General features: G+C 44.8%; 2 protein-coding genes across 3 annotated transcripts in view; one reads left to right on the top strand and one right to left on the bottom strand.

The window, feature by feature from the left end:
- Positions 1-17,354, bottom strand: part of MCTP2 (multiple C2 and transmembrane domain containing 2) — a 160,599-nt gene extending 143,245 nt beyond the window's left edge. The window contains exon 1 of one of the 2 annotated variants that reach the window (XM_087704361.1): positions 17,244-17,354. The gene's annotated coding sequence lies outside the window, so the exon portion shown is untranslated. Of the gene's footprint in view, positions 1-13,809; positions 13,911-17,243 lie in introns of those variants that run through there. The other variant, XM_087704362.1, reaches the window with a different exon arrangement.
- A 47,270-nt stretch (positions 17,355-64,624) lies between these two features.
- Positions 64,625-141,646, top strand: IGDCC4 (immunoglobulin superfamily DCC subclass member 4). The gene is made up of 21 exons (XM_087704360.1): positions 64,625-64,784; positions 94,764-94,887; positions 95,826-96,076; positions 98,249-98,390; positions 99,164-99,297; positions 110,777-110,920; positions 113,775-113,930; positions 114,969-115,379; positions 119,574-119,738; positions 120,858-120,995; positions 121,754-121,924; positions 123,718-123,951; positions 128,701-128,808; positions 130,293-130,476; positions 131,068-131,195; positions 133,014-133,184; positions 133,970-134,107; positions 134,644-134,740; positions 135,773-136,010; positions 138,765-138,926; positions 140,476-141,646. Exons 1-21 carry the CDS (start codon positions 64,733-64,735, stop codon positions 141,007-141,009), a joined length of 3,882 nt encoding a protein of 1,293 aa, XP_087560486.1. The 5' UTR covers positions 64,625-64,732; the 3' UTR covers positions 141,010-141,646.
- The last annotated feature ends 2,533 nt before the right edge of the window (positions 141,647-144,179 follow it).

Genomic DNA, 144,179 nt, shown 5'->3' with positions numbered 1-144,179 from the left:
GCTCCCACAACTTCTGAAGGCAACTCCTGTTCTATTGGTTGATTGCTCTCACTGTCAGAAAATTTCTTATTTCTAGGTTGAATCTCTCCTTGTTCAGTTTCCATCCATTATTCCTTGTCTGGCCTCCAAGTGTCTTGGAAAATAGCTTGACCCTCTCCTCTCTGTGGCAGCCCCTCAAATATTAGAAGACTGCTATCATGTCTCCCCTGGTCCTTTTCTTCACTAGACTAGACATACCCAGTTCCTGCAACCGTTCTTCGCATGTTTTAGTCTCCAATGCCCTAATCATCTTGATTGCTGTTCTCTGCACTTTTTCTAGAGTCTCAGCATCTTTTTTATAGTGTGATGACCAAAACTGGACACATTTATTCTAATATTCACCAAAAGAGCATTTTCCATCCCACTGCAGGAGAGAGAGGGTGGTTTAAACCATTGCATTAAACCATGGTTGGGTTCATAAAACCCCACTTACAGACTTGGGCAATAAAAAGTGACCTCTTCTCTTGATTGTGCTAATCTACGACTTTGTCCTGGTTTTCCAAATTCTATTGCATTTGCAAATACAAAGGCTTCACTTAGAGCTTACCAACCATTAAGAGCTGGATTCTGAGAAAACATTAATCTCAAACCATTTTTTTTTTTAAAAAAACACACATTATGGCTCAAAGAAATGTGTGAGAACCCAGCCCAGGTTTTGCATAACAAAGTTAGTTAGAAGAAGCTTTAAGGAGACTCCTCTGTGTCAACTCCCATAATGCACAAGGTCAAACATGTTTTCCTCTTCCAGTGTAAATAATCCTACTCTGCAAGAGCAGACAATGTTAGCCAATATTTGTGAATCAGAAACTTGTCTGCAAGCAGCCTTGCCTGATCCGGGTTGCAATTAATGTGCCTTGAACAACAAATGATTTTCACGACAGTTGAGCGTATTATGGAACTAGATGGAATTGTTTATAATTTGAACTGCCCATAACTGAAAATAATTACATAACAACATACAATTGAAGGAAGAAACTGTGCCTTACAGCATTTGAAAATTTCCTTTTCTCCCTCTGTGAGATTTCTATCTCGTCTTATGAAGGAATTGGGTAGTAGTAACCTGTAGTAACAGGTGATACGACAGCATTCTTCCAATATCTCAGGGGCTGCCACAAAAAAGAGGAGGTCAACCTATTCTCCAAAGCACCAGAAAGCAGAACGAGAAGCGATTGGTAGAAACTAATCAGTGAGAGACCTTTGGCCATCTAATGAGGAGGAAGAATTTCCTTGTCTGGCCTTCGGGTACTTTGGAGAAGAGCTGGACCCCCTCCTCTCTGTGGCAGCCAATTGAAAGAGGCCATGCCTGTTTGATGCCAGAATCCAAATTAAAGCTCCCCCAAAAGTGGGGATTTAACTCCTCTCAAAATACAGAAGACCCCAATTCATTAAGAAATAGGCTCCAATGGGAGACAGCTGTGATCAAAGAGGCTTTTCCTAACATTCAGTCAAAATCTGCATTTGGGCAATTTCAGATTATTATTAGATCTGGCACGCCTCATCTTCTCTTCTGTGGAATCTTTTTAGTTTCCTTTCTCAAAGCTAAGCATTTCTATTTCCTCCGGTCTCTGTATATTTTCCAATAGTTGTTTCACTGTGGTCTAAGGGATAACAGAATAATATAATAACAGACTTGGGAAACACGTTGGAGGTCTTCTAGTCCAACCCCCACCCTACCCCGCTCAAGCAGGAGACCCTATACCAGGGCTCCCCAACCTTTTGGATCTCAGGGACCAGTAAATTCATTATTTTAAACCCCGCAGACCACTAATATGATCTGCCTAATGACTAGGTGGGTGGGCGTGGCTAGGTGGGCATGTGACTTGGTGGGCATGGCCATCTTGATGTCACTCACGTCGAGTGGCGCCTTGCCGGCCTCTACTTGCCCCTCCCCTCCTAGCCAGTTGTTGGAGCTAAGCAGCCACCACGAGAAAGAGTTGGCAAAATAGCTGGCTCAGTTCAAAGTGGATCTGACCAAGAAGGAGGCTCAGCAGAAGTATCTCACTGAGGACTACGAGCATAGGCTGTCTAAGCAGAGGGAAGACCTCTGTGATGCATTCACACAATTTCACAGTAAACATGAGATAAATCATAAAACAAATTTCAGGAATATTCCTTTATCCCCTTGTTTTGTAAATCTATGCATACTACAAATTATATGATTGTTTGAAGACAAATGCATCAGTACCACCAGGCTCTAACTGGGAGGAGGAAGGGCAAACAGTAAAAATGAAAGTGAAACCTTCTAAGCAGCTTATAAATATAATATTAAAGAGCACCTGTCATTTCAGTTCCATCATGCCAGGGCCTGTTAGCAGGCATCCACTCACCTGCTGCCCGCCATGTCCCTTACCAAGTTGTGTCACTGCTGCACTACCAGCTGTCCCATGTGCAAATGAATGGGACTATCTGTAAAGTCAACAGGTCAGAGGAGGAGCCTCTGCAGGACAGAGATTGTTAGGAATATAATCTAACGGTTGAGTTGGCAATATACAAATCATGTAACAATGTTGTACCTGTTTCTTTAAATCATACTGTAAAATGTGATTAGTTGCTGTTTTCCTCAATTGGCCATAAGAGGGAGCCAGAAGGACTGTTAGCTCTCTGTTTGTTAGATGCTGGGCTGATCTGATCTGAGTGTTTTGGAAGCTGGCTGTTAGAAAGTGCTGTGAGCTATTGTAAATTTTGCAACTGTTAGCAAACTTTGAGTACTGAACTGATTATATGATACTGGACTATGTTATTTGGATTATCCCTTAACTGAAAGATGTTGATGACTGACTGTCTTATCCGTGTATGACTTGGACTGTTTGATGGACTCTGATACCTCTATTTCCACGAAAGTAAAAGCCTATTTAAACTGCAGTGTCTCTGTATGCTGGTTTGTGTGTTCTCCAACACAACTCTCACAACGCTTCGCTGAACGCACTCGCTCTCCCAATGGGGAGCTTACCTCACAGTGATGACAGTTGCTCTTTAAAAAATATGATTTAAATCAAGTTGATTTAAATGAAGCCTTTTTTACTAGTGATTTAAATTGACTTGATTTAAATCAAATCCACCCTGAGATTTGTGGACATCAACTCCCAGAATTCCCCAGCCAGCCATTCTGAGAATGGACAGCCACAAGTTTTTAACTTTGCTAAGGCTGGACACCTCTGGTCCAGCGATTCAGATCTATGAAGATCGGTCCACATTAGAAAGTGTCCTTACATACTGCATGCTGGTCTAACACCTGCGGAGAGAAAGGCACTACCGAGAGTGATCAATTCAACACAAGAAACCATTGGCTGTCCTCTGACACCACTGGATGAAATCACCAGGTCTCACTGCTTTAGCAGAGTAAGGAAGATACTCAAGATGATTCACATCCTGGTCGGTGTCTCTTTTCACTTTTACCATTGGGCAGAAGACATCAAAGTATAGCCAGCCGGACAAATAGGTTTAAAAACAGCTTCTACCCATGGACTGTCAAGACTCCTAAACACAATCACAATCACTCCACGTACATATGGAAACGTGTGACTATTTTTTCTCTTTCCCCAATTACTTGTATAAGGATTATTTTCTATACTATTCATGTTGTCTTGTATTTTCTATTATGGATTGCACTGGCTAAACAAATTTTGTTATATACATGATGTACAATGACAATAAAGGCTATTATTATTATGTACTTTATTCACTAAACATGAAACTCAGCCAACTGAACATACAAAAATGCATCACAAATACCATTGACTGGTGTTAATGGTTGCTACGAGTTGCTGCCAGAGTCCTAGGTATCAACCAAGTACCTGCATCAATTTCTTGATGTATTTTATAAAATACCGAGTGCCCCGATGACAATGGTTGTTGTTGTTGTTGTTGTTGTTGTTGTTGTTGTTGTTGCTGTTCTTCTTCTTCTTCTTCTTCTTCTTCTTCTTCTTCTTCTTCTTCTTCATCATCATCATCATCATCATCATCATCATCATCATCATCATCAGTTAATCTTTGGTGCGATTCACAGCCTTTGGGGCTGATTGGTAGCTCAACAGCTCGAGTTAGGACCTAGGAACTGTTAAGGTAACGTCGGAAGATATAAGCTGTTCTGAGTAGGGTGGTTTTTTGTACAATCAGAATGTTCAAATCTGATAAATTTAGAATTTCCAAATAGATTCAAGATTCAAGATTTAATGAATTTGTATGCCGCCCAATCCCGAAGGACTCCGGGCGGCTTACATAAAAACAGTTTTAAAAATACTACAAGAATTTAAAATACAAAGACAAAGCAAGTTAAAAGGACACAACATGCACTCAATCTTAGTGGGGCTGGAACTCAATCAAGGGTCAACAGCCCCAGGCCTGCCGGAATAGCCAGGTCTTAGTAGACTTTTGGAAGGCCGAGAGAGTGGGGAGGGTCCGGATCTCTGGGGATAGATTGTTCCATAGGGCTGGGGCAGCTACAGAGAAGGCCCTCCCCCAAGGAGCTGCCAAAAGACATTGTCTAGTCGACGGCACCCGGAGAAGGCCCATCCTGTGAGATCTTATCGGATGCTGGGAGATATGTGGCAGCAAGGTAATGCTTTGGGTATTGCTCCAAGGGCTCCAATTACAATTGGGACAATACACGATTTCTTTTTCCACAATCACTCAACTTCAATTTGCAAGTCCCTGTACTTTGTGATTTTTGCTTGCTGCTTATCTTCAATTCACGCATCACCAAGTATTGCAATGTCAATGACCAAACTTTTTTCTTTTTTCTTTTCAACTATTGTTACATCAGATAATAGTAATAATAATAATAATAATAATAATAATAATAATAATAATAATAATAATAATGCCTGAAAAAGTCACCGAAAATCAGATGGTCAAGATCTTGTGGGATTTCCGTATACAAACCGATAAAATACTGGCGCATAATACACCAGACATCACACTGGTTGAGAAAAATAAGGTCACAATCATAGACATCGCAATACCAGGTGATAGCAGGGTTGCCGAGAAGGAACATGAAAAAATCGCAAGATACCAGGACTTAAAAATCGAAATTCAACGACTATGGCACAAACCAGCAGTGATAATTCCAGTGGTAATTGGCACACTGGGTGCTATTCCAAAAGCACTGGAATTACATTTAAAACAGTTAAAAATTGACAAAATCACCATCAGTCAAATGCAAAAGGCCGCACTGCTTGGATCTGCACGCATATTACGAAAATACGTTACGACGTCCTAGGCCCCTGGGTGGGGCCCGACTAGTAACCAATGCCAAATCCGGCGAAACAACTGGCCGCTGTGATACAATTGTATAATAATAATAATAATAATTCAAACTGGTAGGAACATAAGCCTGAAAAAGTCACCGAAAATCAGATGGTCAAGATCTTGTGGGATTTTTGCATACAAACGGACAAAATACTGGCACATAATACACCAGACATCACACTGGTTGAGAAAAACAAGGTTACAATCATAGACATTGTAATACCAGATGATAGCAGGGTCGTCGAGAAGGAACATGAAGAAATCGCAAAATACCAGGACTTAAAAATCGAAATTCAACGATTATGGCACAAACCAGCAGTGGTAATTCCAGTGGTAATCGGCACACTGGGTGCTATTCCAAAAGCACTGGAATTACATTTAAAACTTAAAAATTGACAAAATCACCATCAGTCAAATGCAAAAAGCTGCACTGCTTGTATCCACATGGATATTACGAAAATACATTACGACATCCTAGGCCCCTGGGTGGGGCCCGACTAGTAATCAATGCGAAATCCGGTGAAACAACTGGCCGCTGTGATACAATTCTGTTGTTGTGATAATAATAATAATATACTTTATTCATTAAACATGAAACTCAGCTAACTGAACATTCAAAAATGCATTACAAATACCATTAACTGGTGCTAATGGTTGATACGGTTTGCTGCCAGCGTCCTAGGTATCAACCAAGTACCTTCTTAAAATATAAGATGTTCCGAGTAGCGCAGTTTTTTGCATTTCTGCTGGTGTTATTGCAGGAAGCTGCAATTTGTTAATGTAAAATTCTTGGACATGGTGCCAAATGCCCCGATGACAATGGGTATCCCTGTTACGTGCTTCATCCATAGCCGTGCAGTTTTGATGGCCAGGTCGCGATATTTCATGATTTTTTCTAGTTCTTTTTCTTCGACTCTGGCATCTCCTGGTACCGCAATGTCAAGAAATTGCATGTTTCAGTTTTCGACAACTGTGATATCTGGCGGGTTGTGCTCCAAATGACAATCCATCTGTATTCAAAAGTCCCACAACATCTTCACCTGCTCATTTTCACAGATTGATATAACAAGCCCAATGATGTTTAGCTGAACTTCAAATTTCAGACGTTCTACAGCAACGCAACTCTTCTCCCCCAGGGTGCAGGGACAATAATGCAGTGGTTTTTTTTTTCCCTTGGCAGTTTTAAAGCATGTCACCTGGGGAATTCTGGGAGTTGAAGTTCACACATCTTAAAAGTTGCCAAGGTTGAGAAACACCAGCCCAGGAGATAAGAATGGCGTAACCTTCCACCACAGCCGGTTCTCGAGAAAACTAATTTCCTTACAAAACACTTCATCACTTGATAATAAACACTTATTACCCAACAGGCTGATCTGAAGGAAGTTCACTTCTCCTAAGCAAACAGTGTCAGTACAGTATCCAATCAACCAAAGACACTAAAAAGGTGGGTAGAGGAGGAAGAGGGGACAAAAAAGATGTCTGCCCAAGTTAGAAACTCCTGACAAATTCAGATGCAGCTTGTCTTTGCACCTCTGCATTATCTACAAGGGTGAAAATTGCCACGCCTGCACTTGCAGCCTGGATTTAATCTTAACCATGATGAAATCTCTTAACCATGGTTGATTAATTTGAAATTCAATTCATCATGCAAACCCAGGAAAGATGAATGGTCTTCGTGCAGAGAAGAGCAACAAAGATGATTAGGGGACTGGAGGCTAAAACATATGAGGTACAGTTGCAGGTACATCTAGTTCAGGGGTCAGCAACCTGTGGCTCTGGGGCTGCATGTAGTTCTTTCATCCCTCTGCTGCAGCTCCCTGTCACCAGTCAGCACCACAATTGATAGGGCTTTTGGCTAGGACAGGTAGAGGAAAAAGGATGCCACGCTAGGAAAAAAACTCTATGGTGGGGGAACCGGACTTCCGGTCAGCTCCAGAATTGAATGGGCGGGGGGGGGGGGTGTCTTCCGGCTAGGACCTTTCTGGCTCTTTGTGTGTTTAAGGTTGCCGATCCCTGATCTAGTCTAATGAAAGGAAGGACTAGGGGAGACATGATAGCAGTCTTCCAATATCTCAGGGTTGCCACAAAGAAGAGGGAGTCCAGCTATTCTCCAAAGCACCTGAGGGCAGGACAGAGGTGGGTTCCTACCAGTTCGCACCTATTCGGTAGAACCGGTTCGTCAAATCTACCGAACTGGTTAGAAGAGGTTCCACCAGTGGACCCGGAAAGCAGGCCACACCAACAGAAGAGGTTCCAAACTTTTTTGAAACCCACCACTGGGGCAGGACAAGAAGCAATGGGTGAAACTAATCAAGGAGAGAAGCAAGCTGGAATTAAGGAGGAATTTCCCGACAGTGAGAACAATCAACCAGTGGAATTGCTTGCTGAAGAATGGAAGATGCTTCTCGGTTGAAAAGCAAAACATCTTCAAGGAGAAACAAAGTCCAGTTGCCTTTTGAAAAAGCACCTTTGGGGACTTGCTTTCAGAAGTGGTGGATACTCCATTACCGGAGATTTTCAAGAAGAGACTGAAAAGCCACTTGTCCAGAATGTTATAGAGCCGTGATGGAGAACCCATGGAACGCGTGCTACAGGTGGTACACAGAGCCCTCTCTGCAGGCACATGAGCCGTCGCCCCAGCTCAGCTCCATCGCACATGCACCTCCCACTTTTACTCCCAGAAGGTTACAGGGGTGGGGGTGGGGTCATGCATGGGGGTTGGGGAGCACCAGGGAGAGGGCAGGGAGGGTGTTGTGCGCACATTGCATTATACGGGTGGGCATAGACTTGTGTTGTTGTTGCGTGCTTTTGGCCCGTGACAATTAAAAAGTTAGCCATCACTGGTACAGAGAGTCTCCTGCTTGAGATTGGACAAGGAGATCTCCAAGGTCTCTTCCAACTCTGTTATTCTGTTAACATCAAGGGCCCTACCCTTCAACAGCTATATTCCCTTCTATCGCTACCAGAAAAGATGTCAGTTCAGTAGCCAGGTGAAGCCCATGGTATCATCCAGGTAATACAAACTCTGGCATGGCACAGCGTCAAGAATTCCTTGGTGGTTTCAGGGCCACCCTGTTTCTCAAGAAATGTTTTTATTGCACTAGCAGTATTATATTATACGCACAAGCCCTAGCTCGGTTTGGGAGAGGCATCAGCATTCCAAAGCTGAAGGATCAACAGGAGCAGACAGAAGTACATCAGGTATGGCACTTCATTGGGCAAAGGCCTAATCTCACAAAGAACTGTGAGGGTTGATGCCAAGCTGTCTGTGGTCACCAGGAACAATAGGGTGGCATTGTTCAAATTCCTGACCCTCCCACCCCACCCCCGGACATTTCAACCCAGCCTCAAATCTTCTCTTTTTTTAAAAAAAAGACCCTTTTTCAGCATTTATTCTTCCAAAAATATTGAACTCTGACTCATAAAGGTAAAGGTTCCCTTCACACATATGTGCTAGTCATTCCTGACTCTAGGGGGTGGTGCTCATCTCCATTTCAAAGCCAAAGAACCAGCGCTGTCCGAAGACGTCTCCGTGGTCATGTGGCCGGCATGACTAAACAGCAAAGGTGCACGGAACGCTGTTACCTTCCCACCAAAGGTGGTCCCTATTTTTCTACTTGCATTTTTACATGCTTTTGAACTGCTAGGTTGGCAGAAGCTGGGACAAGTAACGGGAGATCACTCCGTCATGCGGCGCTAGGGATTTGAACCGCCGAACTGCCAACCTCTGATCGACAAACCCAGCGTCTTAGTCACTGAGCCCCCTCATCCCTCCTCTGACTCATAGTACCTTCTAAATTTGCAACAGCTTCTCTTATGGCATTGTTTTCCGGAAATGGACAACTTGTCCCATGATGCCCACCAGCCCAGTCCTTGGGTATGATGGCCTGTGGGGGAGAACATGTAATCCCTCTGGGAATTGCAGGGCTCTGAAAACATTCTAGATATTCAGAAAGGGTTTCAACCCACAAGAAAGTTGTGTTCTCTTTCTTCTATCCCTCCACTCCTCCCTTCGGTGTATTTCTACTATCTATTAATATATTCAGCTTGTCCTATTTTTACAGTGAAATTAAAGAGCAATAGTATACAAGTGCAGTCGCGTTACTTTAAAATCTAACACATACTATATATCCCCCCTCCCCCTTAGAAGAAAGAGGGGTAGAGAGGGTGGGAGAGAGGATGGGAGGGAGGGTGAGAAGGAAGGGAGGGAGTGTACTGGGAGAGAGGAGTGGTAGAGAGGGAGGGGAAGTAGAGTAGAGGGGAATGTTGGAGGGAAGATGGAAAGTTGGAGGGGGGCGAAAGAAAGGGTGTATGGAGGGTCGAAGAGGTACAGTGGGTTTCTATTTTGGGGGGTATTGTTGACAAGAGGAATGGCTGTGTTTATTGTTTAATGTTATATGGCCCCGGTTATGCACAGTATATATGTGACTGTACGAAATGAAAATGGAAAATAAAAACACATTTACATTTAAGAAAGCTGATACGAGAGAAAGAAATAATAATTTAAAAAAAAAGAAAGTTGCGTTCTCTTTGGGGAGGTGTCGTTATCTGCATTCTTGATCTTCCTGCTTTGACCATCTTGCTTACAGCTAAATGTTTATTAGAATGATTAATATAATCATCACACTGCCAACAAGAGTTTGCCGCGTTAAAACACCAACTTCCAAAGGGCAACGTTTAGCTGTGAGTGCTGGACCATCAGAAAGGCTGGATGAAGAAAAATGGGCTCCTTTGAAGCGTAGTGCTGGAGAAAATTGTTAAAAATGCCTTGGATCCCTAAGAAATCTCCAGCAGTAAATGAAATAAATCCATACTGCTGCTGAAAGCACTGATAACTGAGCTGAAGCTTAAATATTCTGGACAAATGATGTGAAGGAAAGGAAATCCTGAAGCAGGAAAAAATCAAAGGCAGTCAAAGGTCAGACCAGCAGAAGACTAGATAGCGATAGCAATAGCACTTACACTTATATATCGCTTTACAGGACTTCAGGGCCTTCTCTAAGCGGTTTACAGAGTCAGTGTATTGCCCCCAACAATCTGGGTCCTCATTTTAACCACCTTGGCAGGACAGAAAACTGAATCAACCTTGAGTCTGGTGAGATTCGAACTGGCTAATTGCAGGCAGCTGGCAGGCAGCAGAAGTAGCCTGCAGTACTGCACTCTAACCACTGCACCACCAGGGATCATGGCTTGATACCATTACTGATGACACAAGCAGGAGCTTCAAAGGACTCAGAGAAGAAATTCCTAGGAGACAATCTTGACAAAACAGATGGAAACTAATCAAGGAGAAAAGCAACCTAGAACTAAGGAGAAATTTCCTAACGATGAGAGCAATTAACCAATGGAATAACTTGCCTTCCGAGGTTTGCGTTACACCAAACGTGTAAGTAAAAAGGGAGTAGGGACATACAAGTTACACCTACAGCAGAAGAAGCTTGCCTTTGAAATGGAAAAGTCAGTTCACCGCTTATCCTACTGGCTTACAGAGTTGCAACTGGTATGCAAGTTTTGTTCAAATGGGAATAATCTGGGGTAGGACGCAAAACTAGTTGACAAGTTAGTTAGGTAGATGGCAAGTTTGGTAGTTGGTTGACAAGTTAGCTGGTTTTATTTAATTAATTTTAGATTCAATTTGGATGTAACTCCAGTTCTGGGCAATTTGCAAATTATGTAAGATAAAAGGCCATTCAAACCCAAACAAAGTGAAATCTGAGTTGAATATACAAAGAGAAGGCAAAAAATAACAAACACACCCAAGCCCCAAGACTCGGGAGAACAGCCTGATCTTTAAGACTTTTTTAAAAGGTGGGGATCTCCCTCCCTAACCACCCCCCCAATAGAGAACATCTTAGGGACTGGAGGATAAAACATACAAAGGACAGTTGCAGAAATTGGGTATATCTAGTTATGTCTAATGTCATGAGAAAACAGGCTTCCAATACTTGAGGGGCTGCCACAAGGAATGTAACAGAATAACACAGTTGGAGGGCACCTTGTAGGTCATCTAGTCCAACCAAGCAGGAGACCCTACCCCATTCCTGACATATGGCAATCCAGTCTCTTCTTGAAAGCTTCCAATGATGAAGCTCCTACAACTTTGAAAGGCAACTTCTGTTCCATCAGTTGATTGTTCTCACTGTCAGAAAATTTCTCCTTATTTCTAGGTTGAATCTCTCCTTGGTCAGTTTCCATCCATTATTCCTTGTTCTGGCCTTCAGGTGCTTTGGAAAATGGCTTGACCTCCTCCTCTTTGTGGCAGCCCCTCAAATATTGGAAGACTGCTCTCATGTCTCCCCTGATCCTTCTCTTAGCTAGACTAGCCATGCCGAGTTCCTGCAACCGTTGATCGTATGTTTTAGCCTCCAGTCCCCTCATCATCCTGGTTGCTCTTCTCTGCACTTTTTCTAGAGTCTCAAAGTCTTCATCATCAAGTTGACCCCCCCTTCTCTGTGGCACCCCCTCAGATATTGGAAGACTGCTCTCATGTCTCCCCTGATCCTTCTCTTCACTAGACTAATCATGCCCAATTCCTGCAACCATTCATTGTATGTTTTAGCCTCCAGTCCACTAATCATCATCACGAATATCTAATAGTCATCAGGAAGAGTGGGGTTCAATCTTTCTCCAAAGCACCTGAAGGCAGAAGAAGCCGCAATGGATGGAAACTAATCACGGAGAGAACTAACTAAGGAATAAAAAGAGATTTCCTGACAGTGAGCAATTAACCAGTGGATCAGCTTGTCTCTAGATGCTAGGATTACATCATCACTGGAGATTTTTAAGAATAGAAAACTATTTGTCTGGAATGGTATAATGTTTCCTTCCTGAGCAAGGAGTTGGACTAGAAGACCTCCAGGGTTCCTTCCAACTCTATTAGTTGATTATTTGGAAAGGTCCTGACCACAATTAGAACACGTAACATACAGATAATGCTCAGGTCAATTTCTACCAAAGGAATACATGTTTCATTGTCATCTGTGGCCTCAGGCCTGAACAGGATTTATCAATGCAATATAACTGTAACAATGCGGTCGAACGCGTCCCTTTCCTCCTTCAGCCTCGAGACCTTTTCAGTTATCACCAATTACAAAAACAAACCACACTTTTCGTTCCCATTGGCATACGAGGCAGTCCATGACACACCGTACTGCCAATTGCCACAAGTTAGAGCCTCTTATGCAAGCATCAAAATAGCAACCGCAAGGGTTGGGGGGGGCTTGCCAAATTTTAACCAATCCCTGTTGGGCTTTTTTTTTCCTACGGGATTGGGCGGCATATAAATGTTATTAAACTCGAAACTCGAACTCTTTTTTTTTTGCAATAATTTCTTATGAGAAAGAGAGAAGTTTTGGGTTAGTGCAGGTTCAATTCCTGAAAATCATACAATTTGTTTTATTCCTTCTGGCCTTTTTTAATCTCCACTACTGCAGCCTGCAAAGTAACATACAAATTGTCTGTGTGTGGTGTGGTATGTGTGTGTGTCTCCCCCTCTCTCCCCCTCCCTCTCCCTCCCCCCCCCCTCTCTCTCTCTCTCTCTCTCTCACACACACACACACACACACACCTGAACTGGAGCTTCCAAAGCCACAAATTAGCTGAGGCTTTTCTCCAAAGGTGCATCATAAATCCATCAGTCAGATGTTCGGGTGGGGGAACCTGGATGGCTGCAGGACAGGACAGGTCAATCCGACATGCTGCTGTTGGATGCAGTGACCTTAGCAGGGAAGGCACTGATTAAACCATCCCCAGGTAGTCCTCGACTTACAACAATTCATTTAATGACCATTCAAAGTTACAACAGCAGTGAAAAAAGTGACTTATGGTCGTTTTTCATGCTTCCGACCATTGTAGCATCCCCAAATCAAAATTTCAGATGCTTGGCGATTGGATCATAGTTATGACCCTTGCAGGATCCCAGAGTTACGTGATTCCCCTTTTGCGACCTCCCGACAAGCGAAGTCCATGGGAAAGCCCAGATTCACTTCACAACCTTGTTAGTAACTTAACCACTGCAGTGATTCACCTAACAATGGTGGCAAGAAAATGGGGCAAAAGTCATTTAACTGTCTCACTTAGCAACAGAAGCATTGGGCCTTCAATTGTGGTCATAAGTTGAGGACTACCTGAGCAGGGAAAGGTTAAAGCTTGGGAACCACCCACCCCATCAAACCAGGGTTCGAATTACAGGGGAAAAGTCTGAAATTCTCTAATTCTCAGCCTGTTTGGAAACGCAAACATCCGTGTAAAATCCGGACCTACTGTTAGTGAATGTGTCCAACTGGACAGCAACGCCTAGCCAACTTTGCAAAACGTAAGATTGACAAACTAAGCAGGATCACGACTGCTTAGGGCTTGGAAGGGAGGCCACTAGGAAAGTCCAGAGTGGGCTACACTGAGAAGTGAAGACGCCAGAAGATGACTGAACCCAGCTGAACGCTCCTGCAAAATGGAATTCCATGGATGAGTGTATGAAGCTGCCAGGAGCCATAACGCCAGTCAAGGAGAGATTTTTAACCTTACCTTGCGAGGTCTCCCTAAGATCGCCTCCCTCTTCTGCAAACTCAGGCCACCTGTACCCCGCTCCCTCTCCACACTCCAACCCACCTCAGTTCCAACTGCCAACTGCCAAGAAAAGCCTGGCAAAGCCTTTTTGTACTTTCGAGCCACAGAGGTTGGACTGGTTTGGCAGAAATCCGTAAGCACAATGAAAGCAACGAAGGCTCTTTGGCCAGAGTTGGACAAATAAAGAGAGCGCCTTCCAAGGGTTGGAGCTAACCAGGGTGTCAGTCAATGCCTGCCCCCCTGCTCCAAAGCCGACCCAAGAGCCAAGGTGGCGCAGTGGTTAAATGCAGCACTGCAGGCTACTGCTAGATCAGCAGGTCAGCGGTTCAAATCTCACCGGCTCAGGGTTGACTCAGCCTTCCATCCTTCCGAGGTGGGTAAAATGAGGACCCAGATTGTTGGGGGCAATATGCTGACTCTCTGTAAACCGCTTAGAGAGGCCTGAAAGGCCTATGAAGCGGTATATAAGTCTACTGCTATTGACCCCCAAGCGGGAGGGCAGAGCATTTTTTTAGAAACCTGCTCAGACCCACAGAATTGAGTGGGATCTTCCTTCCCCTGATATGCAAAATTTTCAGTTCATCCACCGGATGAATTGAGGGGGGGGGGGGACACAGATCAGAAGTGAAACTTAACTGGCAGCTGGAAGCTTAGAGCCCCTCATCCTGTCCTGGCTGGGGATGGAGTCCAACATGTCTTAAGGAGCACCTGATTGGGAAAGGCTAGATGACCTCGTGGGTTGAGTTTCCTTCCCATGAGTTTTTGGGGTTGTCCTTTTGGGGAGGGGGAGGCATCCTTTAGGGCAGTGGTAGTCAACCTGGTCCTTACCGCTCACTAGCGGGCGTTCCAGCTTTCATGGTGGGCGGTAGGGGTTAGCTGTAACTCTGCTTTATAAATTATATAAAGTAAAGTTACTTCCCTACTTTATAAATCACCATTACTGTGGAACTGGTGGGCGGTTAGAAAATTTTAATACTACCAGAAATACAAAAGTGGGTGGTAGGTATAAAAAGGTTGACCCTGCTTTAGGGTCTTGCTTTGAGGTTCAACCTCTGCAGCGCGACCACCAGATCAAGCCCAGCTTCCTCAAAAAGGAGAATAAGGGGCTTCTCAGCTCCCCCAACCCACATAATTCCTGAAAGTGGGACCTTGAACACACACCTCTTCCTTTTCCCACCAGGCTTTGCCAAACCCTGCATCAATTAACCAGTGGAACAGCTTGCCACTAGAAGTTGTGGATGCTCCAACACTGTATGTTTTTTTTAAGAAGAGATTGGACTGCCATTTGTCAGAAATGATGTGTAGGGTCTCCTGCTTGGGAAGGGGGGTTCGACTAGATGCCTCCAAGGTCCCTTCCAATTCTGTTAATCTGTTAAATGTTTCTCCCCCACCCTATAACCCGTTTCTCCTATCCACGACCTGGCTTGGCAGCAGACACCCTTCTGAATGGTCAACTAGGAGCCTCCAAGAGAGCAAAAGTCCCCTTCCCTTTAGCCAAACTCATCCATGAGATGAAAGTAGAGGGTCGCAAATCGGGTGTGTAACTCAGCTCAGGTTAGAAAGGGGTGGTGGGAACCCAGCCAGAGGGTCTCCCGGGCTCTGGCTTCTCGGGACCAGGTGTGGATGTCCGCTCCTCTCTTTGCCCATTTCCCAAGCCGTCCCTGAAGTCTTGCCCCCTCCTCCTTTCCCCATCCTAGGGGAATGCATCTCCAGCCTTACCTGCCGGAGCCAAACATCACATGGCTACAATGGGTCATGAGAACCCAGCCAGAGGGTCTTCGGGGCAGAGAGGGCTTCTCGGGGCCAGTCTAGATGCCCCCTCCACTCTTTGCCCACCTAAAGTCTTACCCCTCCTTCCTTCCATCCTTTCCTCCCCCCCATCCCATGCCCCACATACGCATCTCCAACCTCATCTGCTGGAGCTCAGCTGGCTACCACGGGTGGTGGGAACCCACCAGAGACTCTTCTGGGCAAAGGTCTATAGATGCCCTCCCAAGAGGTCCCTAAAAGCCTCAACCCCTCCTCCGTACTGCCTCATCCCCAGCCTCCTGGCTGGGCTCCAGCAGGTAAGGATGGAGTCCCGTGTAGGGGGGCCTTGGATGGGGAAGGGAGGAGGGGGTTAGGCTTTAGGGATCCCATGGGAGGGGGGCAAAGGGGGCTTCTCGGAGCTGGGGCCATATGCCCTCGCCCACATTTGCCCCCTACCGAGGGATCCCTAAAGCCTAACCCCCTCCTCCCTTCCCCATCCAAAGCCCCCTACATGCGTCTCCATCCTTACCTGACGGAGCCCAGCCACAATAGTCAGCTGGATCCATGGGAAGCCACAAGAGAGATTTCTGGGCAAATGGGGCTTCTTGGAGCCAGGTCCATATGACCTCGCCCCATTTGCCCCCTCCCGAGGGATGCGTGGGAAGCCACCAGAGACTCTACAGGGCAAAGGAGGCCTAGATGCCCTCTTACCCTCTTTGCCCACCTAAAGTCTTCCCCCACCTTTCCTCTATCCCAAGACCCCCACTCACATCTCCAGCCCCACCTGCCAGAGCCCAGCTCCTGGCTATCCACCAGAGACTCTTCCAGGCAAAAGAGGCTTTTCCAAATGCCCTCAGCTCCATTTTCCCCCCTCCCTAGGGGTCCCTAAAACCTAAGCCTTCTCCCTCCCCCATCCCAGGCCCCCAAACACATGTCTCCATTCTCACCTGCCACAGAACCCAGCCACTGGCTACAATGGGTCCTGGGAATCCACCAGACTCTTCAGGGCAAAGGGGCTTCTCGGGCCAGGTCTAGATGCCCTCTTCCCTTTTTGCCCACCTGAAGTCTCCCCCCCCCCCTTCCCTCTATCCCATGACCCCCACTCGCGTCTCGAGCCTCAACAGCTGCAAGCGACAGCTGGCTACAAGAGACTCTTCCAGGCAAAGGGGGTTTCTCGGAGCTGGGTCCATATGCCTTCGCCCCCATTTTCCCCCTCCTGGGGGATCCCTAAAGCCTAACCCCTTCTCCCTTCCCCATCCAAAGCCCATCTACACGTGTCTCCAGCCTCACCTGCCGGAACCCAGCCACTGGCTGCAACGGGTTGTGGGAATCTACCACAGACTCTTCCAGGCAAAGGGGGCTTCTCGGAACCAGGTCTGCATGCCCTCTCCCCTTTTTCCCCACCTCTTACCCCTCCTTCCCCTTATCCCAGGTCTCCCACTCAAGTCTCCAGCCTCACCAGCCGGAGCCCAGCCACTGGCTACCTACCACGGGTCGTGGGAACCCACCCGAGACTTTTCCGGGATTCTCGGAGCCGGGTCTATATACGCCCTGCCAAGGGGGTCTCTAAAAGCCTCTCCCCCTCCTCCTCCCTTCCCCATCTCAGCCCCCTCCCCAACCCCCACGCGCGTCTCCAGCCTTACCTGCACACGAGCGAGCTTCGCCCCCGCGCTGCTCTTCTCCTCCTCCTCCTTCTCCTCAAGCGCCGTTTCCTCCCTTCTCGCCACTTCTTCCCCACCGCCTCCGGCGGGGCGGGGCGGTCACGAATGGGGAGGAGCCGAAGCCGCCTCGGGGACGCCCGCCGAGCCGCGGGAGGATTTCCCACGCCTCACGCTCGCGGCTGCAGCCCACGGTTCCCGCCGGCCGGAGAAGCCCCGCCCCCTTGGGCGAGGCCCCGCCCCTTGAAGAATTGATGGGCGGCGTCCCACCTCAACCCCCTCACCAATCTGAGCAAAGGGGGGGGGGCTATGTTCGCCTTGGACTGAGTCTGTCAAAAGAACCCCGGGGTGGTTTTTTTGTGGCACAACAGCCTTGCAGGGTCGTCCAATGCTTTTTCTATCCACTCTGGCCATCTCTGGAAGGGTCTGGGACGGTGGGAATTGCTTCACAAGAGCCCTAAGAAGTGGGGCAGATAAGGTAAGGCTCACACACACACAGACCCAAGTTCTCATTGTTATGCACCGGGTTCAGTTGGGGGTGAGGGGGTGGGGAGTGAAATTGAGATGTAGCAAAAGGAGATGGATGCTGTGTGAAGTCCCCCTCAACTCAAGGCACCTACAGGTAGTCCTCAGCATACGACCACAATGTTAAGTGAGAAATTCCCCTAGGACACTTCAAAAAGTAGCTGGCAACAGAGAAAGAATAATAATAAGAAGAAGAAGAAAATAATAATAAGAAAATAATAATAATAAATAACAATAAATAACAATAAATAATGATGATGATGATGATAATAATAATAATAATAATAATAATAATAATAATAATAATAATAATAACAACAATAAGTTTACATCCACGTGGTGATACTGATAGACTATATCTGCCCCGAAAATCAGGTGGCAGAGGATTATTACAAGTGAAGCAAACAGTTGAAGAAGAAAAACATGCACTGGCTGATTATTTAAAAGAAAGTCAAGAACATCTATTAATCGAAGTAAAGAACAAAAATCTACTGAAGGCCCAACAGACAAAACAAGAATACAGAAAAGATGCGATAAAATCAAGAATGGAAAGTTGGCAGAACAAAGCACTGCATGGCCAATTTCTGGAAAAAATAAAAGATAAAGTGGACAGTGAACAAACTTTGTTATGGTTAAAAACAGGTACATTAAAGAAAGAAACAGAGTCACTAATCCTGGCTGCACAAGAACAAGCTATCCGCACAAATGCCATTAAGGCCAAAATCGAAAAATTCTCTGACGATGCCAAATGCAGACTTTGCAAAGAAGCTGATGAAACTGTTGATCACATACTCAGCTGCTGTAAAAAAATTGTGCAGACTGATTATAAATTGCGGCACAATTCAGTAGCACAAATGATCCATTGGAATTTGTGCAAAAATTATAATATTAAAACAGCAACAAACTGGTGGGAACATCAGCCTGAAAAAGTCACCGAAAATCAGATGGTCAAGATCTTGTGGGATTTCCGTATACAAACCGACAAAATACTGGCACATAATACACCAGACATCACACTGGTTGAGAAAAATAAGGTCACAATCATAGACATCGCAATACCAGGTGATAGCAGGGTCGCCAAGAAGGAACATGAAAAAATCGCAAAATACCAGGACTTAAAAATCGAAATTCAACGACTATGGCACAAACCAGCAGTGATAATTCCAGTGGTAATTGGCACACTGGGTGCTATACCAAAAGCACTGGAATTACATTTAAAACAGTTAAAAATTGACAAAATCACCATCAGTCAAATGCAAAAAGCCGCACTGCTTGGATCTGCACGCATATTATGAAAATACGTTACAACGTCCTAGGCCCCTGGGTGGGGCCCGACTAGTAACCAATGCCAAATCCGGCAAAACAACTGGCCGCTGTGATACAATTGTATAATAATAATAATTATTATTCCATGCAGTTTGGCATGGAAAAATGCGCCACTGTATCCATAAAAAGGGGCAAAATCACTGCATGTGAGGGAATTGAAATGCCCAATGGCCAACTAATTAAATGCAACGAAAATGAAGCCTACAAATACTTAGGCATTCTGCAGTTGGATAACATCAAGCATGGAGAAGTAAAAACTATTATCAGGCGAGAGTACACCAACAGTTAGGAAAATTTTGAAATCTAAATTGAATGGTGGAAATACAATCAAGGCCATAAATACCTGGGCAATACCAGTTATAAGATACACAGCTGGTATAGTTAACTGGACACAAGCTGATTTGGACCTTTTGGACCGAAAAACCAGGAAACTAATGACAATGCACTACAGTTTACATCCATGTGGTGATACTGATAGACTATATCTGCCCCGAAAATCAGGTGGCAGAGGATTATTACAAGTGAAGCAAACAGTTGAAGAAGAAAAACATGCACTGGCTGGTTATTTAAAAGAAAGTCAAGAACATCTATTAATCGAAGTAAAGAACAAAAAACTTCTGAAGGCCTAAGAGACGAAACAGGAATACAGAAAAGATGTGATAAAATCAAGAATGGAGAGTTGGCAGAACAAAGCACTTCATGGCCAATTTCTGGAAAAAATAAGAGATAAAGTGGACAGTGAACAAACTTGGTTATGGTTAACAACAGGTACATTAAAGAAAGAAACAGAGTCACTAATCCTGGCTGCGCAAGAACAAGCTATCTGCACAAATGCCATTAAGGCCAAAATCGAAAAATCCTCTGACAATGCCAAACGCAGACTTTGCAAAGAAGTTGATGAAACTGTTGATCACATACCCAGATGCTGTAAAAAAATCGCGCAGACTGATTATAAATTGCGGCACAGTTCAGTAGCACAAATGATCCACTGGAATTTGTGCAAAAAATTATAATATTAAAACAACAACAAACTGGTGGGAACATCAGCCTGAAAAAGTCACCGAAAATCAGATGGTCAAGATCTTGTGGGATTTCCGTATACAAACGGACAAAATACTGGTGCATAATACACCAGACATCACACTGGTTGAGAAAAATAAGGTCACAATCATAGACATCGCAATACCAGGTGATAGCAGGGTCGCCGAGAAGGAACATGAAAAAATCGCAAAATACCAGGACTTAAAAATCGAAATTCAACGACTATGGCACAAACCAGCAGTGGTAATTCCAGTGGTAATTGGCACACTGGGTGCTATTCCAAAAGCACTGGAATTACATTTAAAACAGTTAAAAATTGACAAAATCACCATCAGTCAAATGCAAAAAGCCGCACTGCTTGGATCTGCACGCATATTACGAAAATACGTTACGACGTTCTAGGCCCCTGGGTGGGGCCCGACTAGTAACCAATGCCAAATCCGGCGAAACAACTGGCCGCTGTGATACAATTCTGTTGTTGCGAATAATAATAATAATAAGCTAATTGCAAGATAATTCAGAATAAAATATTCCAGATAGTTTTTGCTTTTTAATTCATATTAGTTCCTGAAATTAATATACATGTGTGTCTGTGCATACATATAGATATATACATATATACATCAGGGGTGGGCTGGGCTCCTACCCCCGTTGGTGCTGGTTCGCTTCACGTATGCTTTGCTACTCATATATATGAGTATTCCTTGATTTACGACACAATGGAGCTCAAAATTATTATTGCTAAGTGAGAAATTTGTTAAGTGACCTTTGCCCCATTTTACGACCTTTCTTGCCACAGTTTTTAAGTGAATCCCTGAAGTTGTTAACATAATTGACACGGTTGTTAAGTGAAGCTGGCTTCCTCATTGTCTTTGCTTGTCAGAAGGTCGTAAAAGTGGAAAATGTGACCCCGGGACACTGCAACCGTCATAAATGTGAGTCAGATCCAAATGTAAATCACTTCACCATGCACATAAGTGTGAGAAATTGGGCATAAGTCACTGTTTTCAGTGCCACTGTAACTTTGGACAGTCACTAAATGAACTGTTGTAAGTTGAGGACTACCTGTATTAAAATCATCCTGGGAAAGTTCCTTTAATTCAGATTCCATACCTGGTCTCCATGCAGCTTATATACCAACAATAATTGGTAGTCCTTGACTTACGACCACAACTGAACCCAACTTTTCTATTGCTAAGTGAGACAACTGTTAAGTGAGTTTTGCTCCATTTTACAACCATTTCTTGCCATGATTGTTAAGGGAATCCCTGCAGTTGTTAGGTAACACGGTTGTTAAGTGAATTTGCTTGTCAGAAGGTGCAAAACATGACTCATATTGCAACCATCATAAATAGGAGTCAGTCACCAAGCATCCAGATTTTGATCTGTGGCCATAGGGGTGCTAAAACGGTCATAAGTGTGAATAAGGGTCACAAGTCACTTTTTTTTCAGTGCTGGTGTAATTTTGGTCACTAAATTGAACTTTTGTAAGTGGAAGACAAACTGTATGCTTCTAAAAACTGCAAAGAAATCCCTGTTTGCCGGAAAATAATAATAATTTGAGAATTGTTGGACTTTCTTCCCTATGGCTGGAATTGTAAATTGTATTTCATTGAGCAGGGTAGAATGTTTTCTTTCAACTCAGCTGCAATAAACAAACTTTCTCTGTAATAAACAAACTTTCTCTTTCAGCTGCAGGTTATCACCAAGGTTCTCCTTCCTTCCTTCCCACCCATCTTCCTTCCTTTGCTTGTTTTCTCTGATATTCCTTAGCCAAATAATCTCCGTGCGAATGCAAACATCCCATAAAGTTGACCCTAAACCGGTTTGGTCAGGAACATCTGTCTGTCAATGGATCTCAGTTTTTACAGGGCATAAAAAATCATTACCAGTAATTATCCCCATTCTGACGGAAAACGCTCTTTGACGTTGTTCATGCTCTGCTAAACAACGAATTCCCACAACAGTGTCTTTGGCCCCTAGGATTTCAAACCACGTAGTATGGCTGTATTATTATTATTGTCCTTCTCATCTTTTTTATTACCTGTTCCTTTACCGTTAAAAGTGATTGTAACTGTGTTATTTGCATCTTAGCATTTATGTGGATTGCTTTTATTTAGTATCCTATGACTATCACTGAGTGTTGGATCTTATGATTTATGATGATTGCATTTTATGATTGTGATCGTGATTTATCATTTGTTGTTTGTATGAACACAGAGAGTATATGCACAAGAGACAATTCCTTGTCTGTCCAATCACACTTCTCTTCTGTGTTCTATTCTATATTCTGTTCTGTTCTGTTCTATTCGTATATTCTGTCCTATTCTTTTCCATTCCATTCTTATTCTATTCCTTTCCTTTCCATCCCATTCCATCCCAATACTATTCCTATTCTAATTCCTATTCCATTCCATTCCAATTCTTATTCCAATTCCAATTCTATTCCATTCTATTCTATTCTATTCTATTCTATTCTATTCTATTCTGGAATCTAATGTTATTTATGGAATGAGCTAGGAACTATAACCCCAGTTGCAACTGTTAATCAACAGATTAAATAAAACGAATACATACACATTCTTAATCCTGGGGATTAGCTCTGCTGAATTTAGCAAGCAGCTTAATTGATCCTGGTAACATAGGGATAAGATTCTTAATTTACGGAGCAGTCAGGAGCAAGCCAGTCTTATAGACTGGACCTGTTTCCCGAAATAGACTGGCCTGTTCAGTGTTGTGACAAAAGAACACAAAGGCATCTCACAGCCAAAATTTGCAAACTGCCCTAAAATTAGGTACAGCGGTGGAGGTGGGCATCTAAGGGGGATCAAAACTGGTGATCTGTTGGAGTTTCTGTCTGTAATTAAAGGGGAAAAGGGTGTCTCTGAAGCCAACATTTCTTAAAGATGTCATTCCTTTATCATCTTCTTCTATATATATAAAAATGGCTGTGTGTCTCTGTGTGTGTGTGTTTTCCAGCATAACACACTGGAACGCCTCGAGCAATTTCAACCAAATTTGGTACACAGATGACTTACTCTCTGGAAACAAATACTGTGGGGGTAAGACACCCCTAACCCCCCTCGGTGGCACTTGTGAAGATAAAAGAAAATGAACATGCCATTTTCTCACGTGCCCAGGGAAGGGGGGAATCCTGTGAAATTCATGAAGACAGGGCAGAAGGTTACAAGGAGTCCTTGACTTATGACAGTTGATTTAGTCACCATTCAAAGTTATGACGGCACTGAAAATGTGACTGATGACCGTTTTTCACAGTTACGGCCTTTCCAGCATCCGCATGGTCACCTGATCCAAATTTAGAGCTTGGCAACTGGCTCATACTTATGACGGTTGCAATGTCCCAGGGACACATGATCTCCTTTCGCGACCTTCTCACAAGCCAAGTCAATGGGGGAAGCCAGATTCGCTTAACAACTGTGCTACTAACTTAAAACCTGCAGCGATTCACTTACCAACTGTGGAAGAAAGTTCGTAAAATGAAGCAAAACTCACTTAACTGTCTCGCTTAGCAGCCAACATTTTGGGCTGAATTGTGGTCGTAAGTCCAGGGCTTCATCGGTAAGTTTTGCTGATCACAGGGAGTAACAAAAAAGCAATAGGGAGATTGCCTTACTCTCAGGTGTTGGCTCGGAGTAGCCAGGACAGACTCTTTTCAAGCATATCTTAATCATCACCACCAGAATTAGGAACTTGCTTTTTTTTAAATGAATAAAAAAAACAAAAACAGGAGCAAGCCATTGCAATCTGAAAGGGAGAAATATCTGACCTCTGCGTTTAACAAAACCCTTTGATTGTTGCTTTATTTCCTGTGTTTGCATAAAGTCACACCGTGCTCGCAGGCCTGAGCCTCTATATCCTGGGTTCAGGTTTTCCTGAACGCTTGCCAACCTAATCTTTCCTTGCCCAGGCCAAGCTTGTTCTTGTTAAACTTGTGTTACTGCCAGCGAAAATTACTCACACGCCATTAACTCCCAAAGCAATACCATCGGCAAAAGGTTTTTCAGTTTTGTGGCATCTACAGTTCCTGACAGTGCAAGGTGTGTGTGTGTGTTTGTGTTGTGTATGTGTGTGTGTGTGTGTGCACGCTGCTCAGTCCATTCGCCCACCACCACCAAAAAAGAAAAAAAAAGCCGTTCTTTGTGTCCACAAAGATATAGAACAAACCACGGGACCCAAATGTGAGAATCAATTCTGCAGCGGCTGAAAGAGAGCCAGGATCAAATATGCTTCTTGAGGTTTTTCCTGTTATAAAGGATGTTTGCCAAAGGCAGAATGAACAGAATAAACAAAGATAACTGGGACATAGAAGCATGTAAAATACACTACTGGACAATCCCTTGTCTGAAAGGGTGGAAAGCAGTGATGGGGAAACTTTTGGGCCCAAACCAGAATATGCGTGCATGTGTGCGCGCCGGAAACCCGAACACCAGTTGGACAGTGTGTATAAGCCTGGTTTGGGGGCATTTTTCGGGCTATTTTCAGGCTCATTTTGGGGGCATTTTCAGGCTGTTTTCCAGACTGTTTTCAGGGTGTTTTTTGGGGAGGTCTTTTTCGGGCCATTTCAGGTCTGAGAACAGCCCTAAAACAGCCTGTTTTTTAAACCAGAAGAGCAGCTGGCAATAGCATGCGTGCCATCGGTTCACCCTCATGGGTATAGAGACTCCTGCTTGATCAGGGGGTTGGACTAGAACAGTGTTTCTCAACCTTGGCAACTTGAAGATGTCTGGACTTCAAGTCCCAGAATTCCCCAGCCAGCATTCGCTGGCTGGGGAATTCTGGGACTTGAAGTCCAGACATCTTCAAGTTGCCAAGGTTGAGAAACACTGGACTAGAAGACCTCCAAGGTGCCTTCCAGCTCTATTCTCAAATAGAGCAGCGTTACAGGTAATCCTCGATTTACCACCACAGTTGAGGCCAAAAAATTATTTTGCTAAGTGAGACAATTGTTCCGTGAGCTTTGCCCCATTTTATGACTTTTCTTGCTACCGTTGTTAAGTGAATTACCACAGTTGTTAAGTGACCTGTGCTGCAATCCAAACCTGATCACCGTTGCTTTGACAAGCATTGGGTGGTTGAGATGGACTTTATTGTCATGAACTTTACAGAAAAGTGAGCACAAACCAAGTGAATTCCTGAACACATATCCTTCTTCTTGTGCCAGAGGTGGGTTCCTACCAGTTTGCACCTATTCGGTAGAACCGGTTCCTCAAATCTACCGAACCGGTTAGAAGAGGTTCCACCAGTGGACCCAGAAAGCAGGCCACACCTACAGAAGAGGTTCCCCAAAAATTTTGAAACCCACCACTGGCAAGGATCTTGTAACTTGACAGCTTTAAGACTTGCATGCTTCAATGCCAGAGTTTCTGAATAGCTACTTGGACCGACCTAAGTACTAATTCATAATTTCATATCTGGTCGGCAAGCCACTCCCATTTGGTCACATGGGTGGCAAGCCACTCCCACAAAGGAGGCCACACCCACAGAGTAGGTTCCAACAATTTTTGAAACCCACCACTGTCTTGTGCCCTATCCATCATTGGTCCAGAATGCAGCCGCGCGAGCGATTGTGGGTGCACCTCGCTTCACCCACGTAACACCTATCCTCCGCGAGCTGCGCTGGCTACCTGTCGATCTCCGGATACGCTTCAAGGTGCTACTTGCCACCTATAAAGCCCTTCATGGTAGTGGATCTGGGTACTTGAGAGACCGCCTACTGCCGATCATCTCCACACGACCCATTAGATCTCATCGTTTAGGCCTCCTCCGAGTTCCATCCGCTGGCCAATGCCGACTGGCCACCACGCGGAGGAGAGCCTTCTCGGTGGTAGCCCCGACCCAATGGAACGATCTCCCCGTGGAGCTTCATACCCTCACCACCCTCCAGATCTTCCGCACAGCCCTTAGAATCTGGCTATCCCGTCAGGCCTGGGGCTAAAGATTGTAACCCGCCCGAATGGTATGAATGTTGCGTTTTAATCATGTACTGTCTTATATGTAAAAGTCTGTTTTCCCCCCCTTCCTTTGGATTGTGAGCCGCCCTGAGTCCCCCCAGGGAAAAGGGTGGCATACAAATAAACAATCTAAATCTAAATCATGTTGGCGATCCTATTTTTATCAACAGCCCAGTTTTGTCCAAACCAGACCCTTAGATTTTGAAGCCATGATGTTGTTTTTCTCCCTGCATCTAGTTTTGCCTTCAATCTTTCCCTGGAGGATTAACTGAAGTATGGCGTATTTTTCCAGGTATCGCATCACATGTCCAAAACATGAACATATATAAAACAATAAAAGTATGTGAGGGGTGGGGAGGATTCCTATAGCGCTAGTCCTTGGTTTACAACAATTCATTTAGTGACCGTTCGAAGCCATTTTAACGTCCCCATGATCTGGTGATCAAAATCCAGACGCTTGGCAACTGACTCACATTTAATGACGGTCATAGCGTCCCGGGGTCACTCGATCCCCTATTGTGACCTTCCGACAAGCAGAGTCAAAGAGGAAGCCACTTCACAACTGTGTTACTACTCCCTTAACAGCTGCAATGATCCACTTAACCACGGCGGCAAGAAAAGTCGCCAAACGGGGTAAAACCTACTCAACCAAGAGAGGTGAAGAAGCTTCATTGGAGGAGAAGCGAAACGTTTTCCAAAGAAAGACAAGGAAATCCAGTTGCCTCTTGAAAAAAATAAAACCAGCTGACTAGGTGGCTAAGACACTGAGCTTGTCGATCAGTAAGGTCAGCAGTTTGAATCCCCAGTACAGGTCTCCTATGTGAGCAGGAGGTTGGACTAGATAATCTCCAAGGTCCCTTCCAACTCTGTTACTGCTTCACTGAGCAACATAGCAATAGCAATAGCAGTTAGACTTATATACCGCTTCATAGGGCTTTCAGCCCTCTCTAAGCGGTTTACAGAGTCGGCATTTTGCCCCCAACAATCTGGGTCCTCATTTTACCCACCTCGGAAGGATGGAAGGCTGAGTCAACCCTGAGCCGGTGAGATTTGAACCGCCGAGCTGCAGAACTAGCAGTCAGCTGAAGTAGCTGCAGTTCTGCACCCTAACCACTGTGCCACCTCGGCGTTGGGCTCCCTTGTACTCGTACCTTGAGGACTACCCTGTACAACAAGGGTCGTTCTGAATCCACCAGGGGAAAATAAGTTATCTGTTCTTTTTACGGCTCAGATTTTTTTTTCTCTCCGCTGAATCAAAGCTTTCAAATATCATCCTCTTTCTACCCTTTTTAGCCTCCAGTCTGTTGCTGGATCCCAGCCAGGTTGCATAACACATTTTACGGGAAGCAATTATTTTGGCCACGCTGGAAATGAACAGAAGAAGGAAAGAAAGCACGCAGACTCATCCGACACAGGTTTCCTGCAGGAGGCAAAAAATCAGAAGAATGTTCTTTCCTAAGAGGTAAATCTACTATTGTGGTAAAACAGCGATAAATTATTCTCCCCCTCACATTGTGGAATTTCCAATGAAGCAAAGATTGCTTTCCCCAATCCCCCAAAAAGCATGTGTTATAAATTTAATTTGATCCCATGATGCAAAGTTATGGAATGTATTTTACCATGACTTAGATTTGTTGAATTAATAGTTTGTTTCATGTTTTAAGGAACGTTTCGGGAAACAAGCAAATAAGAGACACTTTCTCGTCTTCCATTAAAGTGTACATGATTTAGCCAGGGGTAATTCCCTTATAAATAAAGGTAGACTTCCACTTATGACCACAATCCACACCCCCACACCCCCAATTTCCATTGTTAAGTGAGACATTCCTGTTTTTCTCAATCAAATTTTTATTTTTTTATATTCTTTGTACATATCACTGTGTGGTGTGGCATCTGGATATCATACATTTCAGTAGACATAAACATAATCTTATTCCTCCTGAGTGAGACATTTCCTAAGTGGGTTTCACCCTGTTTTACGACCTTTCCTGCACCGGTTGTTAAGGGAATCACGGCAGTTAGTAGCTGTTGTGGCTCGTCAGATTCGGACAATGAGGAGGTTGGGGAGGAGCATGGGCCAGTCCTGGAGTCTGGGGAAGGCTCTGATGAGGGCTCTGTGTTGGAGGCAGAGAGGGGGGCAGGGCCATCTGACAGTTACCAGCTGCCTCCAGACATCAGTGAGGCAGAAGAACAGCTGAGATGTTCCCAGTGTGTGCATGCGCAGAGTTGCCAGACGAAAGGAACAGCTAAGGAACAGAGGTCGACTTGGGAGTAAGGCCACAGGTGGACGATGAATGGCCCCTCCCAGAGGAAATAAAAGAGGAGTAAAAGGGGAGTGGAGTTGGCAGGAGACAATTAGTTTGCTTAATTGGTTCATGACTCTCCGAGACTCCTTGCCAAGTTTTTCAGATATCGTCCTGGCAGCTCTCCAAGCCAGAGAAGGTCTGTGACTGTAAATCCTCCCTTGAAAGACTTTGCCAGATGTGAATGAGCAGAATTCACAGTCAATTAATAAAAGGGTTTTTTTGCCAGGACAAGGAGTTTGCTTCATGGTCTTAGGAAACCTCGGTCGGAAGAGTAGCACAGTTGTTAAGTGAATCTGGCTTCCCCCATTGACTTTGCTTGTCAAACGGTCGCAAAAAGAGATTGCGTGACTCAGACTGCAACCATCATAACTGTGAACCAGTTTGCCAAGCTCTAAATTCAGATCACATGACCATGGTGATGTTGGAAAGGTCATAACTGTGAAATGGTCATGAGTCACATTTTTCAAGGTTGTCGTAAGTTTGAACGATGACTAAGCAAACTGTTGTAAGTTGAGGATTACCTGTACCAATAAAGGAGACTACAGGTAGACCTCGACTTACAACCACAATTGGACCCAAAATTTCAGTTGCTAAGTGAGGCATTTTTAAAGTGCGTTTTGCCACATTTTACAACCTTTCTTTCATAGTTAGTAAGTGCATCAATGTTGTTGTTAGGTTAGTCCTTGACCTATGGCCACAATTGAACCCCAAATTTCTGTTGCTAAGTGAGGCATTGTTTAAGAGAATTTTGCCCCCTTGTGGAGTACTGTGAAGCTGCTACTATGGCAACCCCACTGCATTGTACAGTAGAAGCCATTTGAAGGCACAACAGGCTGTATCTTAACAGAACACACACCCCGAGGAGTGTTAGGGGTGTCTAAGAGTAAGAGAGTAAGTCATCTGTGTACCAAGTTTGGTTGAAATTGCTTGAGGCATCCAGAGATATGCTGGAACATACAATGTATGTATGTATGTATGTATGTATGTATGTATGTATGTATGTATGTATGTATGTAGAAGAGGATAAAGAAATGAAGTCTTTATGAAATGTCGGCTTCAGGGACACATTGTTCCTCTTTAATTACAGACAGAAAGTCCAACCAGATCGAGAAAGGACACAGTTTTGATCCCCCTTAGATGCCTACCTCCACCGTTGTACCTAATTTTAGGGCAGTTTGCAAAATTTGGCTGTGAGATGCCTTTGTGTTCATTTGTCACAACACTGAACAGGTGAGTCTATTTTGGGGAACAGGTCCCGTCTATAACTCTGTGTAATTCTGAACCATTATTAAATGAACTGTTGAAAGGCAGGGACTACCTATATTGAGGGGGTTTTGAAAAAAAATCTCAGATTAAAAGAATGTGGATGTACAGGTTAAAGGAACACCCTTTTCAGTTGGAGAGGAAATGGTTTATTGCAGCAATGATGTAAGTACCCACAGTTAAATTATAACAGGCCAATAAAATGTGTAAAAGAGATATTGCTAAATGCGCATAAAATGTAGTAAAACACTTTATTGTGCTTGGTTGATGAGGGTTCCTAGTGGAAATTCTGAGAGTTCGGGACCCTGAATAATATCAATATGATTTTGATTCTGAAGAACTGAAGAAGCTTCTTGGGTGAGAAGCAAAACGTCTTCAAGGAAAAATAAAGAAGTCCCCGTTGCCTCTTGAAAAAGCACTTTTGGGACAACCATGATCTGGATGACTAAGGATCTTCACAGACATTTACCTTCTAGCATCATTACAGAGAAATTTTATCCTTCAGAAATGGTTGGAGAACTTCAACTTTCACTAGTGATATTCAGGTCCCTCTTCCACCCAAGTTATAAATTTGGTGGAAAATCACAAAAGTCCAGGAGCACTCCCAATTCTACTTTCAATATTTCTACTGTAGCAAGAAGGGTAGATTTTCCGTTAGGGGGGAGAAGACCTCCAGTCTTCCTGTTGTGTCAACCCACCCTCCCAGCAGAGCTGGCAGCAGAGTCGGACAATAAGGAGGTTGGGGAGGAACCTGGGCCAGTCCTGGAGGGTGGGGAAGGCTCTGATGAGGGCTCTGTATCGGAGGCAGAGATAGAGCCAGGGCCGTATGCCAGTTATCAGCTACCTTCAGAGTCAGACATCAATGAGGCAGACGAACAGCTGGAGCCTGTTCCCAGTGTCTGCATGCGCAGAGTTGCCAGACAAAGGGAACAGCTAAGGAACAAGGGTCGACTTGGGAGTAGGGCCACAAGTGGATGATGAATGGCTCCTCCTATAGGGAATAAAAGAGGAGCAAAAGGGGAGTGGAGTTTGCAGGAGACAATTAGTTCTCTTCATTGGTTCGTGACTCTCCGAGATTCCTTGCCAAGTTCTGCAGATATTGGCCTGTCAGCTCTCCAAGCCAAATCAGGTCTGAGACTGTAAATCTTCCCTTGAAAGACTTTGCTGGATGTGAATGAGCAGAATTCACTATAAATTCATAAAAGGGTTTTTTGCTGGGCCAAGGAGTTTGCTTCATGCTCTTGGGAAGTCTAGCTCAAAACACTTTCCTTGACTGACAACTTGCTTATGCGTAATCTACTGTAGCCTCCATTTTGAGAGATGCCTCAAGTTGTACCCTATCAATTATAGTGTCTAAAGTGGAGGTCAGCCTTGAGGAATGGCTGAAGAGATTGCGCAAAACTGGATGGAGGTCAGCCTTGAACTGATACAACAATCAACCTCACTGCCTGATCCCAATCCTTTCATCCAAGGGATTTATGAAGAATCAAAGTAGAATTGCAAAACAGGCTTCTCTTCCTTCATGAGAGAAGGCGGGGGAGAAATGGGGGGCAGGGAATGTCCCAGGCCTTCAACAGTACAAGTTGAGTCATAATGAATCAAGAAAAAACAGAATAACAGAGTTGGAAGGGACCTTGGAGGTCTTCTAGCCCAACCCCCTGCCTAGGCAGGCAACCCTACACCACTTCAGACAAATGGTTATCCAACATCTTCTTAAAAACCTCCGTTGTAGGAGCCTTCACAACTTCTGGAGGCAAGTTGTTCCACACATTAATTGTTCTCACTGTCAGGAAATTTCTTCTTAATTCTAAGTTGCTTCTCTCCTTGATTAGTTTCCACCCATTGCTTTTTCTCCTGCCTTCAGGTGCTTTGGGGAATAGCTTGACTCCCTCTTCTTTGTGGCAGCCCCTGAGATATGGGAACACTGCTATCATGTCTCTCCTAGTCCTTCTCTTCACTAGTCTAGCCATACCCAGTTCTGCAACTGTTCTTTATATGTTTTAGCTTTCAGTTTCTTAATCATCTTTGTTGCTCTTCTCTGCACTCTTCCCAGAGTCTCCATATCTTTTTTACATCGTGGTGACCAAAACTGGGTGCAGATTCATTTGATCTTGATTCACTCCCTCAATTATCCAGGATCCCCCAAGTCCATAAAGAATAAGACTGGAATAGAATGGATGAGCTGGAAGGGACCTTGGAGGTCTTCTAGTCCAGCCCCCTGCTCAAGCAGGAGAACCTATACCATTTCAGGTAAGTGACTTTCTAGACTTTTCTTAAAAACATCCAGTGATGGAGCACCCATGATTTCTGGAGGCAACCTCTCCCACTGATTAATTGTCCTCACTGTTGGGAAGTTTCTCCTTAATTCCAGGTTGCTTCTCTCCTTGATTAGTTTCCATCCATTGTTGCTTGCCCTTCCCTCCAGTGCTTTGGAGAACAAGTTGCCCCCCCCTCTTCTTTGTGGTAGCCCTTCAAATGCTGAAACACTGCTATCATGTCACCCCCTAATTCTTCTTTTCTTTAGTGTAGCCAATCCCAAATCCTGCAACTGTTCTTCATATGTTTTAGTCTCCAGGACTTCGATCATCTTAGTCTCTCATCTCTAAACTTTTTCCAAAGTCTCAACGTCTTTTTATAGTGTGGTGACCAGAATTGGTTGCTGTATTCCAGGTGTGGCCTTACTAGGGTTTTATAAAGCAACACTAATACTTCACGTGAGCCAAAGAAAATGGTTTTCCAAAAGACAAGTAGAGAAAGGATGTAGATCACGAGTTTTGAATTTCTTACTTTCAGAGATGACTTCAAGAAGAGAGTCCAAGAAACCAACCCCAAGTTGCTAGCTAAGGTGAGATTTTAGTTGCATGTGGTTGTCATCCTGACTTTTTGACCTTTCCTTCAGGACATTCTTATTTTACAACATTCTGTTGGGCTGAAAGAAAAGGAGACCAAGGGGTGCTTCACAGAGTTGGAAGGGACCTTATAGGTCATCTAGTCCAACCCCACACTCCATCAGGAGACCCTACACCATTTCTGACATATGGCAGTCCAGTCTCTTCTTGAAAGCTTCTAGGGATGGAGCTCCCACAACTTTTAAAGGCAACTTCTGTTCCATGGGCTGATTGTTCTAACTGTCAGAAAATTCCTCCTTATTTCCAGGTTGAATCTCTCCTTGTTTCGTTTCCATCCATTGCTCCTAGTCTGGCCTTTGGAAAATAGCTTGACTCCCTCCTCTCTATGGCAGCCCCTCAAATATTGGAACACTGCTGTCATATCTCCCCTTGTCCTTAGAATGAAATGAAGTCTGCCCTGCTAAATTTCAGATGGACTAATGCAGAAGCTGAAGGCAAGTCACAGTCTTTTCTGGGAATTATTCAGAAATGAAATTGTTTCTATTTGGGGACCCGAGAGAACAAATTTCTTTAAACAACCAGATGGTTGCCTTTAATTTTGGGGGAAAATTAGAAAAAGGACATTTGGGGGGATTTCTGTGCCTGGGCCTCTTTCATATTGTCTTGGAACAAATGAAATATATTTATTGCATCTTCTTAAATAGTCATGTGAGAGTTACTGGCCAAATGCATTTTGCTTATATTTAGTTATATGATCAGCATCAACTCTGCATTTACACAACAGCCTTAATTGGGTTATCCATTTGCCTCCTTTTGGGGAGGGTTTTTTTGCACACAATGTGTGGTGCCACAATCAACAACAACCTCAAGTAAAATAATAATAATCAGTCTGAGCGTATTGCACATAGATTTCACCTGTCTTGATTAGCCCAGCTCTGCAAACAAATCCACGCCATAATCAAATAATCTTTGGCAAAACTCATCTAGAACACTTCCCAAGCCCAACCCTTTGCTTAGCAGAGTTCGAAAACATGAGAAAAAAATTGAGAAAGCTATTTCCTGTGAAAGGAACAAGAGTTCCCAGGAATAATGACCAAACAAAGTTCTTCTCTCCATCAGTATAGAAGGAGAGGGACAAAAGGATAGTTTATTTAGAGCAAAGAGGAGCCCATCAAAGAGAGCATGACAGAGAGACCCATCTGGAGCAGGGAATATCCTACTTAGAGTGAAGCCTGGCCCATCCAGAGTAAGGTATCAAAGGGGCAGGAAAATAAGATCTCATGTTCCCCGGATCATCCTTGGAGAAAGAAACAGTAGAAGAGCTTCAGTAGGGTTCCAGGAACCTGGTGGCATTGAAAACATGTCGTCTCCTCCTCCTCCTCCTCCTCCTCCACCACCACCACCACCATCACCACCACCACCACCTCTTCTTCTTCCTCTTCCTCCTCTTCCTCCTCCTCCTCCTCCTCCTCTTCCTCCTCCTCCCCTCCTCCTCCTCCTTCCATATCCATCATCGGACATTGGTGCTCCTATTTTTATCAACATCCGCACAAAAAAGTGCTGCTGAGTTTTGTCCAAACCAGTCCCTTAGATTTTGAAGCCATGACGTTCTTCTTCTGCCTGGACCTCGTTGGCCTTCAATCTTCCCCTGGAGGATTAAGTGAAGGATGCCATATTTTTCCGGGTGTCGCATCAGATGTCCGAAATATTCTACCTTTTGCTTTTACAAAGAACAACTTTGCATCAAAGCTGCAGTTGCAAAAGACCAAGGACAAATTAAACCAACTCAGCAGAAGGTCTACGGAGATTCTCAATCCTCCGTGTCACGGTTGTTCCAAAGGTGTTTTTTTCAAAAGGCAACCGGACTTCGTTTTTTTTCCCTTGAAAACATTTCGCTTCTCATCCAAGAAGGTTCTTCAGTTCTGATGGAAGTCCTGACTTCAGTTCTTCTGTCAGAACTGAAGAAGCTTCTTGAATGAGAAGAGAAACTTTTTTTTTAAAGGCCAGTTGTCCTTTGGGACAACACAACGGTGGCTCCTATGTAGGATAAGGTTTCCTTGCCAATATGCCTCTACTTCTCTGCCATCTGCTCATTCCAGGGGTGTGTGAAACACACGCAGAGTTTCATTTCTCCTGTCACAGCTGTCATTTTCATGTTCTGACCACATCCTGCAGACACCCACAACTCTTCCCCAAAGTAAATAGCAGCTTTCAGAAGTGAAAGAGCAGTTATCACCTGATACCGGTCCCTGTGATTTACCATAATTGTACAAGCGAACTTCACCAATGATCTTCGGCTTTCCTTATGTCAAAATGAGACTTTTATGACCTCAGCAATATTAAATTTAATAAGACAGGAGCATCCTGCCTGAAAGCAAAAATTTTAATACCGTGTGGGACTCTATTCTCGGTAAACAATTGTGCATTGCCGGCTTTGACCTCCAGTGGATTTTTAAGATAATCCTCGGAGCTAAAGACAAAAGATGGAGTTGAATTGAGGACAAGGTCTAGGACAGCTTTCCTTTTTGCTTTCCTTGTTCCATTCCCTGTTTTGTTCTTGATGCTCTCTGAACTTGGTTGTTTTCTTGTAGGCATTTCATTACCAAACTCGGTAACATCATCAGTGCTCTGCAGATACTAGCACTGATCATGTTACTTAGGTGGATAATGAAATATCTGCAAGAAAACAACTATATTCCTCCTCCTCTCTGCACATCCCACTAATGATGTTACCTAGTTGGGCAATGAAATGGTGGACCTCCCTGAAGATACTTACCACATGGTTCTGAAATTCCAAGAGCTGGGATGGGGGGAACCAGAGCCATATGACCCACATTTAATCAGTGGAACAATCAATCAGTGGAACAGCTTGCCTCCGGAAGTTGTGAATGCTCCAACACTGGAAGTTTTTAAGTAGATGTTGTATAACCATTTGGCCATTGAATTTCTCCTTGGTCAGTTTCCATCCATTATTCCTTGTCTGGCCTTCAGGTGCTTGAGAAAATAGCTTGCCCCCCTCCTCTCTGTAGCAGCCCCTCAAATATTGGAAGACTGCTATCCTGTCTCCCCTGGTCCTTCTCTTCACTAGACTGCCCAGTTCCTGCAACCGTTCTTCATATGTTTTAGCCTCCAGTCCCCTAATCATCCTGCTTTCTCTTCTCTGCACTTTTTCTAGAGTCTCAAGATCTTTTTTATAGTGTGGTGACCAAAACTGGATGCAGTACTCTAGGTGTGGTTTTACTCTTTACTTTATAGAGTGGTATTAGTACCTCACTTGATCTTGCTTGTATACCTCTGTTAATGCAACTTAGCATTGTGTTGGCTTTTTTGGCTGCTACCACACCCTGTTGTCTCATATTTTGCTGGTTGTCCACTAACTCCAAGATCCCACTCACAGTCACTGCTATTAAGCCTGGTTTCACTTAGTCTATATGTGGTACTTTTGCTTTTTCTTACCTAAGTGTAGGACTTTACTCTTCTCTACATTGAATTTCATTTTGTTAGATAGGGCCCAGTCTTCTTGATCTGGATTCTGTGTATCCCATCCCTGCAGAGATACCTCGTGTGAGGGAACACAAACCTACAAACTCTAAACTTAATCCACCCCCTCCCCCGCCTTCTAATCAGGATCTTATACGTTTTCACAAGCACTGTCCACATCTCACCACAAGAGGGCAACATTGCTTCACAAATAAATCGGGTTTACTTTGCAAGTAAAATACTTCTCCCTGGTAAGCACAGTTGAGACTGACAGAGGAAGGAAAATGACCCTTAAGGTGCTTGAAGAATTTCTTCTGCTTCCTGTTGTTGAAAGAAATGTCCTTCTGGGTTCAGCTCCAAGTGGGGAAGACACTGGAGACATGGAGGCTGCTTGGAAAGATGGTTTATTGTTGGACAGGGCCACATGGCTTGAGCCCTGAACAGAAAAGGTGATCACATGCTTCAATGTAGGTGGAGAAGAAGAGAAGGCCTGAGGAAGGAGCTTGCTAGGCTTTTTATACCCTGTTTAGTCCCACCTCTCTGTTTCCTGTTCCTGTGTAAGAAATGTATTCTGACTGGTTGTCAGACTCCCATGGTGCCATGCAGGGGGCTACTCTCTAGGCTGTGATGAGTTCTCAGATGCCTTGTGGTCAGTTGAGTATATTATCATGCCTTTCTGTAGCTGCTGGTGAAGTCTTTATTATGTAAAGTGGGCTAGCCTGGCCATCTCAATGGCCCATTGACAAAGTGGGGGGTGGGCAGGAAGCTACAGGCAACCATTCTGTCTTTTAAAACATGCTTCTTTTCACATCCAGAGAAACATTCTGCCTTTTCAATATTTCCTAGGATCTTTCATTTTTTTCTGGGAGAGGGCTGGATGATAACTTCCCACATTGTCTTATTTTAATTATTTGTATCTCAAAAAAGAAAGGCATGGAATTACCAAAGGCTGCGGTAGAACACAAACCCCTCCGTACTTCTAACATGGAACATAAATGTATAGAAAAAGTACTTGAATCGACCACATGGGATGCATTTTCAGGACAGCATTAGGAAAATGGGTTGCCATTGTCTGACTTCAGGATGTTTTTCTGATTTTCTAATCAAGCCAACAGCTTGTATCCTGTCGCTCCCATCCAGTTATCAACTAGATCTGACCTTGCTTAGCTCTTCAAGAGCAGCCAAGGTCAGCGAGATACTGCCAAGTTTTGTAGATATGTCACATTTCCTTAAGCCCCTGGTGATTTCATGAAGATACCCACGTAGATTTCTGGCTGGTTATGTAGAAATAATTCTTCCAGAATAGTTTCCTGATTCCTGGCAATTTCTTAAGAACTGCCCTCCCCAACCAAGAGTTAGCCATTCTCCATCCTGCTTAGCTTCCAAGATCAGCTGCAAGCCAGAATATCAGAGTTGGAAGGGACCTTAGAGGTCTTCTAGTCCAACCCCCTGCTTAGGCAGGAAATCCTAACCACTTCAGACAAATAGTTGTTCAATCTCTTCTTTAAAACTTCCAGTATTTGAGCCTTCACAACTTCTGGAGGCAAGTTGTCCCATGGATTAATTGTTCTCCCTGTCAGGAAATTTCTCCTTAGTCCTAAATTGCTTCTCTCCTTGATTAGTTTCCACCCATTGCTTCCTGTTCTGCCCTCAGGCGCTTTGACTCCCTCTTCTTTGTGGCAGCCCTGGGATATCGGAATATTGTTATCATGTCTCCCCTAGTCCTTCTTTTCATTAAACTAGACACATCCAGTTCCTGCAACTGTTCTTTATATGTGATATGCTATCACCTCTTTAAAGTTAAAACCAGTGTTTTCTGACCATGGCAACTCTGAGATCTGTGGATCCTTTTTAAAAAATTAAACTGCAAAAGAATATAAACTTCTTCAGTCAGAGCCAAAGAAGCTTCTTGGAGGAGAAGCAGATCGTCTTCCTTGAGTAAAAATATAAGTCAAGTTGCCTTTCGAAAAAGCACCTTTGAGAAAATCTGAAGCAATGTTGGTGGGATTCAAATTTTTTTTACTACCGGTTCTATGGGCATGGCTTGGTAGGCGCAGTGTGGCTTGGTGGGTGTGGCAGGGGAAGGATACTGCAAAATCCCCATTCCCACCCAATCAGCTGGGACTTGGGAGGCAGAGAATAGATTGGGTGGGGCCAGTCAGAGGTGGTATTTACCGGTTCTCCAAACTACTCAAAATTTCTGTTACCGATTCTCCAGAACTGATCCGAACCTACTGAATAACACCTCTAATGTTGATGCACAGGGAGTTGAAGTCTGCCCATCTTCAAAGTTCAGTTCCCTCATCGAGTCATCAGGGGGCAGTGTTTCCTATAGATTCTATTATGTGGTCCTATTCCCTCTCCCCCCTCCCCCAGCAATACTGTTAGGCCTCAATTTACAACATAAATTACATAGATTAACAGAGTTGGAAGGGACCTTGTAGGTCATCTAGTCCAACCCCCTGCCCAAGCAGGAGACCCTACAAACCAGCCCATTGTTACCCAACCGTGGGTGGAAAACTAATCAAGGAGAAAAGCAACTTAGAACTAAGGAGAAATTTCCTGACCGTGAGAACAAATACTCAGTGAAAAAGCTTGCTTCCTGAAGTTGTGGATGTCCCATCACTGAGAGTTTTCAAGAAGAGATTAGACAGCCATTTTTCCAAAATAATAAAAGGTCTCCTGCATGAGCATGGGATTGGACTAGAAGATCTCCAAGGTCCCTTCAAATTTCATTATTCTATGTTCTATGAATCTGGCAAATCTAGACAGCATCCTAAAAAGCAGAGACATCACCCTGCCAATAAAAGTGTGTATAGTCAAGGCTACGGTTTTCCCAGTTGCAATGGATGGCTGTGAAAGTTGGACCATAAGGAAGGCTGAGCACCAAAGAATGGAGGCCTTTGAACTCTGGTGCTGGAGAAGACTCCTGCGAGTCCCTTGGACTGCAAGGCGATCAAACTGGTCAGTCCTAGAGGAGATCAACCCTGACTGCTCTTTAGAAGGCCAGATCCTGAAGTGACACTCAAAATACTTTGGCCACCTAATGAGAAGGAAGGACTCACTGGAGAAGAGCCCAATGCTGGGAAAGATGGAGGGCAAAAGAAGAAGGGGATGACAGAGAATGAGGTTTTAGTTAGTTTTAGTTTAGTTTTAATTTATTTATATGCCGCCCTTTTCCCTGAAGGGACTCAGGGCGGCTCACAACTCAAGGGAGGGGAAATACAAACAAATAACAAAAAAACATAAAACCATACACAGTTAAAAGCACAACAGTCACACCATTCGAGTGGGGCAACGAGTCTTTAGCCCCAGGCCTGTCGGAACAGCCAGGTCTTAAGGGCTATGCGGAAGGCCTGGAGGGTGGAGAGGGTACGAATCTCCACGGGGAGCTCATTCCAGAGGGTCGGAGCAGCCACAGAGAAGGCTCTCCTCCGGGTAGTCGCCAGTCGACACTGGCCGGCTGATGGAATTCGGAGGAGGCCTAGTCTGTGGGATCTAATTGGTCTAGTGGAGGTAATTGGCAGGTGGATGGATGGAGTCACTGAAGCAGAAGGTGTGAGCTTGAATGGACTCCAGAGGATGGTAGAAAACAGGAAGACCTGGAGGAACATTGTCCATGGGGTCCCAGTGGGTCGGACACAATTTCGCAACTAACAACAACCACATGAATTTGAGTAGGATTCCCCCCCCCTTATTTTGCTTATGAAGGAGGGGCAGGTTGAAATTTAAGTTTTGCCCTGGCACTGCCCATTTTCTGACTGGGATCTCACCTGTTTCTCTAATGTGTGCCCTGCCCCTCAGTGTACAACCAAAGACCAAATATAGTCCTTGGATCAAAAAAGACCTATGCATTCTCTAATTTATAAAATTTGTTTGCAGAAATGCTGAGAATATTATTTTATCTCATAAATTTTAGGGTGGTTCAACACTGCAATTAAATAATGATTACAATTAAGGATAATTCAAATAAATTATTATCCAGAAGGGGGTAAAAAAAACCTCAGGATTATTAGGGAAAATCAGTCTCTCTTTAATTTCTTCAGCTGCGATGTGCAATTAAAGGCTTTAATTAAGGCATACAGAATTAAAATAAATCTGGCTTTTGAATTAGAGATAATAAAAAGATATTGCCCCAGAGCAGTGTTGGAAAAATGTATAAAATGCTATTAAAATATTAAAAGAAAATTAGCACTTTAAGGAGAAACAGAGAAAATAGATCCTTGAAACTGTTTTGCAATGCGGCTGATTGCAAAGTTTGGGTGAAAATAATTGGAAAAAATCACCCAGCGCCTGAAATGAAACATAATGTTCTCTCCCTTTGATGTCAGGTTTCATTCCTAATATCCTGTTGAATTACAAGACTCATTATTCCATCCATGGCTTCTTGTCCTGCCTTCCTTGGAGAATGATATAAGGTCTCTTGCTTGAGCAGGGGGACTAGAAGACCTCTAAGGTTCCTTCCACCTTTGTTATTCTCTTATTCTGAATTCACATGTGCATATGTACACACTTGGATTGCCACGACCTTCAAAAGAGCACTTTTGAAAGAAGTTTACCCAAAGAGCTGTTATGTACAGTATAATTGAATTGAATTGAATTGAATTTATTGCATTTATATGCCGCCATTTTCCCCGAAGGGGACTCAGGGCGGCTCACAATCTAAGTCAGGGAAGGGGGTACAGATAAGGGATAAAAAAGACGAACAGAACAATACACAATTGAAAAGCACACAACAACCATACCATTGGGGGGGGGGGCAAAAGCTCTTTAGCCCCAGGCCTGTTGGAATAGCCAGGTTTTAAGGGCTTTGTGGAAGGCCTGGAGGGTGGTGAGGGTTCGAATCTCCACGGGGAGCTCGTTCCAGAGGGTCGGAGCAGCCACAGAGAAGGCCTTCCTCCGGGTAGTCGCCAGTCGGCATTGGCCGGCTGATGGAATTCGGAGGAGGCCTAATCTGTGGGATCTGATCGGTCTATTGGAGGTAATTGGCAGCAGGCGGTCTCTCAAGTACCCAGGTCCAATACCATGAAGGGCTTGACATATTGGGAAATTGCAGATTGGGTGCTGACAGTGATGGAGCACCCACAATTGTTGGAGGCAAGGTGTTCCACTGTCAGGAAATTTCTCTTTAGTTCCAGGTTGGGTCTCTGGAACCACAGTGGTTAGAATACAGTACTGCAGGCTACTTCTGCTGACTGCTGGTTGATTGCAGTTTGGCAGTTCGAATCTCACCAGGCTCAAGGTTGACTCATCCTTCCATCCTTCCAAGGTCGGTAAAATGGGGACCCAGATTGTTGGGGAAAAGAGGATGAATCTGTAAACCACTTAGAGAGGGCTGTAAAGCACTGTAAATCAATATATGTCAGAGTTTGTTGCAGCAATCAAACCCAGAAAGCGTACACAGGTAACTGATTCAGCAGGATTCATTAACTTCTCTCTATATACAATATAACACATAAGCCATATATACAATACCACAATTGGTTCTGCCAACATGGTAGAGAGGAGAGATTGGTTTCCAGATTAATTCAGAGTTGCAGACCAGTACTAGTTTTAGCACAGACTCAGAGCTACAGAGCTAAGCCACGCCCAGGCTCCAAAGTGTTTCAGCTCCCATTGACTGACCTTGTTACTAAGCCCTATTCCAGTTCATGAATATACTCTGACAGTATATACATCTAGGTGCTATTGCTATTGCTGTCCTCAGATGCTTTGGAGAGTAGGTCAACCCCCTCTTCTCTGTGAATGTCAAGGCTGCTTCACTTAATAACCAAGAAAGAAACCACTCAACTCCATTTTGCAGAATTAAGAGTACTTTTACCCTCAAGTACTGGAAACACGGAGCGACCTTCACTGTTTTATTTTCCTTCCTTTGATAGGGATGGGTGGGTGGGTACGGAATGGTACCCTCTGATGAGGCAGCTGTCGCGTATCAAGGAAATCAGGAGATCCAGGCAGTTCCAATGAATATAAAGATTTATTGCAAGCTCTGTACAAGAATCTGAACTACAGTAATAATGGCCCAAGCAAATTGTTGGTAGATAAGAGTCATAGGTGGGCTGGACTGAGAGCTCTTGCAGGGAGCTCCAAGGGATTCTAGACTGATGACATGTTTGACTCAGGAGTGGGATTCAGCCGGTTCGCACCGATTCAGTTCGAACTGGTTCGCCAAACCGGTTGTTGCAAGGATAGGCTGGCCCCGCCTTGCCCTACCCACCTGGCCCTTCACAGGAGTCTCTGCGAGGCCCTTTCATCATGCCAGATAAGTGCAGGGCCTACGGGGAGGCTCCGGGTGGATGAAAAATGGCCCTACTGCAAGTTCCGGAAGTGCAGAAATGGGCCCATTTCCGACTTCCAGAGGGCCTCCAGAGCCCAAGGCAGAAGTGGGTTCCTGTCGATTCAGATTGGTTTGGCCGAGTAGGTAGAAAACTCAGCCACCCACAGACCCGAACCGGTTCTATTGTCGGCGGTGCCATCTTGATTTTTGCTTCTGTGCATGCGCTGAACAATCTCGATTGCAGAAATGTAACCCCCCCCTTTTTCTAATGTTCTGTGCATACGCAGACCTTTTTATGTGTAAATTCACAGGCGCATGGAGTGTATGTTTGGCATGCACGCAAGCAAAGTGAGCCCGTGCGGGCAAAAATTTTTTGCATGCTGAACTGCCAGTAATGCTGGTAGCAACCCATCCCTGGCTCAGGGGAGACCATTTTCTCCCTCCTGGAGGCTCAAGGAAAATGCCTCCCCTCGCCGTGAGGAGGCTGAGGAGGCCACGCCCCCCCATGGGCACCCCCCTCCCGAAACCGGGCAGAGAACCAGGTTCTAAAATTTTTCAATCCCACCCCTGGGGCCCAGCCTGATCATAACTCCTACAGCAGCTAGAACAGCTCTGATGGGCAGGATCCTCTCCTCAGCGCCAGGCAAGGCAAAGTTCCCTTTGCTCTGAGAAGAGGAGAGGCTGTTTTGTATTCTGTGTTTGACGTCCTTTCTCTCTCTCTTTTTTTTTTTAAAAAAAAGGAAAACACCCTTTTTGGCTCTCCTCACTGAGCTGTTTGGATGATTAGCTTTCCCAGTGCTTTCAAAGTTTCTTTCTTCGCTTTTGGTCCGTGGCAAAATACGCAAATAAATACCAAGAGCCCTTTTGAGCTAATGTGCCTGCTTTTATTCCTCCTCCTCCTCCTCCTCCTCCTCCTCCTCCTCCTCCTCCTCCTCCTCCTCCTCCTCCTCCTCCTCCTCCTCCTCCTCCTCCTCCTTCTTCTTCTTCTTCTTTTTTTCCCCTTCCTGCCTTCCAGCCCAATTTCCTTGCTTTCCTCTTTTTTTTTCCTCCAATGGCAGTTTGCAGCCTGCTTTTCTTCTTTTCTGGTTTTTTTTTTTTTAAATCTTTCTTTTTCTCGTGCTCTGTCTGTTCCCCTCAATGCTTTCTTTCACTCTGCAGCCGCTGTTGTTACCCAGGAAAATCCTTCTAGCTTTAATGGTCTCTCCAGATCTTTATTTGCTGGAGTGGAAATTACATCTCAGCTGTGTGCAAAGATTTGGAAACTTTCTTGAAAGAAAGAAAGTTGGGCAGAATTCTTTGCAATTGGTGCCCAAATGGAGAAAGACAACTTCACAAAGGCTTTTTTGAGGTGGAGGGTCCAGGTAGTTCTCGACGACGTATGACGAGTGAGCCCAGCATTTTGCGAAATGAGACATTTGGTCAGTGAGCTTTGCCCCGTTTTATAACTTTTCTTGTCACAAGGGTTAATCACTGCAGGTGTTGAAGTAACACGGGTTCTTCAGTGAATCTGGTGTCCCCATTGGCTTTGCTCATCAGAAGATCGCAAAAGGGGATCACAACAGTCATAAATGTGAGTCAGTGACCAAGCATCTGAATTTTGATCACAGGACCACCGGGATGTTGCACAGGGATGTCGTAAGGGTGAAAAGCAGGAAATCCTATTCCATTCCAGAGATCAAAGGTGCTTGTTCAAAAGGCAGCTGGATTTTCCAGTTTTTCCTTTTTTCTTTCCTTTCCCTTCCTTCCCTTCTCTCCTTTATTCTGCCATTACTCTTTTCCTCTTCCCTTTTCCCTTTCATTCTCCTCTCCTTTCCTCTTCCTTTCCTTCCCTTCTCTCTTTTCCTTTCCTCTCCTCTCCTCCTTTCTTCTATTTTATTCCATTCCATTCCACTCCATTCCATTCTCCTTTCTTTTCTTTCCCTACCCTTCCTTTTCCCTTTCCTTTTTCCTTCCTTTCCTTTCCCTCCTTTCTTTTACCTTTACTATTTTTCCCTTCCCTTTCCCCTTTCATTTTCCTCTCCTCTCCTCTTCCTTTCCTTTCCTCTCCTTTCTTCTATTCTATTCCACTCCACTCTATTTCATTCCATTCTCCTTTCTTTTCCTTCCCTTCCCTACCCTTCCCCTTCCCTTCCCTTTTCCTTTTCTCTTCCTTTCCCTCCTTTCTTTTTCCTTTACTCTTTTCCCTTCCCTTTCCCCTTTCCCCTTTCATTTTCCTCTCCTTTCCTTTCCTTTCTTCTCCTTTCTTCTCTTCTCTTCTGTTCCGTTCTGTTCCACTCCACTCTCAATAAATATTATGTTCTATTCCATTCCATTCTCCCCTTCCCTTTCTCTTTTCTTCCCTCTTTTCCCCTTCCTTGCCCTCCTCTCTTCAGCCAGGGATGAACGGCTTATCCAGGCAGATGGGGTCTGCTTTGCTGCTCAGAGGCGGGGTGAGGTGGGGGAAAGCAGCCCTATTGTCCTCCTGGGAATTCAGAGCCCCTTTTTCCCCCGTTAGGCAGAGGGGGCTGCTTTGAACAACTGCCCAGTCTCTGGTGGCAGCTCTCCCCTACCCCACCTTGTTTGCTTTCCCACATTCTCTTCCCCTGCTCATGAATATTCAGAGGCGGCTGTCCTGTTGGGAGGCTATTGAGAGCCCTTGTTCACACCCTGCTAATGATGGGTGTCTTCAATAGGGGGGGGAAAAGTCCAGATAAGAGCTTGTTAGCAAAGAGGGGCAATTCTCCACCTAACAAGATATCCATTGACTTGGGCACTTGCAGAGGTCCCCTCTAAGAAGTGGCTTTTGGGGGGGGATTTCTCCCCCCCTCTCTCCTGCTAATTCTCTCTCCGCATCCCAAACCCCTTCCTCTCAAGTAGCAAGGCTCATCCAGAAGACGTCAGGCGTTTCTCTGATCGAATGATATAAATGGGTCAAATTCAGGGGAGGCGCCACCTTATCACCCCATACAAGATTGACTGGAAGATGATCCAGCTTGGAGGATCAGGCAGCTCGGAGGGAGCCCGAAGCTGAATGACACTCACTCATGTTTTCCTTTTAAATAGAGAGTAGAATAGAATAGAATAGATGAAATGGAATAGGAATACAAATACAAATACAAATACAAATAGAACAGGACAGGAGAGGACAGAATAGAATAGATCGAAAATATGGAATTGGAATGGAATAGGAATAGAATAGAATAGAATAGAAGAATAGAGTAGAGCAGAGCAGAGCAGAATAGATGAAATGGAATAGGAATACAAATACAAATAGAACAGCATAGAAGAGGACAGAATAGAATAGATAGAAAATATGGAATACAAATGGGAATAGGGATAGGATAGGATAGGATAGGATAGGATAGGAAAGGATAGGATAGGATAGGATAGGATAGGATAGGATAGGATAGGATAGGATAGGATAGGATAGGATAGGATAGGATAGGATAGGATAGGATAGGATAGGATAGGATAGGATAGAATTCTTTATTAGCCAAGTGTAATTGGACACACAAGGAATTTGTCTCCGGTGCATAAGCTCTCAGTGTACATACAAGCAATAAGTGATAAATCATGATCTTAGTCATCATAAAAATGCATTCATCTTAAATCATAAGGCATCACTTAGTGACAGGATACAAAATAAGCAATCAACATAACTCATACCAGGATACTAAACAAAACAATATAAAAGGTAAGATACAAGCAGCAAAGTTACAGTCATAAGAAGAGAAGGAGGTAGATAATAGGAAAGATGAGGAGAAGGATAGCAGCCTTACTGGATAGTTTGACAGTGTTGTGGGGAATTAGTTGTTTAGCAGAGTGATGGTAAATCTGCAGAATAGAATAGAAGAGCAGTTTGAGTCCTCCCTCTTCTCTCCCCTTTTCCTCCCCTCCTCCCAGACAGGACCATCTGTGGAAAGCAAACTGCCAGACTGCAGGTCTTTGCAGTGCCCAACGGTTTTACAAAGCGAAGAGGAAGGAAAAAAAAGTTGTACATTGGTGAAGGATGGAAAAAGAAAGAGAAGGAATTGAAGTCTGGAAAGGGAGAAAGAGAAACCAAGGTCCTGGGGAGGAAACCAGAGGTCAGAACAATAGGAGTATTTCTCAGCATCACGATGTAGTGTGTGTATATGTGTGTGTATGAGAGAGAGAGGGGGGGGAGGGAGGGAGGGAGAGAGAGAGAGAGAGAGATACCACGCATGTATCATCATGAAATCTCCAGAACTGTAAATGTTCCTCTTGGCCTCTAGGTCCTCGCTAAGAAAGGATTTTTCAAAATGCCCATCAGATCATTAGTATTTCTTACATTATTATTAACACACTCTGATGCTAAGGAGTTAGACGTTCTACTCCCCCTGCCCACCTGAAAAGAACTCTGTTCCAACTGCCACTTGGGCATGGGTGTGACCAGCGCGTGACTCATCTGACCTGCAGGCTGGGAGTTTAGACATTCTACTCCCCCTCCCCACCTGAAAAACGCTCTGATGCTAAGGAGTTAGACTGAGGGAGAGAACAGGATAAGATAGGAGAGATTTTCAAGCTGTAAGTATTGATTTATCAAGCCCAATCACATAGTTTCGTAGGGAAGCATGGGTATCCAGCTAGTACAAGATAAAGCTAACAGATGAAGTCGTTTGATCTGGAGACTGTACTTGAATAGATTAACTCTAGGAGAGTTCAGGTAGTCCTTGAGCTATGACCACAGCTGAGCCCAACTTTTCTGTTGCTAAGCGAAACATTTGCTAAGTCAATTTAAGGCCTTTCTTGCCACCGTGCTTAAGTGAATCGCTGCAGTTGTTAAGTTAGTGACACAGTTGTTAAGTGAATCTGGCTTCCCCATTGACTTTGACAAGAAGCAATGGTCAGAAATTAATCAAGGAGAGAAGCAATCTAGAACCAAGGAGAAATTTCCTGACAATGAGAACAAATAACCAGTGGAATGCCTCCAGAAGTTGTGGGTTCTCCGTCATGGGAGGCTTTTGAGAAGAGACTGGACAATCACTTGTCTGGAATGGTAGTGGGTCTTCTGCTTGAGCAGGGGGTTGGACGTCAAGGTCCCTTCTCACCATATTGTGAGAAGAAATATCCATCTGATTCAGTTCCAAGCTGAGAGAAACACTGAGAGAAACACACTGGAAACATGGAGGCTGATTGGAAAGATGGTTTAATGATGAACAGAACCATCAAGCACATGGTTCTGGGCAGCTGACCAGTGAGAGTGGGAGGGGTTATAGTATCTCTTGGGCTTTGCACTTGAGCTTCCTGTTCCTGTGCAAGAACATGTCTTCTGTTGGCTGTTGTCAGACTCCCATGTAGGGGTTATGTAGGGTTCATAGCTGACTCTATAGGCAAAGTGCAAATTCTAGGTGTTTGTCTGAGCTAAGTTTGGTTGAGGTTTCTGATGCAGTGAAGGGAAAATTGGGCAACTCCTATTGTGGCTATTGAGGGCTAATCCTACCTTTGTTCAGACCTTGCTGCAGGGAATTTCAAAATATCCTGTCTTGAATGGATTTCTGCCTGCAGTGTTTGCTTTGCCTGTGAATAGAGCTATCTATCTCTTTATCTCTCAAGTGCTGATATCTGCTGTGGGCTGTTAAGGAAGGTCCGGAGGCTGCATTCTGTCTCCAAGAGCATATTTTTCCCTTTAGGGAAATGTAATATTCTGCCTTTTTAATATTTCTTAAAATATTTCATTCTTCTAAGAGGGGTGTGAGTGCGCGCTAACTTTCTGCATTATGTTGAATTAGATCTCCAAGGTCCTTTGCGCCTTTGTTATTCTACCATTCTGTTCTTCTGTTTCCTACCCTCTCACAGCTGCATCCAGCAGCCGTAAGTAAGCAGTAAAGTTGTCACTTGTGCCGTGAGATGCTGATGATGCCCAGGATAGGACTTGTCCCCATTCCTCTGTCCCACCCTCTGGATGCTTATTCATCAGGGCAGCTGTGTTTTTTTCAGGCTGGTGTTCCACCGGGATAAGAGGGGGAATCAAAACAAAATGAAATTCAATGGTGAAGAGAGTAAGGGTCTACATTTAGGCAAGAAAAACCAAATGCACAGGTACAGTATAGGTGGTACCTGGCTCAATAGTAGTAACTGTGAGAGGGATCTTGGCGTCCTAGTGGACAAACATTTAAATATGAGCCAGCAGTCTGCATCAGCTGCCAAAAAAGCCAACACAGTTCTAGGCTGCATAAACAGAGGGATAGAATCAAGATCACATGAAGGGTTAATACCACTTTAAAAGGCCTTGGTAAGGCCACACTTGGAATTCTGCATCCACTTTTGGTCACCACGATGTAAAAAAGATGTGGAGACTCTAGAAAGAGTGCAGAGAAGAGCAACAAAGAGGATTAGAGGACTGGAGACTAAAACATATGACGAACGGTTGCAGGAACTGGGTATGTCTACTTTTGATGAAAAGAAGGACTAGGGGAGACATGAGAGCAATCTTCCAATATCTCAGCCACAAAGAAGAGGGAGTCAAACTATTCTCCAAGGCACCTGAGGGTAGAACAAGAAGCAATGAGTGGAAACTAATCAAGGAGAAAAGCAACTTAGAACTGAGGAGAAATTTCCTGACAGTTAGAATAATTAATCAGTGGAACAGCTTGCCTCCAGAGGTTGTGAATGCCCCAACACTGTAAGTCTTTAAGACAATGTGGATAGCCATTTGTCTGAAAAGGTATAGGGTTTTCTGCCTAAGCAGGGGGTTGGACTAGAAGACCTCCAAAGTTCCTTCCAACTCTGCTATTGTATTGTATTGTATTGTATTGTATTGTATTGTATTGTATTGTATTGTATTGTATTGTATTGTATTGCATTGCATTGCATTGCATTGCATTGTAAGCCAACAAACAAATAAGCCAGAACAGTCTCTTGGATGGACACACCCGTCTCTTGAATTTTTGGAGGGGAGGAAAACAACCCTGATTCCCACAATTAAATGATCAGGGATGCCACCTCATCTTTGTCCCCCCCCCCACACCTATGGCCCATTTCTTCTCAGAATGCAACTTTCTCTGGAAATGGAGAGAACAGACAGAAGGCCTTGCAAGGGACGGGCATGTGGAGGGGGGAAGAGAGCTGCCTTCAGTGTTGAACCTGGGACCAAATTCTTGACAGCAAATGCCTCTTTGGGTGGGTTCAATGACTCTCCAAGGCTGAAATGCGCTTGGCTGGTGTGATGTGTAACTTGAGCCCATGTCCTCCTGGAGGAGTCCCTTGAGTGCACTTGTTGATCTCCCTCATCAACATCAAAGCCAGGGGTGGGGAGGGGAGAGGAGAGGCCGGTGCAGCTGTTCTAAGCTGGGATGCCTGATTTCAGCAAGCAAAATTGCCACTGCATTTGGCACTCTTGGAAACAGAGCTGGCGGGGGGGGTAGGGGGATTGGGGTAGGCTAGGGAATGTCTCCCCTTTTTCTGGGGTTATTTGCTTTTTCTACTCTTGGCTTGGATGCAGTGGCTCAGTGGCTAAGAAGCTGAGCTTGTCGATCAAAAAGGTTGGCAGTTCAACAGTTTGAATCCCTAGCGCTGCTTAACAAAGTGAGCTCCCGTTTACTTGTCCCAGCTTCTGCCAACCTAGCAGTTCGAAAGCAGGTAAAAAATGCAAGTAGAAAAATAGGAACCACCTTTGGTGGGAAGGTAACAGCGTTCTGTGTACCTTTGGTGTTGAGTCATGCCAGCCACATGACCACGGAGGACGTCTTCGGACAACGCTGGCTCTTCGGCTTTGAAATGGAGATGAACACCGCCCCCTAGAGTCGGGAATGACTAGCACGCATGTGCAAGGGGAACCTTTACCTTTTACCTTATTCTTGGTAGTCAGTTCTGTTTTGTGAAAAGAAAGAGTTTAGAGGAGGGGGCCGGGGAGAAATGTCCTCCATCTTCAGATCCTCTGCTCTTTCCTTCAGTTGAACCTTACAAGTCCTTGAAGGTAATTTATGTTTTGCAAACAGTTCTATCAGACTGGAAGTGCCACAGTAGCTGAAGAAGTGAGTTTGGGTTTTGTGTGATAACTAAGAATAACAGGGCTTGAATGTTAGTATTTTGGATTGAATGTATTGTATCTTGAGTTTCTCTTACCCAAGACACTCAATATCCCACCAGTTGATTATGCTCTATCGGCCAAATAAAGGTTTGTTTATTATTTACTAAAACCGTAAATTAGTAAAAAATAATAATAGTAAAGCTGATTTTATTCCCCTCTGGACAATGTAAACCCAAAAAATAAATAAATCCCTTTTGGTTAGTTACACAGAACACAAAAGGAGAATGAAGTTGGGAAAATAACAATGTCCCCAGGCAACAATTCTTGGGGAATTGCTCAGTTCAGTTTTAAAAACATGCTGTGACTGTCGTGATTCCTTTTTGTGACCTTCTGACAAGCAAAGTCAAGGGGGAAGCCAGATTCACATAACAACCCCGTAACTAACTTAACAATTGCAAGGAGTCCCTTAACCACGATGGCAAGAAAGGTCATAAAATGAGGCAAAATTCACAAATGTCTCACTTAGCAACAGAAATGTTGGGCTCAAAATCATGGTCCTAAGTCAAGGATTAACTGAATGGATTGGAAAAACACTATAGGACCAATCACTAGGTGGCAATCATCATCTTCTTTGAACGGCCCCATAATCCCTTGCGGGGTGGAGGTTTAGGTTTAGGTTTTATTGGTTTTGTAAGCCGCCCACTCCCGAAGGACTCCAGGCGGCTTACAATAAAAAAGGGAAAGAGGATAAATAAGACAGTACAGAAAATAAAATACCACAACATTCACAATTAGAGTGGGGCTGGATACTTCAACAGCCCCAGGCCTGCCGGAACAGCCAGAACTTAGTAGCATTACGGAAGGCCGGGAAGGTAGTAAGGGTCCGGATCTTAGTGGGGAGGTCATTCCAGAGGGCTGGAGCTGCAACAGAGAAGGTCCTCCCCCGGGGGGTCGCCAGCCGGCATTGGCTGGCAGATGGAATCTGGAGAAGGCCAAGTCTATGTGATCGAATCGGTCTTTGGGAGGTAATTGGCAGGAGGCGATCTCTCAGGTACTCAGGTCCGATGTCATGCAGGGCTTTAAAAGTAATGACTAGCACCTTGAAGCGTGTCCGGAGACCAATGGGCAGCCAGTGCAGTTCGCGGAGGATAGGTGTAACATGGGTGTACCTAGGTGAACCCACAATCGCGCGGCTGCATTCTGGACTAACTGAAGTCTTCGAACACTCTTCAAGGGCAGCCCCATGTAGACCGCGTTACAGTAATCCAGTCTTGAGGTGATGAGGGCGTGAATGACCATCCGAAGAGCCTCCCGGTCCAGGTAGGGCCGCAATTGGTGCAACAGGCGAACCTGGGCAAAGGTCCCCCTAGTCACAGCCAACAAGTGATGGTCTAATGTCAGCTGTGGATCCAGGAGGACTCCCAAAAGACAAACCCTCTCTGAGGGGTGAATGCTTTCACCCCCCAGGCTGAGAGATGGAATAGCTGGACCATTTTTGGGAGGGAGCATCAATAGCCATTCAGTCTTGTCGGGATTGAGTGCAAGCTTGTTCATTCCCATCCAGACCCTAACAGCCTCCAGGCACTGGCACATCACTTCTACTGCTTCACTGAGTTGGCACGGGGTGGACAGATACAGTTGTGTATCGTCTGCATATTGGTGGTATTTAATCCCGTGCCGTCGTATGATCTCACCCAGGGGCTTCATGTAGATATTAAATAGGAGCGGGGACAGGAGCGAACCCTGCGGCACCTCATAATTGAGGGGCCTAGGGGACGACCTCTGTCCTCTGACCAACACCGACTGCGACCTGTCCGAGAGGTAGGAGGAGAACCACCGTAGGACGGTGCCTCCCACTCCCACCTCCTGTAACCGTCGCAGAAGGATACCATGGTCGATGGTATTGAAGGCCGCTGAGAAGTCAAGGAGCACTAGGATAGAGGAGTGACCCCTATCCCTGGCTCGCCAGAGATCATCGATTAGTGCGACCAAAGCAGTTTCTATGCTGTAACCAGGCCTGAAACCGGACTGAAAGGAATCCAGATAATCAGTTTCATCCAAGGACCGCCGGAGTTGAAAGGCCACCACTTTCTCAACAACCTTCCCTACAAAGGGGAGGTTGGAGACTGGACGATAGTTACTTAAAATGGCTGGGTCCAGAAAAGGCTTCCTCAGGAGGGGTCTCACCACCGCATCCTTTAGGAGGAGCGGGAAGGATCCCTCCCGGAGAGAGGTGTTAACTATCCTCTGGATCCAGCCACGTGTCACCTCCCTGCTGGCCGAGACCAGCCAGGAGGGGCATGGGTCCAATATACATCTGGAGGCGCTCACCGCTCCCATGGCCTTGTCCACTTCCTCAGGAGCGACAAGTTGAAACTCGCTCCATAAAATCCGCTCAAGACCTTCCCCCAGTACCTCGGCTGGTACCATGCAATTGGAGTCCAGATCTGTCCGAATCCGAGCAACTTTATCCATTAGAAATTGAACAAATTCCTCAGCTCTACCTTGTAAAGGGTCATCCGTCTCCCTCCCTTTCAGGAGGGCACGGGTTATTCTAAACAAGGCGGCTGGGCGCGATTCAGCGGATGCAATAAGAGCGGCAAAATGCACACATTTCGCCGCCCGTATTGCCACGAGATAGGTCCTGATATAGTCTGGGCAACTGAATGGAGCTGAGTGTTTACTAGCCGGATGCCCTTCCTGTCACCAATGCGGAGTTATGTTCAGTAGATATAGTCTCATTGTCAGGCCTGGAAGCCATCTTTTGCATTTGAGGAACTTCAAGCCTCAGAGTCTTCGTTCGTTGGGGTTGTTTACTTGGAACCCCGACACTCATTGTGCCCAGGGAGAGAAATATCTGCCTCTACCTAAGATTGAACTCACAGCCTCTTGATTGCGAGGCAAGAATGCCACCTCTAGGCAGCCACTAGATGGCAATGAGGACAGAATTTTTCCCTGTCCTTTGCTGCCCCCTGGTGTTAGTTTAGATTTCGGCCACCTGGATATGGTAGCCTATTCTAAGGTCCATTTATAATCCCTTTCAGAGGTAAATATATTTTCATATGAAACAAATGAGTATTTTTCTGGACAGTCGAGATCTTAAGTCCTTTTAACTCTTTTGCACTTTATGATGCAAGCTGGGTTTTTTTTTTCCCCCCCCTGCATAAAAACATACAGTACAGCCCATAAATAACTCTTATTCATGAAAGTCACTCCTAGCAAAGGCTCCATAGCACAATTGCTGAAATTATGCAGAAGACAGTCGTGCCAGACCTTGGAACAAATCGGCAACAGGAGTCAGAAAGCTGAAAGAATGGAAAAGCAGCCATGTGCCATCAGTCTTTCCGAAAGTGCCTGTCAAAGGGAGAGGGAGAAAGTTTGATTAATAGAAAAATGGGAAGATTAAAGCCAGCTGGTCCGAGCCTGGAACATTATCTCTTGCGCTCCGCTCTCTTTCTCCGCAGGGGAGCAGAGAAAGTTTGATATAAAGAGCTTATATCGAAGAAGACAGAAGCGAAGGAGGATGAAGCGTGTAAAGAGGGGATTTCGCCTCTGCGCATCGCCTTCTTTTCCTTCATCCTGATTTCATGACGAAGCCACCGATGGCTGGTTCCTTCAGCCGGGTAAACGGAGGGGCTGGCAATGCGAGGATGACAGGTGGCCGCTAATATCCTGTAGTATTGAAAACGACAAGGAAAGAACGGGCCCAGTCTCCCAAAATAAACCTCTCTGGAGGATCTGGGTTCTCTCAAGACCGTCGCGATATGGGATCACTTAGAATTTTGTTAAAAAAATACCAAAACCAAATAACAACAATATTCTACTTTACGAGTTAGGACAGGGGTGGCTAACCTTTTGGTTGTCGTATGCTGAAAGTGCGTCCATGCGCCCGGGAGCCCACACCCATAATGCAATTTGTGTGCAACCCCCCCACGTGTGCCCCACCCCCTGCACATGTGATCCCTCATGTTCCCCCTGCCCCCCATGTGTGTGTGCATGACCTCCCCGCACCCCGTTTTGGTCCTAGTCAGTGTCTCTGCAACCTCCTGGGAGCAAAAACAGGTGTAAGGGGATGTGCTACACACACACACACACACACACACACACACCTACACACACACTGTTATGGGCCTAGTAAGCCTCCCTGCAGTCTCCTAGGGGCAAAAATGGGCTGTGGGGGGCCCACACACCCCTACGCTCCTCCCTCCCCTCGCGCATGCACATGCGTCTCCCACATGTGCCCTGCCTTCCATGCATGTGCAGCAGAGACCCGAAAATCAGCTGGCCGGCAAGAGGCGTGCGCGCATGCACAGTGGAGCTGTGTCACCTGTGGCAAGTGTGCCATAGGTTTGCCATCCTGGGGTTAGGACTTCCACCTTCAGCATAACAGAGTTGGAAGGGACCTTGGAGGTCTTCTAGTCCAACCCCCTGCTTAAGCAGGAAGTGCTATACTATTTCAGACAAATGGTTAACATTGAAATGAATATAGTATTTTAAAAATGTGGGTTTTTTTTAATTCCTGTAACCTAGCAGGAACTCTCACTGTTAGTGCAGCTGCTTGCAAAGGCTTCTAAAGCCCTTGCTTTAAACTCCGGGATTGCATCTTCCCATCAGGAGCAAAATTTATTCTTGCTGCTTAGAGCGTCTATCTCATTAAATTATAATGTTTTGGGTTTTTTAAAAAAAAAAATCCGAAGATTACACCTAGCGGGAAAATACACGGTTGCATATCAAGAGTTACATTCCGAATTTTTCTGCCTTGCACTAAAGGGTGTCATTTAGATAAGTTTATTCTTATAGAAATGGCTGGTGCACATACTGTTACGTAAAAGTAAAAATAGCAATAGCAGTTAGACTTATATACCGCTTCATAGGGCTTTCAGCCCTCTCTATAAGCGGTTTACAGAGTCAGCATATCACCCCCAACAACAATCCGGGTCCTCATTTTACCCACCTCGGAAGGATGGAAGGCTGAGTCAACCCTGAGCGGGTGAGATTTGAACCGCTGAACTGCTGATCTAGCAGTCAGCTGAAGTAGCCTGCAGTACTGCATTTAACCACCGCACCACCTCAGCTCTTGCAATGTTGTTATCTTCTATTACGCTAAAGAGAGTTGGAAGTTGGTGCCTTTTTCTTTCCTTTTCCCGCTTTGCACTGTTTCTTCCCTTCCCCTCCTCCTAGTTCTCTATAGCTTTTTTGAATTTCTCTTCATATTTTATATTTGGAATAAACCAATAAAAAGTTGTTTTTTAAAGGAGAGAGAAAAAGAAATGCAAACCTTTTGAATCATTCTAGATTTTCAAGGCAAGATCTCCATGAAGAAGCCAGCTAGGTTTGGGGATCATTTTCTTGGTTATGAGGTTGATGTAGGAGATGATCAAATACAGATTAGCAGAGTTGGAAAGAACCTTGTAGGTCAACTAGTCCAGTGTTTCTCAACCTTGGCAACTTGAAGATGTCCAGACTTCAACTCCCAGAATTCCCCAGCCAGCGAATGCTGGCTGGGGAATTCTGGGAGTTGAAGTCCGGACATCTTCAAGTTGCCAAGGTTGAGAAACACTGAACTAGTCCAACCCTCCGGCCAAGCAAACCCTTCACCTGTGATGGCAAACCTATGGCATGCATGCCAGAAGGGGCACGCATGCCATTGCCAGCTGCTCTTCCAGGTTCTCTCATGCGCAGGCATGCCGGATAGCTGGTCCAGAGTGCATGCGCACAGCATCCAGCTGCTGTTTTCCGGGTTCTGGCACGCACATGCATACCAGCCAGCTGGTCTTTGCACAAAGACCAGCTGGCCGGCACGCATGCGCACACTAGAACCCAGAAGTGCAGCTGGCCGCTGAGCAGCTGCTCTCTTCCAGTCTCCGGCTCCCATGCATGCTCCAGGTTCAGCACTCAGCGCCAAAAAGGTCATCACTGCCCTACACCATTTCTGACAGACGGCAGTCCAGTCTCTTCTTCCTTGTAAATGTGTTTTTTATTTTCCATTTTCATTTCGTACAGTCACATATATACTGTGAATAACCGGGGCCATATAACAATAAACAATAAACACAGCCATTCCTCTTGTCAACAATACCCCCAAAAATAGAAACCCACTGTACCTCTTCGATCCTCCATACACCCTTTCTTTCGCCCCCATCCAACTTTCCATCTTCCCTCCAACGTTCCCCTCTACCCTACTTCCCCTCCCCCTCTACCACTCCTCTCTCCCAGTATACTCCCTCCCTTCCTTCTCACCCTCCCTCCCATCCTCTCTCCCACCCTCTCTACCCCTCTTTCTTCTATCCCTCTACTCCTCCCTTCGGTGTATTTCTACTATCTATTAATATATTCAGCTTGTCCTATATTTACAGTGAAATTAAAGAGCAACAGTATACAAGTGCAGTCGCGTTACTTTAAAATCTAACACATACTATAAATCCCCCTCCCCCCTCCCCCCCTAACACTCTAAGTCCAGTCTCTTCTTGAAAGCCTCCAGTGATGAAGCTCCCACAACTTCCGAAGGCAACTTCTGCTCCATGGGTTTATTGTTCTCGAGGGCAGAGTCAAACATGTCATCAGTTTGGAGTCATTAAATTCCCACAAGAGACTCAACTGCAGCTCCCCACCCACTCATCCCATGAATCCTGCTGACCCTTATACAATGCCAATTTGGCTTGGCCATTAATAGATCCGATACTTGAGCACAGGTAGCAGGAAATAAACTTCCAGTGCTTTCAACTCTATTCCTGCTTTCTCGCGCCTGACGTTCGCTTTCCTTTCCTAGCTAATTTTGATACCCTAATCCTGCTGCTCCAGATGACATCTAAACCAGCACCAGACAATGAAGGCTTATTAATAGCTGCGTCGAGATTCAGAGCCAGGCTCAGAAGGGGGCGGGGGGGGGAGCCCACTTGGTTCATGAAATCAGCAATCTATAAATAGAGACCACACCACCGCCTTGTCACTTTACAAAGCAGTCACACTCACGGAGAACACAGCTCACAATAAGAGGGGGGGGGAGAGAGAGAATGGGTTGCAGGGCAGTTTAATTGATTCCTCTAAGCATACAAAAATTAAAAAAAGAAAGGAAAATTGGAAGGAGTTTTTCACTTTGGACTGACCTTTTTTCCTGCTTCCCATTTTCTCAAAGATGAATGTAAAGGTAAAGGTTCCCCTCGCACATATGTGCTAGTCGTTCCTGACTCTAGGGGGCAGTGCTCACCTCTGTTTCAATGCCAAAGAGCCAGCGCTGTCCGAAGACGTCTCCTTGGTCATGTGGCCGGCATGACTAAACGCCGAAGGTGCACGGAAGGCTGTTACCTTCCCACCAAAGGTTTTTTTTACTTGTATTTTTACGTGCTTTTGAACTGCTAGGTTGGCAGAAGCTGGGACAAGTAACGGGAGCTCACTCCATTACGCGGCGCTAGGGATTCAAACTGCCGAACTGGCGTCCTTTCTGATCAACAAGCTCAGCGTCTCAGCCACTGAGTCAGCGCGTCCCTTCTCAAAGATTGCAACTGTGCTATTGAAGAGCCACCTGTTTTTTTACATGCCTTGTACATGAAAAGTAACACACCAGAGGAAGCAAATTATTTAGACCAGTGGCTCCTAACCCAGGCGAACTTGCAGCGGCCCACCCCTGGGCACCAAGGGCCAGTTCCATGGAGAGAAGTTTTTCCATGGTCCAGGGTGCGTGTGATTTCGCATATTTCCTGCATCCCATGGATGGGGCTTCGCTTGCTTGCGCAGCCTGGTTTCTGGCATACCATGGCCCAATGTTGGTCTGTGGCCCAGGGTTTGGGGACCTCCAATTTAGACCATCTCAGTGGGAGTTCAGGCTAGGATTTAGAATGGAGACAGCCTCAGTTGTGCTTGTAGATGTCCCGTGGCTCAGTTGGGATCAGATGTGGTATTCAGCCAGTTCTGACCAATTCAGGTGAACCAACAGTGGAAATTTTGAGTAGTTTGGAGAACCGGCAAATACCACCTCTGGTTGGCCCCGCCCCCTTCTATTCACTGCCTCCCAAGTCCCAGCTAATGGGAGTCCTAGCTGATTGGCTGGGGCTTCTTTTGTTGCCCTGCAAAGGAGAACGGAGCCAGAAAGCAGATTAGTGGGGTGGCCAGGGAATGGGGATTTTGCAGTATCCTTTCCCTGCCATGCCCACCAAGCCACGCCCACCAAGCCACACCATGCCCACCAAGCCATGCCCACAGAACCGGTAGTAAAAAAAATTGAATCCCACCACTGGTTGGGATGGCAGTGGTGTCTATATCCTTGTGTGCCTTGCTCTATCAGCTGCTTTTGATATCAATGAACCGTGGTGTGCTGAGCTCCAGGAGTTGGGGGTTAGGGGTACCATTTTAAAGGGGTTCTCTTCCTTATCCCACAGACAGATTTTAGTTGGGGTTGAAGGGGGGGAGAGAGAGAACCCCTAAAGCCCCTCCTTTGCAGAACATAGGGGTTGGGACTGTAATATGTCAGAATCTATTTTTTATTTTAAAAAAACAACAACAACCTGAAGCAGAGAATCATTTCAACTACCAGATGTTCAAAGAATGGATTGGATCACCTTGGAATGAAACAGCTGGCAAATGGTGGGCCAAACCAACCAACTCTACTGGCTAAAATACCTAGTTATAAAGCAGCAATTAGGATCGTGTTTATTTCCTAATGTCCTGCTTTGATAAAATGGTGAACCGCAGTGAGACGAAAGGCAGACTTTGGGTGTTCGGGGTTTGAAATTTTTTTTAAAACTTTGCTGGTGTTTTTGAAAGTCCTCTGTTATTTCAATCAGAACATGGTCATTTGAATGCCAAGGTCTTGGCATGCGTTGCAATCTGAAAAGACATCTCTGAATTGCAATGGATGGTGTTGTTGGCTTAGAAACTGTATGTTTAAATGAATGGCTTACCTTCATAAGTTGTGTTGGCTTCATCGCTGAAGTTTTAAAGAGATTGGATAACCATTTGGGTCTCCTGCTTTCTGCAAAGGGTTGGGGCAGAAGACCTCTTAGGTCCCTTCATTCCACTGTATTGTGTTGTGCTGTGCTGTGTTGCTGTATTGCATCGCATTGCATTGCCTCCTGTCCTAGTCTATTCCATTCCATTTTATTCCATGTTCTATTTTGTTTTATATTTTCTCTTCTCTTTTCTTCTCTACTCTATTCTACTCTTTCCCATTTTATTCCACTCCATTCCATGTTCTATATTTTATATTATATTCTTCATCTTACTCTACATTCTATAATTCTATTCTATTCTATTCCATTCCGCATTATATTCCATTCCATATTCTATTTTATTCCATTCCATTCCACTCCACAATCTATTCTATTCCATTCCATTCCACATTCTATTCCATTCTATTCCATTCCATTCCATATTCTATTATATTCTATTCCATTCCATTCCATTCCACATTCTATTCTATTCTATTCTATCCTATTCTCTTCTATTGTTTCTTCTCTCCTCTCCTCTCCGCAACATCTTTACCGTAGAAATAACAAGTTTTAATGTGAGCCAAGCATCCAACTTTTGATGACATGACAGTGGGAACGGTGCAACCATTGCAACTGTGAAAAAGAGTCACTTTATCGAGTGCCGTTGTAACTTCGAACAGTCACTAAATGAATGGATTGGCTGTATGATGAGCTGTAACCCAAACAGACTGTTATCAGATTCAGGATCCACAACTCACCGCAGAACCATTTCCCACATCCCCTGGATCCACTTTTTCATCCGTGCCTTCTTCGTTCTTTCCCCGCAAACATCCTGAGGATTATGAGAGAAATCGTAACACGCACACACCCCAGTTCCCTAAGCAGTAGCAAGAAGTTGCCAGTTGGCAATAAATATTTATGAGAATTGACATAATGAAACGAACTTATTATATACAAGCTCCCCAAGGGCAGGAGCATTTAAGCTTCATTCTCTCTCTCTCTTTTTACTAGACAGAATTGTCTCGATCTTTCTCAGTTCTGGAGTAAATTGCTTGTTTTGTAGTCCACTTCCATGAGGGTGGCTATTAATGCAGCCAGCTGCTCCTCCTTGGCAGACCTTAGCCCAGACATGACAAGTTTTCTATGTTTGCTGGTAGCTGTGATCTTGCAGTCTGTCTGTTTTTAATCTTTTGCATGGATTGAACTGCAATCCGCAATACAGCAAGCTTTCGGGTTACACTGGCATCTTGACAGATAGATTAACAGAGTTGGAAGGGACCTTACCGGTCATCTAGTCCAACCCCCCGCTCAAGCAGGAGACCCTACACCATTTCTGACAAATGGCAGTCCAGTCTCTTCTTTTTTATGTTTTTTTTACCCCCAAAAATAGAAACCCAATATACCTCTTCGACCCTCCATACACCCTTTCTTTTGCCCCCCTCCAACTTTCCATCTTCCCTCCATCATTCCCCTCTACCCTACTTCCCCTCCCCCTTTACCACTTCTCAGTCTCTTCTTGAAAGCTTCCAGTGTTGAAGCTCCCACAATTTCTGAAGGCAACTTCTGTTCCATGGGTTGATTGTTCTGACTGTCAGAAAGTTCTTCCTTATTTCCAGGTTGAATCTCTCCTTGCTCAGTTTCCATCCATTATTCCTTGTTTGGCCTTCAGATTCTTTGGAGAATAGAACAGAACAGAACAGAGTAGAGAATAGGGTAGGGTAGAATAGAATAGAATAGCAGAGTTGGAAGGGACCTTGGAGTTTGACCCCCTTCTCTCTGTGGCAGCCCCTCAAATATTGGAAGACTGCTATCACGTCTCCCGTGGTCCTTCTCTTCACTATCCATGCCCAGTTCCTGCAACCGTTCATCATACATTTTAGCCTCCAGTCCCCTCATCATCCTGGTTGCTCTTCTCTGCACTCTTTCCAGAGATTCACCACTTTTAAAAATAATGCAGTGACCAAAACTGGATGCAGTATTCTAGGTGTGGTCTTACTAGGGCTTTATAGAATGGTATTAGTACCTCACTTGATCTTGATTGGATCCCTCTATTGACATTTTTGGCTGCCGTTGCACACTGCTGGCTCATATTTAGCTGGTTGTCCACTAAGACTCCAAGATCCCCCTCAAAGTCACTTATATCTCACAGTCACTCTATCTTCAGCTTCTGCTTTTGCAAGAAAGAGCGAGGCAAAGCAGTGCCTGGCTGGGAGCAATTCGAACACTTCTTTGTAGCTCTTGCAAAGATCTTGCGCTCCCATGTTGGGATAAAGCAGGGATGTCAAACGCAAGGTCCAGGGGCTGGATCCGACCCGTAGGGTGCTTAGATCTGGCCCATGGAGAATCAGTGAAAGACCAGCCCGCAGTGCCTCTGCCAGTGAAAACTCTCGTGTGACCCTCCCGAGCTCCTTTTTCGCTGGCAGAGAGCTGCAGGAGGCTGTTGCAGCTGAAAACGCAGCTTGCGAGGGCCACAGGTGGAGCTCTATTTTTGCTGGCAGAGGGTTGCAGGAGGCTGTCGCAGCTGAAACAGAGCTTGGGAGCCCATTTTTGCTGGCAGAGTGTTCGGGCACCACAGGCACCCCTGTGGCACTAGTGACGCTGAGCTGGCCACACCCACCCTGGCCACGCCCATCTCAAGGTCAAACACAACCCTGATGCAGCCCTCAATGAAATGGAGTTTGACACCCTTGGGATAAAGGATCAAATTGAGGCCACCTCACTGGTTGGCGTGAGAAAAGTGACAGTTTTGCTATCCCAATCTGGGTCATGGAGATTTCTATGGATTGGGCTGGGTTTAGCCAGGTTATGGGACAGAGCCTGCTCCAGTTAGAAGCCTCTGAGGATGAACAATGCAAGGGATTGAATGGGAAAAGTCTACGCAGGTTCTCAGTCAACCAGGTCATGGTTGTCCCAAAGGTGCTTTTTTTTTTCCCAAGAGGCAACTGGATTTTCTGTTTTTTTCTTTGAAGATGCTTCGCTTCTCGTCCAAGAAGCTTCTTCAGCTGTCTTAGATGAGCAGCGAAATGTCTTCAAAGAAAAACCAGCAAGTCCAGTTGGCTCTGGGGGAAACCAGGAGTCTGTTCTTAGGATTGTAGGCTAACTCTGCCCATTGTCAGGAGTTCAACTCTGACTGGCTCAAGGTTGATTCAGCCTTCCATCCTTCTGAGGTTGGTAAAATGAGGACCCAGATTGTTGGGGGCAAGATGCTGATTCTGCAAACCGCTTAGAGAGGGCTGTAAAAGGATTGTGAAGTGGTATATAAGTCTAAACGCTATTCCTTCCTTCCTCCCTTCTTCCCAGTGGTTAGAATGCAGTATTGCAGGCTAACTCTGCCCACTGCCAGGAGTGGGCAGAGTTAACCGGCTCAAGGTTGACTCAGCCTTCCCTTCTTCTGAGGTGGGTAAAATGAGGACCCAGATTGTTGGGGGCAAGAGGCTGACTCTTTAAACCGCTTAGAGAGGGCTGTAAGGCACCGTGAAGCAGTATATAAGTCTAAGTGCTATTGCTATTGGTTATGGCATTCTTCTAGGGGAAACACAGTTTGGTCCAGTGGTTAAGGCACCAAGCTAGAAACCAGGAGTCTGTGAGTTCTAGCCCCACCTGAGGCATGAAAGCCAGCTGGCATATTTGAGCCAGTCACCGTCTCTCAGCCCTAAAAGAGACAATGGCAAGCCTCTACTGGAAACATGGCCTAGAAAATTACAGGGATGGTTCCCAGGGTGTTGCTAAAGTCAAGTTCCCAGAGTTCCTAACCAGGATGGGGAGGGGCAGCATGTTGGAGAAAATTCAGGGATCTTCAGGGGCACAATTTCCTAGAAGGGAAAGTATGCTGATCTAGAATATCTTATCTTAGTTAGCACTAAGAGAAGAGATTCTAGATCAGTGATCACCAACCAGTGGTCCGCGGACCACTGGTGGTCCCCAAGAAGATTTTGGTGGTCCCCAGAAAAAAATATTTGCATTATTTATATTGCACTAAATACTATTTTTTTAATCATATTTATGGTCCGCAGGATTTAAAATTATGAATTTAGTGGTACCTGAGGTCCCAAACGTTGGCGACCCCTGTTCTAGATCACCCATCTTACTTCCGGGAAATTGCTAGGGCTGGTTGGTGTCCTATATTCCTGCCCCAGAGTGGAGTTATGGTTGACAACAATCCTGGGAAAACAATCTCCAAAACGTGAGAGGCTCCTATGACAATGAAATCAGAATAGTCATAGAGACCTTTGACACCCCCCCCCCTAATTAAGTACGCAGACTTCTTGGCCAATATTTCGGAAATTCTCCTTTTCTGGGGGAGGGGGGCAGGGCTGAGTGGTTGTAAGGAAGATCCCCGAATGCCCCCTCCCCGATTTGCAGCCAGAAACCCCCCTGCCCATTACGGGGCTTGGACCCGCTAGGTAGCTAGTCTGTCTTTCAGCTACAGCTTCTCGCTCCCAAAGCGGAACACACACACACCCCATTCCGCCTCTCGGGATCCATTCGGCGGGGATCCCTCTCGCCCTTCGGCCCAACCAGGGCTGGGTTTCCATGGCGAAACCGGAGCCTTGCGCGCAAAACTACTTCCACGTTGGAGTTCCAGCCCGTCTAAAGATAGAAAGAGACGGCGGGGCGGCTCCAGACAGAGGCAATAGAAGTTTTGCCCCGAGAGAGCCAGGGGACCTTAGCAAGAGCAACGGGCCAGTCCCGGCTTTGGGCCGAAGTCGGAACTCCTTATTCTCCCCCTCTCCACCCCTCGTGGCTCGTCCCCCCCCCCACTCGTCTTCACCCCACTCGTTCCGGATGGGTGTCCCACACTGGCTCTGGTCCCCCCTCCCTCTTCTGCCCCTCTCATCCCCTTCTAGCTCGATTCCATCCCCTACACTCCATCTTCTCCTCCTCCCCTTCCCCCCTGGCTGCGGTTCTTCCCCCTCCCACTTCTCCTCTCCTCCCCACACCTTGTGTCTGCCCCCTCCCCCCGTCTTCTCTTCCCCATTCGCTCCGAATCTGTCCCACGCCCCGGCTCCGGTCCTCCCACAGTCTTCTCCCCCCCCCCTTTGGTTCGATTCCCCCACCCCGTCTTCTCCCCCTCCCTTTCCCCCTTGGCTTCGATTTTGCCCCCCTCCTGTCTTCTCCTCCTCCTTCACCCCCTCCCCTTTGGCTCTGTCTCTCCCCCCACTTTCCTCTGGCCCACTTCCCTCCCCAGCCCGGAGGGGACCCATCTGTCCGTCTTCTCCGCGGCGAGAAAGGCGGGCGGGGGGCGCGGCTGTGCCGAGCGAGCGAGCGAGCGGAGCAGGACTTGGCGCGCGCCCGCGCGGTGTGTGTGTCTGTGTAAGCAAGGGAGCGAGCGTGCGTGCGGGAGGAGAGGTGGGACGCTGGGTGGGTGTGCAACTGCCGGAGGAGTCCCTCTCGCATTCGCACAAGATGGCGATGGAGGGGCGACCGACCCCGTCTCCGGCTTGCGCCCACCTCTAAAAAAAAAGCAGACCCACCGCAGCCTCAGCCGAGCAGGCAGGGGCTTCGGCCGCCCCCTTCCCTCCTTCTCTGCCCGCAGGCTCCCATGGCGTTCCCGGGCTGGGCGCTGCTGCTGCTGACCTTGACCGCGGTGGAAGGTAAGCCCCAGCGAGGAGGGTCCATCTTCTCTCGGTCCCCAGGATCGCCCCTTCCCCGGGAAGGGCTCCCACTGAGGAAGGGGCGCTCGGCCTGGCGCGCGAGACTCCGACTCGGGGCGCAAGGAGCCGGGGAAGCGCGCTGGGCGCCCGCCGGCTGCGCGCAAAGAAAAGGGGACGGAAGAACCCCTGGAGGAGGTGGTGGAAGGTAGCGCGGACCCCGGCCCAGAAAAGGTACCGGAGCCGGGGAGGCCAACCAACTCCCGCGGCCCCCGAAAGGAGGAAAGTGCCCACGGCCCGGTTGGCGGCGGCGGCCGCTAACCCTTGCGAGCCTCGCGGCTCTCCTCTCCAGCACGCCTCGTTCTCGGTGATGGCTGCAAACAGGTGTATGTGGGGAGTGAGGCGGCGGCAGCTCCTAGCGAGGACTGGACGCGGACAGAGTCACCACGCGCGGAACAGAAGTGCCCGGGACCGCCCAGGCAGCCAGCGGCTCCAGGTCTCGGTCCCGGTCCGTGCGCCAAGCAAGACGGGTCTGCGAGGGGGGGGGTGTCATCGTTTGAAGGCGTGTGGTGGGCTATATGTGGCCCCTCGTAGTTCCCGCGGCGCAAACCGCGCGAAAGCAGCGCTTAAGTGCAGTTGGAAGTGGGTTAGTTTCTTTGTCTATGGAGCTTCTCCATCATCCAGGTCGTGGTTGTGCCGAAGGTGCTTTTTTTTTCAAGAGCCAACTGAACTTTTGGGTTTTTATTTAGTTAGTTCGTTAGTTTGTCACTCATGTACAAGATAACAGGAATGAGAACAAACATGAATAAGAGCAGAGGAAATGGGTACAAATAAATGGGGACAGTAGGACACCAACGGTTGGTGCGTTTATCCTTGTCCCCTTTACCGACCTCTTAAGAATGGGGTGAGGTCAACAGTAGACAGTTTAAATGTCTTCAAGGTTTTTCCCTTGAAGACGTTTCCCTTCTCATCCAAGAAGCTTCTTCAGCTCTGACTGAAGATAGATCTCCATCCCCACCATCCAGCCAGAGCTGAAGAAGCTTCTTGGATGAGAAGTGAAACCGCCTTCAAAGCAAAAGGAAAAGAAAAACCAGACAGTCCAGTTGCCTCTTGAAAAAATCACCTTTGGGTTAAGTTGCTTTGCCAGAAAGGGGATCCATAATCCATCCGGTAAGAGAATAATCCTGGGTGAGCAGCGGGGACCGGATGCCGTATAAGAAAAAAAAATTGTAATTAAAAAGTGGCTTTGGAAAGGAAAAAAAAATCCCCAAACGACAAGACAACAAACAAAATAAGGAGGAATTTCCTAACAGTGACAACAATTAAGCAGTGGAAGGCTGGTCTCCAGAAGTTGTGGTTTCTCCATCACTGGAGGTTTTCAAGAAAAGACTGGACAGCCACCTGTTTGAAATGGTAAAGGGTCTCCTGCTTGAGCAGGGGGTTAGACTAGAAGATCTCCAAGGTCCCTTCAAACTCTAATAGAAAAGAATAGAATTCTTTATTGGCCAAGTGTGATTGGACACACAAGGAATTTGTCTTTGGTGCAGATGCTCTCAGTGTACATAAAAGAAAAGATAACATTCGTCATGAATCATAAGGTACAACACTTAAGGATAGTCATAGGGTACAAATAAGCCAGTGTTTCTCAACCTTGGCAACTTGAAGATGTCCGGACTTCAACTCCCAGAATTCCCCAGCCAGCGAATGCTGGCTGGGGAATTCTGGGAGTTGAAGTCCGGACATCTTCAAGTTGCCAAGGTTGAGAAACACTGAAATAAGCAATCAAGAAACAATTTCAATATAAATCGTAAGGATACAAGCAACAAAGTTACAGTCCTGCAGTCATAAGTGGGAGGAGATGGGTGATAGGAACGATGAGAAGACTAATAGTAATAGTAATGCAGCCTTAGTGAGTGGTTTGACATGAGGTGAGGGAATTAGTTGTTTAGCAGAGTTCGGGGGGGGGGGGAATTGTCCTTGTGTCTAGTTGTTCTGGTGTGCAGTGTGCCCTATAGCATCGTTTTGAGGGTAGGAGTTGAAACAATTTATGTCCAGGATGCAAGGAGTCTAAATATTTTCACTTCTGACTTCACTTCTCTATTCTGATTAATTAATTAAAAACACTTGCTTTGTTTAGAAGATGGCAAGGCCTCCACCTCAACTCCCCCCCTTCCTCAGATTAATTTCCTGGACTGGCTTCTCTGGTGAATGCAGTTGGAACAGCTGCTTTCCAGCAGCCTTCAAATGTGCCTTCCAGATGTTGTGGCTTTGACTCGCATTATTCCTAGCAAGCAAAGATCACCGTGGCAGCCGCAGTGATTAGATGGAAACAGCTTCCATGGGGAAAGGCAGTATGCTTTTGGCTGTAAAAGGCTGGCTGCAAAACATGGTTCTTGAGAGGAGTTCCAAAGCCCCCTGAAGCAGATTCAGTGTCTCAGTTGTCTTTCCAAATCTGTTGCCTTCTAGTTGTGAATGGACTAGTCGTGTGTGGACTACACTTCCCATCACCTGCCTGGTGGTGACAGGAGTTTTCATATAAGCACATCTGGAAGACTCCAGGTTGGACAGAGAGAATAGAGTAGAATAGAATAAAGTAGAGTAGAGTAGAGTAGAGTAGAGTAGAGTAGAGTAGAGTAGAGTAGAGTAGAGTAGAGTAGAGTAGAGTAGAGTAGAGTAGAATAGTTTATTGGCCAAGTGTGATTGGACACACAAGGAATTTGTCTCCGGTGCACAAGGTCTCAGTGTACATAAAAAGACAAGATACATTCATCATGAATCATAAGGCACAACACTTAATGATAGTCATAGGGTACAAATAAGCAATCATATCATACTAAAAATCAATATAAATTGTAAGGATACAAGCAACAAAGTTACAGTCATACAGTCATAAGTGGGAGGAGGTGGGTGACAGGAACGATGAGAAGATTAATAATAATGCAGACTTAATAAATAGTTTGAGAATGGTGTGGGAATTATTTGTTTAGCAGAGTGATGGCGTTTGGGAAAGAACTGTCCTTGTGCCTAGTTGTTCTGATGTGCAGTGCCCTATAGAGTCATTTTGAGGGTAGGAGTTGAAACAATTTATGTCCAGGATTCGAGGGGTCTGTAGATATTTTCATTCCTTTTGACTCATGCAGAATAAAAGTCCCCAATGGAAGGCAAGTTGGTAGCAATTGTTTTTTCTGCAGTTCTAATTATCCCTTGAAATCTGTGTCTGTTTTGTTGGGTTGCAGAACCAAACCAGACAGTTATGGAGGTGCAGATGACAGAGTCTATAATTCCTCAGTAGAATTATTGCTCTGTAGAATTATTGTTAACCCAGTAATGTTAGTTTGATGGGTATATGAAGCAAGCCAAGAAGGCTATTTTCAAGTTCTTTGTTACAATATCATCTCTGGAGGTTATTGGATTTTTGTCACTCTTGAAGGTCAGAAAGGGGTGGACCTTGTATCAACAAAACTCATTCATAACTTTCAGAGCCCATATGGCACTCTCAGAAAGTTGTGTTGACAGATGATTTTCAGAACTTCTGAATGTGACCTTAGAGAGACTGGGTGATGAAACATAAAGCATCGGCTTTTGGTGTGAGTTGGTGAAAGATACATTGTCTTGAAGGATCTGTCTGGCTTGCAGCTGCCTTCATATCTCATATTTAGAGGGCAAAGCTGCCTCTAATGTGTAGATTCTAACACAAAGGAACTCAAGAGAGAGCCTGAAGATGGACTGTATCACGTAGCCCAGGGGACTCCAAAACCTGACAACTTCAACACTTGTGGACATCAACTCCCAGATGGGTTGACTTGTGGACTTCGACTCCCAGTTCTCACAGCTGGCTGCTGAATTCTGGAGCTGATGTCCACAAGTCTTACCATTGCCAGTTAGGAGACCCCAGACCTAGCCTGTTGCTTAACGGCCTACTGGCCATTGCTGGTATGATGGCCTCTGGCATGGACATGAAACCTCCAAGGCAGCTGGTCTTTGGAATCTTCAGTATTCATGTTGATGGACCATCTGGTCTGGCCCGGTTTGCATTTTCATGGATTTCTCTCAAACTATGAAACCAACATGTATGGTTGGGTTTATTCTGGATATAGGTTCTGTAATTAGATTTTTTTAAAGTGATTTATGGGTTTGGGAGACAAGGGTGGCTCAGTGGCTAAGACGCTGAGCTTGTCGATCAGAAAGGTCAGTGGTTCAAATCCCTAGCACCGTGTAATGTTTTGGGCCTAGAGCCCTCCTGAACCAACCTGGAAACCAAAACGGGGCAAAGGGGTGCACATGAGCCCCCCAAATGCAACATGAGCGGCCCCTGTGTATGGACATCCTGTGTATGCACTTGTGCATCCCTTCATGCGCCCCTCCCCCTGCGCATGCGCTGCAGAGACCCAAACTGGCTGGTGGGAGTTGTGCACACATGTGCGGTGGAGCTGGGTAGCGCCTGCAGAGAAGCCTCGCCATCACAATGCTAGAGTCTCATGCTTGGGAAGTAAGAAGAAAGGAAGTTATAACAGTCCCTTCTTCTGTGATTCAGATTTCTGATTCCTTGAATAAGGAAGTTGGGGGAATAGATGGCTGGCCTTGTCCAGGAATCTCTGTAGGGTCAGATCAGATATGGATAATATTTGAATGGGAGATTGCTAGAGAATGTCAGGGCTGTACGCGAGACTGGAAAGTTGGAAGGGGAGAACATACAGGTTTAGAAAACATGAAGCCAATGTTTTTACAGATGGTCTTTGGCTTACGGCCACAATTTAGGTGGATCAGAGTTTTGTCCCACTTTACGACTGTTGCCACTTTTGTTAAGTGAACCACTGCAGTTGTTTGCGGTTGTTAAGTGAATCTGGTCTCCCCATTAAACTTTGCTTGTCAGAAGGTCGCAAAAGCGGATCTCATGACCCCGGGACACTGCAACCGTCATAAATATGAACCAGTTGTAAACCACTTGAATGTAACTCATGTGACCATGGGGATGCCAAATGGTGAAAAACAGTGATAGGTCACTTTTTCCCCCAAAGTTTTGTAACTTTGAATGGTCACTAAGTGAACTGTTGTAAGTGGAGGACGACCTGTACCATTTCCCCCTTTCCCATATAGCCTTGATTCTGAAGTCACTCAGAGAAAAGCTCAATTCAAGGTTTTTACTTTCTTATCATTTTTTAAGGCTAATTATCAGCCGGTGTCCAGTGTCACACCATTGAACTAAGGTTTAGTGTGGTTAATCGTTCACAGATGACGTGAGTGTAATTCAATGGTGGGACACTGGACACTGGCTGATTTTTACTTTACTTTATTCTTTCATTAGATTTAAAGCAGCGTTTCCCAAACTTGGATAAGTTACCCCAAATTGGTTAAGTGTTTTTTTCTTTGGGGAATAACAGATAAATCCATTCCCCATCCCAAGGGGCGACAAAGAGTGCAGAGAAGAGCAACAAAGATGATTAGGGGACTGGAGGATAAAGCATGTAAAGAATGGTTGCTGGAACTGGGTATGTCTACTTTTGATGAAAAGAAGGACTAGGGGAGACATGATAGCAGTTTTCTAATATCTCAGGGGCTGCCACAAAGAAGAGAGAGTCAAGCTATTCTCCCAAACATCTGAAAGCAGGACAAGAAGCAATGGATGGAAACGAATCAAGGAGAAAATCAACTTAGAACTAAGGAGAAATTTCCTGACAGTGAGAACAATTAATTAGTGGAACAACTTGCCTCCAGAAGTTGTGAATGCTCCAACACTGAACGTTTTTAAGAAGAGATTGGATAACCGTTTATCTGAAGTGGGGTAGTGTATCCTGCCTAAGCAGGGGGTTGGACTAGAAGACCTTCAAGGTCCCTTCCAACTCCATTATTCTATTCTATTTCTATTCTATTCTATTCTACTCTACTGTACTCTACTCTACTCTATATTCTAATTCTAAATTCTATTCTATTTAAATGGACTCTAAAGAGTGCCATGTATACTAAAATATATTGGAAACCTGATCCCCAAATAGGCCTACAAAGGTGAAAAACAGATGAAATACCAATGGCAATTTGTTGAAATGACAAGAAGGTCCTTCAGTGATAGGGGTTTTATGATAAGGGCATTCCTCAAGTTATGACTATTTATGCAATGACCAAAGTTACAGCGTTGCTGATGGAAGGGACTTACCACCCGTCCTTGAAGTTTGATAAGACTTTCTCAAAAGCAGGCTTGGGTAACCAAGGAAAACATTGGAGAAGCACAGATTGAAAGGCAGTCTGATTGCAAAGTGGAAGGTTTACACTTTAACAGAGTACAAATAATAAAGGACAGACAACACCACGTATGTCTAAGCAAAATATACTTACATATCTTGCAAAAACACACACAAATCGGGCTTCCCCATTACTCTCCCCCAAGGTGTGGGCAAACAGCCAGGTTTTAAAAAAAAAAAACTTATGTTTCAACCATCAAGGTGAGAATCACATGGAAAAAGTTAATACATTTAACCTTATTAACTGTATCCAATCTGTTCAAAGAGAAAGAGTGCAGAGAAGAGCAACAAAGATGATTAGGGGACTGGAGGCTAAAATATATGAAGAACGATTGCTGGAACTGGGTAGGTCTAGTTTAATATTTTTACTCCAGGGAGACGATCTGCTTCTCCTCCAAGAAGCTTCTTTGACTGACTGAAGAAGTTTATATTCTTTTGCAGTTTAATTTTAAAAAAAGGTTCCACAGATCTTAGAGTTGCCATGGTCAGAAAACACTGGTTTTAACTTTAAGAAGGTGATAGGATATCACATATAAAGAACAGTTGCGGGAACTGGATTTGTCTAGTTTAATGAAAAGAAGGACTAGGGGAGACATGATAACAATATTCCGATATCCCAGGGGCTGCCACAAAGAAGAGGGAGTCAACCTATTCTCCAAAGCTCCTGAGGGCAGAACAGGAAGCAATGGGTGGAAACTAATCAAGGAGATAAGCAACCTAGAATTAAGGAGAAATTCCCTGACAGTTAGAACAATTAATCAGTGGAACAACTTGCCTCCAGAAGTTGTGGATGCTCCAACACTGGAAGTTTTTAAGAAGATGTTGGATAACCATTTGTCTGAAGTGGTGTAGGGTTGCCTGCCTAGGCAGAGGGTTGGACTAGAAGACCTCCAAGGTCCCTTCCAACTCCGTTATTCCAATCTAATATATTTTACAAATGAATAAATAAAGATGAGCCCAGCTGGCAGTCTTAAGGATAAAATCTTGTGGACCTCGCGATGGCAACGTTATACAGTTAGTCCTTGACTTATAAGAGTTATTTGGGGACCGTTCTAAGTTACAACAGCACTGAAAATAGTGACTTAGGACTGTTTTTCACAGTTATGACCATTGCAGCATTCTCGCGTTCCCATGATCAGAATTCAGATGCTTGGCAATGCAATCATATTCATGATGGCTGAAGTGTCCCGGGGTCAACGAAGAAGTCAGATTAGCTTAACAACTGGGTTACCGACTTATCAAGTGCAGTGGTTCACAACTGCAGTGAGGCAAGAAAGGGTCTAAAATGGAGCAACACTCACTTAACAGCTGTCTCGCTTAACAACATAGATGTTGGGTTCAATTGTCATCGTAACTCGAGGACTCCCCGTCGAGTGAACAATGGGCTTCTTCAAGCATGCAATGCTTGCCAATATCCCCATTTCAGCTGCCACTTAAAAGCATCTTAGCTGAGCTTAGCTTACCTTGAAAGTTAAGCAGAGTTGATCCTGGTTAGTTTTTTGGGGGGGGTGAGGGAACGACGAATGAATCCCACGCCAGAAAGCTAAACGTTGGGGGAAATTTCATGAAAGGAGGCCATGGCAAACCCCCAACCCTCTTTGTGCTAAGGAAATTGCATGGATATGTCCACAAGAGTCATGCTCTACTCCTGTGATGGCAAACCTATGGCACATGTGCCACAGATGGAACACACAACCCTCTTCATGGGCACACCAGCCATCGCCCCAGCCCAGGTCTACCACACATATGTCCGTGCCTCTTGTCAGTGAGCTGGTCTTCAGCCTCTGCTGCGCATGAGGCCTGAAGGGGGGCGGGGTGCATGTGCGGGGAGGGCTCACATTGCATTTTGGGGATTTGCACACATGTACCACCACCACCACCCCATGCCCCATTTTGGTCCTGGAAGGCCTCCTGCACTAACCTGGAAGTCAAAAATGGGTGAGAGGTGGATGGGGCACACACATGAATGGGGGGCGCTCGCATTGCATTTGGGGGTTTCGCACATGCATTGGGCTCTTGGCTCTAAAAAGGTTAGCCATCATGCCTCTACTCAAAGGCAATTTTAGTTTTCTTGTTTTGCCTGAAAAAAACTGTTTCATTGCCTTATTGTCATGTCCTTGAGAATGAATTTCTCTTGGGTTTTTCTCAAGGACTTTTGGCAAGTGTTTATTTATTTTCTTTAAAGTTGCTGTGTTAGGATATTTTGTTGCAAGGAATGCAAGGTTTTGATTTTACTGCCTTCTGTATATCTCTTTTTTGGGTGGGTGGGGGCTGGAAAAAAGTTTTAAAATATTTCAGAGGGACCACTAGCAAAGAGCTGATTTCCTGGCAGTTAGAACACTTTTTTTTCAAGTTGAGATGCTGGAAAGGGTGCAGAGAGGAGCAACAAAGATGATTAGGGGATTGAGACTAAAACAATGATTGCAGCAATTGGATATGTCTCGTCTAGTGAAAAGAAAGACATGATAGCAGTGTTCCAAAATTTGAGGGGCTGTTACAAAGAAGATTGGCCGGGTGTGTGTGGGGTCAACCTATTCTCCAAAGTACCTGAAGGAAGAACAAGAAGCAAAAGATGGAAATTAAGCAAGGAGAAAATCAACCTAGAGCTAACGAGAAACTAACCAGGGGAACAACTTGTCTCCAGAGGTTGTGGGTGCTGCAACACTGGACGTTTTTAAGAAGAGACTGGACAATCATTTGTTTCAAATGGTATAAGGTTTCCTGCTTGAGCAGGGGGTTAGACGAGAATCCTAAATTACATTTACAGAGGAATGCCATCAAGATCACGTGAGGTACTAATAAAGGTAAATGTTCCCCTCGCACATATGTGCCAGTCATTCCTGACTTCAGGGGGCGGTGCTCAACTCCGTTTGAAAGCTAAAGAGCCAGCACTGTCCGAAGACGTCTCCGTGGTCATGTGGCCAGCATGACTAAACACCGAAGGCGCACGGAGTGCTGTTACCTTCCCACCAAAAGTGGTTCCTATTTTTCCACTTGCATTTTTATGTGCTTTTGAACTGCTAGGTTGGCAGAAGCTGGGACAAGTAGCAGGAGCTCACTCCGTTATGCGGTGCTAGGGATTCAAACCGCCGAACTGGTGACCTTTCTGATCGGCAAGCTCAGGGCCTTAGCCACTGAGGTACTAATACCACTCTATAAATCCTCCTCCCTTCCTTCTCTCCTCCTCCTCTTCTTCTACCTCCTCCTCTGTTTTTACTTTAGGTGTTAAGTGAGATACAAAATTTTAATTCTTGGTCTTCTTGTGGCCTCAATCATTGTTACTTGATGGTGTTGTACTGTGTCTTTGATGTTGTCTCTCCATCTTCTTCTGGTCTGCCTCATGTTCTTTGACCTTCTCTTTTTTATATACCTGGCATGGTATGGAATCCCAAGACAAGTATAGAAATCTAATTGCAGGAAAGTGTTTGTCCACCTCATCCTATGTTTCTTCTCTTTGCTAAGTCAGAGATAAATTTAAAAGAAGCTTAAAATTCATGGTGGAAAAAAAAACCAAGCAGAGTGGGCCATTGTGGCTTTGAGTAGCAAGCCACCTTCCTGTAACCTTTTCGATAGTTGTGATCAGTTGCTTCTCCACCTTGGTTATTTCCAGATGTGGGGACTTCAAGTCCCAAGTTTCTCAGTAATGCCTAGGTTGACCAGGGAATTGTGGGAAGTGGGCAGCAAGCTTGGGAAAGATTAGTTGGGAAAATATAATCTGTGAACTGATCTGGTAATATCTGAACGATATTACAACTGTACAGTTCCCCCCCCCCCCGATCTTTCTGTAAATCAAAGTGGATCAAATAGAAAAATAGGTTTGCTGACCAAGACAGCACCTAGGTGTCCCCCAATTGTTTTTTCTCCTGCTATTTGGTTTGCAAGCTTTTTACGGTGGCCCACCTTAGCACAACTTTGTAAATTGTTAACTGCTTAGTACTTTGACCCACAAAGGTCAGCTTGGTTAGAGTCCCTTTCTATCAAAAAAACAAAAACAAAACCCACCTCCTCTTTTCATTTTCTCCATTGCATAAAGGCAGAGCTTTCGATTATTTTTAAATTAGATTAGCAGATGATTTTCTACAAGACACATACATTGTTGAAGTCCATCCCTCAACTCACGTTGCTGTTACTTCTGTTATTTTCATTATGTTTTTTTCATGGCTGGTTTATGTAGATTTGTGCAGAGAACTGTGATAAGAAGGGATGTGGCTGTTTGAATGCATGTTAGGAGCAAAGTTAGTTATAAAAAATGATTTAAACAAAGTTGCCAAGCCTCATGACTATGGCAAAGCAATCCGTCTGCTCTATATATTTCTATCTGTAAGTACCATTCATTTCCTAAGGACTTCGCCATCAAGTAAAAATTCAGAAAATTGCAACAAGTTCTTCGTTAAAAATATGCCCAGCTTTCCACGGCCCTATGATTTATGTTGAGATATTAATCCACAGGAGACTCAACACCTGTTGCAACAAAAATAGAAGTATATACAGTGGCATAGTACTATTAGATCAAGAATGCAGCACTTCAGTTGACCACGAGGGGGCCACAGATACAGTTCGGTATCTCTTTCGTGCCATCTACTGCTCACCTGATTGTTTGCAGCACAGATTATTTGTAGCAAACAGGACCTTTGGGGGTGAATGTTTGTGTTTAAATAAGTGAAACTGTTGAGGTTTTCTCCAAAGTGCTGTGCTTAGCAGCATGAAAAAAAAAATCTCTTTGGGGAGGAGACCAGGCTAAAGCAAAATCAACGAAGACCATATTTTTCTGGTCCACACTTGACTTTGGCTTTATTGAATTGTGTCAAATGTGGCTTGCAATCCATGATGGATGACTTGTGTGTCCCACAAAGGCAGGCAATTACAATGAATTCAATAAAACTAGGCTTAAGCTACCCGGCCAGTCACGTGATACATTAAAATCAGTCCTTATGTGCTAAAGCTTTCAAGTGAAGATGAAAAGCCAGTTGGGAGAAGCCATGAAATGTATTTTTTAAAAGGTTAAGTGAATCCCACCAGGAAGACAGAAGACTTAAAGGAGAGGCTTTGAAAAGGCTCGTCTCTTTCTTCCCCCGCTGTACATTTTACCAGCTTTTTGCTGTTTCTCTTTTGTCTTTTAGCACATCAGGGGTAGGCTGCTGGGGGTTCGCAGGGGTTCAGGAGAAGCTCTAGCTAAGATTCTGTGCAGTTTGGAGAATCCCCAAATCCCACTCCTGGCTGGCCTCGCCCACCCCTCCCCTCCCAGGAGTCCCCATGTGGCCCATTTAGGATGCAGATAAGTGTAGGGCATGCACGGAGGCTTGGGGAGGGTGAAAAACAGGCCTACTGGAAGTTCGGGAAGGCCAGAAATGGGCATCAGAGCCCCCCCTGAGCCTGGGGAGGTCGTTTTCGCCCTCCTGGAGGCTCGAAGAAAGCCTCTGGAGCCCATAGAGGGCAACCCCCCCCCCCAGCAGGGACGTGCAGTCACTAGAGGCAAGGGAGGCGGGGCCTCACCAGTCTCCTCAGAGAAAGGAAAGGATTTTAAATAATTTTCTTAAAATAATTAAAGCCAGGGTGGTTGCTACCAGATTTCAAGTCACAGTGGCTTGGTGTCTGCTCTCAGTATTAACTAGGAGGAGGCCAGAGAACTAGGGGCCTCTTTTGCCTAAGGAATTTTTCGCCTTTTAAGAGTTAAGCAAGGGTTAACGAGCAAAGAATTCCTTATGCAAATGAGGCACGTATTCTCTCGCTTCCTGTAGAGGGCATTTTTAGAGGCTTTTTAGAGTTCTCTGGGAGCAACTAGCTCAGTCTGACAGAGCTCTGGCTTTTCAAGAGGGGAGGGCAGGGCAGGGCAGGGAGAAGCAGAGTTGAAATTGTCTCTGAAACAGCTGGAAAAGGTGCGTGTGGGGAGGGGGGAAGAATTCAAAAAGTTTGATCGGAAGGCAACAGGGGAAGGGGAGGTATGGCAAAGGAGCTGCTTTCAAGCCTTTGGAAAATGTATCCAATCCAACTTCTGTGTTTGTGTTTGAGAGTGAGTGAATGAGAGAGGGATCGAAGTTCTCTGTGTGCGTGTGTCTGTTTGAGAGAGGGGGAGGGAGGGAGAGGGAGGAAGGAGGGTGAGGGAGAAGAAAAAGAATGGGAAAACTTATTTTGCAAGGGGCAAAAATGCTGTCGCTTTAAATCGGAACTGAGCATGCCTGGCTGTGGAATTCTGGGAGTTGAAGTCCACAAATCTAAAAAGTGCCTCACCAGGGCTAAAGCTGACCGAATGTCACTGCCCACCAGGGTACAGGAGGCCAACTAGACCATGCCCACCATGACTGTAAGGAGCCCCAGACCGCTCCTGAGTGAAGGAGTGGAACGTCTGCCAGTTTGAACTGAGGTAATGTAATGTGAGGCAACTAGCAGTTAGAACAGAGTTCTTTTCAGGTGGGGAGAGGGAGTAGATGGACCTTCTAAGTCTAGAGTGTTGTTTTCTCAAACTTTGAGAATTTTAAAGAGGTGTGTTGGAAGTCCACCCATCTCAAAGTTGCCAGGTTTGAGAAACGCTGCTCTAGAATCTTGGATTCTTCTCTTTTTTTCTATTTTTTTAAATTTTTTGTAAACAAACAAAAACCAAACAAAACATAAAAAACATACAACCTTCAACTGTTTCATATAGTGTGTTGTTTGGTTACAAATTTTTGTGCATCCTTTCCATTATCACTACTTACAATTATATATCACATCACAAATTGTCCATTAGGTAAACATAAATACATTATTATCGCTGTATATCAATTATTCCACTGTAATTGTTCTTCCTTCATTTTAAACAAAATATTCTAGGTATTGGATCCATACATATAGCATCATTATACATCAATTGTTCAACTCCAATTGTTATTCCATCATTTTAAACAAAATATTCTAGATATTAAAATCATACATACCACATCATTCCATTGCCTCATGTTAGTCTATTTAACAATACTAAACCTTTGTGGTATTACATATATCGTTCTATTGTTCTTAAATATATAAGAAGTTCTCCAACATTTTTCCTTACCATAATTTTTTATCTAACCTTTGATAAAATAAATCCCATACCTTGTAAAATTGTTCATCTTCTTGTTCTCTAATTTCAAATGTCAGTTTACTCATTTCATCACATTCCATTATTTTTCAAATAACTTCCTCCTGCGTTGGTATTTTCTCATTCTTCCATTTTTTTGCAAATACAATTCTAGCTGCTGTTAAAACATTTACAATCAGATATTTCAAATCTCTATTGTATATTTCTGGTATAATTCCCAATGAAAAAAAAAATCTCTGGTTTAAAGTCTATGCATTTTTGTGTCATTTTCTCCAGCCACGTGTGGATTTTAGTCCAATATCTTTTAACTTCTGTGCAAGTCCACCACATATGGTAGTAAGAACCCGGCGTCTGATGAAATTTCCAACACTTTTCAGATTTGTTCTTGAACATTCTTGCTATTCTCGTTGGGGGGGTAGATGTAGAATCTTGGATTCTTGAAGGAGCTACAAAAAGTTACTGACACTCATTCCAAGTCTAAACCTAAAATTTACCTTTTTAACTTGCTTAGTGCAAGTTCTCCATCTAGCTCGGTGCCTCTTTGCAACGAAGAAATAATTGCATAAATGCAAACGTAGGATTTTGCCAAGGGGTGTGAACATGTGGGCTGCTAGTTCTTTAAAGAGGCTCTCTAAAAGGGGGCAGATCTGCCTTTTATGCTTAATTATTCCAATTAAATTGTTTTTGGCGAACACAATTTCTCTCAGCGGTCTGCTTTTGTAGATTTCCTTTCTTGATTTGAGGGATGCTGTTTTTTTAGGGTGGAATTTTGAGCATCTGTTTCTTTCTTTCTTTACCCCCCCCCCAAAAAAAAGAATTAAAAGCCAGCAGCAACTGTCTAGACCTCCTGCCTCTGTTGGAGAAGGGGGTGTTATAATATTTCTCATTATCAGCTCTTCATACAATATGCCTTTAGTGGGGGGCAGGCGGCACAGGAAATTCTATTCCAAACACTCTGGATTTAAGATTTAAAAAAATTGAACATTTTTGAAAAAAATTTTGGAGTGATGTGGGAAGAGGATAGTGGGAATCCCTGTGGCTTGGAGCAGATGGTGGATTAAAGGAGGAGGAGGAGGGGAAGAGGAGGAGGAGGAGGAGGAGGAGGAGGAGGAGGAGGAGGAGGAGGAGGAGGAGGAGGATTTATTTGTACACGGACTCCCAAGAATGTTTTTTTAAAAAAACGATAGGCCCACAAAGTTACAAAAAAAAAAAAAAACTGGAAGAGAAGGGGGGGAAACTGAATGAAAATGAATGAAAAACTACTGGTGACCTTTTACTGCACCACCATAGAGAGTATTTTAACTTACTGCACCTATGCATGGTTTGCTAATATGGTTTGCAGATAGGACAGCACTCCAGAGGGCCAAGGTCATTGCCCAGAGGATCATTGGTTGCCCTCTTCCCGCTTTGGAAGAGCTTTATTATCTCCCGCTGCCTTAAGAAATTTCAAAATATTCTTAAAGATCCATCTCATCCTGGGCACCCCTTTTTTTGAACTATTACCATCTGGCAGACGGTACAGGACAATAAAAACAAGGATAAATAGGCTGAAAAACAGCTTCTATCCTAGAGCCAGTGGTGAGTTTCCAATTTTTTTACTACTGGTTCACTCGTGCGCAGGCAAGTGGGCAGAGTCTCCCACCGCTACTACCGGTTCACCTGATCCGGGCCAAACCGGGAGCAACCCACCTCTGCCCAGAGCAGTAACTGTATTGAATTCTACGATATACTGCAACATTAATGCAATAGCGGGTTTTCAATTTCTATTATATAGCATGTGAAGGATGTGCATTTGTGTCTTTATTTTTATAGTTATAATGGACAGTGAAGATGGCATTTATTTTCTTGTACGATGTTCAATGATACTAAATTAAACTAAACAAGGAAGATGCTTCAAACAACTTGTAACTCATGGTTGGAATTTGCAGCCAAGCACTTAGAGATAACTTTGCTTTTGAAAAGGAAGACAAACATGACTCCAAATAACTTCCAGTGTGACAGACGGACTAGGGAGGTAGTGCAGGGAGAATAACCGCATTAGCTATATTAAACCAGATTAAAATGTAAATTCAATTCAAATTTAGGATGTTGACTGGTCCCACCTGCAATTTGGAGAACAGAGACCAGCCTGGCTCTCGGAGACCAGCTGTCCTGCTCAGCCTTCCAAAAGTTGTGCCCTTCGGTTGTTTTTGAGAAATAAAAGCCATATTGTGGAATGAAAAATTAGTTCGTTTCAAGGGTTTAAATTCAATCCTCGTGGCCAAGAGGTCTATATCTTAAAATAAGATACAGAATAGTTGTCAAATGGAAACAGGCTTCTATAGTGTTGCTGCAAACACCCTTCGCTTATATAATTAAGAGGAGTGAGGCTCTAATTGCACAGTAATTTGCTGTTGGCCTCCTTCCCAAAGTTTTCTAACTCTATTTACAACACAGAAAGAAAAAGGGAACAATTTAACCAGATTATTGTTGTTTGGGCAGTAAGTTAGTTTTGTGTGTTGGAATCATAGATGGAAAATTTTCTGGGTTCTAGAATTAAATTCATGGAACCCTTGATTGTTAACTTTGTGTAATTATTTTGTCCCTTTTCCCTCCCTCCCTTCCTCAGTGGTGCAGTGGTTAGAATGCAATATTGCAGGCTAACTCTGCCCACAGTCAGGAGTTCAAACCTCACCAGGGTCAAGGTCGACTCAGCCTTCCATCTTTCCGAGGTGGGTAAAAGGAGGACCCAGATTGTTGGGGACAAGAGGCTGACTCTGTAAACCACTTAGAGAATGCTGTAAAGCACTGTGAAGCGGTATGTAAGTCTAAGTGCCGTTGCTATTTTCTCCTTTCCTCTCTTACTGAGCCTGGAGGGGTCCAGATCACCTTTCTGAATGTTCCTGTGGCAACAGGTGTGCATTTGAGAATTCTGCAGATGTTCATGTTTTTCCTCCTCTGCTGAGAGAGATCACGTAAACTTCGGGGGGGGGGGTGTTTTGCCTTTTCAGTAGGCAATCGATCAGTGCTATTAATTGGTGTAACCAAAGACGCCATTAGCTGGCTTAGTGGATTGTTTACTTGTATTTAGAGATAGCTGTGCACTCTCTGGGGAAGGTGCTTTTGGAAATAATAAATGAATGAATGAATGAATGAATGAAGGAAGGAAGGAAGGAAGGAAGGAAGGAAGGAAGGAAGGAAGGAAAGAAGGAATAATAAATAAATAATAGTAATACATACATACATACATACATACATACATACATACATACATACATACATACATCCTGGGGTGAGTTGTTGCCAGCATTACTGCCGGTTCGGGGTACGCAAAAATTTTGTGCACACTCACATCACTTGCATGCATGCCTGCCAGATGCGTGCTCTGTGCACATGAGCATTTGTACATAAATAGGTTTGCGCATGTGAAAAATGTTTTAAAAGGGGGGAAATAAATTTTTGCAACGATAATTATTCTGTGCATGCACAGAACTGAAAATCAAATGGTGCCACCATAGGAGAACCAGTTGGGGGGGGGGGCATGGCAGGCCTGGGTCGCTGCCAGTTCCAGCGACCCAAGCCGCTGAACCACTACCGGTTTGTCTGAACCGGGCCAAACCGGTCAGAACCCACCACTGTCTACATCTCTATGCCTATGTCTACATCTATTGACCTAGCAATCTACCTATCTATCCAGGGGTGGGTTCCAGCAGCCGCTACTGCCGGTTCGCTCATGGTCACGCAGCACACGCATAGGCTTGATGCGCACTGCACGCATATGCGCAGTACTGTAAAAATGCTTCTATGCATGCATAGAAGCCAAAAACAAGATTGTTGGTGCCTATGGCACTGCTGCTGGTTCCAGCAACCCAGGCTGCAAACCAGTACAGTGGTACGAACCCACCACTCACTCTATCTATCTATCTATCTATCTATCTATCTATCTATCTATCTATCTATCTATCATCTATCTATCTGCCTACTTACCTACCTGTCTCAAAGGCTGTGTAGGGGAATTCTGGGAGTTGAAATCCACACATGAAAGTAGCTAAGCTAAGCTGGAGGAACACAGCTCCAGACACCCAACCTACAATAAATCTAAGAATTTTGACAAAAATGGATTGAAAAACTCTGCAATGAGAAAAAAAAAACCCAATATCTCAACCAACTGGCAGTTCAGGAAATGTCATAGTGATATCTTTTAAGGCGTGACCACAGTTGTACAAATAGGATACATAGGAAGAATGTGTTTTTGCTCAAAGAAATTACTGAGGAAGCGGGTGGGAGATTTGGATTATCAGAGCAAGGCTGATAATACCTAGCTTTGGAAAATGGGATTGATTATGGACCAGTGAGTAAGGCAGCTAATAAACTTAAGGTTGATTATCATAATCGCTTTGTACTGTGAAAGTCTAATGAATTCAGAGCACTGTCCAAATCTTGTTTGGGAGAGCAGTGACAAGCATTCCTGGCCTGAAAATTGGAATACGCCATGACATTTTTCATGTTTTGATAAGACCTCATGCTGACTGTGCTTCATGCCTACTGAGCTAGATTATGTTCCGGCCGAGGCTTCCCAAGAGCAGGAAGCAAACTCCTTGTCCCAACAAAAAACCCTTTTATTAATTTCCTGTGACTTCTGCTCATTCACATCCAGCAAAGTCTTTCAAGGGAGGATTTACAGTCACAGACCTTATCTGGCATGGAGAGCTGCCAGGCCGATATCTGCAAAACGTGGCAAGGAGTCTCAGAGAGTCATGAACCAATTAAGCAAGCTAATTGTCTCCAGCAAACTCCACTCCCCTTTCGCTCCTCTTTTATTCCCTATGGGAGAGGCCATTCACTGTCTGGCCTTACTCCCAAGTCAATCCCTGTTCTTTAGCCGTTCCCTTCATCTGGCAACTCTGCACATGCACACACTGGGAACAGGCTCCAGCCGTTCATCTGCCTCACTGATGTCTGACTCTGAAGGCAGCTGATAACTGGCATACGGCCCTGGCCCCCATTCTGCCTCCGACACAGAACCCTCATCAGAGCCTTCCCCAGACTACAGGAATGGCCCAGGTTCCTCCCCAACCTCCTCACTGGCCAAATCTGCTGCCAGCTCCACTGGCCACTGGCGGGTGACAACAGATTAAAATGCTCCTTCCCCTGATTGGCTGAGCTGCTGTGAGATCATAGAAAGTTATTTGGGAATTAGTTTTTCAGTCCCAGCTCCCAGGAGCTGGAGGGAGCTGTCCAACTACCTTTGCTTGGCTTTCTATGTTTTTCTGATAGGCAAGTTACCAAACAGTGCGGTGGTGGGATTTCAAAATTCATATGCTATCTCTGGGGTCTGTAAGTAGTTGCATAGGGAATGTCTCAGAAGGAAGGAGAGTGGCTATCAAACAAAAGAAACAGGACTTGGGTCCTGGCCAAGAAAGTAACTCAAGAAAGCGTCTTAGGCATCTCCCAAATTTACACGGAGCTACAGAGAGGGAGGGGGAGGTAAATTTAGATTTGCAAGGTTTTGTTACTGTAGCTTTACCATGAAAGTAAACACTGCATTCCATCGCATTGGTTTTGAAGTCTGATCTACCTTGCCTGGCTGAGATCTGAGATCCCACAGAATTGTTGAAAAGGAATAGGATGTTTGGGCACTTTGATGCAGTGGTGAAATTCAAATTTTTTCACTACCAGTTCTGTGGGTGTGGCTTGGTGGGCGTGGCAGGGGAAAGATACTGCAAAGTCCCCATTCCAGCCCCACTCGGGGGCCAGCCAAAGGTGGCAAAATTTCCGCTACCGGTTCTCCAGAACCTGTCAGAATCTGCTGGGTTTCACCCCTGCTTGGATGGCTGTAAAAAGGACTCGAGCTTGACTCCTGTAGCTTCCATGGACACTTCTATATTCAGGGATGGGCGTCAAATTTTTTAGCAAGAGGTTCTCTGCCTGGTTGCTGGGTGGGCATGGCCTAATCAGCCTCAGGGGGGATGTTTTTGCCCTCCCCAGGCTCCGGAGGCTTTCCTTGAACCTCCAGGAGGGCGAAAACAGCCTCGCCATGTTTTTTTCAGGCCTCCCCAAACTTTTGGTAGGTCCATTTTTTGCATGCACCCTGCACTTACTGCATCCAAAATGAGCCACGTGGAGACTCCTGGGAGGGGCGGGGTGGGCAGGGCCAGCCAGGAGTGGGATTTGGAGGTTCTCTGAACTGCACAGAATCTTAGCTAGAGGTTTTCCTGAACCCCTGCAAATCCCCAGCAGCCCACCTCTGTAATATAATTTATTTGGGAATAAACAGGGTTTAGTCCTTTATTTATTTCTTTTCCACTTCCCAATCCAGCCTATCCTTCATGTTTGGTGGTCCCCAATTCAGATTCTACTGTGGGTCAACCCAACTTTTTGAGACCGGGTACCATGTATATAATATCAGATAGGCTCCAAGAGCATCTTGGCACATTTAAATGCCAAGTGGGTGGCCTGAGCTCAAGAGAAAATATAGGTGGCACCTTGGCCGAGTTTGCAAAACACATTTACTTTGATTAATGAGTCAACCCATTTTCTGGGTTTGTGAAATATTCATGAGGGTTGAGGCAAGCTTCCATAATACCGTATTTTTCGGACTATAAGACACACCTACATTTACAGGAGGAAAACAAGAAAAAAAATAGTTTTGGCTTCCATGCATCGTGTTTTTGTCCTCCCCAGCCCCCAGAAGCACTCTGCAGGCCAAAAATGGGTCTGCTTTGGGCAAAAACAGGCCATGCAGAGCACTGCAGAGTGTTTCTGGGGGCCTGGGAGGGCAAAAACATGTCACACGGAGGGTTTAGAAGGCCAAAACTGCCTATATTCAGTCTAAAAGCCACACCTGAATTTTCACTCACTTTTAAGGGGGAGGAAGGTGTGTCTTATACTCAGAAAAATATGATATATTGCTGCCTCCCTTGTCTTATTTGGGACTTCAGGCCAATACCCTCAAGTCTCTTGAAGCCAGAAAGGTACTGGTTGTTCTGTAGGTAGAGAGAGTCATTATTCCACCAATAAGGATGAATTTGGTGTCATGAGCCTTGCTTACTAGCTCAGAGAGGGAAAGAAAGGAAATACATTGGCCCTGTTTTGTAACAGGAGCTGTGGAGGCAGTTATTTTAGAAGACCAACAACCGAGTAAGCTCAGTTGTGTGAGCCAAAGGATTATTTGTCCCAGCAGCTCAGCTGGTTTCTTTCTAAAATCGCAGATTAATCAAGATTTGGCTCATTACTCTCCTTGCTGAGTGGGAAATAAGTGATGACCTGGAATTACTAGACCTTCCAATGTGTCCTTTGGCCTTTCCAGGGAACAAATCAGTGTGAATTCAGTGGGTTTTGTTTTCAATCATGTGGAGTCCTTGGTGCTCTCTGAGCTTGGTTGTTTGCTTGAAGACATTTCACTACCCAAATAGGTAACATCATCATCAGTGCTCCATCATCATCATAACCATCATAATCACCATCAGGACAATTTTGATTTTATAATGGGATGGGTCTATTAAGATGTTCTTCCACTTCTGTTTACTTTGCAAAATACTATAAGGAGGGAAGGAGAAAACAGGTTGCTTAGATCATGTGTTGCTAGATAACGGAATAACAGGGCTGGAAAGGACTTTGGAGGTCTTCTAGTCCAACTACCTGCTCAAGCAAGAGATCCTATACCATTTCAGACTAATTATTGTTCAATCTCTTCTTTAAAACTTCCAGTATTGGAGCCTTCACAACTTCTGGAGGCAAGTTGTCCCATGGATTAATTGTTCTCCCTGTCAGGAAATTTCTCCTTAGTTCTAGGTTGCTTCTCTCCTTGATTAGCTTCCACCCATTGCTTCTTGTCCTGCTTTCAGATGCTTTGGAGAATAGCTTGACTCCCTCTTCTTTGCGGCAACCCCTGAGATATTGGAACACTCCTATCATGTCACCCCTAGTCCTTTTTTTCATCATACCCAATTCCAGCAACCATTCTTCATATGTTTTAGCCTCCAGTCCCCTAATCCTCTTTGTTGCTCTTCTCTGCACTCTTTCTAGAGTCTCCACATCTTTTTTATAGTGTGGTGATCAAAACTGATGATTAGAGAAAATGAAGTGCTATTTTTGCACTTCTCTCTTTTGGGGAGGAAAGTTTTTTTCCCCCTTAAACACCACAAACACAAGTTAAACATCTCTGTTAAAGCTTGTTGGCCGAAACAGAAGCGATGCCAAACTGGCACATGGGCAGTTCCAGTTTTCAGAACGAGCCCAGCATTCTAAGGCCAGATGGTCACTGCTGGTGCCAAGCGATGGGGCATTGGCTGTGCCCTTTTTCAAAAGAGTTTTTTTCAGCATCTGACTCCCTCCCTCCTGGCTCTAAACTCTTGTTTTATTTTTATTTTATTTTTCTCCTCCTGCTGTTCTGCCCTAGGACATTCATCATGTTGGATTACAAACGGGCGTTTGAAATTCCCCTCGCTTTCCAAAGATGTTTGTTGTCTGCCGTGGTGGGCAGCTGTTCAGGAAACATAGAAACAGCTCCAGAGCTTTGTCTCACACGGGACTGCTGCGGGCTTAGATCTCCAGACGAACCCACAATCACACCGTGTGCACGGGATGGCATCATGCAAGCGACACAGAACACAGGGTGCCAATTCCTCTGAACAATAATTTGATTACTTATTTAAGAAAATTTATATGGCTGCCCAACTCATTCTCTGTGACTTTGTGCAGTTTACGAAGATAAAAACCTGATAAAGGTAAAGGTTCCCCTGCACATGTGTGCTAGTCTTCCCCAACTCTAGGGGGCGTTGTTCCTATCTGTTTCAAAGCCGAAGAGCCAGTGCTGTCCGAAGATGTCTCCGTGGTCATGTGGCTGGCATGACTCAATGCCGAAAGCACTTGGAACACTGTTACCTTCCCACCAAAGGTGGTTCCTATTTTTCTACTTGCATTTTTTATGTGCTTTCGAACTGCTAGGTTGGCAGAAGCTGGGACAAGTCACGGGAGCTCACTCTCTTAGGTGTCACTAGGGATTCGAACCACCAAACTGCTGACCTTTCTTATTAACAAGCTGAGTGGCTAAGCACTGAGCCATCGAGCCACCGTGTCCCTAAGAAAATCTGATATAAATATCAATAAAAAGCAAAAAATCTCCACTAAAATCCTAAATTTTTAAAAGCTCTGGATGCTGACAAATCCAAATGCATTTTTAAAAAAAAGATTTCTTTCCCAGGGCTACCACATTGTATATTGACAAAGTGATATAACTCATTTGCTTTATTTTTATAACACCCTTCAGAGGAAAGAGCAAGTTTTTAACATCTTGGCAAGCAGGTTGCCTTTTGTAGGCTGTTAATGAAAAATATCTATTAAAGCCTTAAAGGTTTTGGGCACCAGTTCAAGCTGGATATTCTCGTACACTGCATCAGACTGTCTGCTGGGGCAAAGGGGTTACCCCAACCAATGGTGCAAATGGATTAGGAGAAAGAATTCAGCTACCATCTTGAAACAGGATAGGATAGGATAGAAAATACAGTAGATTAGAGCAGTGATGGCAAATCTTGTATAGACTGAGTGCCCAAACTGCAACCCAAAACCCACTTATTTATCGCAAAGTGCCAACACAGCAATTTTAGCTTAATAATGAGGTTTTACTAGCTAAAATAATGATAAACACAGCAGAGTTCAGCTAATTGTTCTAAGAAAAATGTGATAAATGCCCTTTTATGCCCCTTCATTTTTTTCTGCTTTTGAATATTACGTCTAGCAACAATAAAAAAGAAACACTTTCGTAATATCATTTCTCTTTCTCTCCCTCTCTCTTTCCCCCTCTTTCTTTCTCTCCCTCCCTCTCCCTCTCTCTTTCGCTTTCTCTCTTTCCCTCCCTCCCTCCCTCTCTCCCTCCCTCCATCTCTCTCTCTCTTCTGCTCTCTTTCTCTATTTTCATCCCTTCCTCTCTGGGATAGAGGATGGAATAGAGAATAGAGCAGAGAATGGAGAAGAGAATGGAGCAGAGAATGGAATGGAATGGAGCATAGGCAGCCACACAAACAGGCTGAAGAACAGTTTTTAACTCTCAGACTCCTGAATGGAAAATAACTCTACAACAACATAGTACGATTGACTTGCAGGGCTGGCACAACATGCAATAAATACACAGGGTGCAATAGGATTGTGTGTTTGTGTAGCAGGATTCACTGGGCTAGGGATTTTTTTGTCTTTCACTGTGAGTTGTATTGTGTTGGGGGGGGTGCACAAAGGGAGACACAGCCAATCTCATTATAAGCACATGTTGTACTCTGACAATAAAGGTTTGTAACTGAAATTTGAAAAAGGTAGTCCTCGGCTTACGAGCACAATTGAGTTCAAAATTTCTGTTGCTAAGCGAGACAGCTGCTAAGTGAATTTTGCTCCATTTCAGGACCTTTCTTGCAATGGTTGTTAGGAGAATGACTGCAGTTGTTAAGTTGGTAACACAGTTCACAAAGTGAACCTGGCTTTCCCCGTTTGACTTCGCTTGTCAGAAAGTCGCCAAAAGGGATCACACGATTCTGGGACCCTGCAGATCCTGCCATGGAGAAGAGTCTCGTGAACGATTCTGCACCCCTGGCCCCCTCATTCCTCTAATAACTTGGATCAAAAATGCAAAACGTTTTGTGCAAAAGTTAACATTGAATCCATGGGCTGTTTGTTGTGATTTATTCTTTTGGAGGTTTGGGACCTCTTGCGTGTTAGCTCAGGAGACACAAATCTCTGGATGGGTTTTATTGTGGTTTTTGTTCTACAGGGGAGTTATCTTTTGTTTGTCTGCTCTACACTCCAAAGACCAAAGTTTTATTTACTCTTATCAGCTGTCTCTTTTTGTAAAGGTAAAGGTTCCCCTCGCACATATGTAGTAGTCATTCCCGACTCTAGAAGGCGGTGCTCATCTCCGTTTCAAAGCTGAAGAGCCAGCACTGTCCGAAGATGTCTTTGTGATCATGTGGCCGGCATGATTAAACCAGTGGTGGGTTCCTACCGGTTTGGACCAATTCGGCTGAACTGTTAGTAGTTTGGTGGCCTGGGTCGTTGGAACCGGCAGCGACCCAGGACTGCCACGCCCCTGAACCAGTTCTGGTGGCGTTGTAGGTGCTGCTATCTTGTTTTTTGCTTCTGCACGTGCGCAGAGCAATTTTTATTGCTCTGTACATGTGCGCACAGCATGCTTACAAGGGAACAGGAAGTAGTGACTGCCGGAATCCACCTCTGGACTAAACACCGAAGGCTCATGGAACACTGTTACCTTCCCACCAAAGGGGGTTCCTATTTTTCTACTTGCATTTTTACGTGCTTTCGAACTGCTAGGTTGGCAGAAGCTGGAAAAGTAATGGGAGCTCACACTGTTATGCAGCACTAGGGATTCGAACTGCCGAACTGCTGGCCTTTCTGATCAACAAGCTCAGAGTTTTAGCCACTGAGCCACCGCATCCCATTGTCTCTTTGGTAAGGCCCCCTTTTTGGACAGTTATATTGTCAGGCCTGCAGTTATATTCCTTTTTAGGATCTTTGGCCTGCCACACTCTCTATTATTTCATTAGTGTAGTAATTGGGAGGGGAATAGAAAGGAGTAGAATTGTGGAATGTGTTGTTGTCATTCCTTTCTAGAACCCCAAGGTCATATTTTGTCTCTGCACCTCTGCACCTGACCGGAACCAGCTGGGTGAAGATGCCAGCGTGGCCGAAGAAGATTGGACCATGTGGTGGATTTATGGGTGTGGGGGTAGGATCATGAACTTTCAACTGGGTGGAATCCCAGGAAGCTTTTAGATTTGGGATTCCACAGTTTGTTGCCAACATGTCTGTCTTATTAAATTGGAACTTTAAGGATAGCTCTGCCTAGGCTGTGATTTAATTCTGCATGATATTTGGAATGCTGACATATATCTGTGTTGTTTCCTAATAAGGATTGAGATCCAGTGTCAGTTGGAATAGAGCTGGAAGGGATCTTGAAGGCCTTCTAGTCCAACCCCCTGCTCCAGCAGGAGACCGGATACCATTTCAGACAAATGACAAATGTCCAGTCTCGAGCAATAAGAGCACCCACCATTTCTGAAGGCAACTTCTGTTCCACTGGTTAACTGTCCTCACTATTAAGAAGTTTCTCCTTAATTCCAGGTTGCTTCTCTCCTTCATTAGTTTCCATCCATTATTTCTTGTCTTCTGATGCTTTGGAATCCATGTCTTCTTTCAATCCTCAAATGGGACCATTTTCCTGTTCATAAACATCAGAGTTGAGAGATTTCACTCCTGAAGCTTTTCATAAAATCTCAGCAAAAGCTAAGGAACGGCTAATTTCTTATCCAAAGGCCATGTAGAGAAATGTTATCATCCTAGGTTCCAAGTCCAACCATCCAACCTGATAGGCCAGGAAGCCATCTTTTGCGTTGGGCCTTCAGGCCTGCCACCTTCAATGCTGTGGGAAACTGGGAGGGGGGGTTATATGGAGTAAGGGATAGATATAGTCAAAATAACATACCTTTCTCAGAGAGTGAAGGTCATCTTGCCCTGCAGCTGCGATGGGGTGACTGGGAGGCATCTGCAGTTGGGACAGTGCTTGATTGTACTATGTGATGGACATGTAGATGCTGGGCTGGGACTTGGACTTTCAGTTGGGTGAGGAAAACATGGAAACTTCCAGATTTGGGTTTTCCCAGAAGTGCCAATATGACATCCCTAATAAAATGGAACTTTGAGGAAACTCAAGGCTTGGAGTCTTCTTTCATTGGCTACTTGGAACCCTGACAGCTGAGCCTCCTTGGGTTCTCTCTCATACTAACCTTGCAAGGTTGTTGTTGTACAGATGAAGAGCTCCATTTAAATGTCCATTTTGTTCTGGAGAACAAATAACTCTTGCAATAAATAACGACACCGTATTGAGGCAGGGAGAAAAACTGGGCAGCAGTGGTTTAAAGGAATTAATTCTGCTAGTTTCTTTATGCTCCAACAACATTGAGGAATGATCATTTGGAGATTTCAATACCAAAGTGATGAAAGGCGACTATATTAAATACACATATTTTACAGGTGAGGTGCCATGAGGCTGAGTGAGTGAGAGATTAATGGATTGCAATTAATTTTTTAGTATGCTGTAGCGTAAATGATTCTCAGGAAAATCTTTCTAAAGATTAAAACACAAATTGGACAATACAAAAACAAGCAGTGAGGACACGACTAATAGCGTCAGTTAACTAGAAATGTCGACGAGCAGCTGAGTTGCGTCCCTCCACATTTTAAAAATAAAGTCCCATTTTATAGCTCGGACCGATTGTGGCTCCGAGTTATTCAGCGTCCTATAAGTTGAGCCAATATATGTGGATACATTTGTAGTCTTCTGGATGATTGTTGTGATTTAAACCACTGGGAACTTGTTGCTGAATTTTTGCAAATTGGGAACAGTAGATGCAGATGGCGGTGGCTTAGTGGCTAAGCTGATCTTGTCAATCAGAAAGGTGGGCAGTTCAGAGGTTCGAATCCCTAGTGCTGCGTAACGGAGTGAGCTCCCGTTACTTATCCCCGCTTCTGCTGACCTAGCCGTTCGAAAGCACATAAAATGCAAGTAGAAAAATAGGAATCACCTTTGGCAGGAAGGTAACAGCATCCCATGTTCCTTCGGTGTTTAATCATACCGGCCACATGACCACAGAGACATCTTCGGACAGCGCTGGCTCTTCAGCCTTGAAACAGAGGTGAGCACCGCCACGCTAGAGTTTGGAACGACTAGCACTTATGTGTGAGGGGGATCTTTACCATTACTAGATGCAGTTTATGGTTGATGTTTTCTGGAAAAATAATTGGATAGCATATTCAAAGTGAAAAAGACAGGCTTAGACTTATTCAGAAGAAAGAAGATGAGATGGAAGAGACCTTTTTGCCAATTAGTAGCTGCACCTGGTGGATCTTTATTAATCTCAGAAAGTTTAACAGAAGAGACCTCATGGGATGTAGGGGGGGGGGGAAATCCCAGGGGATGAATGGGAAGCCAAAAAACAAATTCTTGGAAGAAGACGGTGACAAAAAAAGCCCTCTGGCTGGCTTGTTGCCAAGAAAGCTATCCTGGGTGTGTCCATTGATGCCATGAGAAGCCAAACTTGAGTGCTAGAGAGATTTGACTTTATGAGACGGCTGGGGTGAGAACACCTGTCCAAAGTACAAGGGTGGATCTGGAGTTGCATCAGCTAAAAGATTCTTGGCAATCAGGCCTGGGAAAGTTCCCTCACTCGTTGGAGGAAAATATTTTGGGGCTGATTAGATGGTTGCTTAACCTACCGGTTGCCTCTTGGGGAAAAAAAAGCACCTTTGGGATATCTCTAAAATCAGCTTAAATGGAATCAGCATATAAGGCAAAGAGGGAAGAGACAGAAACTCTTTAGGGAGAGTTATAAAAATAAAGGCAATAAATAACTCCAGCCTTGTGTTAAAACAACTATGCGGGTCACCACAGGAGACCAGGAATTCTAGGAAGCCAAATGCGTAGGATTCCTTGGGTTGGGTTGGTAGAATACAGGCAGGCCGCCTTTCTTTCTTTCTTTCTTTCTTTCTTTCTTTCTTTCTTTCTTTCTTTCTTTCTTTCTTTCTTTCTTTCTTTCTTTTCCTTCCTTCCTTCCTTCCTTCCTTCCTTCTTTTTTCTTTCTTCTTCTCTTCCATGCACCTCATCAGCATGACAAAATACCATGTTTCTCCCAAAATAAGACAGGGTCTTATTTCCCCCCCCCCCCGAAATAAGTGTTCCCGACTCTAGGGGTCAGTGCTCATCTCCGTTTCAAAGCCGAAGAGCCAGCGCTGTCCGAAGATGTCTCCGTGGTCATGTGGCTGGCATGACTAATTGCAGAAGAGGCATGGAACACTGTTACCTTCCCACCAAAGGTGGTCCCTATTTTCCTACTTGCATTTCACATGCTTTCGGATTGCTAGGTTGGCAGAAGCTGGGACAAGTAATGGGAGCTCATTCCATTATGCGGCGCTAGGGATTTGAACTGCCGACCTTTCTGATTGACAAGCTCAGCGTCTTTGCCTCTGAGCCACCACGTACCTTTAGCCTTTAGACTAACTAGACATACCCAATTCCTGGAAGCATTTTTCGTACGTTTTAGCCTCCTAATCATTGAAGGAAGGAAGACCTGGAAGGAAAGAGTTGATGTAGCCCAGGTGAGAAGAAGCTGTTTGGTTAAACAGCAGGCAATGCTTAGCTTTGAAATATTAACACTTGGATGGATTGTGCAGACAGAAAGAACAAACTACTTTAAATTAATGGAGCAGTTAAGCATTTTATTTGCCAATAATGTGAGGGGGGGTTGGTCCCCAGCTGCTTTTGCATTTCTTTGAAGCATTTCAACATCTCTTGTGTTCATTCTGGGCATTGGTGCAGTTAATTACAAGCTCATAAGTGTATTTGCTTCCTCTTGGCTCCTAACTCCCTCTCTGCCTTCTCCCCTGCACCCTCCCCCCCCAAAAAACATGGCCTGTTTATCAGCAGTCGGTAGCAAAAGGTTTAATAGGCTGCTTGCTTGGATTGCTGTAAAATCTATTCAAGCATGGGCAAAGTGCCACACCGTTTCTCACCCAGGCTGATTTTTTTTTTTTTAAAGGGAACAGAAACGGTAAAAAAAATCAGCTGGCTGGGGGGACAGGTTGATTGAAAGTGGAGTAGCAGAATCAATCAATCAGAATCCAGCTGGAAGGGACTTTGAAGGTAACAGTTACAGAGTTGGAAGGGACCTTGGAGGTCATCTAGTCCAAGCCCCTGCTCATGCAGGAGACTTCTACTAGGGATTTGAACTGCCGTACTGAAGACCTTTCTGATCGACAAACTCAGTGTCTTATCCAACCCCCCTGCTCAAGCAGGAGAATTTATACCTGTGATGGTGAATCTATGGCACGTGTGCCACAGGTGGCACGCGGAGCCATTTCTGAGGGCACGTGAGGTGTTGCCCTGTCGCCCCAGCGCGCATGTGTCCACTGGCCAGATGATTTTGACCTTGATTTTCAGCCATTTTTCGCTCTCCGGAGGCTTCAGGGAAGCCTCCTGAAGCCACCGGAGGGAGAAAAACGGCCCAACAGGCAACCCAGAAGTCTGTTCCTGAACTTCCGGGTTGTATGTTAGGCCGTTTTTCGCCCTCTGATGGCTTCAGGAGGCTTCCTTGAATTCTCTGGAGGGAGAAAAACAGCCCATCGTGCACGTCGGAAAATGGGACATTTTTGGCCTCCGGAGGGCTTCCAGGGGAGGCTATTTTCATCCTCTCCAGGCTCCTAGAAAGCCTTTGGAGCCTGGGAAGGGCGAAAAATGGACCCAGTGGTCCCACCAGAAGTCAGAAAATAGGCCATTTCCGGCCTCCAGGGTGCCTCCAAGTGGGTAGGAGAGGCTGTTTTCATCTTCCCCAGGCTCCAAGAAAGCTATGTGCCCATGTGGTACTTGTTGAGAAAACTCCAATTTTTTTTTCCTGATGAACAGAATAACAGAATTAGAAGGGACCTTGGAGGTCTTCTCCAGCCTCCTGCTCAAGCAAATGATTGGACAATGGTTGTCCATTCTTAAAAAAAAAACCTTGATCTTTGCTCACTCAACAAACTGAACTGGTCTGGGCTTGCTGTATTTGGATTTATGCCCTGTGAGAACTTGGCCAATTCGGACTGATTCCGTAGATCGTAATTATACAAACCATGGGATAACAACTTGAGTTGCGGGATCGTCTCATTTTTCTGCAGGAGAACCCCCTCCACTGCAGGCCTTGGAGTTGAGCTGTGGCTCTGGAACTGGACAAGTGACCCTCAACCCCAGTGAGACGTTGGAGCTGAGTTGCGGTCTATTTCCTGAGGTCAACCCTTTGAGGTAGGTCCAATCAAGAAAAAGACACCACCAGGATTCCAGGAATCCTGCTTTATTGTTTTAGGGCAGTGTTTCTCAACCTTGGCGACCTGAAGACCTGTGGACTTCAACTCCCAGAATTCCCCATGCTTGGCTGGAGAATTCTGGGAGTCGAAGTCCACAGGTCTTCAGGTCATCAAGGCTATAGAACTTATACAATAACAGAGTTGGAAGGGATTTTGGAGGTCTTCTAGTCCAACCCCCTGCTTAGGCAGGAAATCCTATACCATTTCAGACAAATAGCTATCCAGCCTCTTCTTAAAGACTACCAGTGTTGGAGCATTCACAACTTCTGGAGCTGTTGTTTCACTGATTAATTGTTCTAAATGTCAGGAAAATTCTCCTAAATTGCTTCTCTCCTTGATTAGTTTCTACTTCTTGCTTGTTGTTCTGCCCTCAGGTGCTTTGGGGAATAGTTTGACTCCCTCTTCTTTGTAGCAACCCCTGAGATATTGGAAGACTGCTATCATGTCCCCCCATGTCCTTCTTTTCATTAAACTAGACCTACCCAGTTCCTGCAACCGTTCTTCATATGTTTTAGCCTCCAGTCCCCTAATCCTCTTTGTTGCTCTTCTCTGCACTCTTTCTAAGAGTCTCCACATCTTTTTCACATCGTGGCGACCAAAGCTGGATGCAGTATTCCAAGTGTGGCCTTACCAAGGCCTTATATGTATTAACACTTCACGTGATCTTGATTCTATCTCTCTGTTGAGAAACATCAATGTATGGTAATAAGAACCGAATCTTAAAAGCTCGCTAGGGTTGGTCTCTGCTCCGTCTTATACCAAACAAAATCAAGGCAGGGTTGAATTGAGCTTCTTTCTTGCACGTTCTTGGTTCCGAGCCCCGCGTAATCTTTTCTCTTCCCTTGTCGCTTCCTTGCTCCCTTTCTTCTTCCTAAGGCTAGGTCTTCGTTCCTTTCCATCCGGTGAGCAGTTTTCCAATATTACGTGGAAGAAGAATGGGCATCCGGTGAGAGAAGAAGACAACCTCCGTGTCCTCCCCAATGGTTCTTTGTTGATCGCGTCAACTGTGGGAGCTGTGAAACACGATAACCGCTCAGGAGGCTCCAGCGTGGAAGGAAATTATTCTTGTACCACTCAGGGGCCATTTGGGTCCGTCACTGGCCAAACTCTGGTGCTCCGAGAATCTAGTGAGTATTTGTCCCCTGCAATTCGTTACAAAGAGCCTGTCCACCTCAGGTATCTTTTGAAAATGAAAATGAAGCATGTTTCTAGTCCTCACTGTGGTGCTGTGTGTGTGCGTGTGTGTGTATATGTATGTATGTATGTATGTATGTATGTATGTATGTATGTAGGTAGGTAGGTAGGTAGGTAGGTAGGTAGGTAGAGATACATATATAAATATAGATGATATAGATAGATACAGATATATACAGAGAGAGAGAGAGAGAGAGAGAGAGAGAGAGAGAGAGAGAGAGAGAGAATTGATCACAGTGAGGACTGGTGTGGACTAGAACTACATACATAAGTGTGTGTGTGTGAGCAAGAAGAGAGAGGGAGAGAGAGACAGAGAGGGAGATTACTGGCTCTTCAGAGATCACTGGTGTTGTGGCCTGTTGGCCACCAGCCCCTTCAGCAACCAAATCAGAGGAAGAGGCGTGGGAGTCTGGGTCAGCATCAAGGCAACCTGGGAACTCCGAGGGGGAAGAGGGAATAGAGCTGGCAGAGAGAGAGAGAGACAGAGGTGGAGCCTGGGCTGCCCATCAGCCCTCAGGTCTGCAGGTGGCTGATGAGGAAGAGGAGGAACAGCTGAGTCCAGTGCCTGACGTGCGGAAGCACAGAAGACGGAGGAGAGGAGAGCAGTGGAAATCTATGGGCCGGTCCTTGGGACCGAAAAGCCACTGCTGCTAGCTAGGCCCCACCCTAGCTCTGGGGATAAAAGGCAGGGGATGGAGATGAATAGATGTGGCAGACAACTATTCAACTCCCTGCCGAACGGACTTGTTAGCCTGCGTTGAGAGAGAAACATTTTACTGGGGCTGCCGGTTAAAGGAATCTTTGAATTAACTTCAGAGGGTTTGTTGTGTTTGAGGAGCTGGGTCAGGACAACTGGATCTCTGTCTATTTAGTGATCAATATCTGGGCGTTTGACAACTGATGTGTATTTATCACAGTTTGCAGTTGTCCCAGGGTTGTGTCATCATCATTTGTGACCTTCCCAGCTGACAAGCAAAGTCAATGAGCAAAGCCCGATTTGCTTAATGACCACAGGATTCACTGAACAACTGCAGCGATTCACTTAACCACCCTGGCAAAAGGTCATAAAATGGGTGCATGACTCGTTTAACAATGGCCTCACCTAGCAACAGAGCTTCTGGCCTCAATTGTGGTTGTAAGTCAAGGACTACCTGCATAGGAAGTAACACAACCGTTTCAATAAATCCTGATCGCATTTCATTCTAATTGTCCATACATAATTTATCTAAGAAACTTATTCCTAAAGCAAATTGTATTAATCTCTCTCCATTAGCAAACCTTGTTTGACAGGTTAAATAGCCAGACAAGGAAGCAAAACTGGGTCTGAAATTTGATACTCCCTCTGCTTGTTTTAAAGTACAAAAAATAGTTTCTTGTTGTGCAAGGAAATGTGCAGAGTAAAAGCAAATCTCCTGAGTGGAATTTTTGTTTTATTTTCATGATCTGCATAAAAGAAAAACTGTACCCAATTTACAGAGATTGTGCCATCCAAGCAAGAACCTCATAAGGAATTCATTTTTTTCCTCTTCTTAAAGTAGTATTATGATTATGGATTGATCTATTCGTCAATAGACATCAAAATGCAAAATATAAGACAACAGAAAAACCCTATGCGGCAAGAAGAGTAAAAGGCAGAACTACAAGGAAATATTTTCGTATCACTCCTATCATTTATCCCAAGCAGACCCAGTTCTCAATTGCTCTGTCTTATACAGAGAAAAGGCAATTTTTTATGTAATAGTTGGGTTCTGACCACTTCCAAAACAAGTTGTTTTAATAAGAATCCCACTTCAATTTGAAGTCATCCCCAAGATTAACCCTATTTTTTTTTAAAAAAATAGTTTTAATATTAATATTTTGATGCTTTTTATTTAATTTTCCTTGAATAAACTAAATATTCTTCAAAAAACCAAACAAACCCAAAGCAATTATCAATAGTAAGTCAACTCTGTCTAAAGCCAGATTGTTCTTCTGTTTGTAACTCATGTCTCCTTCCCTCCCTCCCTCCCTCTTTCTTTCTTTCTTTCTTTCTTTCTTTCTTTTTCTTTCATCTTTCTCTGATCTCCTGTCAACGGTTATCCCCCCCCCCACATCTCCTACCATAGCCTTACCTCCATTTTTCCAACATCCAGAACCCCAATCTGTGCCAGAAAATGGCATGGCTCGTTTTGAGTGTCGGATCAAAGGTTTGCCTGCTCCGGTCATTGCTTGGCAGAAGGACACGGAGGCTGTGCCATCAGAACCAAGGTAAAGTATGCAGTGTGCTCATCCCTTGCATCAAACACAACCGAGTTAGTTGAGTTGGAGCTGCTAAGTCTCACTGGCTGTGGCTTGCAAACTCTGGGGTGTGTCTAAGCTTGATGCCTGTTGTGTCAACTGACAGGTTTATCTCTGGATTGTCAGAATGGTCCAATGTGTCGATCTATGACCAGCTCTAAGAGAGTCTTACAAGAGTGTAGAACACAGAACAAGGAGTTTTGGTGACACAGTGGTTAGAATGCAGTATCACAGGCTAACTCTGCCCACTGTCAGGAGTCCAATCCTAACTGGCTCAAGGTTGACTAAGACTTCTGAGGTTGGTAAAATGAGGACCCAGATTGTTGGGGGGCAAGATGCTGACTCTGTAAATGGTTTAGGGAGGGCTGTAAAAGCACTATGAAGTGATATATGTCTAAGTGCTATTCCTCCCTCCCTTCTTCCCAATGGTTAGAATGCAGTATTGCAGGCTAACTCTGCCCACTGCCAGGAGTTCGACCCCAGTCAAATGTCCCAAAGGTGCTTTTTCGAGAGGCAACTGGACTTTTTGGGTTTTATTTGAAGACGTTTCGCTTCTTATCCAAGAAGCTTCTTCAGCTCTGACTGGATGGTGGGAAACGGAAGTTCTAATTTAGCCTAATGATTCTAATTTAGCCTCCGGATCTTTTATCATCTTTGCTGCTGCTCTTCTTTGCACACTTGCTCAGATTTTGATGTGATCCAGGGTAGGAATTGATCTTTCCTCTTCATCCTTGGGTTCATAGGTTCATAGTCCTTCCAAATGGTGTCCTTCAGATCACGGATGTCCAGGAAGGAGATGCTGGAGCCTACCGTTGCATGGCGACCAATGCAGCGGGAAAACGCTACAGCCTGCATGCTCCCCTCACTCTCTTGAAAGGTACATGCCACAAATTTGGGCAGGGGTGAGGGATGAATTACGACAGGCTATCTCTAAAGTTTCTCTCTTTCCTGTCTCAGATGCTTCCATCTGTTGCATGGATATAACGATCCTGGCAAAAGAATTTGCAAGGGTTTTCGAGATAACTCACTGGTCACATAATTGAAAGCACGGGTGTCAAACTCGATTTCATTGAGGGCTGCATCAGGCTTGTATTTGACTTCAGGATGGGGGGCATGATGTTTATGGCCAGGGTGGGCGTGACCAGCTTGACATCACTCGTGTCAGGGGCGCCTGTGATGGCCCAAGCACTCTGCTAGCGAAAATGAGTTCCTAAGCTTTGTTTTCGGCTGCGGCAGCTTCCTGCAACCCTCTGCCAGTGAAAATGCAGAATCCACTGCACTGCAGGGTGGTCCTTTGCTGTTTCCAGGCTGGTACCTTGGGCCAGATCTAACCACCCCGCTAGCCACATCCAGCCCCTGGGTCTTGAGTTTGACACCTGTGTTCTAAAGCAAGAGTGAAGAGCTAGCAGAGCTGACAGCAGATTCAGACAGTGAGGAGGTTGGGGAGGAACATGGGCCAGTCCTGGAGTCTGGGGAAGGCTCTGTTGGGGGCTCTGTGCCAGAGGCAGAGAGGGGGCCAGAGCTGTATGCCAGTTATCAGCTGCCTTTGGAGTCAGACATCAGTGAGGCAGAAGAACAACTGGAGCCTGTTCCCAGTGTGCGTATATGCACAGTTGCCAGACGAAGGGAACAGCTAAAGAACAAAGGTCAGCTTGGGAGCAAGGCCACAGGTGGACGATGAATGGCCTCTCCCAGAGGAAATAAAAGAGGAGCAAAAAGGGAGTGGAGTTTGCAGGAGGCAGTTAGTTTGCTTAATTTGTTTGTGGCTCTCCGATCCTTGCCAGTTTTGCAGATATCAGCCTGGCAGCTCTCCAAACCAGAGAAGGTCTGTGACTGTAAATCCTCTCTTGAAAGACTTTGTTGGATGTGAATGAGCAGAATTCACAGTCAATTAATAAAAGTGGGTTTTTTGTCGGGACCAGGAGTTTGCTTCATGCTCTTGGGAAGCCTCGGTCAGAACAAGATGCCAAAACCAAGATTTGGGTATAGGTAACCCTTGACCTACAAATTGTTTTTTAATAACTGTTCAGATTTATGACAGACTTAAGCTACTTACAACTCATCCTCAAAATTAAGACTTCCTCTGCCTCTTTCCTCACCGTCACACATTTGCTTTTCAAGTTACCATGATTTGCAATTTTACTGGTTTCCGGGGCCATATGCAGTTTCGAGGTGGGGGGGATCTATTTAGAGAAGAATGGGATTCATTGAACAATCACATGATCCACTTTAAAATTACAGTGACCTGCTTTACAATCATTGGAAGAACAGTCATAAAATCAAGGCTGGTCACATGACATTTCAGCTGATGACTGCAATGACTTAAAATTCTGGGCACCCCTGTGGTTGTTGTACGTTGAGAAATACCTGTGTTTTGGCCATGAGTTTCAACAACAATCTTCCTAGGTGTGAATGAGGTCTTGAAAAGTTGCAGGGGTTCCCCATTTATGCTCTAAAATGCAGTAGAATTATACATGGGATCCTGGTTTAATTTATCCTCTGTAGACGTGACATTTCATCAGAGAAACTAAGTTAGGAAGGGGAAAGACTACAATTCCTGAGCCACACAGGGTTTCCCCTGAGCTGCATTTTAGGTCATTTGTTCAATTGTGTTCACACGTTCAACCAAGTCATAAATTTGTTTAACCACGGTTTGTGGAATGAGCCCTTGTTGATTGTGTTCATAATGTCATACTTAGCCATCAACCCTGATTTGCAAACCACAAGAGCAAGATTCTCCCAACATGCCGATGTAAAGCTGAAGAATTCAAATTAGGTCATATTTTGGGGTGAGAACCTGCCATGTGTATCATGTCGTCATCTTGGAAATGAAGCAGGTTATTCCATTATCTCGTTTGAATCACGTTCATGATGTTATCTGCCTCCTCCTGCCTTCCCAGAGACACCCACATTGAGGGCGGGGGGGGGGAGGGGACACATTTTCCCAATTGGAAAACTTAGGTCTGGGAAGAATGCTTAGGCTGAAAATTGGTAGAGAATTTTTTTTAATCCACTGGTAAAAATTTGTGCCAAGATAATGATAAGGGGATCCAGGCTTTTCGGGTTTCCTAAAGCATGTAATTGACAACTGCACTTTTCAACTGTCACCAAGACCTCCGAGGGAAGTGCGTTTCTCACATTTTGCTCCCCCAGCTTCGGTGCTTCAGTGCAAAAGCAGACAGAAAATGGATGAGGAGGCACATCTGTGCCCGATGAATGCTTAGTTTGGCTGCTTTTCTTGTCTGGCTGTCTTTTTAAAGTTTGGGACCACGAAAAGCAGTTGACATCTTGACATCTCCAGCAGGTGGCTAAGCCGCTTGCTGGCTTGTCTTCTTTCCAAAGCCATCAGGGGTAGCCAAGGGCAGCTGATTGCATCTCTTTTCTGCACAAACAGCCTTCCTGTACAAACACAGTTCAATGCACGTACACACACACACAACTGCAGAGATTGGGCAAGGTTTTCTCCAACGTGGATTTGCAGACTGATCTGAACCTTCGTTCAGGCATGATTAGATGATTATTAATTATTAGATGATGATTAGGGGCCTGGTGGCTAAAACCTATGAAGAAGAATGGTTGCAGGAATTGGGTATGTCTAATCTAGTAAAGAAAGGAACGCAGTGGCTGAGTGCCTAAGATGCTGAGCTTGTCGATCGAAAGTTCGGTGGTTTGAATCCCTAGCACCACATAATGGAGTGAGCTCCCGTTACTTGTCCCAGCTTCTGCCAACCAAGCAGTTTGAAAAAATGCAAGTAGAAAAATGGGGATCACCTTTGGTGGGAAGGTAACAGCATTCTGTGCGCCTTCGACATTTAGTCATGCCGGCCACATGACCACAGAGACCTCTTTGGACAGAGCTGGCTCTTCGGCTTTGAAACGGAGATGAGCAATGCCCCCTAGAGTCAGGAACGACTAGCACATATGTGTAAGGGGAACTTTTACCTTTAATCTAGTGAAAAGAAGAGCTAGGGGTCACTTGATAGCAGTGTTCTAATATTTCAGGGGCTGCCACAAAGAAGAGGGAGTCAAGCTATTCTCCAAAGCACCTGAAGGCAAAATAAGAAGTAATGGGTAGAAACTAATGAAGGAGAGGAGCAACCTAGAACCAAGGAGAAATTTCCTGACAGTGGAACCATTTGCCTTCAGAAGTTCAGGGTTGTCAAATTCGCGATCTGCAAACCAGATGTGTCACATGACACCAGTGGGATGCTGTACATTTGACACCCCTGTTCCAGATGCTCCATTACTGGAGGCTTTTAAGAAGAGACTGGACAGCCGGAATGATATGCTTGAGCCGTGGGTTGGACTAGAACAGAGGGTCACCAAACCTTCGGACCTCAGGGACCTCTAAATTCATAATTTTAAATCCTGCGGACCACTAATATGACTATTTTAAAAAAAGATAAACAGTATTTAGTGCAATGTAAAAAATGCAAATAATTTTTCTGCAGAGCACCATAATTTTCTCACGGGCCACCAGTGGTCCATAGACCACCAGTTTGTGACCGCTGGACTAGAAGACCTCTGAGGTCTCTGCCAACTCTGTTCTTCTGTTCATACAGTTCTTGGCCATAATATGCAGCTTTCGTCCCACTTCTGGGTCCAACCATGCCTCCCATCCAAGGACTAACAAACCCGGCTGAATATTTTTCCAAGTTCATAAACCTCCCGCTGAAGGATGCCCCTAACTTTTTAGTCAGTTGGACATCATTTTGAGCCATCGCAACAGTTGTCATTAATGAATAAATGAAATGATTCATCCAATGGAGTCTTCACCCTTACCTAACCTACACCCTTGCCCTAGCCTTAATTTATTTTTGGAAAAACTCCCCATGGCTCCAGAGAGTTATTGCCCGCTGTCTAGAAAAATGTGTATTGGCCTGGAAATCCTGCCCTACAACACGAAGCAGCAGGAGAAACTTCACTAATTGGGAATCAGGATTCCTAACCCAGTTTCAAAGGCTTCCCCATCAGTTTTAGGCTGAAATCCTCAGCAGTTGCTCACGTTTTTCCTCCTGCAGCTGAATAACTATGCTTTGCTTGTATGACAATTGCAAAATCAAATTTATTTTGTTAGAGTGTGGTCAGTTTATATAGAAATCGTCATTACTTATACATTTTGGAACATCACATATCAGGGTAAACTTCTATGTTTGTTCTCGTTTCCATCTACCCTTCATCCTCTTTGTGGGGTGGGGTGGGGGGGTGGGGGGTGTATGCAGGTCTTGGCATATTAGGGTCTTTTCCCGTGTCAGATTGACAGTATCTTGGTCACATTTCGACGAGGTCACACTCGTCATTTTCAGGCTGGTGCCTTTGGCTTCGTGCTTGTGCAAGCAAAGCGTGATCAGAGCTGCCATTTTTCTATAAATATAGGTTTGTGTGTGGAATGTTGGCTTTGTTGCTTTAAATGGATTGGTTGGCTGTGTTGTCACATCTTGATTGGTTGATGGAATTGATGTTTGGTGCGGGTGGTGGCTCAGTGGCTAAGATGCTGAGCATGTCGATCAGAAAGGTCGGCAGTTCGGTGGTTCGAATCCCTAGCGCTGTGTAATGGAGTGAGCTCCCATTACCTGTCCCAGCTCCTGCCAATCTAGGAGTTCGAAAGGACGTAAAAATGCAAGTAGAAAAATAGAAACCACCTTTTGTGGGAAGGTAACAGCATTCTGTGCACCTTTGGCATTGAGTCATGCCAGCCACATGACCACGGAGACTTCTTCGCACAGCGCTGGCTCTTCGGCTTTGAAACGGAGATGAGCATCGCCCCCTAGAATTGGGAATGACTAGCACATATGTGCAAGGGGAACCTTTACCTTTACCTTTTACTGTTGCTTTCGGGACCTTTCAGAGATCTTTATAGGACCTTGGAGTATAGAATAAAAAAATCAGAGACTCTGCCTAATCTAGCAGCAATCCTCAAAGCTAAACTGCCTTCTCTCCTTTATAAAGCTCTTCTTTGAATACTGGGGAGGAAATTGGATGTTAGACAAGGTGGGATGAGTTTGAATCTGTAACTCTTGAGGAGATGGAAGGGTCTGTTCATAGGCCAGCTGGTTATTAAGAACCATGCCTTTTCTGGCTTAGGAAGGCCACTTGGGAGATGACAGATAGTATGGTCTAGGTTAGGGGTCACCAACCTTTCGGACCTCAGGGACCACTAAATTCATAATTTTAAATCCTGTGGACCACTAATATGAATTAGTGATGGGAGGGGGTCCTTCAGGCACTTAGCTTGGCCGCCTGTTAGCAGAGAGAAGTGCCCAGTGTCAACCCTAGGTTTGCTATCCATTGCAGCTAGGAATCTCAGATACAGCCAAGAATGAATGTTTGTCTTGTAGCCAGCCTGGGCGCTAGACCGGCCCCCTGCAAACTCTGTCTTTTGAGCAGCCCGGCTGAAGTTTTGCTCACCACTCACTGAAGTGCTTGGACTCCCAGGGAGGGAGGGAGGGAGGGAAAGGCTGGAGCTACTAAACAGGCAGCCAAGCTAAGTGCCTGAAGGAGCCCATCCCGTTAGCGAGTGGGAGTAATTGCTTCGGCAGGCTGTATCCGGCCAAGAGACCATAGTTTGAGTATCCCTGATTTAGTGCAATATAAAAAAATGCAAAAATGCAAAGGTTTTTCTGTGGACCACCAAAATTTTCTCACGGACCACCAGTTGGTGATCGCTGGTCTAGGTAGTATTACCAAGATCTCTGACTTCATCTTCTTCACAAGATCATTGCTGGACCCATCAGTTCAGGACAGTTTTCATCCAGTCTCCAACCTTCTCTTTCTAGGGATGGTTGTTGAGAAGCTGGCTCTGCTGCAGCTTCAGAGATCCTTGGCGAAAACAAAGCATCAGGCCCAGTGGTGGGATTCAAATTTATTTACTACCAGTTCTGTGGGTGTGGTAAGGGAAGGATACTGCAAAATCCCCATTCCCTTCCCCCTCCAAGAGAAGGATACTGCAAAATCCCCATTCCCTCCCCACTTCTGGGGGAAGGATACTGCAAAATCCCCATTCCCTTCCCCCTCCAGGAGAAGGATACTGCAAAATCCCCATTCCCGCCCCACTCCTGGGGGAAGGATACTACAAAATCCCCATTCCCTCCCCACTCCTGGGGGAAGGATACTGCAAAATCCCCATTCCCTCCCCACTCCTGGGGGAAGGATACTGCAAAATCCCCATTCCCTTCTCCCTCCAGGAGAAGGATACTACAAAATCCCCATTCCCTCCCCACTCCTGGGGGAAGGATACTGCAAAATCCCCATTCCCTTCCCCCTCCAGGAGAAGGATACTGCAAAATCCCCATTCCCTCCCCACTCCTGGGGGAAGGATACTGCAAAATCCCCATTCCCTTCCCCCTCCAGGAGAAGGATACTACAAAATCCCCATTCCCGCCCCACTCCTGGGGGAAGGATACTGCAAAATCCCCATTCCCTCCCCACTCCTGGGAGAAGGATACTGCATAATCCCCATTCCCTGCCCACTCCTGAGGGAAGGATACTGCAAAATCCCCATTCCCTCCCCACTCCTGGGGGAAGGATACTGCAAAATCCCCATTCCCTTCCCCCTCCAGGAGAAGGATACTGCAAAATCCACATTCCCGCCCCACTCCTGGGGGAAGGATACTGCAAAATCCCCATTCCCTCCCCACTCCTGGGGGAAGGATACTGCAAAATCCCCATTCCCTCCCAAAACCACTAACCTGCTTTCCAGCTCCTTTCTCCTGGGCAGGGCAACAGAAGAAGACCCAGCCGATCAGCTGGGATGCCAATCAGCTGGGACTTGGGAGGGAGCAAATAGATGGGGGCAGAGCCATCCAGAGGTGGTATTTACCGGTTCTCCAAACTACTCAAAATTTCCACTACCGGTTCTCCAGAACCGGTTAGAACTGGCTGAGTGCCACCTCTGATCTGGCCTCTTTTCAGGCTGGACAAAGTATGAGGCAAAGTTGATTACACTTGTTGATGACTTTTTGTGAAGGTAGAAGACTGGAGTGGTGCTACTGTAATAGCTGTACTTGATCTCTCGGTGGCTTTCAGTGCAATCAGCTATGGTGTCTTTCTGAAACAACTAAAGAAAAAATCACTAGATCTTGAGTGTTGTGGCAGCTTGTCCTTCTCCATGGTCCAGGGTTCAGCAACTTTAAACACTCAAAAAGCAACAAAGGTCCTAAACAGAAGCCCCCCCCCCCCATTCAATTCTGGAGCCGACTGGAAGTCCAGTTACCCCATCATAGAGTTTCCTCCTAGTGCATCATTTTTTTTCCTCTGCTGACTGGAAGTCCGGTTCCTCCACCATAGAGTCTCCTCCTAGCATGACATCCTTTTTCCTCCACCTGTCATAACTGAAAGCCCTATAGATTGTGGAGCTGACCGGCAACAGGGAGCCACAGAAGAGGGATGAAAGAGCCACATGCGGCTCCAGAGCCACAGGCTGCTGACCCCCTACCATGGTCAATTCCTGTTGATATTGATGGAGAATGTGTTCGTACTTGAACAGTGGGGGTTGAATTAGAACACCTACAAGGTCTCTTCTAGCTGTCATTTGAATTTGAAATTTGAGATTGAGCCCAAAAACTCACAAATCGAGCCCTAACTGTGGTTAGAGTGCAGTATTGCCGGCAAACTCTGCCCATTGCCGGCAGTTCGATCCTGACCAGCTCAAGTTTGACACAGCCTTCTATCCTTCTAAGATCAGTAAAATGGGGACCCAGATTGTTGGGGGGCAAAATGCTGACATTTTGTATAGCACTCAGAAGTGCTGTAAAGCACCATGAAGTGGTACCTAAGTCTTAAATGCTGTAGTGCTATAAATTTAATTCAGAAATAAAAACCATGAGTCAAAACAGATGCTTCCAGACTCCTCCTGATACAGAAGAAGGTATTATCTCTTTAACCCAGTGGTGGGATTCAGCCAGTTCACACCACTGTGGGAGAACTGGTTATTAAGTTTCTGAGCCGTTTGGTGAACTGTTTGTTGGAAGAAATCATTAGGGCAGAGAACCAGTTGTTAAATTATTTGAATCCTATCATTGCTTTAACCTAACCCTACATGGAAGGACCACATCCATGGAAGGACCAGCCCTTGTTTGAGATTCCATGCCCTGCAGTGCATCACAGCCCTGTGTGTGATACATAATACTCACATTGGCTCTCAGCAACCCTAGTGGGGGTCAAAGTTGTTTTAAAAGTGCTGGGTCTCCCTTGGGTTCTTGCTCTCAGCATCTCAAGAGGAAGAGAGAAAACAGAGAAAACAACTAAGTAGGCTTGGTGCTTAGCTGTGAACTTTCTCATCCTTTTCCTGAACAGAAGCTTGACATTGTGTTGAAGCCCACCCCCCTCCACTGCAACCCACAACCTCCCTGGGGATGGATGGATTCAGGCTTTGAGCAGCTGTTCAGGAGAGGAGAAGAGATGTGGGAAAGATTCATCTGCAGTTTTTCTTCTTCTTTCCTGGTTGTTCAGAAAGCGAGAAGGCAGTTAGCAGTTGACGTGAAATGTTTTGCAAATGCTACTGGTTTGCACAGCCGTTCAAGAGGGGCAGAGTAGACGGGGCTTCGATCACATTTTGACTTTTTTTGACTCCCTATGGACACCCAGAAAGGCTGATGGGCTCGAGGACAGCCTACTATGGCGAGATAAATCAAACACAGATTTGTATTTTATATTTTATCCCCTATTTTATCTTGAAAGGATTTTGCAAGCACGAACCTATTTCGTTAGGAACTTAAGCGATAGAAAATTGGTTGGTGGGGGAGGAAATTTAATTCGTGGGAGGGGGGGAACTGAGAATTAAATGTGCAAACAATTGTTGATTTGGAGTGCAAATAGAAGGAATCCAGTAAAGTCTTTGTTTAGTTTTTCCTCTTTTAAGAGCAAGGGACTGTTTTTGTACGCTTCGTAAGACTTGTGCTTTCTTTACCTCAAAAAATATAAAAAATAAATGCTAGCCTGAAAGTTATTCATGCACATTTAAATCAAGCGAGTTGGAGGGAAAAAATGGCTTAGTTGGTAGAAAGGGAGAGAAATTAATCCTGTTTTTTTTTTCTTTTTTAACAGAGAGCCACAAATTTTTCTGTGACTTTAATACAGGAGTCCTCAAAGTTTTTAAACAGGGGGCCAATTCACGGTCCCTCAGACTGTTGGGGGGGGGCAGACCGACTGTGTGGGCGTGGTTAGGTGGTCATGTAAATGGGTGGGTGTGGCTAATTTAGCAGTCCATTAATCAATACACAGAAATTAAACTTTAATTTGTTATGCTCCTGGGGGTGGAAAGCAGGTCAATAATACGATTTGACTGCCTTTGGGGGGGGGGGAAGGTGAGGATCTCTCTCTCTCTCTCTCTCTCCCTCCCTCCCTCCCTCCCTCCCTCCCTCTCTCCCTCCCATTTTTGGCCTCCTGAGGCTTCTGCGGATCCTGTTTTTTGCCTCTGAGGCCTCCAGAAGACAGGCGGGGGCCGGCGGATAGGTGGGAAAATGTAGGCAGGGCAGCCTCATGGTCGCATGTGGGCTGGATTAATGGCTTCAGTGGGCCGTATCTGGCCCATGGGCCGTAGTTTGAGGACCCCTGCTTTAATAGCTTGTCCTGACCTTGGGAGGTTTAGGCTAAAAACTCTCAAGGCGAATGAATTGAGGACAGGAGAGAACAGGAGAAGGAAAGAAATTCTAGCTGAGTGTTAGGAGCTAAAAGTAATCAAAGCTTTTTTTATATATAAATTCAGAAATTGGAGAAAATGTTTTGAGTAAAGAAGACCAAGAATGGAACACACAGCATCTGGGGACAAAATTTTTCATAGCAACCAGAGTCCAAATTGAATTCAGCATGGCTGAACTCCCAGAAGTGTAGCCAACTCTGTGAAATTTCAACTGTGAAAAAATGGGGAGATGGTGACTCAGAGGCTCAGTGGCTAAGACATTGAGCTTGTCGATCAGAAAGATCGGCAATTCGTCTGTTCAAATCCCTAGCACTGCATAACAGAGTGAGCTCCCGTTACTTATCCCAGCTTCTGCCAACCTAGCAGTTCAAAAGCACATTTAAAAAATGCAAGTAGAAAAATAGGGACCACTTTGGTGGGAAGGTAACAGTGCTTTGTGCGTCTTCAGTGTTTTGTCATGCCGGCCACATGACTACGGAGATATCTTGGGACAGCGTTGGCTCTTCGGCTTTGAAACGGAGATGAGCAATGCCCTCTAGAGTCAGGAACGACTAGCATATTTGTGCGAGGCGAACCTTTGCCTTTTATAATTTCACAACAGTTGAGATCGTCTTGCCTTCTTATTTTCTCCCTCTCTTTTACAACCTCTTTAAACTAACTTCTTTCCTTCCTCCCATCCACTCCCTTCCATTCTTTTCATTTCTCCCTAACCTCTTCCTCCTTCCTCTTTTCTTTCCTTCCCCTTCCTCTCCTCCCTTCGTTCCCGAAGTTGAAAGTCAGAGAACTTCCACAATGGAAGGAAGCATTTGTACATGGTGTAAATACTATAAGGAAATGTTGAAAAGTGCAGAATATTTTCCCTAAAAGGGAGGCAGAAACTCACTCCCCCCACTTTTGTAAATGGACCATTAAGGCCTGAGCCAGTCTATTCTACATAACAAAAATCTACCTCCTTCAGGTAGAGCCATAATAGGAATCCCAAAGCCCTTTCATTACATCATCACCCAGCAAGAGTCAACCAAGCTTGGGACACAGGACAACCTACAGAGTTGCCCCTGCATGGCTGCTCCGGCCCTCTGGAACGAGCTCCCCGTGGAGATTCGGACCCTCACCACCCTTCAGGCTTTCCGCAAAGCCCTTAAAACCTGGTTGTTCCGACAGGCCTGGGGCTGACGGGTGCCCCGCCCCCGCTCGAATTGTGTGGTTGTTGAGTGCCTTTTAAATTGTTTGTAGTTGTTTTTCCGTTGTCTTTCCCTCCTGTTTGTATTCCCCCTCCCTACTTTGGTTTGTAAGCCGCCCTGAGTCCCTCCGGGAATAGGGTGGCATAGAAATGTAATAAATACAAATACAATACAAATACAAATGGGAGTCTGACAACCAATCAGAATACAAGCTCAAATTCAAAAGCCCAGAGAAGGCATAAAACCCAGGCACTCTCAGCATCTCTCTCCTTTTTCTCCCAGGACCTTAAACCATGTGATCCTGTCCATCATCAATAAACCTTCTTTCCAAGTAACTTCCATCAATCCAGTGTCTTTTTCCCCACTTGGAACTGAACCCAGAAGGACATTTCTTCCAACGCTTATCTAAGACCTTCATTCTCATGCAAACCTTGAACACTGGATTCTTCCCCCCCCCCCCTTTGGTGAAATCATTCTGATTGAAATATGTGTATGGGGAATGGAGTGGGGGGGAAAGTAAATCTCTAATTTTGTAGCCCTAGGTCCCCAACAACCAATGATGGATGATGTAGTCATTGTCACCGCACCGGAGAATGCCACAGTGGTGGTTGGAGACACTGTTGTGATGGAATGTGTTGCGTCAGCAAATCCCACACCTTTCATCTCTTGGATACGGGAAGGTAAATGAAGTTCATTCCTCTTCTGATGCCAAGAGGCCTTTCCAAGACTTTTTGGTCTTAAAATCTGGGTGTTGTTGTTGTTGTTGTTGTTTTAAATAGACATTGCATTCTAAATGCAATGTTTATTCTAAAAAAAACTAAGAAAGTCCAATTGCCTCCTGGGAAAAAAAACACATTTGGGACAACCGTGACCTGGATGACTGAGAATCCCTACAGACTTAGATGTGTGATTTGGGATGAAGACCCTTTGAATGGTGTGGAGGTACGAACAGATTTCCAGAAAAAAAAATGCAGACTATAGGAACCATTAGCATTACTCCGGTGACCCTGAGGATACAGAGAAACTTCCCAGTGCTTCAAGGATCCTCTAAAAGGATTAAAATGACTCTGCATGGAATATAAATCTTTCTATCCCCCTCCATTCAGTCAGAGCTGCAGAAGCTTCTTGGATGAGAAGCAAAACGTCTTCAAAGAAAAAACCAGAAAGTCCAGTTGCCTCTTGAAAAACGCACCTGTGCAACATTTTAATAAATGTGATAATCTGCAGTTGAATATGGAATAACTGGAGCGGGGCTACTAAATCGAGCTTGCCAATGAAAGTTAGAAACAGACAAAGCATGAGATTGGTTTGCCGCGTTTGATCTGTAAAAGATACAGAATTCTAGTTCCTGGATGTCTTCTGATCTACATTAGTCAAGGCTGATCTCAAATGATTCCCCAGCTTCAAAGGTCAGGGGGTGAAGGCTGAATCTTTGCGCAGATCTGCTGGGAAATCTGACACATGTGTTAGTACTCTGCAGAAATACCTCCTTGGTTATGTTTAAGATTAAGAGCTGTGATACAGATCACAGAAACAACTTTAATGTTAAAATTGTTTCTGTGATATTAACGTTAAGGGTTTGAGCACGGAAGCAGAAGCAGAACAGTCTCTGGTGGTGCAGTGGTTAGAATGCGGTACTGCAGGCTGCTTCTGCTGACTGCTGACTGCCTGCAATTTGGCAGTTCGAACCTCACCAGGTTCAAGGTTGACTCAGCCTTCCATCCTTCTGAGGTGGGCAAAATGAGGACCCAGATGGTTGGGGGCAACAGGCTGACTCTGTAAACTGCTTAGAGAGGGCTGTAAAGCTCTATGAAGCAGCATATAAGTCTTAAGTGCTATTGCAATTGCAGATTAACTCTGCCCACTGCCAGGAGTTTGATCCTGACTGGCTCCATATTTACTCAGCCTTCCATCCTTCCAAGGTGGGTAAAATGAGGGCCTTGATTGCTGGGGGCAATAGGCTGACTTCGTAAACCTCTTAGAGAGGGCTGTGAAGCACTGTGGTATATAAGTAAGTGCTATTGCTGTTGTTTTATAAAAATCTGCCATTTTTCCGTTATAGTGGCTTATGGCCCAGATCTAACAGCAGGCAGTTCACCAAGCCAAAAATGACTGATTGTCTGACCAATAACTCCAACAATGAAAATTAAAATTTGTCTTTTTGCTGAGTAGAACAGGCATAGGCAATAAATAAAGATACCTGGCACAGATGACAGTAATAATAAGAATAAGAATAACATAATTAATTAATTGGCTAAAAGTCTATGAATTTTGGCACCCTGGTCTGAAATGTTGTGAGATTTTGGCATTAATGCTTGAAATGCAGCAAAGTTTAGATAAGTAAGTACAGGGAGTCCTTGACTTACTACCGCAACGGAGCCCAAAATTTCTGTTGCTAAGCAAGACAGTTGTTAACTGATTTTTGCTCCATTTTAGGACCTTCCTTGCAAGGGTTGTTATGAGAATCATTGCAGTTGTTAAGTGGGTAACACCGTTCACAAAGTGAGTCTGGCTTCCCCATTGACTTTGCTTGTCAGAAGGTCGCAAAAAAGGATCACGTGACCCCAGGATACAGCAACGGTCATAAATATGAACCACGGGGCCAAGCGTCCAAATTTTGATCACGACCATGGGGTCATGGTCATAAGTGCGGAAAAACAGTCATAGGTCATTCTTTTTGGTGCCATTGTAACTTTGGGTGGAGAAGATTTATGTAGTGCCGAAATAATTCAAGCATAATACACAAGAATCTTGTCCTATGTGAGATATTCTAAATTTTGAATAAATTTATATTATGGCATTTCATTACATCATCCTAAATCCATCCAGTAGTAATACATCTTTTTAAAATTGTCTGGTATATTTGACTTCCATATTTTTTGGTCTAACCATTGATAAGTCCTGTGTTCTTATAAAATTGTTTATCTTTGATTACAAACCTTTTGTGCATCCTCTCCATAGTCCTTACTTACAAATTATGTAAAATCTCATATTATCAATCTGGTATACATGTATACATTATTATCATTGTTAATCATTTATTTGACTATCACTATTATTGCTTCATTTTATGCAAAATCTCACATAAAATGAAGTAATAATAGTTAAAGTCAAATAAAAGTTTAACGTGGTAATAATTGTATGCATATACTGTATATCAGATTGATAATACGAGATTCTATATAAATTGTAAGTGAAGACTACGGTGAGGATGCAGAAAAGTTTTGTAACCAATCGACACACTGTACGAAACTGGAAGATGGTTTTAGGTTTTATGTTTGTCTGTGCTTGTTTATTTAAAAATAAAAAAATATATTAAAAAAAGAATCTTGTCACCTAAAATACAACACTAAATTGGCACCAGAAAGGAGTCAATGAAATTCAGGAGGAGTTGGACTTCAAAGGCTTTTGCAAACTCAATGATTCTAAACTGATGACATGCTTAATTCTGCCACCCACCCACCAGCTCTGCAAGTTTTTCTCCTATACTTGATACTCCACATAGAGATGTGATGCTCTGCTTTTTCTTTAAAGATGGGAATCCGATTTCTACCGATGTGATTGTGTTAGGACGGACCAACCTCGTGATCCTTTCCGTTCAGCTTCATCATGCAGGAGTCTATGTATGCCGGGCCAACAAACCCCAAACCAGGCAGTTTGTAACAGCTGCAGCTGAGCTCCAAGTCCTTGGTGAGAACACAAAAAAACAACATTTCTGTGCAGCAGCTAAGTTGGCTTGGTTTTTTTATTTTGTGGGTCTTCACAAGGAGGATCAGTTGTTTGCAAACAGTCCTGCAAGAGCAGATTTGTTCTTTCGCTGACTCCAGATCTTTCAAGATTTCTCAAATATGGGAAAGTGGAAGAACTATGTTCCGTCCCGTATTTGGGTAGACCAGGTAGAAAAAACACTTAATCTCTCCCCTGGTATAGCTGACAAAGCAAGGAGAACCTGTGGCTTAGAGGTTAATACATTTACCTAATATGCAAGCAGCCCAGGTTTGAATCCCAGAAGGGTATGGCTAGCTGACGAGAGCTAAATAGCTTGAAATAGATCTATACCAGTCTGCCTTTATTTCTTTGTAGGTAAATATAAATTCAATACAAGAGTTTAGTACCTTCCAACAACTCTCTGCCAAACTAATTTTTATTAATACTTTGACTGATGAAGTTAATTGGATGAGTAACGAAACATCTCAGATTAACACACTTTGGCCCAGTTGCCCTGAGTTAACCCAACAACAGTATTCTCAAAGTTTCCAGCTTTGATTTTAGTTTCCTTTTTTTAGGTGGCCAAGCTTGTGTGAACTCTCCTCTTGTGTTGGTTTATGGTTGATAGGGAATAGTAGGTGTCCCTGGCAAAGGAGAGGATTCATTTAATGGAGAAGTGGGTTGTGTGAACCTAGGCAGTGTGTCGGTCTACGCTTCTTGCCAATTATCCCGCTTTCATCCATCTTCACAAATGGCTTCACACATCCCTTTTTGTTCCCTCCTCAACCGCCGTGCTCAGGGGTGGTATTGATTTACCTTCCCTACCAGTTTGCAAATGTGAATGCGCGAGTACGCACAGCCTTCCACGCATGCACTTTTGGCAAAAAAAGGGCCTAAGTGGGATGCCATAGAGCTGTGGCAAGTGGGTGGGGCCAACCATGATTTTCTGCTACTGGTTTGAACCCGTAGAATACCACATCTGGCCATGCTCATTTGGTGCATTTGTTTTCAACCCCTTAGCTCCTCCTACAATTGCCCAGGCACCTGAAACTATTTCTCGCACCCGGGCCAGCACCGCCAGGTTTGTGTGCAAAGCAGAAGGAGAGCCGCTGCCTGCCATACACTGGATGAGGAACGGGAAGCTGTTACTATCTAAAGGACGGGTTAAAATCCAGGGCAGCGGTACCCTCGTGATCAACCAGATCGGCTTGGACGACGCGGGATATTACCAGTGCGTGGCTGAAAATCACCTTGGCATGGCCTGTGCTACGGCCAGGCTAGAGGTCATCGTGCGGGAAGGCCTGCCCAGCGCTCCAAAGAGGGTATCCGCAAGTTCTCTCTCCAGCACCACCGTCTTGGTTTCCTGGGAAAGGCCGGAGTTCAACAGTGAGCAGATTATTGGATTCTCTCTTCATTACCAAAAAGCCTTCGGTGCGTTTCTGGTATTCTAAAGATATGCTCTTTGGGCTAATCCTAATGCAAGAAAATAGGGGTGCATTAGAATCTCACAATCAGGAGGCTGAAGGTAGAGGCAGATATTTCTCTCTCTGGGCACGATGAGAATATATCTGCTGAACACAACTCTGCACTAGTGACAGGAAGGGCATCTGGCCAGTAAAGACTCTGCTAGCTCCATTCAGTTGCACAGGGTCCACCCCACAAGGGATTAAGGGGTCATTAAACCATGACGATGATGGTGATGATGATGATGATTAGATTTGCATAATAACCTTGTCGGACAAGAAGGAACGGATGGAAACTAATCTAGGAGAGAGAGCCAACCTAGAACTAAGGAGACATTTCCTGACAGAAACTAATGATCCCTCCACTGGCTTGCTCCTCCAGAGGTTGTGGGTGCTTCATCACTGGGGGCTTCCAATATGAAAACCATTTGTATTTCATTTGAGCAGGGGGTTGGATTAGAAGACCTCCAAAGTCCCTTCCTATTCTTTTCTTCCGTATTCTGTGTGATGAAAACTATCATGTAAAAGAGTTGTCAGGCCCCCAGATTGGAGAGAGAATTGGAGAGTGGAGGTTTACAATTTAAAACTCAATACAAACAAATTATTTGAGCAGACGACCTCCAAGGTCCCTTCCAACTCTATTATTCTGTTAGTATGCTATCAGAATGAGCTTCTCAGATCAGTTGCCCTCCTTGTAGACTTTCTGTATCTGGTTGGCAACTAGGAAAACAGAACATTGGACCATATTTTGGCTTAGGCTGATCCATCCTAGGGCTTATTCTCAAGTTCCCCTTATCTCCTCTGTTCTGAATGATGACGTTTAATAAGTATTTATGAGTTCTACAGTGTTTGCTAAGCTTCTTCACTAGGGAGGATGCTTCAGAAATGCAGTCTTTAAAGTCATTTCTAGGGGTTGGGAACCATAAATGTTTCAACAAAGGAGATCCAGGATTTCAAGCACTTAGCTGATTGTGAATTGAATGGGTTGATTGGGTGCATTGGTGGTGAACAGCATTTAATGCACTTATTCATCCAAAGTAGAAAGTAACTTTAATCAAAGAAGGAGCCAGCTTGAAAGGGGCAGAACTGAGAAGTTATGGACCTTTTGAAGGATTTGTGGGAGGGTGATAAAACATGGAAAGCAAGGCAGTTGGCTTTGTGGTGGATCCATTTTCATATGGGGTGGGGGAATGGATAGTGAGGAAGAGTTGCTAGTGATGCCAACATCTTGCTGGCATTTTATTTATTTATTTATTTAATTTATTTATTAGTTTGTCAAACATGTACAAGATATCAGGTATAAATATGAACATGGACATGAATGAAGGAAATGAGTGCAAATAAATGGGAACAGTAGGATGGGGACACATAGGCACGCTGGTGCGCTTATGCACGCCCCCTTTAGGGACCTCTTAGGAATGGGGTGAGGTCAACAGTAGACAGTTTAAAGTTGAAGTTGTGGGGTGTTTGAGGATGTAACAACATTCCAGGCATTGACCACTCTGTTGCTGAAGTCGTATTTTCTGCAATCGAGTTTGGAGCGGTTTACCTTGAGTTTGTATCAATTGTTTGCCTGTGTATTATTGAGGTTGAAGCTGAAGAAGTCATTGAGAAGTAGGACGTTCTAGCAGACAATTTTGTAAGATATGTTTAGGATTTTGGTGTTCTGGAGACTTGGGAGGCAAGTGGATAGTAGCAAACACTGCATGTTCTCTTATCATTCTTTTTTTTAAAAAAAAAAAACACCTTTGTAATTATTATTTTATTAGTAACAACCAGGAAATCAGAAGTTCAATATTCTCCTGAGATTATATATAAACAAATGCAAAATTGAAGTAAAAATCTTAAAAGTCAAAACTGTGCAACAAAACAATACTCCATCAAAAAAAAAGTGGGTAAAATTCTCTATCATTCTTATTGTCTTGCTAAGGTGTCTACCTTTTGTAGACATAATGCAGGTAGTCCTCAATTTACAGCCACAGTTAAGCCCAAAATCAAAGTGGCTAAGTGAGCGTTTTCCCCTATTTTATGACATTTCTTGCCACCTTTGTTAAGTGAATCACTGCAGACGTTCAATTAGGGTTGTTAAGGGAATCTGATTTCCTCATTGACGTTGCTTGTCAGAAGGTCACAAAAGGGGATCACATGACCCTGAGACAAGTCATAAATGTGAGTCAGGTGTCAAGCATCTGAATGTAAATCACCTGACCATGGGGATGCTGCAACAACAGTAAGTGTGAAAAATGGTCATAAGTCACTTTTTACGGGGCCGTTGCAACTTCGGACAGTCACTAAGTGAACTGTCGTAAGTCAAGGACAGCCTGCAATTGCCTTTCTACACAGAAACACCATTTATTGATTGACGAATGGTGCGCGATGCCTGATTAATTTGCAACACAACATACGCACTCACACAAGGCCCGGATATATTAATTAATCGCTCAGCAGCAGACTTGTTGCAGGTTTCTTACACTGTTGATGCAAATTACTCAGCTTTTAATCAGACCTGCAATTCATACATTGGTTAATTATTACAACACAGTAAAATGAAGGTGGGGATCTAGACCGAATGAGTTGAATTAAGCGCTTAGTGAAAATAATAAAGATATATGCGCTCTTATTAAAATTACTGTTGGAAGTTGGAAGCTCTAGTCCAACCGCAGAAGGTTGATCTTCCTGGTTTTGCTAAATCTATTTCCTTGCATGAGTAAGGAACGATTTTCCATCTTCTGGTTGAGTGAAAATGGTCTATCACCCCTTGAGGTGATCAGAGGGGGGGTGGTAATGAAAGTGTTGCCTTAATTTTCCAATTAGCACCCTGCCTTTTTAATATCTTCAGCTGCGGAGATGAGTTAGTGCTACCTTTTTTTTTTTTTTTTTTGGCTGCTTGCTTCTGCCCACTTCTTCTGAAATCCAAGATGAAAATTCTGCTCCATTCCTCTAAGCAAGAGAGCTTTAAAAGATTTTATCAACATAACTCATAGAGACCTATGCAGAAGGAATGGGATTTTTAAAAGGTCAAAAGAGAGTGTTAGATAGTCAAGATTAAAGCCCTACAGCTCTTTTGTTGTTGTTAGTTGCGAAGTCATGTCCGACCCATTGCCACCCCATGGACAACGTTCCTCCAGGCCTTCCTGTCCTCTACCATCCTCTGGAGTCCATGTAAGCTCACGCCGACTGCTTCGGTGACTCAATCCAGCCACTGCATTCTCTGTTGTCCCCTTCTTCTTTTGCCCTCAATTGTTCCCAGCATTAGGCTCTTCTCCAGGGAATCCTTCCTTCCAGGGGTGGGTTGCTGCCCGCATTGCTGCCGGTTCGCTTCGCTCGCGCATGTGCCAGATACACATTGCACATGCGTGCACAGTTGCCTGTAAATTGTTTTGCACATGCGCAGAACATGAAAAATGACTGAAAAACAAGCTGGCAATGGCAGCAGTGACCTGGGAACCGGTTTAGGGGTATGGCCAGCCTGCCATCCCTACTGGTTTGATGACCCAGTCCCAATTTCCACTACCAGTTTGCCCAAACCGATGCGAACTGGTAGCAACCCATCTCTATTTCCTTCTTATTAGGTGGCCTAATTTGAGTTAATAGTATTTGAGTTTCCCCTTCAGGATCTGGCCTTCTAAAGAGCAGTCAGGGTTGATCTCCTCTATGACTGACCGGTTGGATCACCTTGCAGTCCAAGGGACTTGTTGGAGTTTTCTCCAGCACCAGAGTTCAAAGGCCTCCATTCTTTGGTGCTCGGCCTTCCTTGTGGTCCAACTTTCACAGCCATCCATTGCAACTGGGAAAACCATAGCTTTGACTATAGGCACTTTTGTTGGCAGGGTGGATGTCTCTGCTTTTTAGGATGCTGTCTAGATTTGCCATCATTTTCCTCCCCAGGAGCAAGCATCTTTTAATTTCTTGGCTGCAGTCCCCATCTGCGGTTATTGTACAATATACCCTTCATAAAATGATGAGGCTTCAGTTTCAGAGTTGTGGCTACCATCCTGACATTTTTAACTCCTCCCCCCATTAGAAAAAAAGAAACCCCGAGGGTGAAAATTGTTCAGGGCCTTTTTGTAAGCATCTCACAAGCAACTAGTTTAAAGAAAGAACAAAACTTTCTTCTTCTTTCTTCTTTTTTCTGTCTGACAGCGTTGTGTACCTTCTCTAGGTGCTGACAACGTGGAATACCAGTTTGCGGTGAATAACGACACCACTGAGTTTTCGGTGAAAGACTTGGAGCCCAACACCAATTATATCTTCTATGTGGTGGCCTACTCCCAGCTTGGAGCTAGCCGGACCTCCTCATCCATAAATGTGCAGACCTTGGAAGATGGTTGGTAGAGTAGAAACTGAGAAGATCTGCCCTGGGGCCACCTGAAACTGGGGGTGTAAATAATTGAGGGTTTACCTTGTTGGGATGTGACAGGTTTCCATGAGGTGCCCAACTAGGCTGAAATGGGACTAGGCAGGGGTGGAATTGAAAAACGTTAGCAACCGGTTCGCTACCCGACTGCCGGGGGCATGTTCATGGGGGTGTGGCCATGGGGGTGTGGCCTGGTTGGCTTCCTGCACCACAGTAACGGGGGGCGTTTTCGCCCTTCCTGGGCTCCGGAGGGTTTCCTTGAGCCTCCGGGAGGATGAAAATGGCTTCCCCCAGGCCAGTTTTTGGAGTTCAGTAGGCCTGTTTTCCGCCCTCCCAGAGCCTCCATGCAGGTCCTGCACTTACATGGCATGATGAATGGGCTGCGTGAAGACTCCTGGGAGGGGAGGGGCAGGGTGGGTGTGGCCAGCCAGTCCTTGTAAGTACCGGTTCAGTGAACCAGATTATAATTAACATCCGGTTCGCTCGAACTGGTCTGAATCAGCTGAATCTCACACCTGGTGCTAGGTGGTTTGTGGTTGGAAAAACTGAGTGAATTATTTATTTATTAGACTTATTTTCCACCCATCTCAGCTAGAGGCACCTCTGGGTAGTTTATATACATTAAAAACCAAAGTCCCAAAGGTGCTTTTTCAAAAGGCAACTGGACTGCATTTTTCCTTGAAGCTGCTTTGCTTCTCATCCAAGAAGCTTCTTCAGTTCCGACTGGATGGTGGAGGATGGAAGGGTTTCTATTAACTGCAAGAATCCTTCCATCCTCCACCATTGCATGAGGAGCTGAAGAACCTTCTTGGGTGAGAAGCGAAACCTTTTCAAGCCAAAACAAAGAAAGGCCAGTTGCCTTTTGAAAAAGCACCTTTGGGACAACCATGACCTGGATGACTGAGAACCAGTTGTGTCATTCTGGAAAGTATCCAGAATTCCTTAAACTCCAAGAGAAATGAGTCTAACCGGGAAACATATCCCTGGAGAGACAGTCCTCCAAGTTGAAATATATCTTCTCGAGCAGAACAGCTGCAATTCTGATGGTCCTTTTGAGGTGGCATGATCTCTTTTATTGCTCGCTTCCAGTTCCTGGTGGAGCCCCTCAGATTTCCCTGTCCAGTGTAACTCCGACTGACATCAAGGCGACATGGCAGCCTCTCCCTTCAGAACTGAGCAATGGAAAGATTGTCAAGTACAAAATTGAGTATGCTTCTCTCAAGGAAGGTGAGAAAGAGGAGGCCTGGGGGCCTTATAATGTGAAGGGGTGGTTATTGACTCTCTAGAACTGTGATGGTGAACCTATGGCATGCGTGCCAAAGGTGGCATGCAGAGCCCTCATTGTGGGCACAGCCACTATCATCAGCTGCTCTTCTGGTTCCTGGCATGCAAACCAGACAGCCAGCTGGTCTTTGTGGGTGCCAGAGTGCCAGAAAATGGTTGGAAAACAACCTGGAAAATGGCCAAAAAACAGGCTGTTTTCTGGCCCATATTTGGACCATTTTGGGGGTGTTTTTCAGGTTGTTTTCTGGCTGTTTTTCGGCCCCAAAACAGCCTGAAAATGGCCCAAAAAACCTGCCCAAAACAGGCACGCACGCGCCATCCAGCTGGTCTTAGATCTGGCTCGCAGGGCCTTCCTGGAAACAGCAAGGAACCAGTCTGTGATGCCTCTGCCAGCAAAAACGGAGCTCGGGAGGGCCATGGGTGGCCCTCCTGAGCTCTGTTTTCTCTGGCTGAGGGTTGTAGGAGGCCGTTGCAGCCAAAAACGGAGCTCAGGAGTCCTTTTTTGCTGACAGAGCGCTCAGGCCACCACAGGCGCCACCGACACAAGTGACGTTGAGCTGGCCACATCCGCCCTGGCCCCTGAGGTCAAACACAACCCTGATGTGGCCAGTGGCCCTCAATGAAATTGAGTTTGACACTCCCGATCGATTTGATTTTTTTGGTTACGGAAATAAACTTTGGGCTCTTTTTCCCCTTCGCAGACCTGATTTCTTCAACGGAGCTCAGTGGAAATGAAACCCAGCTGGTGCTTTACGGGTTACAGCCGAACAAAATCTACAAAGTTCGGATTACGGCAAGCACCAGCGCGGGCTATGGAGCTCCATCAGAATGGACTCAGCACCGCACTCCAGATCGGGACAACCAAACCCATGGTGAGAAGCCTCTTGTTTTACCTCAGAATCCTTCCACGTTTGACCCAGGTCATCTTCAATGTCAAAATGGCGGCCGCATCCAGGTCATCAAAGCCCACCTTTTTTTTAAAAAAAATTATTTTTAATTTTTTATTAACAAACATGTAAAATACACACACACAAAACTTAGACGTACACCACATTTACACAATACAATACGAACAGGAGCTTCCTGTTCTTTCTAATAGCAATTATCAATCGATACCGCTCACCTTATATTATTTCCCCTTCTATTGTATTTCATTTGGATTTCACCATTCTTAACCCTCTTATTTTACTCATAACTATTATTTTTTGAGTTTTGTTATATTCCTTCATTGATTTTTGTTTCTTTCCTCCATCCACCTATACCATTTATCCCATATCTGGTAGAATTCTGATTCTTCTTTTCCCTGGATTTCTTTAGTTAGTTTGTCCATTTCAGCAAAATCCATAACCTTCTTATTGTTTCATCTTCGCTTGCAATTAATTTGTCTTTCCATTTCTGGGCAAAGGCAACCCTTGCCGCCGTAATTATATGTAGTATTAAATACTGGATTTCTTTTTTGTATTTCGCAGACATTATTCCTAATAAAAAAACTTCAGGTTTCCCAAGCCCACCTTTTAATGTTCATCACACGCTGCCCAATCATATCTGTCATTTTGACATCATTGAGGGCCCTTATGGAGGCCTCTGGTGCGGTCTACAGGTAGTCCTCAACTTACGACCATCATTGAGCCCAAAATTGTGAAGGGAAACATTTGTTAATTTACTTTTGACTCATTTGACGACCTTTCTTGCCACCATTGTTAAGTGAATCACTGCAGTCGGTCAGTTAGCATCCCGGTTGTTAAGCAAATCCGGCTTCCCTGTTGACTTGCCTTGCCAGACGGTCACCAAAGGGGAATCACGTGACCCCAGGACACTGCGACCGTCATAGGTGTGAACCAGCTGCCAAGCATCTGAATTTTGATCATGTGACCATGGAGAGGCTGCAACTGTGAAAAATGGTCGTAACTCCCTTTTTTTTCAATGCGGTTGTAATGTTGAACGGTCAGTAAATGAACTGTGGTACTAGGACTACCTGTAATGCAGCCGTGTGAGCGATATGGGGTGTATCTAGATACACCCATATTACACCTATCCTCTGCGAGCTGCACTGGCTCCCCATTGGTCTCCGGGCTTCAAGGTGCTAGTCGTTACTTTTAAAGCCCTACATAGTTTAGGACCTGGCTACCTGAGAGACCGCCTCCTGCCACATACCTCCCAACGACCAACAAGATCTCACAGGTTGGGCATCCTCCGGGTGCCGTCAACCGGACAATGCCGGCTGGTAGCCCCCCGAGGGAGGGCCTTCTCTGTTGCTGCGCCGGCCCTGTGGAACGATCTACCCGTAGAGATCCTGACCCTTACCACTCTCCTGGCCTTCCGTAAAGCCATCAAGACCTGGCTGTTCCGGCAGGCCTGGGCTGTTGATTGATAGCCAGCCCCGCTTAGATGGAATGGATGATATGGACTTTTAATTGTATTTTTTATTCTTAAATTTTAAATGTTTCTTTTGTCTTGCTGTGAGCCGCCCAGAGTCCCAAGTGGGTGGCATACAAATTTTATTAAACTCGAAACTCGGAACTCGAATGTAATTCAGATTGATTTATAGCTAGAGGCAATTTGGAGACGGCAAGGTTGGGGAAAGGTTAATGGAGATGCAGATGAATTTGAGACTAACGTGGTCAGTTGGGCCGTGTCTCGTGACTCCCCTGTCCCTTTTTCCTAGTTCTCTTTGCCCCAACTGAGTTGATGGTCCAGGCCAAAATGGACTCGCTGTCGATCAGTTGGCAGCCTCCACCCAACCACGGACAAATTTCAGGCTACAAGTTGTACTACCGAGAAATACCCTCTGAGGAGTCCAGCATGGAGACCCCTTCGGAAGGCCCAGGGAAGAGTCTTCGGGACGTTGGACCCATAAAACTGAAGAAGAAAGTGAAGCAGCACGAACTGAGACATCTAGGTAAAGCTTTTCGGAAGGATGCTCTACTAGGGTGGATGGAGCTTTCACTGAAAACAGGGATCCAAATGAACTGGTCATTTTCGGATTGATCTGTTTTGCTCTGTTTATGGGGAGAAGAAATCCATGCTATATACGTCAAGGTTGTCCTTGACCTCCGGCCACAATCGAGCCGAGAATGTATGTTGCTGAGAATGTATGTTGTGAGAAATGTGGGAAGCAGGTTTTTGCTCCATTTTATGACTTTTCTTGCCAGAACCAGAATAGAATTGGAAGGGACCTTGGAGGTCTTCTAGTCCAACCCCCTGCTCAAGCAGGAGACCCTAGACCAGTGATGGCTATCCTTTTTGGCAAGGAGTGCCAAAGTGGAGCATATGTATGCGCCAGAGTGCCAGAACCCGGAAGAGAGCGCATGCACGCGGCGGCCAGCTGCTCTTCCGGGCTCTGTCACACACATGCACTCTGGGTAGCTGGACTGGTGCACGGTGTGCGACGGACCCCCTGTGACAGCACCCACAGAGAGGGCTTTGCTTGCCACCTCTGGCTCGTGTGACATAGGCTTGCTATCACAGCCCTAGACCATTTCAGATAGGTGGTATCCAGTTTTTTCTTTAAAAACCTGCATTGATGAAGCACCTACAACTTCTGAAGGAAACTTCTGTTCCATTGGTTAATTGTTCTCACTGATAGGAAGCTTCTCCTTAATTCCAGGTTGCTTCTCTCCTTCATTAGTTTCCATCCATTGCTTTTCTTGTCCTGCCTTCTGGTGCTTTGGAAAATAGGTCCCCCTCCTCTTTGTGGCAGCCCCTCAAATATTGGAACACTGCTATCAGGTCCTCCCCAGTCCTTCTTTTCTCTAGACCATCAAAACCCAAATACTGCAACCGTTCTTCATGTGTTTTAGTTTCCAGGCCTTTAATCATTCTAGTTGCTTTTCTCTATACTTTGTATAAATAGGTAGGTAGGTAGGTAGGTAGGTATGATAGATAGATAGATAGATAGATAGATAGATAGATAGATAGATGGATGGATGGATGGATGGATGGATGGATGGATGGATGGATGGATGGATGGATGGATGGATGGATGGATGGATGGATGGATGGATGGATGGACGGACGGACGGACGGACGGACGGACGGACGGACGGACGGACAGACAGACAACACAAACTGATAGATGATAGATCGATGGATGGATGGATGGATGGATGGATGGATGGATGGATGGGTAGATGATAGATGAAAGGTAGGTAGGTAGATTCTAGTTGCTCTTCTCCGCACTATGAATGAATGAATGAATGAATGAATGAATGAATGAATGAATGAATGAATGAATAAAAATAAATAAATAAATAAATAAATAAATAAATAAATAAATAAATAAATAAATAAATAAATAAGGAAGCAAGCACCTTTAGGGACCCAAAGGGTGGGATTTTCATCATGATGTCAGGCCACATGTTTTATCCCTTGCATGGGGGGAAGAAACTTAGGATTTACCCTTTTAATTAACCCTTTGGACAGTTCTGGATCTCCCTCCCTGCGCTCCCCCCAAAAGCCACCCTCCCTGTTTCTCCCTTTTGTCCTTCTGTTTCTGGGGCTGCCAACCTTATTTTAGAGCCCACAAAAAACCCCTCAGGGATCCGCAGAGCTAACAGAGAAGGTCTGTTTAAATGCGATTCCTCTTCCAGATGCAAATGCGGCTGGGCCTTTTGATCCTTCTCCTCCATCTTGTGCTTTTTTTCCCCTGGTGCGGAAGGCGAGCTGGAAGCCAGCCGCCTGCCCTCACCCCCCTCGCCCCCGTCCATCCCGCCCGCAATATAGTCCAAGCAAGAGGGTTAACATTGGCAGTGCTCAAAGAGGGCATTTGCAGGCTGCTTTGTGGAACTGAAAAAGAGCTGGCTCCCTCGAACCACAGGCAGTGAATAGACCCATCCTTAATTAACGAGGCTCCATTGGGGAAGCTAATGAGGAGCAGTAGAGGGGGATGGATCATTTGGGAACAAGTGGCCAGGTGCTCCAAGAGAGAATTGTGTCATTTTCTTTCTATTTGGAAACTCTCAGCCATTCCAGCAATTCCAAATAAGTAGATCCGTAAAGAGAGAGAAAGGGAGAGAGAATGAGAGAATGAGAGAGAAAGAGAGAGAGGGAGGGAGGAAGAGAGAATAAGAGAGAGAGCGAGGGAGAATGAGAGAGAAAGAGAGGGAGAGGGAGAGAGAGAGAAAGAGAGAGAAAGAGAGAGAGAATGAGAGAGGGAGAGAGAATGAGAGAGGGAGAGAGAATGAGAGAGAAAGAGAGAGGGGGAGGGAGGGAGAGAATGAGAGAGAGGGAGGGAGGGAGGGAGAATGAGAGAGAAAGAATGAGAGAGGGAGAGAGGGAGAGAGAAAGAGAGAGAAAAAGAGAGAGGAAAATAAAAGGGGGGAATCGGGTTATGGGACAGTTTTTAAAAAATATCTTTCAACAAGGCAGTGAAAAAGAGAGAAGGAAAGAGCCAGCCAAAGGCAGAAACAGCCTGTCTTTTGGCTGTCCATTGCAGAATTGGCCAGAGTTGGCAGTTGCCGGATTCTCCCACCCTTGCCAAGCTCCTTTTGAACTGGCCTGGGGGATGGGGGGGGTTGCTTTGGGCAGCCTGCAGCGGTGCACCGGCCTCGTGCAATTATTTAATTGGATTAAGAAAGTAAAAAAGGAAAAGAAAGAAAGTTTGCCCCATTTCTACATTGGCAGCAGGCAATGGAGCCGTTTCAATGACCTACTTCGGGGTCTCTGCTTTCGGAGGGGAGCGTGGCATGGCCTTTTGCACCATTGACCCACAATTAGGGAACACCAAATTGTTGAACCATTGAGGTTCAAACAAGAGCAACGAAAGTTCCACCAGCATCTGCCTTTTCCTGGTTAGTCTGGTGGATTTCTAATAAAATGAAATTCAATGGTGAAAAGAGTAAGGTTCTACATTTAGGCAAGAAAAAGGTGGTACCTTCCTCAACAGTAGTAACTGTGTGAGGGATCTTGGAGTCCTAGTGGACAACCATTTAAATATGAGCCAGCCGTGTGCGGCAGCTGCCAAAAAACCAACACAGTTCTAGGCTACATAAACAAAGGGATAGAATCAAAATCATGTGAAGTGTTAATACCACTTTATAATGCCTTGGCAAGGCCACACTTGGAATCCTGCATTCAGTTTTGGTCATCACTATGTAAAAAGGATGAGGAGACTCTAGAAAGAGTGCAGAGAAGAGCAACAAACATGATTAGGGGACTGGAGACTAAAACATATGAAGAACGCTTGCAGGAAATGGGTATGTCTAGTTTAATAAAAAGAAGGACTAGGGGAGACATGATAGCAGTCTTCCAATATCTCAGGAGTTGCCACAAAGAAGAGGGAGTCAAACTATTCTCCAAGGCACCTGAGTGTAGAACAAGAAGCAATGGGTGGAAACTAATCAAAGAGAGCAGAAACCTAGAACTAAAGAGAAATTTCCTGACAGTTAGAACAATTAATCAGTGGAACAGAAGTTGCCTCCAGAAATTGTGAATGCTTCAACATTGAAAGTCTGTTAGAAGATGTTGGATAGCCATTTCTCTGAAACAGTATTGGGTTTCCTGCCTAGGCAGGGGGTTGGACTAGAAGACCTCCAAGGTCCCTTCCAACTCTGCTACTGTATTGTATTTTAGGCGCCTGTTCAGTTCTGGTCATTGCTTTGATAATAGTGTTTCTCAGCCTTGGGGACTTTAAGTTAAATTTCAACTCCAGAATTCCCCAGCCAGAATGTCCCAAGATTCCAAAAGTATGCTCCAAATTCAAGGCGCTAGTCATCACTTATAAAGCCCTTCATGGTATTGGACCTGGGTACTTGAGAGACCGCCTGCTGCCAATTACCTCCAATAGACCGATCAGATCCCACAGATTGGGCCTCCTCCGAATTCCATCCGCCGGCCAATGCCGACTGGCGACTACCCGGAGGAGAGCCTTCTCTGTGGCTGCTCCGACCCTCTGGAACGAGCTCCCCGTGGAGATTCGAACCCTCACCACCCTCCAGGCCTTCCGCAAAGCCCTTAAAACCTGGCTGTTCTGACAGGCCTGGGGCTAAAGAGTTTCGCCCCCCTTCTCGAATGGTATGGTTGTTGTGTGTTTTTAAATTTTGTATTGTTATGTCTCATCTTTTTATCCCCCTGTCTGTACCCCCTTCCCTGACTGAACTGTGAGCCGCCCTGAGTCCCCTTCGGGGAAAAGGGCGGCATATAAATGAAATAAATCCAATAAATCCAAATTGCTCCAAATACAACATGACTGGCTGGAGAAGCCTGGGAACTGAAGTCCACCCATCTTAAAGTTAACAGGGTTGAGAAATTTTGCTCTAAAGCCATGATGGCAAACCATTCTGTGTGCCACCTGTTGGCCTGCCCCAGTTCCACCATGCATGCGCACATACGTACCTCCCACCAGGCAGCTGGCCTTCGGGTCTCAGCCGTGTATGCGCGGGAAGTGGGGCCTTCCCCAATCTCTGCAGGTTCCCCTACCTGACGAATATAATAACAAATATGTGGATTATGACTGTTTAAATAATTGTACCCAGATCATGCTCTGTTTGATGGAAATGAAAAGCAATATAATAAAATAAATAAAGCATGAAAAAAAAAAATTCCAACTAGCAGAATGCCAGAGTTCAGCTAAACTATTTTTTTTGCTGGCTTTTGCCTCTTTTTGGCATTTTGTTCAGTGAATCGCTTATCTCTGTTTTACTCCGTCCAGTTCCTGGACAGCTTTATGAAATCAGGCTGATGGCTTTCAACAAGCATGAAGAGGGATACGCAGCCGTGTGGAAGGGCAGGACGGAGCGAGCGCCTGTCACCGCAGCTGGTAGGTGTCTTTTCTTTCAAGGTTGAATTAAAAAACTTTTTGCAACTGCTTCAAAGATAAGGGTAACCTACTCAAAAAGTGGAGTTCTTAGAAATAATCCTCAACTTACGACCACAAATGAGCCCCATGTTGCTAGATGAGAAATTTGTTAAGTGAGTTTTGCCCCTTTTCACAACTTTTCTCGCCGCCTTCATTAAGTGAATCACTGCAGTTCTTCAATGAGTCCCATGGTTGTTAAGTGAATCTGGACTTCCCCATTGACTTTGCTCGTCAGAAGGTCGCAAAAGGGGATCACATGAGCCCGGGAATGCTGCAGCGGTCATTAAGTGTGAAAGGTCGTCATCAGCCACATTTTTTCAATGTTGTTGTAACTTTGAATGGTCACTAAGTGAGTAGTTGTTAGTCGAGGACGACCTGTAGTTAGGTCTTTGGATTAGCTCGTTTAGCCACACTTGAGCGTTCTGAAAATAGGTACTTTATGATTGCCTGAGACCAACATGGCCACTATTTTGTAGGTGGAAATGCTTGTTCTCTTGACAGCTTCTGTTGGGTGAGAATTCTCACCATGTTGTTTGTCTGAACTCCAAAGAATCAATGGAGCATTTGATGTGTAAGAGTCCCAGGACAGGAAACCTAGCCATGGAAGCAATGGCTGTAACTGATATGAGTCCTTCCACCCCTGTATTCATAACTCCAGATGTATTCATTCATTCTTTCTTTCTTTCTTTCTTTCTTTCTTTCTTTCTTTCTTTCCTTCTTTCTTTCTTTCTTTCTTTCTTCTTCTTCCTCCTCCTCCTCCTGCTGCTGCTCCTCCTCCTCCTCCTCTTCTTCCTTTTCTTCTTCTTCTTCTTCTTCCTCCTCCTCTTCTTCTTCTTTCCCCTTCCCCTTCTTCCTCCTCCTCTTCTTTCTTCTTCTTCTTCTTTTTCTTCTTCTTCTTCTTCTTCTTCTTCTTCTTCTACTTCTTCCTCCTCCTCGTCTTCTTTCCCCTTCTTCCTCTTCTTCTTCTTCTTCCTCCTCCTCCTCCTCTTCTTCCTCCTCCTCCTGCTCTTCCTCCTCTTCTTCTTTCCCCTTCCCCTTCTTCTTCTTCCTCCTCTTCTTCTTTCCTCTTCTTCTTCTTCTTCTTCCTCTTCTTCTTCTTCTTCCTCCTCCTCCTCCACCTCCTCCTCTTCTTCTTCCTCCTCCTCCTCCTGCTCCTCCTCCTCTTCTTCTTTCCCCTTCCCCTTCTTCTTCTTCCTCCTCTTCTTCTTTCCCCTTCTTCTTTCTCCTCCTCCTCTTCTTCTTTCCCCTTCTTCCTCTTCATCTTCTTCCTCCTCCTCCTGCTCTTCCTCCTCTTTTTCTTTCCACTTCTTCCCCTTCTTCCCCTTCCCCTCCTCCCCCTCTTCCTCCTTCCTCTTCCTCTTTCCCCTTCTTTTTCCCCTTCTCCTCCTCCTTCTCCTTCCCCTTCCTCTTCCACTCCTCCTCCTTTTCCGTGGCGATCTTCTCAGATCTTCCAGTTCATAAAGGTCCCCCACCACCTCCTGGGCATCTCCACGTCGCTTCCAATAGTTCCACGGCGATTTGGCTGCGTTGGAAGAAGCCCAACTTCACCACCGTGAAGATCGTCAACTACACGGTGCGATTCAGCCCTTGGGGGTTAAAGAATGCCTCGCTTGTGATGTATTACACAAGGTAGGAGAGTCCGTGTTGTCGCAAGGCTCATGATGCATTGCGCAAATGAAGCCATGGAGCATGTGTGTGGAGAAGAATTAATGTGGGGGCTTTTCTTACCAAAGAATTAAAACCAGAGGTTTTTTTTTCTTATTGGAACCATTCAGATCATCTAGTGAGGAGCATTTATGTTTTCTCCTTCCTATTACAGGGTCTGTGAGATTCTCAGTCATTCATATCATGGTTGCCACAAAGGTGCTTTTTCCAAAAGGCAGCTGGGCTTCGTTTTTCCTTGAAAACATTTCGCTTCTCATCCAAGAAGCTCTGAAGAAACCAAAGTCCAGTTGCCTTTATATTACAGTCTTGAGTTTTCTGAGCTGTTTTGAGATTTGTGTAGGTGTCTCCTGCTTGGGCAAGGGGGTTGGACTAGAAGACCTCCCAAGGTCCCTTCCAGCCCTGTGATTCCATGTTCCTTCCAGCCCTACATTTCTATCATTCTATGATTCTACCATTCAAAGGCTGCCAAAATCATGCCTGTCTTTGAAGGAGGCCTGTTTGTGTGATCCTGGGTTCATCCTCTTGTGGGAATTTTCTTCTTCTTCTTCTCCATAGCTCTAAAGAGGATGTTCTTATCAGCGGACTGAAACCATTCACAAGATACGAGTTTGCGGTGCAGTCCAATGGAGTCGGAATGGACAGTCCCTTTGGAAATGTGGTGGAGTGTTTCACTCTCCCAGACAGTAAGCATAGAAGCATGAAGTGTTACCTGACAATGGTATGGGAATGCAAAGGAGGATCGTAATCTTAGTACGGCAGAAAAGGAGTTCTTTTTTAAAAAAAACCAGAAGTTTCTAGATTTTATTTTTATTTTATATATTATTTTATTTCATTTTATTATTTATTTCATTTTATTATTTATTTCATTTCATTATTTAATTTCATCATTTAATTTCATTATTTCATTTATTTTATTATTTCATTTATTTTAATTTATTATTTCATTTATTTTAATTTATTATTTCATTTATTTATTTCATTATTTCATTTTATTATTTCATTTATATTATTTTATTATTTATTTTATTATTTGTTATATTTATTTTATTTATTTTTCATTTTATTATGTTTTTTATTGTATTATTGTATTATTTTATTTTATTTTACTTCAATTTTTATTTTATTATTTCTATAGTTACCCATTGCAACAAGTTTATATGAAAGTCTTTTCTATATCCAAATACCCACAATAGTTGCTAGTACAGATAAAACCTGTTGCAATTGGAGCAATAAAAAAAGAGAGCTTGAGCAGATTTTTAAATATTCTCTCCAAATGAAGGAAAAGAAGCTCTCAATTTTTTTTAACCTTAGCATCAAAAGCTGCAACTGTGCAATCAGAGCCCTACTCTTTTCATGTTCCATTCTGTCTTTCTCTCTTCCTCCCTCCCTCCCTCTCTCTCTCTCTCTCTCACACACACACACACACCTTTCTCTCTCTCTCTCCATAGATGCCCCTGAATAGAAGATTACTAATATAGATGTTGGGTGAAAAATACATTTCCCCAAGTTTTAAACTTCTTCATTTGCATTTTTTTGACAATTTTTGTTTCAGTTGCATTTTTTTCTTTGCTATCAGGGAGCCACTACCAAAAAGTCCCCATTCCTAGCCTTCATCTCCAAGAATTGTCAACCTCCAAAAAGGAGATTGCAAGCAAATCTATGGGGATGGTAGTTTTTTTATTTATTTAGACAGCTGATAGGTAGATGATAGACAGACGAATGGGTGGATGGATAGATAGATGGATGGATATGTGGTGGGTGGGGTATGGATGATAGCTATAGATGACATGATAGATAGATAGATAGATAGATAGATAGATAGATAGATAGATAGATAGATAGATATGGATGGATGGATGGATGGATGGATGGATGGATGGATGGATGGATGGATGGATATGTGGGTGGGTGGGTGGATGGGTGGATGATAGCTATAGATGACATGATAGATAGATAGGTAGATGATAGATAGATAGATAGATAGATAGATAGATAGATAGATAGATAGATAGATAGATAGATAGATATGGATGGACAGATGGATGGATATGTGGGTAGGTGGGTGGGTGGATGGATGGATGGATGGATGGATGGATATGTGGGTGGGTGGGTGGACAGATGGATGGATGGAGGATAGCTATAGATGACATGATGATGAAGATAGATAGATAGATAGATAGATAGATAGATAGATAGATAGATAGATAGATAGATAGATAGATAGATATGGATGGACAGATGGATGGATATGTGGGTAGGTGGGTGGGTGGATGAATAGATAGACAAGATGATATAGGTGTAGGTAGATAGGTAGGTAGGTAGGTAGGTAGGTATGGATAAATTACTTTTATTTTATCTTTGTTTATATCTGGGCTTGGGACTGGATTTGATTTGACTTGACTAATCAGGGAACCTGGGTTTGGGAGAAGAATTTCAGAGGCTCTTCCAGATCACCTTATGCTTGCTTTCTGTCTCCTGCTGCCTCTGCTGTTTTCCTGCAGGACCCTCCACTCCCCCTTCTGACCTGCAATTGCATCCCATCAACCCATATGCGGTCCAGATTCACTGGTGTCCCCCCTTGGAACCGAATGGCATCATTGTGGAATATGTCATCCTCTACAATGCCAACTGCACCCAGCCGGATGAGATGTGGACACTGTTGACCAAAGAGGGTGAGCCCTAGGTCTGCAAATGCATAGAAACATCCAGAGTTGTCTGCAAAGGGAAGGGGTGTCCAAATTTCAAGATGTTGGTCATCATCCTGCAATCAAAGTTCACTTTTTTTAAAGTTCAATGAAAAGTAGGAGTAGGGGTGAGATGATGGTAGCATGACATGTAGACTTTAACTCCAAGAATTCCCCAGCCAACCCTAGCAACAAGGATGATTAGGAGGCTGAAGGCTAAAACATATGAAGAACGGTTGCAGGGACTGGGTATGTCTAGTTTAATGAAAAGAAGGAGGAGGGGAGTCATGATAGCAGTGTTCCAATATCTCAGGGGCTGCCACAAACAAGAAGGGGTCAACCTATTTTCTAAACCGCTTGAGGGAAGGACAAGAAGTAATGGATGGAAATCAATGAAGGAGAGAAGCAACCTAGAACTAAGGAGAAATTTTCTGATAGTGAGAACAATTAATCAGTGGAACAACTTGCCTTCAGAAGTTGTCGGTGCTCCAACACTGGAGACTTACAAGAAGAGATTGGACAACCGTTTGTCTGGAATGGCATAGGGTCTCCTGACTGAGCAGGAGGTTGGACTAGAAGACCTCCAAAGTCCCTTCCAACTCTGTTGTTCTGTTATTTTTTTTATGGGCATCACTTTTTTGAGCTCCTCCATGTGTACATCACTGGGGAGCATGGATCATCTGGGCAGGATGAAAGCAGCTTCAACTTGCTGCAACCGTTGGGGCTGGAATATTGGAATCTGATACCACATCCAGAATTCCTCTCTTCTTCAGGCAGTACCTTCAGCGCTGAAGTTGACGGGTTGGAGAGCGACACCAGATATTTCTTCAAGGTGGGAGCCAAGACGGTTGTAGGATCGGGACCCTATTCTAGTGTGAAGGATGTGCAGACCTTGCGGGAGGGATTCACAGGTAACAGCTGTTGGTTCCTTTTGCCACCTTAAAAAGAAGGATGGGCAGGGATGGAGTGGGGTGGAATAGGAATAGGAAGGGAATGGGAAGAGGAGAAGAAAATTACAAAATAACAGTAGAGTAGAATAGAACAGAAGTACAAAATAACAGTAGAAAAGAGGAGACGAGACAAGACAAGACTAAAACAAAATTACAAAATAACAATAGAATAGAAGAAAAGAAAATTACAAAATAACTAAAAGAGAAGAAAATTAAAAAATAACAGTAGAATAGAAGAGAAGAAAATTACAAAATAACAACAGAAGAGAAGTTTAACACTTTAGAGAATCTTTGTGGTATATCTTGACATGGAATTGACATCATGGGGATTCAGGATCAGGTCCTTCCTCAGCAACAGAAGTTCATGGGGAAGGTTTGGACCAGTCCTTCCCCCCACCCTCTCTCTCTGCCCAGCCTACTTTCCGGGATGGTTGTTAGAAGGAAAGTAGGAAGTCTTCCTCTCTGCTTCCATGTTCTTCTTTGTCCTTCACCTGCAGATATCTTAGTTCATTCTATCACCGGCGTCACAGTGGCCATCTGCCTCCTCTGCATCGTCTTCTGTGCTTGTGTCAGCTTTCGCAACAATTACCTGAAGTAAGTCTTGTGTCGATGTCATCTCCAACGCGCTGAGCCCATTTGTCTGTCTTCTCTGCCCCGTTTGACTTCTGCCTGTGTTCAAGGGTGAATGTTGTCAAAGAGTTGGGAAGTGTGGAATTGATGCATGTTGGGCCCCTGTGAAAACAAGGCAACCAAGCAGAAACTAGACTCTGTCGTGTCCCAAAGGTGCTTTTCAAAAGGCGGTTGGGGTTTGTTTGTTTTTCCTTGAAGACAAGGAAATGATTTGCCTTGATTTACCAACTTAGTTCCAACCTAGAACTAAGGAGAAATTTCCCGACAGTGAGAACAATCAGTGGAACAGCTTGCCTCCAGAAGTTGTGGGTTTTCCGTCACTGGAGGCTTTCAAGAAGAGACTGGGCAGCCAGGGGGTTGGACTATAGATCTCCAAGGCCCCTTCCAACTCTGTTATTCTGTATGATGGTAGCTATTATGCAAAGGAGGTATAAGGCAGATGTGGTATTCAGCAGGTTCTGACCATTCTGGAGAAGCAATCGCGGAAATTTTGAGTAGTTCGGAGAACTGGTAAATACTATCTCTGGCTGGCCCCACCCCCATCTATTCTCTGCCTCCCGAGTCCCAGCTGATCGAGAGGGAATGGGGAGTTTGCAATATCCTTCCCAGGAATGGGGAGGGAATGGGGAGTTTGCGGTATCCTTCCCCTGGAGTGGGGAGGGAGTGGAGATTTTACAGTATCCTTTCCCTGCCACACCCACCAAGCCATGCCCACAGAACCAGCAATAAAAATGTTTGAATCCCACCACTGTTTTAAGGCCACCAGATTGGAGAGAGGATTAGAGGTTTACATTGAAAACTAAATACAAGCAAACCATCAAATATGAATAAACAAAACTGCACAAAACTACATAACAAATCTCCACCATTCTTGAGCAAGGAAATATAACGTCAATTCGGAGCAGCATTTGCTACTAAGATCATGAAGCTTGTGATCAGCCTGGGACCATGGGAACTGTCCTTGGTGAACAATAATTGTCTCATTCTTTTCTGTAGGAAATCGATGCCTGGTTTGGATTCCCAAGCTTCAGGAAGCCACATGTACCACCACCGGAACCGACAAGCAGCACCCCTCTCAGTAATCCCTTCCACTTCCCACGAAATGGAGTCCCTCATGGCTCCCCTTTCTGACGGGGTTCCCTCACCTCCGAGCGATTGTGCAGAACTGGCTGAAGCCCATGGTCTCATCCGTGGTCATCCGTTGGAGGACAGTGTGGGCCACATCCCAATAAAGGTATGGACGAGGTCCTTTCATGGAGTTCTATGGGAACCCATTCTTCTTATGGTGCAGTGAATTAGCATCCAATACTTCATTCTAACCAGAGGTGGTATTCAGCCAGTTCTGACTGGTTCTGGCAAACTAGTTGGAGAAATTTTGAGTAGTTCGGAGAACCGGCAAATACCACCTCTGGCTGCCTCTGCTCCCATCTATTTGCTGCTCCCCGAGTCCCAGCTGATTAGTTGGGTCTTCTTTTGTTGTCCTGCACAGGAGAATGGAGCTGGAAAGGAGGTTAGTGGGGTGGGGAGGGAATGTAGATTTTACAGTATCCTTCCCCTGGAGTGGGGTAGAAATGGAAATTTTACAGTATCCTTCACCTGGAGTGGGGAGTGAATGGAGATTTTGCAATATCCTTGCTTTAGAGTAGGGTAGAAATGGAAATTTTATAGCATCCTTCCCCTGTAGTGTGGTAGAAATGGAGATTTTACAGTATCCTTGCCCTGGAGTGGGGTGGAAATGGAGATTTTAAGGTACCCTTGACCTGGAGTGGGGAGCGAATGGAGATTTTGCAGTATCCTTGCTCTAGAGTGGGGTGGAAATGGAGATTTTATAGTATCCTTGTCCTGGAGTGGGGTGGAAATGGAGAATCTTTCCCTGGGAATGGGGATTTTGCAGTATCCTTCCCCTGTCACCCCCACCAAGCCACACCATGCCCACAGAACCGGTAGTAAAAAAAAATTGAATCCCACCACTGATTCTAACCACGCCACCGCCACCACTCTTCCCAGGATGCTGCGATTGTTGTAAATACATGCCAATTGTCAAGTGCCCAAATTCCTAATTATCTGACTGTGGAGATGTTGCAACAGTTGAAAATGTGAAGACCAGTTCTAATCCACTTATTTTTTTCAGTGCTATTGTAACAGCCCCGGTTCAGTACCCATACACCATGCAACAGTTGAGTTCCCGTTCCTTGCTCCAGCTCCTGCCCACCTAGCGGTTAAAAAGCATGGAAATGCGAGCAGATCAATAGGTACCACTTCGGTAGGAAGGTAACAGTGTTCTGTGCACCTTTAGCATATAGGCATGCTGGCCACATAACCATGAAAATCTCCTCTGCTTAAGAAACAGAGATGAGCATTGCCCCCTAGTGTCAGACACGACTGGAAAAGGGAAATCTTTACTGTCCCCTGTTACAACTTCAGATGGTTGCTAAACGAATGGTTATCATTCAAGGAGTACCTATATTGCCTTCAATTGTCCACGCCCCCTTTTTTACACCCCTCCCACTCCTTTGCCCATTTAAAAGGTCTACTAATAACTTCAAGTCCAGCATTTACAAATGTATTGTAAGCACAAATGCACACACCGACTAATCTAAACGCAGCAAATCCTGCCTGCATTTTTGTAGCCGCTAGAGGGAAGCAAATACACTGCTGAAAGTTGACCTACTAAGACATCATTCTGTATGTGTGTATGTGTGTCTTTTTAGTCCTATATCTTGTAAGCCGCCCGGAGTCCTTCGGGATTGGGCGGCATATAAATTCATTAAATGTACAATTTACAAGCATGCAAGCATGCACAGGCGTGCATACACACACACACACACACACACACACACACACACACACACACACAGCTCAGTGGCTGCATTTCTTTTTTTTAAAATCGCTTTTATTTTTTTGACTTAACAGTAAGAGGGGAAAGAAACAGAAAGTAAAACCAGACAAAATATTGTATATATGAAGATTTTTCATACACGTATATAAGGTAAAGGTTCCCCCGGCACATATGTGCTAGTTGTTCCTGACTCTAGGGGGCAGGGCTCATCTCCGTTTCAAAGTCGAAGAGCCAGCGCTGTCCGAAGACGTCTCCGTGGTCATGTGGCCGGCAGGACTAAAAGCTAAAGGCACTCGGAACGCTGTTACCTTCCCTCCAAAGGTGGTCCCTATTTTTCTACTTGCATTTTTTATGTGCTTTTGAACTGCTAGGTTGGCAGAAGCTGGGACAAGTAACAGGAACTCACTCTATATGCAGCACTAGGGATTCGAACCGCCAAACTGGCGACCTTTCTGATCGACAAGCTCAGCATCTGAGCCACTGAGACACCGCGTCCTTGTACATGTATATATGCTTCTATGATTTTTGAACAGTGACAATTTAGTCCCAGTACCCCTCTGCCTCGAACCTTCCAGTTGTATTACTATCCATTATCCTTGAAGAGGTTTTTGAGTTTCAAAAGGAGGCAGAAAATAGCCAGCACACTTTCTGCTGGTCCAGGAGCCACAATACTTCAATTTTATACCACTTTCCAAAGTATTTTAATCTCTTCTCCACCAATTCAAGATACAGATGCTTAACGTTGAAACTCTAAATTCTTTGAACCCTGAATTCTTGAATCTTCCTATTTCAGTCTTCCTTTCTAATGAAGTTGTGTATTTAAAGTCTTCTGCTGAACATGTTCCTTTGGTATCTTCCAGAAATACAATTGTTGTTAACTAGAGAAAATATAAAAAATATATAATGCTATTTTGAGAGGTTCTCCAGATGCCGTGTTGTAGTTTTTCTAGCCAAAGCCTTTTTTTTTGTGTTCATCCAGGTCTTTTGTCTTTAAAATGAAGTTGTGATCGTGTTGTTTTATGTTATGCTGAGAATTCCTGTAAAGCACTGTGAAATTAAAATCAGAAGGAAGAGCAAATAAAACAGCTTTAAGCAGATAAATGCCAGTGTGGGATTAGAGATAATGTGCCTTTTCTTTTGATTCTGCAGCCTCCGTGGGAGAAATCACTGAACAGCTGGACAAACAGCATCGCTGACTACGGAGTCTCCATTCCAAAAGAGCCCACCATGGCTTTGAATGGATCACTGAAGATGGCTTCCAATGGAGGACAGAAGCTCTTGTTGCAAGCGCTGGTTTATGAGGTTGTCACGGTGTGTATCAAAAGGATGTGATGGCTCAGACGCTGAGCTTGTCGATCAGAAGGTCGGCAGTTCGGCAGTTTGAATCCCTTAAGCTACTTAACTAAGTGAGCTCCCGTGACTTGTCCCAGCTTCTGCCAACCTAGCAGTTCAAAAGCACATAAAGTAGAAAAATAGGGACCACCTTGGTGCGAAAGTAACAGCGTTCCGTGTGCCTTTGGCATTTAGTAATGCTGGCCACATCACCACAGAGATGTCTTTAGACAAGCACAGGCTCTTGGCTTTGAAACAGAGATGAGCATTGCCCCCTAGAGTCAGGAATGACTAGCACATATGTGCGAGGGAAATCTTTACCTTTACACAGTGTGTATTCCCAGCGGGGAGACATTTTCTGTCTATAATTGGGAAGGTGAGCCACCACTTTGTTAAAAGACTATCTATGGAGATGGTGAAGTTCTCTTAAGGTGCTGAGCTTCACTTATCACACTGGTTTGGGGATTTATCACACTTTGGCTGTTTCTGCTCTGGATTTTGGTGGGATGACCCACCAAAATAAAGTAGCAAAATAAGCGCCCAGCCTCTCCTGGTGGTAAGTTGAATAGCAGGATTCTGAAGGTAGACTGGCCACAGCTCACCTGGCTAAGAATTATGGATGGTCTAATCCAGGGGTGTCAAACCCGGGGGCCAAATCCGGACTTCAGTGTGCTTAGATCTGGCTCTGGAAACAGCACATGACATGACGTCGAGCTGGCCATGCCCACCCTGGCCATGCCCATCCCGGCCCCCAAGATCAAACACAACCCTGACGCGGCCCTCAATGACTTTGAGTTTGACAGCTGGCCCAATCCAAGCAACTGTAAAGAACGGCAGGTTGGGTGACCTAGCATCTTTCCCCTGTGTCTCCTGTGTCTGCCTTGAGCTTCCTGGGTACATTCATGAAATATATTCTTGTCAGAGTTTGTTGCAGCAATCATATTCAGAAAGCACACAGAGGTAACTGATTCAGCGGGATTCATTAACTTCTCTTGATATATAATATAACACGTAAGTCATATATACAACACCAAAGGCTGGTTTTTCCAACATGGTAGATACAAGCAAACACACAAGCAGAGGAGAGAACAGTTTCCAATTTCACTTCCAGCAGACTAGACTGCTGCTTTTGCACAGAAGTTAACCTAAGCCACACCCAGGCTCCTAGCTGTCTCCAGCAAATACTGTTTCAGTTTCCAAACAGTCCCCATTGGCTGACCTTGTTACTAAAGCCCTATTCCAGTTCATGAGTATACTCTGTTCTTACTTATATTTTCACTGCCATTACACTGCACATTAAGTTTCTACAGGTCTCAAAAGAGATTCATACATGAATGCCTTAATTTTTTCTTATCAGAGTTAGATCACTGGTTTCTTGAATTTTGCCATATAATTGAAGAAGATACTTTGACAGTTCTTACTAATTTAAATTTGGATTCTTGCACTAACAGGGGGTTGGGTTTGTTGATCTCAGGGGCCAAGTCCATTTCTAGAGTTCTAAGAATCCTTTTTTATTATTATTCCTAAGAATGAAGCGAAAAAGGAGCACCCACCTAGTGGCCTCAATCAACTGGAAGCCGAGGTCATTGTCCATTCGGATTTCTTAGCCTCCAACCAAGATTGTGGTTCCCAACTCCATATGCTGGACCTGGAAAGGACTCCCTATGAGGATTGTGAGCCAGAAACATTCCCCATGGAAGACCTACCTGAACAGGTTTCTTACAGCTGCTCTCAGCAAGATCTCAGTGTTATGTCCCAAGACCGAGATGGCAAAGGTGAGCCTGAAGCACCTGATACATTGCTGAAAATCAAGAAAGAGGCTCACCAGAGAGCTATCAAATTACATGGAGCAGATGGAGGGCTCCCCCAGACTGGAGGAAGCTTGGACGCAATGGGAAGCAGGGGCATTGACTCATCTCACAAAGGAGGAGTGGACACACGGCCCACCTTGCGCGATGCTCTTCCCACAGCCCAACCGCAAGGCCTTCTGCATGGCAGCCTCTCTAATGTAATTGATTCACCTTCTGGGTTTGAAAACGCAGCATGTGTCCACCATCTTTGATGAGAGCTTTGATTACATTCTTGGCCACGGCAGAGCTCAGAGAAGCAGAATAGCTATAAGGATTAGGCCTTTGTGGCACTAAATAGTCTCATAAAGTGTGGTTGAGAAGGGAATGATATTAGTGCCATAAGATTTTATAAGGAGAATCTCTCCCCCCCCCCCAAAGTATTGTGTCTGCTCTCTCTCTTCCTCAGCCGCTCTGCAAAGGCTACTGAGAATTGGTGAACTTCATACCAATTATGAGTTAATGTTGTGCCTCACAAAGACCCAGGAGTAGGCAGCATAAGGCCCATAGGCCTCTTTCCAGCGCACCAACTGCATACACCATTTTACTACCAGATGCAGCTGTCACACAAGTTGCGTTGGGAGGAAGATTGTTTCATGAGACGTCATGAAGAGGTTGGTCCTGGAGTTTATCTGCTCTTCTGAACGGTGTCACAGACCTTAGGTACCCTTCTACATCTCCAAAGGTTGAAATGCAGCAGAGATGGAAAGCAATACGTCAGATGTTCTGCTGCTCTAGGTCCTAGAACAGTGATGGCTAAACTTTTTGTGGAGGCGTGGGGAGCATGTTCCCCAAAACATGGGGAGCGTTGAGGGGGTTGCACATGAGCGTGCCCACATCCATAATGCAATCCCCCCCCCGCACATGCATGCAGGCCTCACTGAAACCTCCAGACTTCCAGTTTGTGCATTGGGCCGATTTTTGCTCTCCGCAGGCTTCAGGAAAGCCACCTGAGGCCTCCAGAGGGAGAAGAATAGTCAAGGGGCAACCCAGAAGTTCATTCCCAAATTTCTGGCAGGCCCTATTGGGCTGTTTTTCACCCTACCCAGGCTTTAGGGAAGCCTCCTGAAGCCTCCGGAGGGAGAAAAACAGCCCAACATGGAAACCAAAAGTTCAGAAATGGATTTCCAAGTTGCCCATCGGGCTGTTTTTCTCCCTCCAGAGGCCTCAGGAGGCTTCCCTGAAGCCTCCAAAGGGCAAAAAACACCCCAACACGCAAACCGTGGGAAGTTTTTTGCCCTCCGGAAGCTTCAGGGAAGCCTCTGGAGGGCAAAAAATGGCTGAAAATCAAGGCAGAAAATCAGCTGGCGCACTGGAGCTAACAGGGTAACGTCTCACATGCCCTCAGAAATGTCTCAGTGTGCCACAGGTTCGCCACCACGGTGCTAGGACTAAAGCCAAATTCATATTTTTTTTGCCAATACTGTTTTTACAAAGAAGACACATCTATCTCCAAGCGTCCATCACGAACAGTGGAAAATTTTTTTGCATCAGAATAATACACGTTTGTATTTTGGCAAGGATCTTTCGATTAAGATAATTGTGACAATATTTCTCTCCCAGCTCTCCAAAACCTATCAAATCTGTTTGGAGCATTAGGCCACTTTCAGCTCCCTTTAAAATGTCAGTCTCTAGATGTAGAGAGAAAGCACCAAGGCAGAAATACGGTTTGTTCCTTTGTAGCTTAAGCATGTTGTGTGACCCACCCATCCTTGTGGTGTATAAATCATAGGTTACAGTTGACTGTGGCTTGTCAACCCAGGTAGTTAGCAGACTTCGGATAAAGCATAACTTGGCTTAGCATGTTGTGTGAATTCAGGCATTGAATCAGAGGAATATTCCCAATTGCCTGGATGTGATTTCCTTTCCTATTAGCATCGGGATAGTTATAGGGTTAACCAAACACTCAATAAAATACATTAACCTTGTCCGCTACCTGCTAGCATGTTCTGGCATTGTTGGTTTGATGCAAGGTGTGGCTAGTGTAAATCACACCAGGACAAGCCGCAGATACGTTTTGCATTAGATGTGCATTAGTCTCCTGAAGAATCTGTCTGAGAGATGGATTGTGATTAGGTAATGTGTGTTTGTACCTTAGCTCTGTCAAGAAAAGAATGGAAGGTTTTTTTCACGACATAGTTCCCTTTTTGGCCAGTGTTCCTCCTTAACCAGAGATGATATGTTATGAAAAGTACTTTTGGTGCTGCAATGATAAACCTTCAGCCCAATAGCATTCTCTTGAAGTGGGCATGCTAGAGGTGGAACGTAATTTGCATTCCCCCATTCTGAGATGGACCATCTTCTATGGACCATCTATCAGTGATGAAGTTCTGAAAATCACACATGAATTAGTTTCAGGAACAGTGCCATGGACTGTCTCTACTTGTCTTGGATTTGAAGACCCACACTAGTGATACTTTTCTTGCTGCAATAATATAGGGCCCATTGGATGAAGCCCTCCCCCAGAGATTAGCAGAGAGTCCTCACCTGGGGAGATAACCAAGGATGAAGAGCAATCTTGGAGTGGCTACAGGAAAGTTGAGTGAAGAACTGAAGAACAAATGTGGACATTGGAATCTTCAAGAGTAGTTGTCAACCTACCCATTTGATTCTATTATCCACAGTTGAAGAAACATGGCTAAGTGTGATGCAAGGGCCACAGGGTTTCCTCCATCACCTGGATAACATTTGACCCTCATTGGAGTTCCTTGTTATTGTGGCTTCAGTCTGCAGGACACTGAAACAATTGATTAACCTGCTTAATACTTTGAGATGGGTCACACCATACATGAAGCCAAAATCAAATGAATTTATGTTCAGCCAACCTACTTGGTTTGTAAATCATTGTTTTCAACCAGAATATTTTTTCAAAGCCAACCACTTGTGGATTCTTCAACTATGGTGAAGCAAGCTTTGGTAGGTCTTAGTCTTACCAACCTAGTCTTATCATTTTGTCTGAAATAAGATGGTCTGAAGTGGACTGGACCCCTTATGGCTGAGAGCTGATAACGATTGGCATACGGAGACATTCTCTCTGTAGAATCTTTTGAAAAACTAGACAGATGATTCAACCATGGTTTTTCATTTCTGATGCAATCCTTTTTTCAGCTCTGGAGGTTGCTTCATTGGCATGCAGAATTTTTTTTCAAAAACAGAATGGGCTGTTCCCCTCATTTCTTTGGGGTTTTAAGCTGAAAGCCATCTCTCTCACACAGCTCTCACTTCTGTTACATAACGTGATTCTTTCAAAAGGTAGGCGGGGCAGTTTCTTACTACACACTCTCTTGAGTGCTTCTAACAGCTTGTACCGAAAACTTGAAAACTTTCTTCAGCCTCCTGGGTTGGAGCCAGGGGTGGGTTTCTCGCCCCATTCCAACCGGTTCAG

Source organism: Thamnophis sirtalis, unplaced genomic scaffold (assembly GCF_051295495.1).
Source record: "Thamnophis sirtalis isolate CommonGarterSnake01/CBP01778 unplaced genomic scaffold, rThaSir2_p1.2 scaffold_2, whole genome shotgun sequence".
NCBI classification, from domain to species: domain Eukaryota; kingdom Metazoa; phylum Chordata; class Lepidosauria; order Squamata; family Natricidae; genus Thamnophis; species Thamnophis sirtalis.
This window is presented reverse-complemented; position numbering and strand designations above follow the sequence as displayed.

What these genes read in the sequence shown, in the direction of transcription:
- IGDCC4 (XM_087704360.1), top strand. Translation starts at nt 64,733, where the DNA reads ATGGCGTTCCCGGGCTGGGCGCTGCTGCTGCTGACCTTGACCGCGGTG. An exon ending in GACCTTGACCGCGGTGGAAG is followed by an intron (nt 64,785 to 94,763) that starts GTAAGCCCCAGC and finishes ATTTTTCTGCAG; the next exon opens with GAGAACCCCCTCCACTGCAG. An exon ending in CTTGCGGGAGGGATTCACAG is followed by an intron (nt 134,108 to 134,643) that starts GTAACAGCTGTT and finishes CTTCACCTGCAG; the next exon opens with ATATCTTAGTTCATTCTATC.